Source organism: Saccoglossus kowalevskii, chromosome 4 (genome assembly GCF_978046115.1).
Source record: "Saccoglossus kowalevskii chromosome 4, keSacKowa6.1, whole genome shotgun sequence".
NCBI classification, from domain to species: domain Eukaryota; kingdom Metazoa; phylum Hemichordata; class Enteropneusta; family Harrimaniidae; genus Saccoglossus; species Saccoglossus kowalevskii.
In genome coordinates this window covers 16364577-16470520 of record NC_140644.1, presented here as the reverse complement: position 1 = coordinate 16470520, position 105944 = coordinate 16364577, and the positions used below count along the sequence as shown (strand labels likewise).

Below are 105944 nucleotides of genomic sequence, written 5' to 3'. Positions count from 1 at the left end.
CTAAAGGGGGAAGTTATGGTACACTTTATTTTACATTTAATAACAGTGTACAATACCTACCCCCTTTACTTACCGGTAACCTAAGCTTCGCAAATACGTCTATTTCAAGTCACAGTATGTATGACGTTATTTCTATTTTGTCGCATTTTTATTTAATTAAACTAAATTTAATTGCATAGAATTATTTAGGTATAATAGTATATGATATGGTGTGGGCCTAACAATTGAGACATGTGGTTGTGAAGCAAAACAAAAAAACTGTTACCAATCGAGGGCAGAAAGATTCATAGATATGTAATCGGCGAATGTTACTTACGAGGAAAGAGGGGAATCGTCGCGTGGTATGTATGCAGTATATCAGAACAACATTGAAAAATGTAAAGCCATTAGTTGATGAGCACTAAGAACAAGAACCACTAATAAACTATGATGACATTTGAGAAAAGGCTATTGACCGAAGTGTTTTCCTATGAACAGATTATGGAGTAGGTAACGATCCAGAAAGAGAGTGAATCAATCGCGACTGTACACTGATTCACATAGAGTCATTAGTTGCTCTGAGGAAAGAAACCATATAATTCAACAAGAAGAAAGACAGACAAGAAATCAATGCAATTATTTCAGCTGTTGGGTAAATATAATTGCAAAAATTTTGAATCTGGAATAAGTGTCTCTGCATTAAAAAAAATGTTCTTTGTTTTTTTTCTCGTTGCTTGTTTTGTCTTGGCATTTGAACGTAACTTCTTCGTAAGGTCTGAGCATGGAGGTAATAAGAATTTAATAAGAATTCTTATTACCTCCATGGTCTGAGGTAGCCATCAAGAAACCAAGAGATCAGAGGGGAGAGGCCGAAAAATGGTTATCAGACCCTGAAATGGGGGGGGGGGGGCAGGATGAAATCCTTTGCCCAGGATGTGAGATTGAGAAGAAGCCACAAAGAGGTGGTGAAATGGGAATGAAGGTGGGATAGCACAAATAACGTGAGTGACCAGGAACAAAAACTGAATGAATGGAAAGGGATGAAGGGAAAGGAAACAAGTGAAGCTATGTGTCGTGTGCACATGAACTTGGCCCTGATTGGCTAAAATGGAAATTTTAATATCAACTAAACAACAAGAAAATTAAGGTACAGGAAAATGCAGTTTCGTGGGCACTCGGAGTGAATTTTTATTGCTTTTTTTTACCCAGGCTAGATAGTGTTGAAATTTCGGAGCATTGTCAATGCTCGAACATGCCCCAAATAGATTTATATATAGGTAATCGAGGCACGCGTATGTGATTAACAGTCCTGAAAGTTTGTTTACGTTGCTCTTTGATTGACAAGTCACTGTTGATGTTATATGCAAATGAGTTGCTGAACTCAGTTACGGTGCGGCGATGTGTAACTTCCTGTCCGAGACCCTGTTTAACCATGGTTTAACCTACCTCAAGCGCTATCAACTAGCCTTGCAAACTACAAACAAAGACAAGACGTAGACGCTTCCAGCATGCAAGCGGAATACAAAAAACATACAGTAGTAAATGACCCGGGTAAATGATAAGCAAACTTTTTCACCTGGTAGCTTCCAGTGGAGTAGTACTGTTAAATATTTTTTTTCACGCATTTTTTTGTCCGAAGGCATTATAAAACTGATTAATTATACATTTGTCGTTTCGCTGTAACGATCACCGTGTTGATAACATTGCGATGTAGTGGATAAACACCATTCACACCATTGCTGTGCTGTCATCGATAACTAACTTTTCAGTGGCAAAATACACAAACGTGAAATGCTCGGTTATATTAATTAAAAATAAAAAAATAGCCCAAAAATTACAGAAACATCGGCAACGAGATGCTGTTTTTAAAAACCGCGGAAAAATCACGCACTCTGCGGTGCCATCTTGGTTACCTTAATCGGAAACCCCCTTGCCAGCTAGCATGCATCTGTAGGGATGTCGCAAAGTATGTTGTACTGCCGTGCTCGGCGACCTCTGGTACTATGACACTCTATGAATGAGGTATTTCCAGAGGTCAAGGTTCGTTTTATTTTTTATCGACCCGTCTCGTCTGCTCGTAGTTGAATGAAACCCGTTTCGATTTATAATAGTTGTCTTCCATTTCGACTTTTTCACACCGGCATTTGAGCGAATGAGCACAAAAGCTGCGAATAGCCGTTGTGTAGCAAAATGTTACGACCCATTTCAACCTGGCCGTCAAACTTCGCACAGTCCATTTCACCGTAGATCGAGAAAACTGCGTCATACAGAGTATTTTTTAAAGGTTTGAGGAAAGTTAAATTTAGACTCAACCCACCCAATGGCGATCGTTATGTTTATGTAACTGTATGAATATCTCATCGGATTTATGTAATCCATGATTGTGCCCCTCCCTAAGTGGAAAGGTAACACGACGCCATGACAGTTTTCACGCAAGGTTTTGACTCCGCGGACGATTTTACGTCCGTTTCCCTCGAATTGTAAATATTTTTATTTTATTTTGTTATCTAACGATTGTACATTAGCAAGCGTCGGTGTATGATGGATTTTGGCATGTCGTTGTGATGCAATAGCCATTTTTGTGGACGATTAATGTCACTTTCATAAAACAGCCATTATCTCCGTTCGTGTTTTCTGGTTGGTCAGTCAGAGAGATTGAAAATTAATTAGTTCCCACAGTTTTTGTCAGTTTGTCTTGACATTTTCACACTATTTTAATAACGTCTCTACGAACAAAAAGGACGTCTGGGCTTATTTTTAAAGCTTTGCATTCTCGGACAATGACATTCGATGTGTGAAATACTGACCGGGATTGAATATACGGCACACATCCTGCTTGACATCTTTGTAATATGAAAAAAAAAAATACTATATATACGCCCGGACGCCCCTTTGTTAATAAACAACTGATAAACGTTGTGTGAAAGTTTCACTCAAAATAAACAAGAATTGTGCGAGCTATTTAGATTTGAACTTCCATGGTAAACTGAAAAACACAAGTGGAGATAATTTGCATAACTATTCAGTCAGTGAGAAGTTTGCTAATGCTCATAATTAAAATGGCTGTAACAGTTCCAAATTTAAACCTATTATCGTTTTGTGAAAAGTTAAATATAGTGCATAATATGGAGATTCTGTCATTACTTTTTTTCACCATGTTTCTTTTTAATTATTTAGGTACAGCTAAATCTAGCTAAGCATTCAAAAGAGGAATGTTTCTATATTTTAAAATCGTTTTTTGAGTATGTTCCACTATTAATAATGCTGTGAAATATTAACAGTCTATAGCCAAGACTGTTTGAATAATAAAAAACAACAACAATAAAAAATCACTCCCAAGTGCCCACGAACCTGCATCTATACCTATAGTAAAGCAGGCCCCTTAGTTGCTGGATAAAAAACGTGTATTTACAAACTAGTACCTGTGTAACCCATCGTCCGCCTGCACGGTGTTGCTCCGTTCCGAACATTCCTCCCTCCACAACACCGTGCGGTAATTGCCTCGACATCCACTGCAAGCCAACATAGCTTCCACTGTGCGAGCATTTTCACCGCCTGGCAACCATCATGGTGAAAACAAAGGCCAAAAACTCTCAGAAAACGGTACTTTGGGATGGTTGTTGACACCCCCTGAACCGTGTAACAAGATTACCCTGCATATGCAACATATTTAAATTTGGTTGTCTAGGATTTCTTTAAAGTTAAGTTTGTGCTGTTTTTTCGATTTTAGCTATTTAGCTCCACAGCAGCTCGCACAGAGCCCATAGAAATACATGGTAGAGTGGTGCTCGTCTTTAAAGCGTCTTGTGACTTAGCTCCGCCCCGACAATGTTGATAGCTTGGCCAAGCCCGTTGATGAAAGAAGCAATATGATTGGCTGTTGGTAAACTGATTCCAAACTGTGGGGGCATTGTCACATACACATATTCCTAATGAATTACTTCAAGGTGATAGTGGAGTGCTTCGCCGGAACATTCACCTTGAAAATTCAAGATGGTGTAACCACAAGTACACAATTTGTAAAAAAACACTACAAACATGTAAAGTATTGCAATGAAATTTATTAAAATATGACTCAAGCAAATAACACACATGTACTTAAAACGAGGCTGCCGGCACCTGGTACCCAGATACGACAGAGATGATATACCAGCAAAGGCAAGGCAGTCAAACAAAATATAAACTAAAATAAAATTACAAAGCTATAACCTACTAAACTCAAACAGGCAAAGACTAAAATTACAAAGCTATAAACTAATATTCACATAAAATCATAAATAAATTAATTGGGCGAGGGGGCTTCGCTCCCATCCCACGAGCGAGTCTGATCTACGACGACATAAGTACTGGCAGACAAACAAATATGTTCAATGCAGTCAACACTGTATATGGCAAAAAGATATCAGGTTTCAAAACACCCCCTTCATTGAGACTGAAATACTGGACATTGTAATCGACCTTCTGTCAATATTGCAGTTGCACTATATACATAATTAACAGACAAAGACGCCTAAAATCAATTTCAAAATTATTCAATAAAATATAAGTTTAACAATAGTTACCGAAATCGCCGAAATACTATTAGTATATTATTGTGCATCTCGTCAGGCACGACGGAGAACCATTTTTGACCATACAAAATTGCGAGATCAGAAATCAATTCGCGTATTCCTAAACTCTAAAAAAAACAAGCTTTTTAAATTACGTAATCAAACACTCCTAACCAGGTTCTTCTATCGATGGAGGAAAACTCGAAAGAAAGAAACAAAGGAAGAGCAATAAATTAACAACCACACAAAATACTACAAAGAAAAATTAACAATTAATAAATAATCTAATTAATAGATTAATTAACCACCAGCAAAAGTAAATTCTGAAAACTGTCATATTATGGGTAGCACGGGAATTCCAGGTTCACAAATAGTTGAGAGGAAGCTGTATTAGGCATTGTAATACTAATGATAGGCCTTTGTTTTAGCCAGTACAGTGTAGTGCTGTTAGAAGCACACTTTGTTTTGAATCTTGGAGAAGCAACAAGTCAGGTTGCCCTGCTCAGTGGGTTAGACAAAATTCCGCACTATAGCTCGACCAGGCAGTTGCTGTGTCCATATATTGGTATATTGCGCTCTAGTGCTTTCTGAGTCAGTTTCTGCTATTCGAGTGGAAGTAAGTTCAGTACTTCCACGGGCAGCAAGGCTGTGTACTGGATGTGGTGTTTCTGGGAATAACTTTAGGCGATGTTCAGTGGAACCGGCCTCTAGACCTCCCGTTGCCGAGCGTGAAGTGTATGAAAGCATTCTCGTGTGAGTAATTAATTTTCTATTGTGCATACATTTTGTGAAACTTTAGTTGCATGTAAAAAGATTGTCAAACACCACTCTTGTCTTGGCCAGTTATCTAGTGTAAACAAGTGTATTGATGTGCTACTTGTACTGTAACCATACAATTCTGTACATATATTGAGATTGAGATGCAGCATGTAGACATTTTCTAAGTTATATTTTGTAATCTGTTAAACAAGATGATTGTCATTCTACCGACTTATTATTAGCCATCAACCGGACAAAATCCGGAGGGGGCGTGTAATTTCGCCTTCGTCAGTCCGTCCGCAGTGATTTCTCGGAGATGGTTGGACCGATTTTGTTGAAACTTGGTACAAAGACAGTGGTCAACCATACATGTGCACGTTGTTTTACTTTTTTGAAATGCTCAAATATGGACAACTGGCAGCTATTTTGATTGTTACTCATGTTTTTTGTCTGTCTATTGATATTTTTCAATGATAGTAGGTACAAAGACAGTGAGGAGGTATACATATTCACATGGATTTATTTCAACCACCTGACCACTCAGTTTTCTCAACTGATGCTGACAATGATATACTATTTGGTATTCAGGATGGCTGATTTTCAAAATATAAAATATAATTAAAATATAAATTATACGAGATAATTGTCATAAAAATACTATAAAATGTTCTTCTTAGATGTAGTTATTTTTTTAAAAATCTGTCTGTGTAGATGGAACTAGAAGTGTTGAAAAATATCTACGGAACAGGTACACAAGACACTAAATCTACTGCTAATTGTATTTGAACACCTGTTTTCACGATGGCAATTTCAACCAGTCTAATCATGGGCAAAATGTGTCGAATAATCAGCTAATAGCATGACCCCCAGTGTTTCATTAAAAAAAAAACATGTCAGTAAAGTGGGAGATACGGGAATCGAGGAAAAGAAGTTGGAGAAGACGGAGTAAAACAACACGATAGCTGCAAAAAACTAATCGTGGTTTGCATGAACAAATGACTAAACAGTGAGGTAACTTCGTGATGCAACTAGAGAAATAGGTGAAAAAAAATATTAAAATAAATTTTGGTGGAATCTAATACAGAAAAGACGAAAACTACCTGCCTACACATGCCAAAGTATATATTACAGAGTAAGTGTTGTATGAATAATGCAAAGATTGAGAAGGCATACCAAACTGGTATAAAAAAGTACAAGGAAACTGTCTCATATGAACTACGCCATAACTTGTCGTGAATGAAAAGAAAGCTTCACATGGTAAAGGAATATTCGTAACTGTATAAAAGCTATAAATATATATATATACAGTGATGAAGAATGAGAATAGTGATGAAAAGCTCGATAAAAAACCGATAATTCTAAATTCACCAATATAGCGACAACTAGATCTTATTGCCTGAATGTCATTATTCGACCGTGTGTTGCAAACTAATTAATCTCCTTTTTTATTCTCAACTACTATATACATTTAGTATATATTGTAAATTGTTAACTAGTGTTACTGAACTAGAACTCGTATAATTACTAATATATAAAAATACTTATTTATAAACAGACGTTATAAAAGGTATTTTTTTAATTTCAATATCAATCTCATTTTCGCATTGTATTATGTTCATAAATTTATTAACCACATTTAGGGTGCCATATAGATATTTGCAGGTTTAAAATTACGGGCAGCGTTATATCCTTACCCACAATCGACATTCTTTTAAAACAGATTAGTTATAGGCTAATATTAATTGTAATCACATTCATTCATCTTGTTGCGTTATCAGTTTTAATTACAATATCAGTTAATTCGTATTACATTATCGGTTAATGATGCATTTATTACATTATCGGGTGCAATACCTACCTGTTTCACACTTTTATTTGTTGTATTAAATATTAGGGACATTTGTTTGCCGAAACGAATACATGTGTTAGTATTGTTATACAAGTTTTTAATTAAATAATAGTTTCCCATTTATACCGTTTTTTTGTTTGATAATTTATAAAATAAATCATACCTCCAAACAGGAACAACAGCTTTATGGAATTCACTGACTTCCGAGTTATTTTATTTTAAAGAAGTTCTATTAATATTAACAATTGATGTATTAAATTTTGTTTCTGCCGGAAAGTTGGTATACGTTTTTTGTCTCCAACGCAAACAAATTTGCTATTCCCGAATCATTTTTTCTATGTTTAAATTTCTTTTAAATTGTGAGAAATCATTGCTGCATTGCAGCGTACAGTAATACACTCACTTGTAGCTTTTGTTTCTAGTCGGGACAAAACATAGTTTAGTTTTATTTTCTTTAGCATCTCGTCCCCATGTAATATTGAGAAACGCAACAGAGCTCAGTAAATACGCTTGGTCATTAAAAGACAATAACATCGATTACGACATCAAATGAAGAGTGTTATCGCGTGCTGCACCATACAATACTTCAAGCAAACGTTGCAACTTATGTATTAGAGAGAAATATATTATAATTTTCCAACCACATTACTGTAGTTTAAATAAAAGAAATGAGCTTTTTTCTTCCTGTAGACACAGAGCCAAATCGTTGCTATGCAACAACTAGTTTTAATATCGTAAACACACTCCATTGTTATGCAAATCTGTAGCGCTTATAACGTAGTCTGTTTCGTTGGTTTATTTAATAAAGTCTTAACTCCTGATGAGTGAGGTACTCCATGTACCTTACGAAACAGTACTGTAGAGTGAACTTTACTCATGTAGTCGTGTCTTAATTTCTCTGTCCACGTATTTATATATATATATATATATATATATATATATATATATATATATATATATATATATATATATATATATATATATATATATATATTGAATCATCAACAAAATGCCAAAATGTAGTGACTGTGGCAGAACCATGGGAGTGACATTCACTCAAGGCGATGTTGTAAAACCAAGCGTTTTCCCACACAGTCGCCTACATCCCCAAAAGTATACCACCAAGGAAATTCTGAAGAACTCGAAAAACAACTATCAGAAATCAGTGCTCGAGTGAGATGCATACCATCCATATTAGAAAGTATTAACTAGCTGAAAACAAGCCAGGATACTATAAGCACTTCACTGGAATTCTTCAATGAGTTAAGATCCAGGTGTACTGCATTGGAGCATGAAAATAAAGCAGTTGTGTCAATGAAGATCTTCAGAGACGAGTTGTTCAATTGGAAAGATCAGTAGAGGAACAGAACCAATATAGTCATCGTGGGAATATCAAGATTCATGGTATCCCTGAGAGTGCTGATACATCACAACCAGAAAACAAAGATGCAATTACTCTTAAAGTGTTGCGACATATTGACCCTAAACTTACTGGAATGGATGTTGAAGTAACTCATCGTTTAGGAAATAAACCCACTGAAAACTATAAGGTTTTTCCAAGACCCATAATCGAAAATTTTCAGGGAGTAAGAAACGAGAACGTATATACCCGAATAAAAAGAAGCTCGCAAATGTTACTATTAACAGCCTAGGATTTCCAGGCCGGAATCTAATCTACATAAATGAGAACTTAACACCTAATGCACGAAAGCTTCTGAAACTGGCCAACGCGAAGCGTAAACAGGCAAATTATAAATTCCTCTGGACTGGAAATGAACAAATATTTGTACGCAAGGTTGAGAATTCACAATCTCCTAACATAAAGAATAAGCATGATCTTGCAAATATTTTGTAGTATTCCATATCTATTTGTAGATATATATTCATATATATTTTTACACATTTTAATGTTGAATGATATTGTAAATAGCACATGTTATATTAATTGTAAATCTTGTTCTTCTGCCCAGTTCTTTAATCTGATAGATAACGCACCTAAGTCTATCTTTTCAATTTTACATTGTAATATTCGGTCCCTCAGTCGCAATTTTCAAAAAATTATCAGAATTGTCTGAAATTTGGCATATACAAAACAGAACGTTGTGTTGTTCAGAAGGGTATCATTTGGAAACTAAATGTCGCAATGACCAGCGAGGTGGGGGAGTGGGGGCGTATATGCATTTTTAAAGTTCACAACTATAGAAGCAAATGCCATTCATTCTGGATCACTATGACTGAAAATTGATGTGTAGAAATAAATCACTCATAGTTGGTATAACATACAGAAAACCAAACACAAATGTGGACGAGTTTTTTGAAAGCCTTGAATCCGTGTTAATTGATATTGATCATAAAAATTCAGTGTATACTTGTTGGTGACATCAATATAAATACTTATAATGTCCATGCAGATGAAACAATCAATCTTACCAATAGTATGTTCAAATGATTACCATGCCGACACGAATATCAAATCACCCGCGTACGGTTATTGATCATATTTATACAAATACACTTACTAATTCTGTTAATTGTGGTACAGTGGAAGTTGATCGTTCTGATAATTTGCCTATTTTTGCCATCTTTTATGATCTCTGTATTTATTTTCAAGAACCGAAAATGTGACCTTCATGGACTACTCCAATTTAAATGTAAGTTCATTTCAAGATGTCTTATGTAGTGAAAACTGGAACTGTGGTTATGAGAATGTTGACGTCAATGTTACACAAGTTTTCAAGTATTTTTAATATACATGTCCCCTAGTTACTAAAACATTAACCCCCCCCCCCCAACAAAAACGAGGAAACTTTGGATAACTGCAGAAATTAGGAAGTAAATTGATCGGAAAAACGAACTATATTCAAAAGTATAAAAAAGTAACTACCATCCAGATATCCTGGCAAACTATAAACACTATAGGAACATGCTTACAAATATTTTGAAACGAGCTACGCATAATTTGTATGCTGACCAGTTCACATGTTCTCAAGGAAATAATAATAAGACTTGGAAAGTTATTAAGGATATTCTTGGCGACAGGAATAATGTAAATTTGAAAAGTACACTTCTTTTTTCTTCTACACACAATGGTTTAGAGACCACTAGTTTTTTGTCTCAGTTGGGAAGGCACTTGCTTAATAACGTAAACTATAGCACTAAATCCTATCATTCCTATCTACCAAAATCCTTACCACAATCTTTCTTTTTGCAACCTCTGAAAAAGAAATATCTCAATTACTAAAAGCACTTGATAAAAATAAGACTGTCGGGTATGACTACATTAGTCCAAAACTGCTAATTTATGTCGCAGAGTACATTTCCCGACCTCTCAATCATATAATTAATTTATCGTTCTCAACAGGTGTATTCGCAAATTCTTTAAAAATAGCTAAAGTGACTCAAATGTTTTAAAAAAGGAGTACCTAGTTACCCAGGCAACTTAATGACAGTATCATTATTACCACAGATTAGCAAAATATATGGGTTCCGGGAGCAATTGCGGACATACCACAGAAGATTCTGGAGAAAATTGATATTAATAATGGCGTGATTGGTATATTTTTGGATTTCAAAAAAGCATATGACACTGTTAACCATGATATTCTAATTAACAAACTAGGGGGGGGGGGTCCCTAACAATCTCATTATAAATTACTTAACAAACAGGAATCAACATGTCAATATTAATGGGAAGCAGTCAAATGAACTACTAATTACTTCCGGAGTTCCCCAGGGCTCTATGCTAAGCCCGACACTATTTCTGATTTTCGTGAATGATATTGCAAGCGCCACAGATGATTATGACACCATTTAAACAATGTTATAGACTGGTGCGATACGAATAAATTCCAAAAAAAGACTGAATACATTATATTTAGAGGTAAACATACATCAATGCATTCAACAAGTACAATTAGTGTAAAAGAGTAACAATATATGAAGTTGAAACAACTAGGTACATTGGTGTCGAATTGAACATTAACCTTGCCTGGAAGAACCATATACAGAAAGTAAACAAAACAATAAGTAGTAAAGCACGTATTCTTTTCAAATTGAGGGACATTATTCCATCATATATTTTTTACTATTATATAACTGTTTCATCCTACCACATATTTCTTATGCAAATTGTACGCATAATAACTCACTTCTTCACTTTTTAATCAGCTCCATGTACTAGATATCTATAAACAACATGCAACAGTCTTTGGTTGTTTATGATAATCTCAATTGCAAGTTACCACCAGGATTTCCTCAATATTTTTTTTCCCGGGACAACATTCAATCAAATATGCTGGGGCTAAACTTCCAGAAGAAATTCGTTCCATGAGCTCAAGAAATTCATTCAAAAAAGAAATGAAAAGATTTTTACAGCATGCATTATTGAGTTGTATATAAATTTTGTTAGCGTCCACTTTTTATTGTAGTTTGTTTTTCACCTGAACTCGACTAGTGTTTTACACTATTTTTATGCCTCCTACTCACTATGTATTTCAATGTTGTTTGTATTGTATTCTTTTATCAATATTGCCTATAAATTAAGTGAATAAATTCAATCAATCTATCATTACATGTTTTGTTAGAAAGTAAATCAAAGCATATCCCTGGTTAATTTTCTACTCTAAACGATTCACGTATGCTTCAAGATGTTGACGATTCGCCATTTTTTTGTGGAGATATTTTACAATGTTAACAAACTTTGGTCGATATCAGAATACCCACCATATCATTCTCTTAAAGCCATGTCAAACTCCTTCTTGAAATCAAACACTATCTGTAATTTGTTTTCTGTTCAATGGCTTTTTTTCGTAGCTGCCTTGGGCAGAAAATCATGTTATTTGTTGATCTGTAACTTCTGAAATTACATTGGTTTTTAGAAAGGATGCTTTCTGCTAGCCGCTTTAGGAATATTTGTGAATATGTTGCCGCTGTGCATAGTAATGACATACCTCCGTAATTTCCGCGCAGTGACTTGTTCTATTATTCGTTTTCCTTTAATTTCCTGGCATTTGTAGATATCCGCTGGTATACCGTCTAAACCTGCTGCCTTTTGTATATTGCCTTTTCTTACTTTTCCAATCGTGATTTCGTCATTGAAATTATGCAGAGATAGGCACGATTCTAAGTTGCTGAGAACATTTTAATCACTCCCATTTTGAACATTCAATAATTTAAATTTGTTTTGTCTACGTCTACAATATTCTTTTCTTTAATGTTTTTCAGTGATACAATTTTTGTTGTGAAAACCCTAACTATTGTAACAAATCGACGTGCTCTCGGATGTATGACTATTATCAGCCCATCATTTTCTATAGAAACACGTTTAAACTTGTACAATAATAGTTTAAGTATTCAATATATTTAATTGAATTTTTTATTTAAAACCATACTCATAACTATATAATTTAAGTTCATAATTTACGCTGATTAGAAATCAATGTTACGCTATCTGCAATCTCTGTACAATGAGTGGTTGTCTGTTGGCTGTGGGAGCATCTATTCATAATTGGTTGGTTTCACACTGCTCGTTTATTATTTACAACACCATTTTTGCTGTGATTACATAATCCTAAAGATGGTATTGCTTGGATTGAGGAATAACTCTCGCACCGAAATATTCTACTGGTATCAATTTCACAGTTTTTGGCAGTCTTCTAGTCGCTTCCAACAAGCATCTATAAAAGTACTCTTTTTCAGCTCTATGTGAATCATTGTTGGTACGAAAGCGCAAAGTAGTCTAATTTTTTAGTGTTTTGGGGTTACTGGCTATCAAATTGTTATATTCTAAATCTCGTTTGCTGCTATGGCGCTACATCCATCTCTATATTTTCCGTTAATGTTCTTCTTTATTTTGATTTTGCTCACAATTGAACATTTCTCGGACATCTACAATGCAATTTTTAGCCATATATACATAAATACAATTATTAAAACTTACATTACAGAAATATTAAATAATGCAAACAAGGCTGAGCAATAGAGGTTAACCTTGTAATTAATAATTCGAGTCTACCCCCAAGATCTAACGAAACAGCAGAAAATGTATATTGAGGGTAAAATAATTATAAACTTCCTCATAACAACACATTAAATAGTAAAACTACAACTAATTTATATAAAATGTGACAACAGATTGTAAGTAACAAATAAGGTTAAAAACTATCATGGAGTGGTTCGATTGGAATTGAATTCAACAACTTTGTGCCACATTCTGTATAGGGGGAATTTACTAAGGTTTGTTTTCTTTAGATGGATAGAACACTGATAATCTTGCGGGGCCGGGGTAATTATGGTTGGGTAAAGAAAATGAGTAATCTTGTAATTTACGTAGGGGGTTTGCTGGGAATTAAGCATGAAAACGTTGATATTTCAATTGAACAAAAATGTAAAGAATGCAAAGGGAGTTTAATAGTGGCGCACAGTGAGCCAATTTGTCTATGAAATCGATTGTGCGAACTAGCTTTTTTGTTGTTGCCCCAGGTCTCCAAACCATTTTTATAAAATATACGGTAGTAGGAATAAGTTACGGAGAAGAACAAGTGTAGTTTCACGAAGATAGTGCTGTACTTTAGCAATTAGATAAATTTAACCGGAATAGTTGGTGAAACTAACTTATATCATTATATTATCATTAAAATGTACTACTGTATTATGTTTTTTTATGTATAAAGGGGAAGTCATTTATTTGTTTATTCAAAATTGAAAGCTTATTGGCAACGCACAAATTAACTACTCCTATTATAATACCTTATTAATAGCTTTCACTGGGAGTCTTTGGCAAATCGTTTGAAATTACAGAATTGGGAAGATAAAGAAATGACAATTATCATGAAAAGAACCAATCCCATTTTAAATCTCCGTGCTACATCATAGGTGAGTGGATGGCTGTCAGAAGTATATCCATATGCTTGAAAAAATTGGAGTTGTCTATTTACAAAACGTTCATGAATCTTGCCGAGAATAGGCAGAATGGATAAAAGTCTATAATTGTTCAAAGAATTACGGAAACGTTTTTCTTAGATTGGTATAAATGTTTTATCTGGGAAATGTCAACTAAAAAGAGATTTCTCAAAAGACTCAGTAGTGTTTTTATGTAACAGACAGCATTTTTATTTATATCGTATTTTTTCTTGACAATAAGTGCTAGCTAAATATTGATTTTTTTTTACGAAATCAATATAAGTATTTTATGTAGAGTCAACATTGATTGTAATAATTATGTTTAATAATTGACCAATCTATATTTCCGAGTTTACTGTGAATATCAATACAATAGGTGGTAAAGTCTTTTGTAACATGAATAGATTATCAGGATTTTCAAAAGTAGCAAAGAGTGGGTGATGATCGGTAATGTCAGTAAACATTGTTTCACAGTCGACATAGTGATGAGAAAAGTTTGCATGAATATTAATGTAGTAACGTAAGGTGTTATTCAGAATTGGATGTGAAATATTTTTTTAGGGAAGGGAGTGCATTGAAATATTAGAGAATCATCTAGGGACCATGGTTATTTGAGTCTATGTAAAAATCATCAGTTAATGACGCTCGACTGAGAGGAGTTAGTTTTGTCTAGGTAATTTTTTATGACTAACATGTTAAGCCCAAAATAAAAAAAAATAACATTCATACCTGGTTTCTTATATATAATACCTAAAAGAATAACACCAGATGATAGTTGTATTTCATCCACAATGATTCTGAATGAGAAATGTTGACAGGTTCTTTTGTAACATAAGTAAAAGATTTATGAATTAATGTGCCCACCCAGTCCCATTTTCACGATCGTTTCCAGCAAAATAGTCATTTGAAATATTATGAAAAGCTGAGTAATTACGTTTGCCAAGTTTCATAAAGGTTGATTGTGTTGTTAGTTTCACCATTACCATTCTTTTTATTATATTTGTATATATTATTTTGTACTTCTTCCCACTTCATAATGTCTTTTTTGGAGAGCTGAAATTTTCAAAAGAATTTTCTCAGTATACCTGTGTGTGTCTTCTCCCTACCTGTGGAATGCCGCTAACCACGGAACTATTGATGTACTGCTGTACTGTTCAAGTTCTTGTAATACGAAACCCATTTGTGTATCAGAGAGCTGTTTCTTTATGAGGCAAGCATGTATTGCATTTGTTTGTTATAATCTTCAAGGAACGAATTCAGGAAAGTAATACCTTTGTCTATTCCGACTAATTCGTCTTCCATGCTGCCAAGCTTCTCATGTTTTATCTTAACAGCTGTGGGCATTATTACCTGTATGTCACTGATCTATGCTTCATTGTCACTCGACACCGTCTTGTATGTTTCCACATTCGCATTATCTGATTTGGAATCATTTGGTATCGCTTTCCTGCTTTCCCCTACTTAGATACTCAACGGTCGTTGCACTTGATGATAGAAGCAATATATTTGACAATTTGTTTTTATTCCGTATTCTCTTGGTTAGATATATTTAGCACAATGTCAAAGCGAAATTTGAACAGCAAGGCGTAACAGGATATTAACTAAGTCGATACACGGCGCAGTGCATCAAGTTTAATCAGGATAACATACTAATGTTTGGACTTAGGATATTTGTGGTAATTTATTGACTTTGAGAACAGACATGTAACCGAGTTCCCGAGTGCTGCTTTTACATACGGATGATTGATGTATATTATCTTACAGTGTATCCAGGTTTTCCTATTTTACGTGTTCCAAACCTTCTTCTTCACATACTAAAAGTTGATTGGAGTTCTTTGTTATCTGATTATTTTACGACCTGCTGTGGAGATTGTAATGTCCTTTCATAACAACTTTATCTATGTGCATTAGCTGTTTTGATGTTTTTCAAGCATAATATGCGTGTTTACCGCCAAGATCATAATAATAAGTCATTTTCTTTGCTTGAATCAACAAACATATATGCTATGTTTAATTTGCTAATGCATACATGTATAGTGAAGGTATTATTGTATATACTTATATAGCATGATGTGCTTCTCAAAATGCTGATACAATTGCAATTTCACGATATTTGCACTGGTTAAAGGACGGTATTACAACCCACATGGCCATGTTGTGAATGTTTACAATAATGGTTAACAGATATACACGAAGAAGCAATGGATTGTATGACATATCTAATTGACGAGTAGATAATTGAAAACACTATTTTTTTAGTTACTACCTTAAACCATACGATATGATAAAATAAGATATTGGTATGAATTGATATTATAGTATTTCTCCTGGATAGTCAATTTTGTAAGAACAATAAGAACACATGCCACGATCATACAATATACATGTCGATGGACATATGCATGGCATAAGATATATATATATATATATATATATATATATAATATATATATATATATATATATATATATATATATATATATATATATATATATATATATATATATATATATATATATATCTACTAGATATTAGAACTATTAACATAAAAAAAACACTTTATTTGATAGTGTGCATTAATAATTAGAAAACAAACATTAATTTTATAACGGTTAACTGACCCTAAAAGAATATCAACAATTTTAATTAGGATACTTTTAAATTGGTTGATCAAATCAATTTACAATTTATCAAATTCCAAAAAATGAAATGTCATAATTAAAACATCTCAACACCTTTATCTCGGATCTGTTATATTATTAACTTGTACGTTTAAGATTATTCATTTTATAGCACATGCTGTTTTCGAGAAGCATTACACATGTATCCTCGAATATCAAGTGAATATTATGATTACGTCATCTATTTATATAAATACATACAAATTAGGATCCACAATTTGGTAATGTTTACATACTTCTTTTTATTTGGTAGACCTGACAATATCATCAAAGGGGAGCGGTTGTATTGTACCACCGTGTAGCCCGTTGACCATTGCTTGTGTCCAGACATTCAATATGAAACTATGATTTCTTCTACTATTAATACTCGTATTCCAAACGTCGAAATGTAAAATTGTTTTCAAAATACATTTCAGTATAAAAATTACCTATATTTTCTTTATGTACGACATGTTAATATTGGAAATTAGTGTGAATAAATTTTCCTGATTTTTTTAAAATAACTTAATAAAAAACGGCCAACCGTTCCACCCGAAGCATGGACATCTCAACATAACTTGCTTCTGAATTTTACATCAAATTAATTCTCATTTAACATATTGCATGACGTACTGGAGTTGGTTGATTTTTCCGATCTGAAAACTGAATGTAGCGATCTGGAAGTTGTGCGAATTCTACAAAAAAAAACCGTTTGAGTATACTACCGTGTTAGAACTGTAACGTTATACATCAGCATATTGAATGAAGCGGCAGTGACGCAGAATACCCAGCAACTATCAAGATACTGTATAACATACTAACCATGGGAGGATCCATAGCTTTTATTGGGCCGGGTCTTTAGTCTTTGTGATAGTATTATGGATTTATCAAAACAGAAGAGCTACACACACGCACACATGCGTCGCAAAGGTGTATCAAAAATATGATTTGAAAACATACATTTTTCTCATATCACACAATTGAAGCTATCACCAATTGATGATTTGTTTATGGGAGATAATTGTAGCACACGAAATAAAGACTTAATCATGCCGGAGTAACAGTTGTTATTAACGATGAATACAAGTATCACACTTGACCTTAACTGAATACTAGGCGGATCAATCTACTATATGTGTGTCAAAATCCAACCCTTACTAATGATGTTGTGGCTTAACTAAGTCTTTGAGTATCACATGTATCAGTACGTAAACAAGTCGCGTGGTACTACAATCTTAGGTACAAGACGTAGATCTGGGGGACTGGCAAAATATACCAACAAAAAGAGCTTTCCTGTGTATCAAAGATATACTGAAAAAATTGAAACTATATAAAATGAACAACAATATACACACGAGTAAAATGAATTGATATTACTAACGCTAAAAGGCCTATATTCATTGATACCGACACGCAATTCGTGGCGTTGCTAAGCAATTCCCTCTTTTTGTACAAGCTGTCTTCTCGAGAAGGCGTTGTTTTTGTTGATAAAACCAACTTTCCACTATTATCTCAAATAATTCTATATGGCTCACTCAATTGAAATTACAGATTAACTTTGCGATTCAGTAAATTTCAACATTACTAATTCATGCAATGAGGCTGTAAATCAAACATACTGAGCAGCAGCTCGAATACTTATGCTATTTCGATCCATGACCAAAATAAACTACGGTGATACTATGGGCGCGTGAATGAAAGGAACAGATAATTACCAACATCGTCAGCAAACTTGCCTGTGTTGATATCTGGAGATCGTTATCAGTTTGAAACACCTTAGGCCTCCTTGTTCTCAAAATGAGGCAATGGTATTTATTGAGAGGGGCGCACTCTCAAGTCGTTACTTTATGCTAACTTTCCGTATGTTTTCTTGTTTTGCGCTATTTTAAATGTAATAAATTATAAAGTACAATTGGAACAACGATAACAGTTTTTATGGAAAATTCATATACCGATCATGCCCATATCTAACAAATAGGATGGCCTACTTTGATAGCGATCTCCAGACGCCAGTTTGGATAACCACAGGCCATTCGTTAGCAAGTTTCCTGACAATGTTGGTATTTAGGTGTTCCTTTCATTCACGCGTCAACAGTAATTGATCACTACCGATGACATCTGAACGGAGCAAAACAACTGCTCTGCGTAGTCACCAAGGATGGTTACAGTGAGTGTAAAGGAATAACATTATGATTTTCCCCTGATAAGTACTGCGTGATGTTTACAACAGAGCAACAATGTTTGCATTTTTGGGCTTGTTCGGTATAAACATACAGCCATAGTTTTGTAAAAAAAAAACAGTCTGAGTTTATATATTTACCTTAATTTGGTCATTCATAGACTCTGGTTTCTACTACTCCCTCGCTATCATAGTCACGTAGTATCATGATTTTTTCAGAGTGACCTATGTAGAATCTGCATTATGCAAATGAGTTCACATTTCATTGACCTCTGTATTTGACCTTTATGTTGTGTTGTATTCACTACCTGAGCCATGGTGTGATGGCTGCACCTATAGTTGTGTGTAATAAACCAATCCTGTGTAATCCTCTACCTTGTCTAACCATCCTTGTTTCTACAACCTAGACGTCGCGGACAAGTTCATTTTCAATTAGCTGTGTCAGTCCTCTGGAAATATAACCACTGGGCTTGTACCCACCGTACTGGGCTTGTACTGATTCCAGGGTAACTTACCAGCAGGTGTTCGAGGCGTCTATAAGGTATGTTTCATATTGGGCAAGGGAGCCCATTCACCATGATTATATGTCCTTTTACCATAAATTATGTATCAACTACATGATTTACAGAAGTGACTGCAAGAATAATGCAAGCGAAAATCGCTTTTGGACAAATGAAACACCTTCTCACTAACCAGAGTATATATATAAAAGTCCGCTGTTAAATATGGTCAATATTAATGTATGGTTGCGAAGCATGAACTATCAATAAGGAGACAGAACATCGATTAATAGCGGCTGGGATTTTTTTCTCGCAAAATGCTTAGAGTGTGAACAGAATTACGAATGAAAGGGCGTCCTTGAAAGGGCAGGGTCGCCGAGGTCTCTCGTCGATGAAATACGGAAGCGGCAAGCAACGATCTTTGGACACGTGATGAGAAATGAGACATTTAGTTACGAAAGGGAAAATTTTGAGTACGAAGCAGGGGTAGACAGAGAGGGAAGATGCTTAACAGTATAACATCATGGTCACAGAAGAAAAAGCCAACACAAACGATATCGTGCACTTGAAACCCTGATAGATGGAGATCCATGATTATAACCAACGCTATGCAGCATGGCACAGAATAATAAAACATAATTTAGTGTCAAATTAAATATATTATTTCTATACTATGTAATGGGGTATTTTTTTCAATTTGTTTAAAAGGGTGGATTTTTCCTATAAAATTTGTTTCAGAGGGCCGTGATTTTTGGGGCAAAATTTGACGTGACGGCAATAACCGGTGGGTTCGAACACTGTTATTTATATGTGAACAAAACCATGTTTATGCCATTGAAACATCGCGCAGAACTTATTGGGGGAAATACTCATAATATTATTACTTTGTACTCATTGGTGATTACGCCGAGTGGTCATTTCGCTCCTCTGGTTTTGCCGATAGTAACAACACTTTGTGTGTAACGGCATGAATCCAATGCATGCAACCCAGTTGGTTAGGTCCGACACAACTCTCAACTTGCGACAATAAATGGAGTGAAAATAAATAAACATATATAACGCACCACGCCGGAAACGTTATGATACCCGAGACTAGTTGAACGCGGAAATGTTCATAAAAAAATCGCGTTTTTATACCTTGATCAGTTATTTTTGCCGGCGAATCACAATTTAACCTGCACACGAACGATTCGTTTCTTAGCGCATAATTTGGTTACTTACGCTGTATCTGACATCAGTTAGGCAATAACAATTCAATCACTGTCATGTTCCATGCCACAATAAGCATATCGCATATTGGCATACCAAACGGCAGATATAATGTGTTTGTAGCTTTATCTCGATTATCACTGCGCATTAGGCTACATTTTAGCCGTCAACGTATGATAAAATCTTGCTTGCTACATAATAATGGTGCTGTTTCTAATACCAAACGTGGTCGGGTATTTTTTTTCAATGTAAAGAAGTGTTTCGTGTATATACACATTCTGTTGTTGTCATACTAGCAAACTAAGATAATTTTGTGGAAAGCACTTGGTAGATTTTAATAATACAATAATAGCAATAATAATACAGTTTCCGCAGTAATCTGTATTAAAAGTCAATGAAAGGATTGTCATGTGACGTCTATATCAAAGTTAAAGCGGGAGGATCGTCACCTGCGCACGCGCGGAAATCGAGTCCTAAGCGACAATTAACACACGCTAACAACGCAATGGCTCATGGGTAGACGCTTGTTTGTAAACAATGATACGCTATGACCATCTGAGACATGGGCAGGTGACGATTCCCCCGCTTTAAAATAACATCACATAATTCTCAGTAACTCGAATACAAAACGCGTGCGTCTTTGGAACGTTTTCTATGTGTTTCGCGCATTGCATAACGGGAAAAGGTCGACATAGTCGACATTTGCATAACTCATGCGAAGAACTGATCGACGTTCTTTCGAGTATGTTTTATCAAGTATCAATTTGCAAGAAGTTGTCAAAATATGTTGAAATATTTGAGTAAGTTCAAATGTCAATCTTATTATAACTTAGATTCTTATTATAACTTAATTCCACTCGGTTTAGTTTAACGGATTTGAAGTGGACAGTAAAATAAATGGTATGATCTTTAATTGGTCCCATAACTGAACCAACACACACAAAAAAAAGAATGCCGAATGAAAAATATATTTTTCTGGCAAAAATAATATTTTTATGAGCAAAAAGGTCCTATTTCAAATTTTCGGCCGAACGAGGGTAGTACGAGTTGTATGTTTTGTGGTTTAATATATTGGCCAACCAGTATTCCATATATTTTGATGAGTTGATGTGTTCAAGCGATGTGTAAAATATACAACATAAGTTTGAATAGAGATGACACATTTAACGTCAAAAAGACGTTGACTACTGCATTTCTATAATTTTATTAGGAGCAGTGAAAATCAACAACACACAGAATGGCAGACATGACATGACGGTTCATTGCATTTCATTTTGCCATTCAGCGCAAAATATCGTGCGCTATGCGTAGTTCGTACTGTAGAGCACAATTTACTGCCGAATCGAACAGACGCGCTGTATTCGAGGGTACTGAGAATTACATCGATTCGAATACTAGAGATATCGGAGCAGACACTATACCACGATTGGGATTGAATAACCAATACAGATATATTCATATTCAATATATGAATATTCTTATTTGCCAATAGCTATTGGACATTATACTCATCTTGCTCATGTGACCCATTGTTCTGGCCTTAGTTTATTTTAGAAAATCCACGCATGACTCGTTGATTTTTTTACGCTAATTCTAACCAGTGCATTGTAAACAATCATTGTCTTATTTACGTAAGTATGGCATCTTTTGTATGCCGTTATTGTAAATTAGACCTTCTGGAGACAGACTTTTTCCTCAGTTATTAAAAAAAGATGGTCAAATAAGTGTTCGAAAGCACAGCATCGACCACGGCATATGGAGCTTTCTCAAAGAATGGGTATTAGAAAGGTCCTGCCTGCGTCAAATTTTACGTATTGAATTATTCATGAGCAAATGGCAGAGCGTACAATACATGTAAATTAACCTTTCCATGTGTCCCATCACTGAAAAATAAGTGAAAATTGGCCAGACAAAATCTATCACGAGATTTAAAAAGGCACATGATGTTTTATTTCATTCATGTGCAATTATTTATCCAAAGACAAAACAAAAGTGGGCATTAACATACTTCAGTTTATTAATTATTATGGTAATACGGTTAATAGAACTTGCGACTGTGACAAATGTGTATTTACGAACATCAGTACCAAATAAATAACTTAATTTAGATTCCTGTCGTAAAATGCTTTGACTAATAATAATAATAATAATAATAATAATAATAATAATAATAATACCATATTTATGTTCTTTCATCGGTTTCAGTAACACTTAATAGTATGCACGATTACTGCCATTACTCCCACAGCTCTTGCTGACTCTGCGTGATATGGTAATATAATACTAGTAAAATAATATATTGGACGAACCATTACAAGTACATTAAAAACGTATGAAATGATAATATTCAAAAAGAATGTTTTCTTTGGAGCTATGACACCAGAACATCGAAACTCCCTGAAATGTGGAAATTTTATTTACATAGTTCATCTTATTTATTCTTATTTATTATAATCTTCACCTGACCTCCACCTTCACCTAGACACACCCAGCCCACGGTGTGATATTGGTTTTATTCATCGTGACAGGATTTCAACTGTGCATAATGTTGAATCTGCAATAGAACATGTTTTAGTCAAATATATTTCAAACCATGACATCATGCTTTCATCATATTTCCATGAACTATGAAAATCGTATAATAATTGAATAGCTAATACCATAACCTCTTCGTAGACTACAATATAACATTGTACAAGTCGAGATCTAGTGCCAGTTGGATATTAATATGTATTACATTTAGATAGAATAAACAATGACCTTGACCTGCTCTTGATGTAGTCACTAATAATCGAACACCACCAACCAAAATTGATCAATTTGGTCTTCAAAGTATTATACTAAGCTTGGTGCTTGAATCCGCCGTGTCACGATCGCGTCTGAATTTGACGCTATACCACCGGATTATGGTATAATTTGCCGAATCCAAAATGCATGAAATAGGTAAACCAAGTCACAATGAAATTCACCAACTGTTCGAGCAATTACAATTTAATTGGATTTATTGTTTTTTCTTAGTTCTTCTTCCATGATCATTTTTGAAAACAAGATTTGGTAACCCAATTCAATTTGATGAATGGGGTTTCCAAGGTAGAGAGCCACACCTAATTATACAAAAATCGTTACTACTATAAGAATGTTCTTATTACAACTTCATGTATTTCATTTTAAATTCTCATTGCATACAAATGCATTGATTATATACACTCTTATGCACGCATGCTCACACACACACACCGGTTGCAACAATAATTTGATCAAGGTATGTGGTTTATCGCAAATTTTAAACAAATAATGGGTAATACGAGTTAATCACTTAAATGTGACGTGAAATGTAAGCAGTGTTAAATTATACACAAATGAATAGCCTCTGGTTTTGGGAGAGATGAAACTATATATTATCTATATACAAAAACAAGTGCGAACTTTATAATGTGGCTTTCGAAATGAAATATTTTGTTCAGCTAGTATCCTATGACATTGACGTAGTGGGGATAGTGTGACTTGATTGTAAACTGATAAGATGTGATTTGTGAATTGATCCGAATGAATTGTAATTGAACATTTTAATAAACTGCTCATCTTGGTACATATGTCGGAAAACCAAACACAGATATTGATCAGATATTGCATTGTATTTTATAGGTTTTACACTGTAGCTTAGTGCTGATCACGTTTTAATTATATTGGAATAATGATCTAAGTATACTACAGTAATGTTGATTAGTTTGAAAACGTCGCGTGCCACAAATGTACATGTATATAATGATAATTATAATTTACCGGTGCGCTTGACTTCAATAGTAGGAATCACTACAAAATAAGTATTGATAAATTAAGAAATAGGTGCACGGCGGATTAAACTCTCAATACCCGCAAATTTTCTTTTATTTGTATGTTCCCCCTCGCATGAAAGCAGATTGCAGTTCAGATGTCGTATCTTATACTTACAAATAACATGTACATATTAATATTTGCAAATATTATGTAAAATGTTTGTCAATGTATGTTATACATAATATAGTGTTTGTACAGTGGTCGACTGCATACAATTAAAATATTAAGTATTGTGTGTTACACATAAGTGTATTTAACTTTTATCTATAATTATGCGTCTATATACCTTTCTGTTTGTCCTCCAAGTTGTATTATTTGCGAAACTTATTTGACATCCTTTACATCGAGCCATGAACCAAAACAGTAGTCACGGTGTTTGTGAGATATACGCTTCGGAGCTGGTCGCCCAGCAGCTAAGTTATTTGATACCCTGATATAACCTAGGTTTTTATCAAGCAACACGATTTCGAATTCTGCTTCCGAGCACGCTGGCAAAATTAGCCTCGAAGGTACGACATATTTAGAAGGAAAGATCTAGAAATGCGCAAGAACTGAAAAAGATGTGAAAATTGATCGTTGTATCGTGTGAATATTCTAAATGTTGATTAAGTAGCATTATTATATGGCACCATCAACTCATGATATGAACAAACAAAATTATACGTAGTGTAAGAAGTATAAGTAATTTAATGCCTGTGATTCTTTTCCTATAATATATGTATCAATTCACACCTTTAGATACTTTTCAACGTGTAAACTTTTTTTGGTTTAAATACAGTTCAATATACAACTATTTGCTGTCTCCAACTCTTCTCAAAACACCCAGAATTAAATCTTTGTTCATGAACAAATCAAATACACTGTTACAGCAATTATATACCACGATATTATTTATATACATACCATAGCCCAACCGGCATAAACGTGTGTCTGAATTACTGTTGTTGGGAATATGGTCCATTCACTCTAGTTGACCCGCTGTTTTCAACTGCATTTATATTCTTGCAGCCAAATATCAGACGTACTCCGTTTTGAAACTGTTTGTATTTCAGTGCGTAAATGAATGGGTTAACAGATGAGTTGACGTATACCGAGATGACGGATGCGTGATACAGCGTACTGCCGAAGTCGAGCTTAAAACCCAAACAAAATGAAAGAAACATGATTTGATTGGGCCCCCAACACAATGCGAAGGCCACAAAAACCATTACAAGCATTTTAAGAACATTTCTACTGGCTCGTTTCAATGAACTGTCAGCTTTCAATTGACTGTCCTGTTCGTGGTCACCCACTTGTACATCAGCGCCCGACTTCTTTCTCAGGGCCATGATGCACCGTGTATATGCCACTGACATCACCAGCAATGGAACGATGAATTGCGCAATAACATTGGTGATGCCAACGAATCGTCCAAACTCTGCGTTGAACCATATCTTTATCGGGAAGCAAAGTCCGCGGTCAAAATACTGTACATATATGTTGAAACTCTTAAAGGCAAGAGCACATAGCCATTCGGTAATAAGGATGACAATTACTCGCTTGACGGTAAACAGATTAGTGTGGTGAAGCGGGTGTATAATTGCAGAGTAGCGCTCAAGTGTGATAACCACCAAGTTCGTCGAAGATACAAAACTGGTTGACCAAAACAAATAGCCAGACTTCCAAACACGACATATAATTTCACCACCAATAGAATTCGAAGTGTAGTTGAATTGTGGTCCCAAATAGGCCAACACAGCGATCGCCGAGCTAGTGAGGTCGATGATAGCTTGATGGACTATCAGGATGTTGGTCAATGTCCGTAGATGCCTTACTCGTAGAAATACAACGCAGACCAGTAGGTTGCCAAGTAAACCGAGTATGCCAATCAGTCCAAATACAATATTCAGCAATGGCAACTGTTCAGAACTCGGAATGGTAAATGTGGCGTTGTTTGTTGCGTTGTTTTGTGACATTTCAAGAACGCAGAACAAGACTCTGTAAATAACAAATCGCGTATATTATTCAATTATATACAACGTGCGCAATTTTCTACCTTAATAATATCCACATGCAAAAATTTAAAATTATTCAATTGCCGGAAACTCAAACAGGCGTGTCTACAAAACTATGTAAACAAATTATACTAATATCGAATGCTGTACACAGGAGACTGGGAAACTGCAGAAAAGCCTAACATAAATAAAAATGAATAAAAACTGAATAGTTTAAACAATTAACACTTTTTTGCGCTAGTTTCCGCCAAAGTTATGTCATCCCGAGATTATACATACTTCAGAGGGGATGGGGGGTTAAATATTAATGGCTTCAATAGTATCTTTCTGACTAACTTGGCATATGTAATGAGAAACTTAAAATAATTCGGTAAGTTGTTAAACGAATACTGAAGAAAGCAACGTGTTTAACCCATTAAATCGTTTCTAGAAAACTGTTGGCTCCCGGCATTTGCATTGTGAAACAGATTTGTTGAAAGGAATCATGATCTTGTAGACACGGTTGTTAAGTTTCGCAGTGATCTCTGAACGCCACTATGTCATTCAATTGATTTAAACCTTACAACGAGTTTCTCCGATTTGATATATGCCTACCGACAGTCGGCAAGTCTTTAATATGTTGGTCGGCAATCCATCTGAGCATTTGCTTTTCTTGGAAAGGTCTAAAGGTTGCTGCTCACGTCAGCAAATCGCACGTTCGGGATCAATGAAGTAAATTCTTTAAATGCGATAGAATAATTGAAAAGCTTATTTCTTTTAGTGATACTATAGTTTGACACAGGCAGAATAAATACAGTGAATATTTGTCACTAAATATGTTGTATGACAAGCAATATTGTGTATGTTACAATTCACATGATTATGCATGAAGGGTATTGATAAGTGTATTAGTATCGCTGTGGTTTTTAAACGACTTGCCTCAATTATGAAGAAACCGTTACTTGAATTACAATTATTTTGTAGTATTGTTTTTACGTGAGAACCATAGCGATATTATTTTATCGCAGAATAGCTTATTCATTTAAACGCGCTGTATAGAACTGATGGGCGAATATGGGCGAAGTGCATGGCAAAATTGATAAAAATTCTAGTATATTTCAACTAATGTGCAAGAAAACTAACAATACATTACGACATGTACGCAAAAGAATAACGCGCAAAAGTAACAATAATATTAACGTTTGGGAATTATTAATTCATTATATTTCTTGTACCAGATTTCTCTGGTATGACCAGTTACTCTTATCCCTACAATCATTATTAACATTTATGCAGTAAGACATTTATAAAATTAGTTAGTTAGTCTGTTATGATTAAGAATGTATATATACTTATAAATTGCCATATACGTACATCATCAATTAAATAAAATTATCTCTTTCTCATATGTGATGAGAAAAATGAATAAGCACATCATTTTGGATTATTGTACCTCATGACCATGACAGCCAATCAGATTCGCGTATTGCAGGTAGATATATTCGTGTGCAATCTCCTTCCGTTATACGCAATAGTACTTCTGCCCCAGACAGCCTTCAATTTTGTGGTCAATCACCTCACTACGCAAGGCCAGTTTTCCGCGGTTGTTTCATTTGAAACCGAACTACAAGGAGTTAAAAAAAATCGAATGTGACATCTGAACTATTTATTAGTGTCAGACATCAGTAAAAACGTAAATACGAACCGTTTTATAGCGGACTATGTTTTGCAAGGTAATGTTATTGTACTGAAATGGCGCGCGTGATACGCTACAAATGGGAAGAAAAAACGTTTTGTTAACTTATATAGTTGGGAAAGAAGCATTAAAGACTAATTTCACTGAAAGGAGTTTCCTAACATTTCTGTTTATTTTGTATTCTGGTGAATATTTCATTACCATTTCCGGCTTGAACGGGTTCGAATTCCCGCGTCTAACAGCCATAGAACACAACGGTTTTAGTAAGTTTAGTAAGTAATTTATTGTACAATCTAATTGTTTGGCATCTAGGAAAAGATTGAAATTTTCCATCGCAAGTCATGTGTATTTTAATCTAATTAACTGCAAATTTTATTCGGAATTTGGGCGTACAACGTCTTATTAAAGTGTTTAAAGTAACGAAGTAACTTTCGCAAAACTTTGTTAACCGAAAGGATCTTGTAGTTCGAGCATATTCGAATATGCAAATGAGTTCCATGCAAAGCTGCTTTGTGCAGTGATGATAAGTAACGCGCATCGAACTGTGCGGAGTTCGATTCGTGTGTCGACCTGCTGCCATATTCGTATGTCTACGTCCATCCGGGTAACTCATTCCTGAAGTTACCTGATTTACGCTAATAACTTGTCAAGAGAACACGATACGCGGCAATATTCATGAACTGATTAGTTTTCCAGGTTTGCGTTTAAGAGAAACTAGGATTTTGTATCGATTTCGCGTGATTTTTACTCGCGCTCGCCGTGCGTTTCGCCAGCGCGCTCAGCTACGAAACATTGAATTGTGCAGTTCGTCCACCTACAAATTCTGAGAGTGGTGGACTTTGGCTTGTGAGTGTATATCACATATTTTGTACAGTGTATTTCTTTGCCAGGCTATAACTGCTTAAACTAGGTTTAACAATATAACCATGAAAGTAAAAAGACAGAATTCAATCACTAATCTTGAACTCTTTCAACTTGTATATTTGTGTTCATACATGCGTTCAACTCAACAAGCATGACCTGGAAGGTTGTCATGATTGAGTGCCACAGTTTCTGTTTTAAGATTTATTCGGTATTATATTATTCGCCTCGGTTGACAGTGAGGTATTCGGGTCGCTAAAACTGTCCATCTCTGTTAGGGTGAACATTTGTATATTTGTACAAATCTTCTATGATTTGTTCGAAATACATTTAATGTGTTAATGACGCTTGCTTACAACATGAACACTCAAAGAATCTGGCTTTGTTATTTCAGAAAGTGATGTCACGAAAGTGTACTATGATAAGTCTAATTAATACTAGGTGTTTGTAGCGTATTGATCGAAATAATTATTCGCTTTCATAACATTTACGATGAACGAAGACCACATTCCACACAAATATGCCCATCATGTAGATGGGTTATATGTATTCACTGATAGTTTGCATAATCATCATTATAAAGTGTAAAATATTGTTGTACATGTCGCACTACATATTATCAGGGTGAACAATGTAACAATGTATTATCTTTTAATTTTAACTTCCTCAAATAAACGTTTCATGGAGTCTGTTTTTTTGTGAGACAAAATAAAAGCGACAGAGTGGTAAGCATGTCATAGTCAGCCATGCGTAGAACGTTCACCAGCAATTTCTTTGTGGGAACACGCTGACAAGTAATTTTCACAGAGGGATTGTTGTTTATTTAGGGAAGCCACTGGACATAGCTGAGTCACACACATTCTTGACTGAAAGCTCGTGTATTGAACTCAATCACTGCCCAGTTATCTGATAACAGAGCTGCACGTGGTGTTGATTTAATGGGATTACGGCTTTTCAATAGCACATTGAACATTCAATTACTAGAATGGGCCCTTTGGTGCTATTACTTTGGCTTTTTTAAACTGCAATTTCTTTCTCAAATAAAATTATTTGAATAAGACGATAGTCGTGCCAAATTTATTACTCAGTAGAGCAGGAATCATGCTGAGCTTATTTAAGTTTAATGAGACCAATTTTGTGTTTTCTTAAGTAGTTTGAAAAAAAAAATAACATTATAAATTGTTCGGTTGTTACGATGTCTGTAATTCTGTATCGTAATGATGTATATAATTCTGCAAGTAATATCAGTGATGCGATTGCCAAAACTATGAAAATTCGCCAAATGCATTTTCACATGTTGGGTAACACATTACTCCAAGTGAGCATACCACTATCTCACTCAAATCTCATCAATGACATATTAATTAATGATTAATTCTGCTGGACCAAAGACATATATAGATTGAAAGGTAAATTATATTTATAAACGGAAAGTACCATTCCTTGCAAGGCTTCCTCTCTGCCATTGGGCAAAAGGGATGTCTAACTTATCCCACGCTCAGTTATACACAGACATCATACCAGGTAGTGGTGAATATATATATATATATATATATATATATATATATATATATATATATATATATATATATATATATATATATATATATATATATATATATATATATATATATATATATATATATATATATATTAATTAAAAGTAAAGGAAAACTCAAATTATGCTTGTCTTCATTAAAGGCAATTGTGAATATATGGGAAAATGAATACAGTCAATAAAACGTGCCATATGTGCATGTGTGATTTGAATCGTCTAGAAGATTGATGATCGTTAATTTCTTGGGAATAGAACCTTCTTAATCGTGGTACATCTCGAATAATATTGTTAAAACAAGCTGTTATAGGGTGTAACTGGACGTAAATCTAGTTACACAAAGTAGAAACAAAATAGTATGCGTTTTACAAAGTATGCAAACACAATATACAATGTATATAATCGAGATTTGTCCATAAAAATAAATTCATAAACCTCTGGGTAATACATACAACGATTGACATACAGTCCTACTCTCAATAATTGGTAGAATCAGCTAAATATATACTAAATGTAACAACATATGCAGGTAACATAAAGTAAGCATATCAATTACCCATTTGTCTGCGATCGTCCCCATGTTAACCAGTCATAGGAAGATCATGGGAACAAAAATCTATATACACCAAACGATTGATGTTATATATGACTATATGAGATTTAATAATAAACGCTTCGCGTTGTTTTATTATGTACTATATACCCTGATGTATTGAGGAGAAGTGTATAATAACTGTAAATGTGCAATCAACATGTTGACGGTGTTAAACGGTTTATCGTCACAGCGGTTTGTATCATTGAATAAACCTACTCCATACTCGTGTGTATATTCGAGGCAAAGAAGCAAACTCAGCATGCAACCAGTTTGAAATCACAATCGTATATGTATGTTAAACAGAGTTACTCGGACCGAAGCTCTAATCGCCATTGCTCCATTTTGATAGACAGTGGATTGTACAAAGCGTCGACTACGAATACTTACCTGTTACAGTGAGCAGGATATTCAGCAGTACGTGCGAGTTTGTCTTCAAGTCGAAAGATTTCGGATCAAAGGCATTCTCTTGCTACATGACTCGTACAACAAGCGTGTTATACTAGTCGAGGGGAAAGGTACGTTCAATTGATTGGTTCTCTCGTAAACACAATAGTAAGATAGGAGCGCATATATTCTCGACACATGTTCCAACCCAACCAATCTCTGAGTAGCTTTGAGTAGGACACTGAGACCTACGATGCGTATCTAAGATAATTATATATTCATTATTCCACATTGTGCTTATATTGCCGCGACTTTGTATTATTCATAATGCACACAGTGTTATTGAATTTGTCGAGATAGAAGTTCGAGTCCATTCATGTGTTTATGTGACTGTGATTTCGATTATTTCCACTCAAATGTTTTTACTGCTACAGCTATATTTGATTTAACTGGGTAGATCGTTCTGACCTTGGTTATACTTGGCTTTATTTGTCAGTGATTCGAATTGAAAAGTCCTACTTGTGCTCGTGAGTGCGCATTTAAGCTGTCTTTTTTGGCACAGTGAGATGTGACGTAACAGTGGGAGGCGCATTTGCCGAGTTACGTGTTCCAATTATTATATATAGTACGATGATATGTAATTGGTAAATGGAAATTTGGTTCAGATGTCCAAGAACTACTTCATGCACTATAATACTACTTTCTGGTCATGTTTCTGTTTTGGAATAAATAAAATGCATGCAGAGAAATACCTAACGAAGCGTGCGTGTTTGCTGTGTTACATATGTTATGATCATTGTATCAAACTTGTAAAAGCTGTCGATCCAGATTGGGATAAACACCAACGAGTATAGATTGTTGATAACCCGCAGATAAGATTTAGATTGGCAACTCTCGATTATCACAAAAGCATACAAGATTGAACAGGAAAGAACAATTATGTCGATTGGTGGCGCCAAACAGCGTATGTGACATTCTCTGAATGAATTCGCTTTGAAACCATGTAGCGTCGTTACTGTGCCCTATACAAAATCAATATTGTTAGTAGTTATCCGAAATGTTTCATTATATAATCAAAATTACAAGCTCTTATATTAATAAGACCGAATGATGTGAAACTAGTGCACTTTTAGTCAAGAGACCGATGGGATTTTAGATCACCGTTAATCGAAGTGTAAACATGTATCTCCTGCATTGTCTGGCCATCAGATTCAAATAGACTGTCACACGCAACGTAATATTACCGTAATTGGTATAGTACAGGTGTGATGGTTCAAATACCAAAATGGCAACAGTAACAAAAAGACTTCCCTGGCGGCGATGATAAAATACGAACACGGAGCCAACAGATGAGGTTTCAACTGGTACTGGTATTATTATACTCTGCAAACATCAAGTACAATAACGCGGTAAAACTCCACTACTCCAATAACTAGATACTTAAACTCCAATACAATTCAACGAGATCTCCGATCTGATCTCAGTGCTGAACAACTCCCCTATATATACCCACACTGTCTATAAATAGACCATTACATCAGCATACATAATGAGTCTGGAACTTACTACAAATTTCTAGAATGTTCCATTACCTTCTATTGCCTTCTACAGTGTCCTATTATCTATTCAACCAACTTCTAAAAATTCCACCCAGACACAGTACGGTTCTAGAACATTCTCAGTCACACGGAAGTGGTAAACAAGTCGTATGCGACATGCCTCCCCTCTCAAGAATATTATAACATATAATATTACATGACTAGCAACGACGTCAATGATACGAATACGATAACAATTTCAAATAAAACAACAATACAATATATCAAATCGAACTGAATAAAGCTCTGAGTACAATAATTCGAAAATCACATACAGTAGAATATAATAAAATATGAAATACAATCATAAACGAATAACATTCTACTATACTGTTCAAAAGTTCCTCAGTCCATCAATCTACTCAGGTAGTCCGCTACCACATTGTCCTGTCCAGGAATATCCTCAACACGATAATTATATCCTTGCAGAGTCATCGCCCATCTCATCACTCGGTCATTTGCAAACTTGGCTTTATCCAGGTAAGACAATGGTTTATGATCCGTCTGGAAAATGAACTCCACACCGGCTAAAAATAGGCGAAATATATTCACGCCCCATACAATGGCTAAACATTCCCTTTCTACAGTTGAATATTTCTTTTCTGCATCGGATAACTTCTTACTTGCATACGCAACTGGATGAAGCTTCTCACCATGATTCTGCATAAGTACTGCTCCAATTCCGCGTCCGTCCGCAACACAAATGGTTTCTGTGGGTCTGGCAACTTCAAAATTGGTTTGCCCAATAAGTATTCCCGCAAAGTGTTATATGCTTACTCCTGGGCCTCTCCCCATACAACTTTGTTGGGTTGTCCTTTCCTTAGTAGATCACTCAGGTGTGCTGCAATAGTTGCGAATAAGGGGAAGTGGTCTCTGTAGTAATTGACCAGCCCAAAGAATGATCGGACACCTTTCTTGGTCGCTGGTCTTTGCGCTTCTCGAATTTTGTCCATGTTGTCGTAACTCGGACTCACCCAATTGTGTCCAATTTCATGACCCAGGAATTCTACTGATGTTGCACCCAGAACACACTTGGATGGCTGTTATGACCGCTGCCCTCAGTCTTTGTAATAACTCAGATAATACTTGAACATGCTCATCCCAGCAGCTTGAATAAACTATCAGGTCATCTATATAGCTTCCAACCCCCTCCATACCTGACAATAATTTCCTAATTCCCCGCACCAGAGTAGCTCCCAAATTTTTCATTCCAAATGGCATCCTTAAAAATTCATAAGTTCTATCAGGAGTAACAAATGCTGTCTTTGGTATATCTTCTTCAGCTACTGGTATCTGCCAATAACCCTTACTTAAATCAATTTTTGACAGGAACTTACTATTATGTAGTCTCTGAAATATGTCCCCTGTTACCATTGGCTCAGGGTCGGTTACAGTGACCTTATTTAATTTCCTATAATCTACACATATGCGATTCGATCCATCTTTCTTCTTTACAATCACCACCGGTGATGCATAGGGTGATGTGGACTTCCTGATTACTCCCATTTTTAACATATCTTCAATATCTTGCCTAAGGTTCTCCATTATTGCATATGGTAGTGAGTATGGCTTAGATCGTATTGGTGTATCATTTGTCAGGTCAATCTTATTACTGATTATCTTGGTCTTTCCTGGCAAGCCAGTAAACACCTTATCATAGGTATTGACTAAACCCACCAGTTCTTTCCTCTGGTGTTCTGTCAGGTCTGTACCAATTTGAACATCTTTACCTGACTCCTTAGGTTTACAAGTTCCTAACTCTAGAAGATCATCTTCGTCTACAGCATTCTCTTCATCTGATTCATTGCACCCCGCTGTAGCTGCGCGCACAGCATTCATCAGGTCTATGGCCGTATTTGGTGAGTAACTTGTCTCACTTCCATCTGGTTGAGGTGACGTCTCCCGCTCAACATACAACTTTAACATATTTACATGATACGTCTTCACTTTGTCACCTACCCTCACTCGATAATCGTTTTCGCCTATTACCTGCTCCACCACATAAGGACCCTTCCACTGCATCAATAGCTTGTTGTTGTCAGTTGGCAGCAAAATTAACACCTTATCTCCTTCCTTAAGCACTTGCTTCTTCGTTTTATGATCATAGTAACACTTGTCACAGTTCTCTGCCTTTTGTAATTCCTCTCGAGCAATCTCTAATGTCTGTTCTAACTGATCTCTCAACTCAAACACATACTGGTAACTATTAACTATCTCAGGAGTATCGCTCTTTTCGGTCCATAACTCTTTAAGGATCTTCATTGGGCCTCTACCCGTTCGACCATATAACAGCTCAAATGGAGAAAAACCAGTTGACTCCTGTGGTACCTCTCTACATGCGAAGAGTAAAGCACTAATATACCGATGCCATTGCCTTGGTTGTTCATGGCACAACCGCTTTAACATCTTCTTCAAAGTACCATTAAACTTTTCCACCAGTCCATTACAAATGGGGTGATAGGGCGTAGACGTCAGTCTCTTAATGCTGAGCAATATTGATACTTCTTGCATGCATTCTGACACAAACTGAGTCCCCATGTCACTTAGTACTTCTTCTGGAACCCCCAATCGGCTATAAAAGTCAATCATCGCTCGGCTACAGTCTCTGTATCTATATTTTTAAGTGGAACGGCCTCTGGATACCATGTAGCATAGTCCACCATAGTTAAGATGTATCGATGACCCCCGTCACTGGCTGGTGTAATTGGTCCAACCAAATCTATGGCCACGCGCTTGAATGGCATATCAATTAAAGACATCTTACCTAATAGGGCCTTCACAACTGATCCCTTTGAAACAGTCTTCTGGCACACATCACACGATCTACAAAAACTGGTAACATCTTGATGTAGTCCAGGCCAATAAAAGCTAGTCACAATCCGGTCTTCTGTCTTCTTTATCCCCATGTGTCCACCAAATATTGAATCATGGGCAATCTCCATAACAAGAGTCCTCAACAGTTTCGGCACAACCACTTGACGTACCGTCTTGCCTCCTGGAACTGAACGATCCCGATACACACGATATAACAAGCCTCCATATACCTGGAACTCGGTTGTATGGTGCCCTCTCACTTCTGGTTCTCTCTTATTATAATATTTCTTCAACGATGTGTCTGCTTGCTGCATCTCGATTAATTTGTCTTTTGTTACATGTGCTCCAGTCTTTACATCACACACTTTGAGCTCTGGTTGTTACTGCTCCACTCACATTCTACACTGGATCCGGGTCATCTGGTGGTCTTGCTCCGGACACATTCCCAACAATTAACTCAAGATGGGTCCTGCACACATAATGCTTCAACCGTGCCTCTCAAATATGGCGTATCAATTTCCACCATGGCGACTGGAACCCTTCTTACAGTACGATCAACCATCAACATATGACCCATCTTTTTTGTATACTGGTCACCTGGTACCAAGCTCTTCTTGACTATAATTCCATTACACCCAGTGTCTCTCAACATGGTCAAAACTGTGTCACCAACCTTCCCTTGACCCACAGGCAAAGTCCTGTCCTCCACAACGCCACTCCGTTCCATACATGCACCATTCACAACCTTTAACTGCTCCCCCGATGCTAACAACAAATGGTCCTTCTCAACCATATTTTAGGCACATCACCATTAATTTGAACAGCACAGCTAGCAAAGATATTAGACTCCTCATTAACCACTGCAGCTGCACCAGTAGTAGTGCTGGGTTTGACACTCTTTCTTTCTAGACCCCTGTGTTGTCCACTACAGCAGAACTTAGCCACATGTCCTATAGCACCACACTGAAGGCACTGTCCACCTTTGTCATGGTTGACATCAGTAACGCGGGATGGACATTGTACTGCTCGATGACCAACACCCTGACATACATAACACCGGATACTACTACCCTGTCCCACATCAGTATTTCTAATGGCCGTCTTATTATCGTTACGCCTCACCTGGTCCTTTGTGGATAACTGTCGACCATGTGCCACTAGGTACTGCTTTGCTATTACTGCCAACTCATCTAAATCTCTGGGTGCTCTTTCTTTAAGATAAACTGCAAGATCTTTTGTACAGGCACCAATAAACTGCTCCTTCACCATCAAGTCGGTAACACCATCATATGTTGCTGCAGTGCCTGACAACTCAATCCATTTAACAAAATAATTCTTAAGCCGCACAATTAACTGGTCAGAACTCTCGGAACTTTCAGGTTTAATTTCACGGAATCGCTTCCTGTACCCATTCTCTGTGAAATCGTATCTTGTCAACAGCGCCACCTTCACACGATCATAGTCAACTGCATCAGTGTCGGACATCCTGGAATATACTTCCAGTGCTCTACCAGTCAACAGCGCACTCAATTTTGTGGCCCATCCATTTCTATGCCAACTCGCATTCGTTGCAAACCTCTCAAACCGCAATAAATAACTATCAAGTTCGTCCTTACCATCAACAAATGCATCACTGACCACATTTCGTTGACCGCCAAAATCAGCCTGTTGGAGCCCCGGCATTGCTGCTTGCAGCTCTGATTTCCTCAACTCAAATTCTCTTTCCTTTTCTCGCTATTCTGCTTCCATTCGCAATTTCTCTCTTTCGCCTGCTTTTGCTTCCAGCCATAACTTTTCCTTTCTTTACTCAATCTCCATTTTCCATACCTGTGCTTCCCTTTCCTTTTCCCGCTGTTCTGCTTCCATTCGCAATTTCTCTCTTTCACCTGCTTCCGCTTCCAGCCAAAACTTTTCCTTTATCTCCATTTTCCTCCCCTCTGCTTCTATTTCCATTTTTGCCTTTCTCTCTTCCCTCGCCGCTTGTCTCTCAGCTCGCTGAGAACTCAGTTGCTCCAAAATAAATTTCCTTTTGTCTTCTCCAGTCATTCCCAGTTCATCCGCCCACTCCATCAACTCTTGTTTCGACATATCTTTTATCTCGCTGGCCATGCTGTCTTCTATATGTCTTCACTGTTCCCGGACGAGCCCCCAGATGTCACACGCAACGTAATATTACCGTAATTGGTATAGTACAGGTGTGATGGTTCAAATACCAAAATGGCAACAGTAACAAAAAGACTTCCCTGGCGGCGATGATAAAATACGAACACGGAGCCAACAGATGAGGTTTCAACTGGTACTGGTATTATTATACTCTGCAAACATCAAGTACAATAACGCGGTAAAACTCCACTACTCCAATAACTAGATACTTAAACTCCAATACAATTCAACGAGATCTCCGATCTGATCTCAGTGCTGAACAACTCCCCTATATATACCCACACTGTCTATAAATAGACCATTACATCAGCATACATAATGAATCTGGAACTTACTACAAATTTCTAGAATGTTCGTTTACCTTCTATTGCCTTCTACAGTGTCCTATTACCTATTCAACCAACTTCTAAAAATTCCACCCAGACACAGTACAGTTCTAGAACATTCTCAGTCACACGGAAGTGGTAAACAAGTCGTATGCGACATAGACTCTTTAAATGTACTTCCCTTATTTAGTTGCGGTCTTTATAGGACCATATTTTATCATTACCGCTACGTGTTGTTAAATATCAAACCATTCAGAGAAACAATTACTATATATATAAAATATAATTGTGAAATTTTTACATTTGTTTGAACTTGTTACGGTATTTTCACTCGTTCTAACGTTTAAAATTAAACGTTCCAGATATTTATAGCTAATCCCAGGTCTCTTCACTATACGTGTACTACTCTATATTTAGTGGAGTCCTTATATCTTGGTCACTTGATCTCCAACATTAGTAATAACTTCTTCACCTTCTGCTATCCCAGTGTTACAATAAAGTTATGGTCACCAGGAATTAAGTAAACTCCTAAATGTCAAATCAAACAATTAAATTACCGACTAGGATCCATGTGTTGAAAGCATGTGTTTAAATCCGCCTATACTACATAGTGTAGCTTGTGAGTTATCTCTGCCTACCTTAATAAAAAATATTACAAACCTGTGCCACATTTCAATATCAATATCAACACCAAGAGTCATAATTTAGACCCCGTATGTGTAAAGCGTGAATGTGATTTCGCATATTTTGAGCTTGACATGTAATCTAAGCATGTTTTTCGGGGTCACATGTGTTATATATATATATATATATATATATATATATATATATATATATATATATATATATATATATATATATATCTTGATATCGATCAATGTTTTTACCGATCATTGTCTTTAAATGGAACCTGGCCCATATTGGGCTTGTGTGTAAATGTGGAAGAGGCTAGCAGTTTGTCCATTGGAGTTCTAATTTGAACAAAATACTGAAACTTTGACTTATGAGCCTTTGTCCTGCAAATGTCACCCGGGTCATATCGGAAGCGTGTATGCAAAGTTTTAAAGCGCTAGCTATTGTCCCTTTGTATGATAATGCAAAACATACCAAATTCATTAAACTTTTGTGAAGAATACAAATAAAATGTGTTGATCTAGTCCCTAGTAACTGTTAAACATAATTTGTCCTTCAAATATTTATATTCGAGCATTATTACTTTTATCAAATAAAATACAGTGTTCATGTTACTAGTTTATCAAATGATTTGTTGTCCTTTTCAAATTAAACATATAATAACAAAATAATCTTTATCTACGAGTTGGGATTCAATTATGCAGGCACAATACTGCATCCAAAATGAAAACCTGGTAATTAGTATCAATCCTCTTCAAAAGTGCTTCTGTCTGGAGGAACCCGATGAATATGTGAGTGGACGTGTACTACTAATTCTCAATCACAACCACTGAAAGGCTGTGTGAGGTTCCAATTCGTGTTGCTCCATGCACAAACGTTTACTATACTATGGGTTTTCAAAATGGTATAGTCAATTAGAATAATATAAATTTATACCTCTCACTAACTAACTAACCAACTGTTTGTGGCTTTAAAACAGTTCCTATGAGTTAAAGCACGTTTTCACCATGTCGCTAGACAGACGATGACGTAACATTTTTAAACTTTTAGGAATTCAGGTATAAAGTAATTCAGGCTGCACATCTCCGTTGCCATTTATTTATTTATACGTGGACGAGAATTCCAATTTTTCGTAGACATAGATAATATATATATATATACATTTTATATATGATTTTCTGTTTAAATATTAATAATCACGATTCTGTGACTTATACCAACTTACTGTACAATGAATGACGAGAACTGTTATGAATTGTAATCAAATAAATTATTTTAGAAACCCCTGTCGTGAAACCATTTTTTGAATAAAGCAGCTGTTTTAGTCTTAACTGGAACTCTGATAAATAATTATATAACTCATGTGTTATTTTACCTGATACACAATTTTCTGCACTATCGACCCCAGTATACTCATTTCGGGAATTGCATACATGTTTGCCATTAGATGCGACAGTGAATTGGCCAGGAGGAACGTCCAGACTTTATGAAACTGTAATAGTCGGTCGCATAGAATTTCATATAAAGTATATAAAGGTATACATTGATAGCTCTTCAGCACCGTTGGGCATGACATTTTAATCACGTACGAAGATGTTCAGAAGAGTGGAGGGGCACTGCGTGATGAGAGCGCAGTAAATGATAGCATGTGCCTGTATCTTTTAGCACATATAAATGTAATTGAATCACAACTAATTAGTAGTAGTGTTAGTAATACACTACAGGAAATAGCTCCAAGCATTACAAAACTTTACTACCGCCAAAACATCCATGTACAAATCTTTCTTACGCTACAATATAACCCTTTAGAATTAACTCATCGGGAATGTGATAATATTTTGTTGTAGTATGTAATTAACAAGACATGAATGTCACAGTCCCCGTTATTTGATTATAAAGTAGTGCAAGGAACATCAGCAAACAGGTGAATGAATATGTACTCTATGTGGGTACAACTCATCATAAAGTGATGTCCCATGGTCTAGTTTTGTACTGACAACTAAAAGCTTCCACTAACCCATTTTCGGAATCTCAGAGTACACAAGTGAAACAAAACTATATGTCATATATGTATACTTGCTCATTAATCTGAGTGAACCTTGATGTACATGACTTCTTTGTTAATTCAGGTCTTAGTATATTACCAGGACCTGGGTTTGTTTCTACATCACCACTGGGCATCAGAATCATTCACATGTTGTCAAATACAATTTGTTAACACAGTAAGGTTTATTATTTAAAATGTATTCATTGTACATAGAACAACATCTGTTAATTTAAACAATTGTAAAAGCTTTGTTTTCAGAGCAAGTACATGTAATAATTAAGGAAGCCAGTTGCGACAAAGGTTCGTCTTCTCATAACCTTCAAGGGAGAAGTAACAATAATTGTTTGAAATCTTCTTAGTGCAGTGGCATTATTGCATTTAAATCATTATTACTAATAATAATGGGTATAAAATACTGTAAACCATTTAATTTTCACTACTAGATATATTCAGGATTTCAGGGGATTTGTGTACAACATTTCAAAAAAGTCCCTGACACTCCATGTTGTAGGAACACAGAAAATTTGCCTTGCGAGCTTGAAGCAGTTCATAGCACCACTGTAAAAAAAAGATAGTTTAAAATGAGCATAGTCAAATATATCTTTGAAAGAACACATGTGGGTTCATAAGACATATGTACCAATCTGAGTGGTTCTAGAGATTAGTATCACGAGATTTTACTCTCCGTGATTCAATTATCAGTCCTATGTATAACACTGTGTTGATCAGGCAAACTAATGGACAATAGCCCTACGGGCATCGCTATGCAGTAATTTTGTAAATGTATTTTTCTAGCATTTCGACCATGAAAAAATACCCGTTTTTGTTAATGGTCGAATTATTAGAAAAAAAAAAAAACGAATATTTTGTGTGGTCGAACTATGGGAGTGTAAATTCTAGTAACTGAAATGCAGGATTGAAAAAGAACAAGACAATACACAAGATTGATAAACCTTCAGCGAGCACTCCTGAAATTTCAGATCATTGGTACCATGTTTTTGGATACATTCAATAACCTTATACATAAAACCACATTTTTTATTGGTCAATTGCTTGACCCTGTATGGCACAAGATTGGGTTTTTCATTTGATGCAACGAAACATGCATTCACATCAGACGGAAATTCGTTTGAGATGTTACTGGATTTTTGTATTCAGTTTTCCATTTCAACCACCATCACCACTTACTAAGCTGAGATCATATGTTAGTGATCGCGTATTGGGATACTGACTGTGCATAAATGCGCAGTTTCGTGCCACCAGAAGACCAACTGCTTGAGAATATTTTGCACCATTACGCCATTTCAAATATTATATTAACTAACAGACAACAAAACAAGGATTTTCAATAACATCCACACTTGATGGTTGTATGGCACTTACATGGCTTCGCCAGTTTTACTTTTTTTTTCAATTTTAATCAAGCATGATCTTTTAATTTGTTTTACAAATGTATATTTCAGGGCAACAGAAACAAAAACAATACATGTGTTGGTAGGCATTTTAACAATTGCACAAATAATATTGGATGAAAACGTCATTATCGATATAAATCATAATTCCGTTCAAACAATTAAAAATGAGATCACATTTAATTTAGTCAGATTTCATAACGAATTACATAATAACATGTACTTATAAAATCTCTGGTTGAGGTGTCTCAGAGAAGAGTGAAATTTGGTTCTAAAATAGGCATCGCGAAGAGTTGAAATTGAATCCCCCATAAAAGTTCACATAATGTAATATGCATTATTTTTTTTCGAATTTTGTTGATAACGAAAAGTGAAGTATGTTCTAAAAGAGGTTTAGAATACATGTAAATACAAACACGAATACATTGCTTAGTGGTTAGTACCGGTAGCAAATGATCACGGTAGCACAATCCGCTCATTCTGTGTTTCGCAAGTGAATAACTTACTAGTTTTGGAAGTATTGCAATTGTTGATTATTATTCAGTAATGATTATAATAACGTACAAAAAATAAATTCGTTGAATTTTTATGATTTGGAAGTAAAATTCAACTTAGTTTATTTATTTTTATTTATTTAACACTTTATTTAAAGAGGGTAGGTCAATATACAATAAAGTAATTTTCATTGGGCCCTCTGTAGGGACAAAAAATACAATATACATATTATAGGCTTGAGCCATTTACAACAAATTTTTCACTCAGATAAATTTTGTAGGTTTTCTTAAAAATGCCTAAAGAGGCTGAATTTCTGATATGGAATGGCAAGTTATTCCATAGGGTTACCCCTCTATACTGAAACGTCCTCTGACCCATGGATGTTTTCCATTTAGTAATGCTTAAATTATTTTTAAGAGAGGAACGTGTACTGTACTTGTGGGTTTGGGAGATAGGACTGAACATTTCACTTATATATAAAGGCGCCAAGCCATTGGTTGCCATATACATTACAATACCTAGAAAATATGATATTCTGTAATCGATAGGCAAGATACTATGTTTTTTGAACAGTTCGAACGACGATTGGCTAAAGTTGTCAGAGGAAATTACACGAACTGCCCTTTTCTGAAGCTTATACACCCGACATAAATTTGATTGACTTGTATTTCCCCATACTATACAGCAATAGTCTAATAACGACTGAATAAATGAAAAATACAATGTTCTTCTGACGGAAATAGGTAAGAAGCTGCGAACTCTCATAAGAACACCAATTCTTTGGCTAAGCTTTTTACAAAGCATATCAACATGATGATCCCATGATAGAGTTTTATCTAAAACCACCCGAGCGACTTTTCGAAACTGACTGTTTTAATTATTTCACCATTGAAGTTAACCAGAAAATCTTCGCCATTATTATTTAGCCTTTGACGGGATCCAACAAGCATAGATTTTGATTTAGATGTGTTGATTGACATGTAATTGCAATTAACCCAACGCAAAATTGGCCAAACATCATCATTAATGCGCTTTGTGACTACATTGATACTTGGTCCAGACGATAACAGAGTTTGATCGTCCGCATACATATCAATGGAACTGTTTTCAAGAAATAATGGTAGGTCATTAATAAATAGAAGAAATAATAATGATCCTAAAATCGAACCCTGTGGTACGTCATGTCGAATATTGACAGCATCCGACTGTTTACCCATCAAATACACGACTTGCTTTCTGTCAGTTAAATAAGAATTAAACCAAACAAGGGAGATTGGAGAAATGCCATAAATTGAGAGCTTATTTAATAATACGTGTTTATCTACCATATCAAACGCCTTGCTTAAATCAAGGAAAAGCAAACCACACAATAAGCCATCATCCATATTGCTAAGTAATGCATCGCATAGCTTAATCATAGCTGTATGGCAAGAATGTGATTTCCGAAAACCTGACTGCGATTTAGAAATTAAATCATTACTGTTCAAATAATGGTATAAGTGATCATGCACGTGTTTTTCAAGGATTTTTGAGATTATTGGGAGAAGCGAAATTGGACGAAAATTACACAAGTCCTGGGATCCGCCCTTGTGTAATGGAATAACTTTGGCATGCTTAAACATGTCTGGAAAAATACCTGATGAAATGCTAAGGTTGAATAAATAAACAATACTTTCACAAATGAATGGAGCAGAAATACGCAAAAGTTTAGATGATGTATTGTCAAGGCCAGCTGACTTAGAACTAGAAAACAATTGGTTCTTCACGAACTGGCATGTGACCGGCGGAATAACAAATTGTCGAGTATTGGTCAATTTGGGTTCAATAACTTTCCGTAAATTCGTAAAATATGAATCACCCACTGAAACATTGGGTCGTAACTTGTCGGCAACAGAAGCGAAATGTGTATTGAAATTATTAACAATTTTTTCGAGGTTATTGCCAACTGAAATATTAACGTTGAGAGAGTTAGATTTACCACCACTGATCAAATCGTTAAGGGTTTTCCACAAGGCGGCACTGTTGGAGCTATTGATTTTGATAAGTTGAATAAAATGGTTTTTCTTAGCGGCCTTGATTAAATTAACTACCAGATTACGTTTGGCTCTATATTGGTTTAGGACAGTAACATCACATAAAGTACGTGTACGCCTCCGAAGTTTGTCTCTTTCTCTAATTTTAAGTAGAATGTCCGTATTCAGCCATCCTGGCTGTCTTAATTTTTTCACACGTCTACAAACAAATGGGGCGTGCGAATCACAAATATTATTAAAAATAGAATGCCAAGTCTCAAAAGCTAAATTAGTATCAGTAATGTTGTGTACCGAAATTAGAGGCGTGTTCCGAAAGTCAGCCAAAAATAGAGACTCAACGAACACTTTGAAATTTCTATAACGAATAGAAACATGATTGTTTGATTGAGGGAAGGAACGGAGTTTGCGAACCACGAATATAGGGTTATGGTCCGAAATACCCAAGTTGTGAATGAGAGCCAAATTAACGTTTTCATTATGATTTACATAAACATGGTCCAGACATTTACCGGACGCAGGCCTCGTAACACCATTAATAATTTGAGAAAAGCCTAAATCAGCTAAGCAATTAAACAAGTAGTGAGTACAATTAGATAGAACATCATAATTAAAGTCACCAAAAATATACATTTCTTTACCTTCTAGATAAGCTTTTTCAATGTTATGAGCTAACAGCACATCTATGTTATGAAGAGTACTTGGAGGTCTATAAACGCAACCAAGTAAAATAGACCTACAAGTGGATGGAGTTAATTCAATCCACATAATTTCAATAAAATTGTTCTCAAGGTCAAGTCTACGACTGAAAACGAAGTCGGAGTTGATGAAAGCCACAAGACCACCCCCTCTCCCGTTTGGACGGTCCCGCCTAATTAAATTGAAACCATTAATATGAAACTCATTGTCATGGTAAGACGAATTGAGAAAGGTTTCACATACAAAAAATAAGTCGACTTGTTTTTTACAATCAGCAGTAAGTATCAAATTAAGCTCATCAATTTTGTTAGATAAATGGTTAATATTAATAAACCCAAGCCTCAGACCATTCTGGAGGTTTCATCGTAAACGAATGATTTCGGTCGAATGTAAATGTTCGATGCAATACGATATCCGCCATGTTTTTCATTATACGTAACATAGCTCATTTAAAAATGTTAATCACGGTTCAGTGACCCAGTAGTGAACGCAACACGATGTTATAGCAAGATCTTTATGCTTTGATTTTGACGGGGAAAACGGCATTTTTTTCAAATCAAAAAAATTGTTTTTAAAAAATAAACTGAGCATTCGAATAACAGCTCATTGTCGAAAGAAGCTTACCAATTCACACTCTTAAATAGGCGTCAATGACTACAGTAACATATAAATTATTATTTTAGGCTACATGAGTTAATGAAATATTCAAAATATTAAAAAAAATAAAAAAACTCGATTTCAGGGTCCATTGTAGATTGTACTTGACCGACCGTTCAAACACGTGTTGTCACTGTACATCCGCCATGCTAAATCGCACGAGATCAGCAGAATCTTTACAACTAACAGTTTAATGCTCACAACATAAAAAATACGAATATAATGATAGGCAACCTGCTATTATATAATGAATAAATTGATAGACACAGGGACATTCTTTTGTGGATATTTCGGAAATCGCGACACGAGCAAAAGACAAAAAAACGATTTACTTGAAAACTATGTCCTCATGAATTAATAGTTCGTGTACAATAATTTGACTGGGTATACAATTTACAAAATAGTTTCGAAGATTGGAGACAATTGTTTGCTTTTTTGGCTTTTCACAAGAATATAAAGCTGGCAATCATCATAATATTCACGTCCGTGCGTCACGGAATGTACACCAATCGTACCCCAATACATTCAATTTTACCGAAACTGGAGAACTTACCTTTGCAAACACGTCTCTTATGCCGCCTTCTTGAAGTTCTTCTAGTAAATAGTGAATAAGACCACTGAGTCAAACAGAGTAAATGTATAAACAGTACTATAATAAATTGCACGCAATGGAGAAATCACGTGCCGTAAAACTGCGTTACTTACAGATTTAATCTACTATAAAATATATTATTTCAGCTGAAATTATCATTCGCTGAAAAAACTTTCTCTGGGTGTTTTGTATGGAATGTATTTTCATTGATTTTTGACAAGTTGAATGTAAAATATAGAACAAAGGGTATATTCGCTGGATTTTATTTTGACTTAAACATTCCTTCAGCGAAAATAGCGAAAACAAGTTGCAAGCGAAAATAAAGTATTTTACAGTAATTAATTTATTCTGAGCATGCGCAGTAGTTCTGTCAATGTTGCCGGATGAAAATCTTGCAAAAGACCCACGTAGGATTTTCAGATCTGGAAAAATAAATTACATGCATACTCGGCAGAGACTTTTTCATCAACCTGCCAAGTGTCACTGATATATGCTGCAGAATTTCTGAGAAAATGTTGGAGACGGAATACGGAAAATGGATATTTGACCCGATTTATAAAGTCCCCTTTTCAGGCTGCGCCTGAGCGGGGACTAATAACCGCCTACAGTAGAAGCTACAGCATGCATAGTTTTATATTTGAAACTCTTTGCAAAACATGTTGATTTACAGTTTGTTTTAAAGACAATTACGTCACAATAAAACAGCATCGTGTATGAAACTGCAATTTAACCGCATTTTCCAATGACAACATAAAAACCTACATAAATAATTAATAATTCGTGCAAAACCACCCATTAACATTTCTTTTCACTGGATGCCTGTTGTTTAGATGTAAAACATATTCAATGCTCAATCTAGATATACACCAAAATTTAAAAAATAATTGTTTGCAAACTAGAACTAATAAATGACTTCATCCTACAATCATCGACTTCGAAAAGTTATATCCAGTTCGGATATCACCCACTAGTACGACCCTCTCCCCAGTCCCGACTTGAAACAGTCACAAACGATATATATCATCTATTTTACCTGTGTAGAGGTCACGCTCAGTTGTGGTGTTTCTGTCTTATTTGTGAACAAAGTTTACACTATATACTGATCTATATATTCACGTTTCGTTGACGGTGTGCGGTATGTGCAAGTTTATATATTCGTAATCTGTCTGTACTTATGTTTATGTCATCATTGTCTTTTATACGTTGAAAAAAAAACCCACAAAAATGATACTCAAATCGTTTTCTGTAGATTTTACTAGCTACAATGATGGCGTCTGGTCCTTAAAAGAGTGCAACCATTGGTTGTATTGACTGGGGGAATTCAGATTCATTTTAGGGACTTCATGTCTTGAAATTTATACAACCACGTATTCCTGACAGACTGTTCTGCTTTGAACGTGACAAAATACTGCATTGGTCTTTCTCCTTACAACCCGACAGTTTGCATTATAGTAAAAAAAAGCAAACTCACACATTATTGTTTTCAGTTCTCCAAAATTACGCTTGCGACACTTGCAGTATTGAATATATGAAACTGCTTTAACGATTATATAGTTCAAGCTTGACATGTATTTGTATTGACATTTTCAGTCGTCTTATCAGTACCAGATGATTGTTGACTTTCCGACAAAATTAGAAACACGTTTGTTAAAATCATATATTTTATAGATTGTTATACCTAGAATATTGCAGTGGTAATTGTAGTATTGCAGGGTTTTGATTTCATGGCTGGACATACTAACTAACACTGTGTACTGAAACTTGACTTTGATTCTGTTTAAATCGCGCCTAATGACCATTTAGCAGCTAGAGGTTCGATTTAAAAATACAAAGAACTGAATCGGCTCAAAACATTATCATCATTGCATGATGAATTATTACGATTTTCAAGATAACGACATAAGGGATTTAAACTAGAGTCGTGTAAATCATATCAGGTTCGCGAGAAGGATATTATGGGAAAAGCTGTCAACGAACTTTGAGAGATGGTAGTATAAAGATTAGTATAAATCAGATTTTTTTGTCGACTTCATGTTGTAATTTCTCTGCCTAACGCAGAAATGATTATTATTTTTTTTTCCACTAATAGACAGGAACTTCAAAAAAAAAAAAACGTTTTTCGAATATTTCACTAAAAATAAAAAAAGAATGGCGTGTGGAATGTAAATTGTTTTGAGCTTTACTCAACTATTTTCGTACGTGACAGTCACAAGTCGCCAATGTTTAACTTTATCAGTACTCATGAAATAAACAAGCAAACCAAATTTATTTTATTTGTTTTAATGTATTAATTTATTCTGCCAGCGACAGGTACATTATCGATTAGAATTATCTTTTCGTTGGCCTGTCCAATAAGAAGGCAACTTTAACTTTTTTGTCAAATCAATATTAATTATGAGCAAGGCTTGTTATTTTCTGAATTTCAATCTGCCTAACAAATATACATTATTTATACATTATTGATATGATTTATAACATACAACTCATTCATTGCGAATGCACAATAATAATGTGTTTAAATCTTACAAAAACAAAATTATAATTCAACATGAATAGCATAATGACATTGTGCATGACAAATAACGAAACAATGTGCTCACTCTTTTCTTTTATAGTTGCACATACAAATGATACTGTTGTATAAAAGTATCACCAAGCATGGAATACTGCACCGCAAACAATCATTACGAAGATATCCACTACAAGCTGGCTTAAGTCAGTATAACTAATAGCATGTTTCTGCTAGCATCGCTTCTTACGCAGATTAGACCTGACTCCAGAAAATATGTTTCCGTGAGATGGGTTATATACTGTACCATCAACCGAAATATTTTAGGCAGCATCAAAGAGAACAAATAACATTTTGTTTTACTACTGCGGTTTTAACAATGTCATAAAATAAAGCAGCTACTGCCAATACTCTTGAAGCGTAAAAGGAAACACAATCTATATATGAATTATAAAAAAGGCGAAATGAGTAAGCGTTATTCACCAGTTTTTGTCGCATGTCCTACTTGTACGGTTTGATCGTGACTGTACAACATAACTGGTAAAGTAATACGCACAACACGATTCTAAAAGGAACCCGAATGCCAAATAATGATGTTATTAACATTCGCCAACGACATGTATTATAAGTCATTGTAATACTATTAAAGATATCTATTCCACGGACTGGTCGCTTTAATCAAAATTCTAACATGTTATATAATCTCGTTAAATTATCTTTCACATCATGTCGAAGCTACCGGAAATTGCTAATAATATGGCATGTGTTATTTTAACTCGTTAGGTTCAATTAGGGTACATTAATGACAAATAATTTAAGATATTAGTAATGATAATAGCAAAAATAATTAGATAACTGTGGCAACAATAGCATCATTACCAATAATCGAGAATCCACATTATTTCAATAGGTCAATCAGTGGATATGGGAAAACCCGTCGCATTTTTTCGGAATGCCAAAACGCGTAACAATAAAATGTTGTTCTTATAAGCCTTTAATCAGAGTAGAATTGATAAGTGCATAAATATGTTTCTGACCACATGGAAGAGACATCTTTAGATTAATTAAAATGATGTATAAAAACATGCATTTAATACAGGTTGAACGTTTATCATAGATCTTGTTGTTGAGCATCTTCGTCAGCCAAGAACCATTTATTCGGCCGATTTCACAACGATTTACTATATGTTGCACGCCCTCAAGCGATTATAAGATTCACTCGGGCTCATTTGCATTACCCAATCAGAGCTGACGATAGAACCGACACATACTTGGTAAATTTGAAATAGTAGAAAATAGAAATCAACGTGCTGCTAGTTTCTTGCTCTGTAAACGAGCTTACTGACCTTCAAAAGAAAGCGCTTTCGTGGGCCGGTTATGAATGGCCGACTTTAGCGAAACCGTACGATTCGGACGATGGTTGTTGAGATATTGAATAAGTTTACATACAAATTGAAAGAATAGTCAATATTTGAAATAAATCACCGTATCACTCTTTTTGAAACGATAGAAGGGGGTCTACCTGCAACCTTAACAGCTAAAAAAATATTTCCACTTGCCAGACATGCTTTATTTCAATATGGGTTATGAACTCAGAGTATAAAGGGGCGTACAACTACCGGCCCATGTGTTGTTCTTTTAGTAGGTGAACGTAAGGAGCAAATATACATCCATAAAAGTTACGCCCGTGATGGACAACACTCATGCCTGTACTTAAACTCTTCACGCAAGCCCAGCCGCGTGTCACTGAGACCTCTGTCAACCACCAACAAAATATTGTTTTTATATTACGTAACTCAACAAATTATCGTTGTTTAATTTTCAGCACAGCACATGAAGATACCGAGGTCGTTAACCTACAGAAGCCTATTAGAGACTTTTTCATTATTGATACTGTAAGTATATGGGTTGCGAACGTGTTTTTTGTCAATTGCACTGGAAACACATTTGCAGATCTTTTTTGGAAATGTCAGAGCGCCCTCGATGTGGCGAAATCTTATTTTTGCTGTAGAGGCTGATCATAAATGTTTGGCGGGTCAGCTGTTCACATGACTTAGTTTTTTTTTTATAAATGTTAACACATGAATCGTGCTCCCGGTTTCATCGTGGTGACTGGTGTACATTTCATGGTAATTATCGCTTCCAACAATATAAGTGACATGCATTACCAATTTTGAAACAAGACATATTTGGTCACGAATGTGTGCAATTTAAACAATTTGTTAACTCTATGAACTTCCTTGAATTCTTTTTTTCTTCGAAAAGTAATTAGCTAAGCTCATAAGAACTGAACGCAGTGATTGGTTGTCAGTGCCAACGATTACTAATGCATATATAAATCGTATTATAACTTAAATGCAAATGACCGTCGAAATCTCACGGAGAGCGAGACTTGTTTTGTCCCTCAAAGAGTTTTCTAATCTCTACCGCCATCACTGTTCCACTGATCTATGTAACCATAGCATTTGTACAATGAACGAGATGATACTGATCTTATATGAGACAATTGAATGGCAACAACAATTTGGATTGTGTTTTGCTTTTAAAGAGCTCTCGCGAAGCAGTTGCGCTATCTCCGTCATACCATATTAGAAAATCCAATTTACAATTAATGTTTCAAACGTAATGTAAATCATAAGTTCCTGTATTCTGCACTATCGAACCAAACGATTTGCCTAGCACATAGTTTACACAACTGGGTTGGTACAATACTTCGTCAGAGTCTAAGAAACTCGGTTTCACCATATAGACCATCAATCAAATTTTACCAATCAACTGAAATAATTATGCGAAAATAAGGTTCACTCTTTTTTTTTCAAAAAACTCGTTTATGTTCACAATCCTGATTCCGACGATGTCTCGATATTTTATGTAAATTAGGTGTGATGTCGTTATAGATACACTCTATCAGAATGCTAGAATTTGAACATACTCTGAATTCATTAATTGTGAAGGAGAAGATGAATAGACAGACAATATAAAACGATTGCAAATTTATTTTAAATTTAAAACACAACACATTATTAAGAGTAAGTTAGGGCGACATACCATGTATTTCGGATGCTTGGATAATGTACGAAACATCGATCAAACTGAACCATTAAAGCATAAAACAATGTGCACGTACAGTCACTCAAATATATTATAAAGTATACATTTGTAAAGTGGACTCCGTGAAACCTAGAAACTTCCCCTCTCGTTCTTCTTATGACTACATACTCAGTGCAGTGTTCTTCATTCATATAACATGTTTACAAGCGATTGTGATATTACAATACAATGTTTTTCGAATCTTATTCACCAGTTCATGCACTGTTAGTTGAGTGATTTCCCAACATTTAATGGTGACCCTGTCGTGTATATTAAACAGTCAACTTAGTAACTACGCAACAAAGACTAAAAACAGGCAAACAAATATGAAAGAACAACATGGAACATACTCCGATAGCATAAAAAGTATCATCAGTTAAACAGATCACATCAAATTTGTGCAAACGTAATATAATTGCCATTTTAAAAAACGTTAACCGGCATTTTCTGCAGGTAGCAAAGTGAAAAACTATGGCGAGCTTGAACAAATCCTCCGTCTCTCTCCATCCTTAAAAAACAAAATGCGATATAGGCGTTTTAGTGAATCAAATATTTATATGTGAACACAGGGTAATATGTTTTCAGAATCTGTGATAAGTAACTCATGTTACTTGACAATGTTACGACAGTGTTATCTCGTTCATAACAACAGATAACCAACCCAATAAACGACATTGAAGATGAAAAAACTGAGAGGGAATGCAATCCTGGAGACACGGTCTATACGTTTTGCCTTGGCGAGTTGGTCAGTAAGAATTTCTTCGTAGGACGATGTTTGCATATCTCCAAGACCGGAGTTTGCAAATTCCGCTAGGCACCGTTCAATAGCTGTCAGGGTGGTGTTAGTTTGCGATCTGCGTCGGTGTCTACCCGGGGAATGTTCTGCTTTTTTCGGTTGGCGTCGTTCCTGAAACGAAACTGCATTTATTAGGGAATATGACGCTGGCAGATAAACGTGACTTCTTTATTGTTTAAATGGTGGTGGTCGTCGCGCTGCGCATGTCCGACATTTGTGTTGATGAACATTGATTTTCCCATAATTCAATACGCTCTTTAAATGAAAATCCAAAGTATGAGCCTTGACCTTGGCGCGACTTGCATTAATTCCGCCGGTGACTCCATCGACAGCTCCAATAATCTAAAAAAAATACCTAATTAAAGCTTGGTAACGTCTCAGTTTGTACTCGTTGGTCTGCGCAACAGTCAAAGTCGCCATTTTTGTTTATATGTGACCCATATATATCGCGCATGCGTGGCGCGACGACTACCGCCCTTCAATAAAAGCGGCATGTACTCAATATCGTTGATCAACGTAAAGTGCGAGTTCGGATTATCTGCAAAACAAGCTGTTTACACCTGTTGACAATAGCGCATGGGACTCACGCGTCCCAACAATCGCCGTTCCGGTGGATGCTATCAGATATTTGGCAGACGCAGATATTTATACTCATATATATTCGGCTGTGAATCTAAGGCGCATTCAATCAAAAGTTTTATGTTTAACTATTTGTAATGTCAGTCAGTACCTGCATGTTTCTTCGTCTCCTCTGTGTAGCTTGACGTCTGAGTCGGAACGTGCCTTCCATCAACACATAGTTGACACCAGCAAACTCCAATAGAGCAGCGAAGACAAAGATGAGACATACTGCCATCCAGACGTCAATTGCCTATCACAAAATATATCACACGTATAATATAAAGAGAAAATGTAGCCAGAGACAATTAAGCCATGGACTCCTTACGTCATTAAGTGCTTGTGATAGTATATCATAAAATTTTAATATATATAATTATCATAATAAGTACGGCGAACAACTAGCTTACAATAAGTGATTAATTCAAAATATATTGTCAAATGTTTTACATCGAAATGTATTAAAGCGGGAGGGTCGTCACCTGCGCACGCGCGAGAATTGAGTTCTAAGCGATAATAACAACACACGGTAAGAACGCAATGGCTTGTTTGTAAACAATGACACGCCATGACCATCTCCTGGCGCATGTGTAGGTGACGACGCCCCCGCCTTAAGCAACAATAACAAATGGGAAATGAAAGTGGGTTAATCATCACCTGGATGTAACTGAATGTTATGGAAAATCCTTCATGACCTACATGCAAATCTTATAATGTGTAGCTTATTATGTACACCATTGTCTTCTTACAGGCAGTATGTATGTTGTCTTGTTGTGAGAAATTGTGCCAACACATTATAGCTAAGCAAAGAGGTTATTTCCCATAATGCATTGCACTATGTAAGATGCTCAGATGTGTAGTATTAATTAAATTCGGCTTGAATTGTCTTAACAAATATTGTACATGAAAACAAATGCATACCTTGATATAAGATACTTTAGGCAGGGATGTCTGTACACCTGAATTCTGCGTTGCCATGGTGAGTACAGTTGTAATGCACAAACTAACTCTAGCGGGCGCTGCTTCCACGTTAATCCAAAAAGAGATCCAAGACAGGATTACCAGTAAACAGGTTGGAATATAACTCTGCAGTAAATGATATGCCACTTGGCGATTCAATACAAACACCGTTTGTATACAGGAATGTAAATCTGCATGAAACAATTATTCAAATTTAGTGGGAGTAATTAAAATATTCGCTGGTGAATTAGATAAGATGTCCAGTCTGTCTACTAAATGGCCGTCTTCATATTATAACAACGGTATCACAATCCAGTGCGCTACTCCGACGTTAGCCTCCATATATATTACTTTACGACACATCACACTTGCAGTGGCGAGCGCTACGCTGTAGTATTTAATTGGCGAATCATATACTAGTATAAGTACAAGGCAGTACTATTACCTGTATGAAAGATTCCACAACCTGATAATCACTAACACAATTTCCTTTCCCCACACACCCGTAAGCCAATGTTATGATACCATCCGTCAGTTCGTACAAATAAAACAAGAACAAGTATACAGGTAATCGTTTTGTTTTACCTGGTGGGTTTCTAAGTTGTCCTGTGCACTCGTTAGCGTGTATATCTCTAATGGAAAATTCTGGTAACTGATAGACATCCGGGTTGATATCAATCGCGTTTTTTGGACTCCAATGGAACACCAAGTCTTTCTTGGAATAACTATCTACAACAAACGAGATTATACCGCGATATATTTGGCTGTTTTCGTTTGAGGAACACCAAAAACGTTAATACATGCACAGAACACAAACCATCACACGTGTATGAGATACAATGATAAGTCACCACATACCGCGAGATATGACGCATTAGCGCGACATAGTTAGATATGTTGCATAGGGAATAAATGACGACGCCCTGTCTATTGCATTATAAAAGGGCAAGAACCGGTTTTTGCGCAATAATAGTCGAAACGCAGTCGAACCAAATATTTAAGCGTACATCTCCGTCCGCGCCCTGTTGGAAAGTTGTGACGTACAGCGTGGAGTCTATATTTCAATTATAATACCCCGAAATGTTGAAAAAAAATTACCGAGTGGTTAGAGTGTCCGAAGAAGACGACGCTCACAAGCAAATAATATGCCAAAGCACAATTATCATATATCTATTAATTCTCAGTTAAAAAAAACAGCTCTTCAACGTGAACAAGTGTGTTAAATTGTTGCTTAAACGATTTTACACATGTAGACATTAAATGTTGCTAATTATCCAGTCGTCTATTTGTGTATTGCCATTTGATAGTATGAAAGCATGTGCTACTGGTCGACCAATGAGAACGCGACACTGCAACGCACTGTATTATAATAATGTGCAATGTCCATTGGTATTCCCGGGTCAAATAATTGTACCGATATACAGATATATATATATAATATTATGCGGAAAACATGTCTCTTGAAAGGTTCCCAGACGACCCGCTTTCCTTTTGAAAACACCATTTTCTATTTAAGCACTTTTCAGAGTGAAACAATTTATGCCTTGTTTTGACTCAATTCGTCAACAGAGGGCGCATTGCAGTGGCAAAATAAATGAAAGAAATTGGCCCGCTTTTGTTTCACCATATCTCACGAGGAGCATATAATTGAATTGAAATTTTAAAATTGATCTTGAACGTGCCGAGTTATTCTGTCAGCAGATAATCTTACTTGTATTGTATTTCAAATCAGAAGCGACGTGCGTGCTCCGCGTAGCTTGTACACCGAAACGCGCAAGCGACACATCATTGGAAAAACCTAATTTATAGCAATCTTTATGTGAAGTGATGCATTTCAGTGTATAGTGGTTATGAATATGAAGAAAAAAGACGTAGAAATTTGAAGAAGTAGTATAGTAAATATATTCCAGACGTATACCAACAGCAGCAGTATGTGTCCCTGTCAACGTAGCATATCCAGTATATTTAGGCTTTCGATGCTTTTCAGCATCGATAGCCTTTTCTTATTGTAATGTTTATTATTCTTATTCTGCCGTTTTTTTAAAACTCTTCTTCTCGAAGGACCACGTGACCTGATACTTTACAGACATAATCAATGAGCAATTCTCTAAACGTCAAAGTTTCCGATTTTCGATATGTGACGTCATTCGGCCGCCATCTTGGTTTAAAGGCGAAATTTCATTGCCGAATTGCACACCTTTCTGAGGGTCTGAGTGCTTCCAGTTGTGTATGGTAGCAGCAGTGAGACAAGGGCTACAAATTTCATTAAAAAAAACTTTAGCGGTCGCGTGACTTTTTTTGCTAGAATTTTCGGAAATTTTGTTTTGCATCTCATTTGCATAATTTTTGACAAATACACTAACCCTGCGTAAGTTTGAAAGATCAAGTGCCATAGTAATTATTTTTCCAAACGGCTTCTCAAGCGAAGAGCATTTTTTTAGAAAATGATTTTAGAATGTTTTTTCACATTTTTTATTGTATCCTGCAAAGCATCATGGGAAAGGGGGAGGGCCCTGTACATTATGTTTGAAATATTTCAAGCACTATTACAGATAGGTACATGCAACAGTGCAATATTGAAGCTATGGGATAAGAGATGTGATAATCAGATCAAATGACCATGTATTGTCATGCAACCTCATGAAATATGCATAAACGTAATATCTCAAGCACTGTTACAGATAGGGATATGCAACCAGTGTAATATTGAAGTTATACGACAAGAGATGTGACTAACATATTAGATGCCCATATATGGTCATAGAACTCATTAAATACGCATGTCTCTAATATCTCAAGTACTATTCCATGTACAAACATATGGGACCAACCACAGGGAGTTGGACAAACTTGTGTATTTTAATGAATTATTAAATAATAAAATGTTATATAACTTTTCTTTTACCCCCTCCCCCTTGTAGATATTTTACTATAATAGGATGTGTCTACATCGCGCGTTAAAATTTGCATATAACATTAGCGCGTAGCGCGGAAAGAGTGGTATAAATAAAGATCAGTGATTACTTGAAATCGATACGGGGAAGGGGGGGGTAAAAGAAAAGTTATATAACATTTTATTATTTAATAATTCATTAAAATACACAAGTTTGTCCAAGTCCCTGTGAACAAACGTTATATTGAAGGCAATAGACAAGAGAATTGACCAAAATATTCGTTGACCATATATGGTCATATAACTCATTAAATATGCATATCCATAATATCTTGGACACTGTTGCAAGTACAAACATGGAATCACTGCTATATTGAAGGCATTGAACAAGAAACAAATGCTAACATGTTCAATGACCATATATGGTCAAAGAACTCATTAAATATGCATGTCTCCAATATCTCAAGCAGTATTGCCTGTACAAACATGGAACCAATGCTATATTGAAGGCATTGAACAGGAGAAATTGCTAACATGTACAATGACCATATATGGTCATTTAATTCATATAGTGTAATCAGTTCACCATGCTGTGACTAGATCAACATACATTGTGATCAATTTGCCTACAGTATATAGTAAACGGATCACAGTATATGTTTTCATTACTCTAGATATTACAGAAGTGTAATGTCATAACTATGTTGCATAAATTCTGTGCTAACGCATGCATAGTTTTGAAAGCCAGTAATCGCTGCTTGCAGCTATATTCTTATTCATAATTCTAATATGAAGCTCACATATACTCGCATACTCGCACTTTTTTCACGCAATACGTAAATATTACGGATTCAATTTCCTCGAATATCGAATACCATTTGAATAACATTTACATAATTATTATAAACACATCAAATTAAAGTACGACAAAATGGAGAGTACGATCTTCATCACAATGCTTTCTTTCGTAGCCACAACGTTGTCGAACATCAAGTCTGTTCGCCTTCTAAACTGACATGTAACGGGTCGTGCTTTGCGACAATATAAATTCTTGCAATAGATTTTCTTTTTAAAATGTTCATGAATAATTTAGTAGAACCGCATATTTAATGTAATTCAAAAAAGCCAAAGTTGAATACAATTTTAAAACATTAAGTAAGAACAATTCTGAAATGAATCAGTGCTATTGTTTTTATTACCTTGCCCGTACCATCAAAGATGGAAAGGTATATTAAGGGAAAAAAATCCGGCGTTGTCGTCGTCGTCGTCGTTGTTGTTGTCGTCGTCGTTAATAATTGTTATTGTGTGCATAATAACTTTACTAATTCTATTCTAAACTTTATCAAACTTGGTCACCTTATTCATTAGTATAAAGTCTTCCCTGAGTTTGAACAACAGATGTCCTGTATGAAAATATCATGCAAAAATTGAGAAAATCTGATAAAATATTTTGACTGTTTCTACTTGACTGATCACTGGTGATACACATCAAAGGTCACTGATCTCAGTGGAAATATGCATTGTTGTATGTGTTCAATGAAGCAAATGATTTATCTTGTAATAATATCCTTGGTAATGTATCTCAGAATCCCATACTGGGTTTCAAAACCAACTCATGGAGAGATTGCACAGTCTGATACACATTTGCAAACCTACCAATAAAATCTTTACAGAAAACAAGATGTCAGAAAATCAATATAAGCACTGCTATGAACTGGGTGCCAAACTTTGATCAAAATCTGAAGCTAATAGAAAATCTGTTTAGTCAAAAGTTATCAAATCAAAAACAATACATAAAAAATACATTAAAAGCAAAACATTTCATCCACATTTTAAAAAGAAAAATATTCTAAAATATATGTATTCTGTATTTGACAAACAGTTCATTCGACAGCTATTTCAGCTATTGGAACAGAATGATAGAGTTTTTATAATACTAGTTTTAAAACGCACTTCAGAGATTGCAGTGTTTGAAGGTGTAGTTTCTCAGGAGGCAACAGTACTGTTGACTTCTCCCTCCACTGAACACCAACTATTTAAGTTGATTTGCATACAAAGCAGAGCTTGCAACATGATAGCTATTCATAAAGGGTGTTTTTTTTACTTTTCATATAATACAGTAGTCACACAATGAGGCAGTTCATATTTGTCTCAGTGAATCATTCATTTTTGACAGACACCTGTACAAAATACTTGAACTAAAGCCATCTAAATTTTTCTGCTATCTTGCATGTTTTATGAATCTATTCACATCTAAATGCAGCACTTTTTTTGCAATGAGACATTTGTTTTTGTTCTAAAATATCTCAATTACTTTCAATAAAGCTGGAAATTATGTTCCTTAAAATAATTAAACAAATAAGGCACCAATGTTTTTGTAAGATATTTACATCTTTTAAGGACATTCGGTAGACTGATTCCCCACTGTTGGTTCAACCCCAAAACTTGTTTGTATTCAAAATTAATTATGACAATGCATATTTATATTGAAACAAACTATGATAAAGAGAATTATATTATATAACAAAGGGCAAGGTCACCAGAGTCCAACTATGTTTTTTATAAACGTTATACAGTTTTTTTCTATCCTGGCAATGTTTTGTACTGTATGTTGTTTTACTGTCGTATAAAAGATAGGCGATCATAAACGACCGTAATGTTGCTAAGTGCGTATTCGGTCAATTGTTTCTATGAAACGCATTAGAGTAAACACACATCAAATCAATAGTGACAGTAGGTTACAATAAGTATCTATGTCGCCCACTAACTAACTTTGACTGAAACTATTTCTGACTGGTTCCATCTATTTCCACAAAGCCAGATCACTTCCATTATCGAGACTGACATCAAGTTATACAATCAAACCCTTGACAACGACAAGTCATGCTTACGAATAATACTTACATAGTTATAGATAGTCAGTTTAAAAAATTGAAGGTGAATAAATAAATACGACCATGCCCACAAAAACTTTATATGTTCGAGAAGTATGTGTATTACTGTCGGTATTATTAATTCCCAGACCAAGCAAGACTTATGAACTAAACTATCATTCTGCCCGTAGAGAGGCGATCAAGTCTGGCATTGAATTACAAAAGGCATTATTTGTGTGTTCAAATTTAATTTGATGTCGACATTTAATTCATTCATTTTACATTGTTTATCTAACATGGCTGAGTTTAGCGATGTTTATGTCAGAGTTAATATTAATCCTAAGCTCAGGTAATCTTAATCTTTGGCCACAAACCTTAATCTTTACAGCTGATCACTCACTAATCCATTTTTACTTTGTACTTCTTTGTTGCGTAATTGTTTCGATATATGTTATATAAACGAGTTTTAATTGTGAATAAAACAGGGTTCTTAGTGAGTAACAGAGCTGCATACCTCATGTCGCCTACGTACTTAACAGTTATTCCCACAACTTACCCACCACTATACGATCTATCTGTACGAACCGCTCATTTAATACTTACAACTTTGCATCTGCATTTTACACAGTTGCTGGTCCAATGGGTAGCGTTGTAAGTACATAACACACGACAGTTTCAGTGTTAGTCTATGGGAAGTAATTACAAAATGCATAAATTATGATTGATGCAAAATGCACTTAAATTGACTTTGTTAACAACAAAGTTTGATAACTGACAAGCATATGTACTGTAATTTAATCAAGGTACCGAAGGTATAAATTATTCATATTATTTACAGAGCCAGTAAATGGTAATGCTACATATCCAGTCATGCTTCGCATAATGTGCCGTATCCACCAAGTGTACGCCGTAAATATAATGTATAATGGCAGTATGTGGCAAGTTTAGTTACACGTCGTATTCATGAACCTATTCTATTAAAGAGCCTTTTCGAGCCCTTGCGATTCCCGACAGAGTAAATGTGTGCATCTGCCTGTAGCTTTACGTGCCATTTCATTCATGATATATCTAACGTTCTTCAAATAGTCAGTAGGGCTTGTAGCAATATGTATGACATGATTTGCAGTACCGTATTCGTCTAGCGAATGTCTAATCAGTTGGTCTTACCTCAGGCCGTACAGGACTTCGCCATGAGGCCAGATACGCAGTAATTTGTTATCAACAGTCACATGGTGAAATCTGCCTTCTTTCTCGTTGGCAAAAAAGATATCTGGAATCCATATGTTATTAGATAAAGTCATCACATTCAACGAGATGCTAGAATTGTGGTTGAAAATTAGACGAGAGTCATTCCATCTTTGACGTAGAAACAGCGATGCGACAAAGTCCTATTGATCAGAAAGTTAATGAATTAAAATTACCACATTCATTTGTTTTAATATTGAGCAAACGCACATTAATTTAATCATATCCTGTTTCTCAACATTGGCAACGACATAGCAAAGTTCGTGGGTGTGATTAGAGAGGGGGAGTGGTAATGTGACACATATCACACACATGTGTACGTGAATAATCGGGTGTTCCGGATTGTTGCCATGGATACCTGAGTATGGAGGTAGTAGATGTCCTATAGATTATGGTTTACATGTATATGACAAAACTATCTGCACCAGTCCGCAGGCAATCGCTAATCAGTCCCAATGACGTCAATGTGTTTCTTATTTCCGTTATCATCATGTGATAGTATAATCGTAAGAAGCATTATTTTGGATTGTGTAGTTGACTCTACGGCGCTTCTTACAAAAAGAGAAACAGCCCTAACATTTACTTTGCATCGTCGGTGGATATCTGATGCTCATTCCCAGTATTTCAACACAATTTTATGAGGTAAATAACCTATGAAAATCGAATCCTTGTCTTACCATTGTCGTTTCACTTATAGAGTCAAAGCTATTCACATATATTTCGCACTCAACTTGCACAGGAGGGCCTGCAACCGGAACAAACGGTACACTGTTAATGGATTTGCTGCTTCTAATATATATGCCACAAATAATACAGAGCAGGATGAAATGTTAAAAAAACCTTGAGGCAAAATATAACGAATATAAATTTGACATCCATTAGCCAAGTGCAAGGTACTATGTCATGTGCTGCTTGTGTGCGCAGAACTTCTTATATATACATCTCATTTGGGAATATTACTTTGGATTAGCAACGCTTAACAACGAGTCCTTGAAATGTTTTTTACATGTTTTATTTTAATACTGTGCCGCTGAATATTAACAAATGTATCAATACAAAATGTATGCACATACATCTACTTGTCATCGTATCTATATCACAGTTATTGTAGTTAATAAACATTGTATGGGTTTAGAGTCTACGTATCAGTAATCTTACCTGCAACATTTGGTCTCAGTCTCATGTCGTAGCTATTCAGCAAACGGTTTAACAGCAATGTATAGGGAACAATATCTCCTAGGGGCTCTCTGTCACTGCGAACAAGTAAAAGGAAGAAATATATGCGATTCGGAACACAACATCACAAGATACTATTATATGCCACCTCAGTACTCTTCGATCTTATTACATTGTGTTTGTTACATGAAGATTATGTTTACAAAAGCATTAAAACCATTTTATCTACTATAACATTTATGCATTGAGATTCGTGAAATGCATATTTGCTATACGTTTTTTGTATGTGTGTGCAAGTGGTGCTCTAAGTAATATAATAAGAAAATATTCAAAATCAGTCAGTGTTTAACCAATCGCAGTACTCTAATTTGATGAATTTTGGCATCTTGATATTTGACACGTACAATAATAAAGTGAGAAAAAGTGATACAGTGATTTGGGGAATAAATCAATTTAGAGACAATTATATTAATATGTCATTTGGTTGCTGACTATACTATATATGCAGTATATTTTCACGCTATCTTGAATGGTATCGTGCTGTTCAAAATCCAGGAATAGAGAATCAAAAATGGATAAATCTGTCTCAATTACGGCAATGTACAATGCAAAATATGCTAGTCTGTTCATTTTAACATCTCGTGGCGTTCATGGGAAATCAATAATATCGTATTACACAATCTCTCGCGTAACGTATACGTATTTCATTTGTTGTTGATAAAGAGGTGCGCTTTTTTTGCGTGTAGCTTACATGCGCCGAAAAAAAACCCAGCATATATATATTTCATGTTGACTAAAACCGCAACGTTCGTATCTTTCAGATGTTTAAGGTAGAGATGCAGTTTACCTGACAGGTATTTTAATTAGTTAATTAGGAAACCAAGATGGCCTCACTTGTCAACAAAACTATATATTTTCGGAAAGCTTTTTGTATTTTTTTTATGAACACTGTAGTTTGAAATATGCACAAAAATGTGCTTTTTTGGTCAAAAGTGATTTAAAAAGAATTACTTTTAAGCCATGCTTCTGTTTCCTGTCAAAATTGGTTTATGGATACATCTGTTTACTATGAAAAAAGTACCGTCTTGAAAACTGTCTACAAGTTGTCAACTTTGCAGGGCAGCAGCTCAAATTTCACTACTTCAAGTTTATGCATAAATTAACACTCACGCTAGTTGTCTGTACGATTGTTGTAACGCTGTTCAACCAAAAACAATGCCTGACGGCGTATTGAAGATAAACACCTTGTCAATCATTTGTAAAAATTTCAAAACAAAAGGTCAAAGCGTCTAGGAGCTATTTGTTTTTAAAGTTCTGAGATAATTGCTAATTTGCATAATAATTCACTCACTAAGAAGTTTGCTAATACTCATAATTAAAATGGCTGTAACAGTTCCAAATTTAAATGTATTATAGTTTTGTTAAAACTTAAGTATAGTGCATAATATGGAGATCCCGTCATTTCTTTCTTATTATTTATGTACAGCCTTGCTAAATCTTGTTAAGCATTCTAAAGAGATAATGTTTGCACCTGTTATCCATATTTTAAAATCGTTTTTTGAGTATGTTCCACTATTCACAATTCTACAAAATTTTAACAGTCTATAGCCAAGACTGTTTGGATAATAAATAGAAAAAAAAATCACTCCCAAGTGCCCACGAACCTGCATCTCTACCTTAAGTTTGAATGTAATCTTCTAAAAACCTTGAATAGCAGAAAGCTTATAAAAACAGTTGGTCAGCAACCAATCACGACTCACTTCCTTCAGTTTATTTCAGTAATTCGGTCCCTGGTTGGATAATATATCCCGCCGGTAAAGATGTCGCTCGTGCTATGCAAGATGTTATCGGGTTACGATAACAAAGCCGAAAACACTCCAGAGGGCAATTCTTATTCACGCGATGTTGTTGTTCAACTGAAGCAATAAACATTGAGACATATATTTTTTTTTTTCTTCAAAACAGTTTATGCAAATTCACGGTCAAATTATTTATGGCTTTTAACATCACACATCATCATTTAGTTCACATTGAAATACGAAAACAGTTAACGCCATAATGCACGCAACAGGTTCCCTGCATCCTCTTTTCTAAGCGTATCAAATAACATCCACACTATCATTCAGGTCAATCTGATTAAATCCTGATGTAGTGTACGGGCTTTAATTATTTTGGCTATAAACTTATTTTAATTTTATTTTTTATTACTTTTGTTACTAATGCCCTTTTATTTTATTATTTTACTTTGATTTTGATTTTGTGATTTTTTTGATTCCGCCCTACCTACATCTGGTCCTTTGAAATAATTGTACGTACCAATTGTTGGCTCATTTGCAAATTAGTCTGTAGCATCACTGGGATGCTGTTGTAACGAATGCTGTTATTTGTTGACAGTGATATTTTTTAATCATGCATCCGATGCATGTGTCGAAAACGGATATATTTGAAATATTCTGTGTAATTTGTGATTTTAAATCAATTTTAGATTTCTCTGTTTAAGTGTATTGGCTTGACCTGCAATTAAAATCAATAATAATAATGATAATAATAATGCTAAAAATAATGCTAATAATAATAATGCTAATAATAATAGTAATAATAAGAATAAGAATAAAAATAAATAAATAATAATAATAATAATCGTGTGCGTGAGAATACACACATATCAACCAACAGCCACATTGAACATTTACAGCTGAATTTCCCGCCAACGATAATGCCATGAACTTACCAGGTTTCGAATCTGTTAAAATTTAAGTGATGTAGTGTTATAAAAACAACATACGTACCTTTCTGGTGGTTGTATGACGGTGTCGGTCTTATCAGGATTGGATGAAATGTTGTCACACAGACATGTCCTGTATTACAGAGACACGTATCATAATTGGTTATTTTACAATTAGCGCACAGTGACGCTGCCATACACATTATTGTTATTTTGCAAAGAGGGCCGCGGGCTACGCTATAACGCCGTTTGCACTAGTTATACCTATAATAATAACCGGTGATAATGATGTATATCCAGTACATCCTAATACGATACCTCGCGTGTATTCATTTTCTCTTTCAAAGGTCTCACAGATTTAGGAAAATTATAAAAAAAAATTGTAAAACAACGTAGCTCGAATCTCTTTACCTTGTACATTTGACGCAATCTTGAGATTTTTTCAGGACGTCACATTTTTTAAAAGTCATGTCAAATGTATGCATGTTTCAATTGTTATTTTTTCAACTGAAACAACTCCCCATAATTACGAATGAACCATCTGTTGGGGACACATTATACTGCCAAATTGTCGGCGATTACCAAGAGTAATCCTGTAACCATAGCATTAATTCCGTACTAGGAAGAAGTATTCGCTTCACTGAAGATATATTATTCTTTCCGTATTTCCGTTGGCATATGTCAATGAATAAGTAATTTTTATCAAATTGTTATCAAATCTAATTATCGGGAGTATGAAAACAATATAAACAAATTTGATTGATTGATTTTAGCTACGTCGTTCAATTATTTAGCGGCACTCAGTAAAATGATATCTCTAAAAGCTTAGCGAACACTGGTGAAATATCGAGTGACGGACGATCCGTGTTGAAATTCACCACAAAACACTTTGGTTTTTAGAGAATAACAAATTCACAGCACCATCTGTTGATTTTTCCGCGGTGAAGAGAATGGTAAAACAACTGCGATTCAAGCATGCAGTTGGTATGAGCGATTGCTATTCACATTATTGTGGTCGACCGTACGAATAGCGGTAAAACAATAATTGTATTATTACATGCCTTGAAACAAGATGAATAACACCGGATATTCATAATACGTAATGGAATTAATTTTGGAATGATACTAATCAATCAGCTGCCACCACTTCCAGGTAGGATTTTTTTCAAGTAAAATATAATCGACAGTCGTGTTCGCGTGGCACTGCATATAACGATAATGATAATATGAATGTACCTGTGCTATAGATTGTAGACATCCAATTGCACTTACCCAGAGACCAATGAGCTCTGCAAGCCTATACTCGTATAAACAAAAAAATAAGTAGCACGTATACAATAGCGAAATCCCGCCAGATCGCCTCGTTTTGCGAGTCGTATTTTCATCGTGGTGTGTGTCCCATCCTCACTCAGCACGAGAATGACGCCACTCTGTTCACATCAGACGCTCTAAACGATTCCCTCCTCATATTTCCAGAACAAACCAACCGCGACAGTTTGAAGACACGATTTCTGCATCCGTTGTCATGGTAGCTACCAATTAGCTGTAGTTGAAGGATATTGGAGTATCGGCGTCGGATCTTAAGTGATTCGGACAGATACTGTATAGCAGTGCGAGATTTGACATTTCTTAGTTTGCTTGCATTTTCAAATGTCATTTTATAATCGAGGTTCAGCGGAAAATAAACACTTCTATTTGATTTATTTTGATTTATTTGATGCCAGCATTTCAAAAACAAAACAAAAAAACAACATTCTACTTATGGGTATACGGTCGCCCGTAAATATGTTGTTTAATAAGTAATATAATAATGAAAATTAAGTATGGTGTTAAAGCCAGCAATGCAATTTGTTGTTGTTGTCAATTACAGTAAACTGTAAAACTATTTATTTTAACTGTTTTAATGCTCCACGGACATGCCAGAGAAACAATGAGTTCTATTGATATTTTACATGTTCACGTAAATTTAATTTAGCGGATTTTACTAATAAATAACGTTATTAATAAATAACGAAATCAAAGACCAGCGAACAATTAGTGTGTTTACAGTATATAAGCAGATTTGTCCAATCATCTCCAGCTGCCAAACATACGCTTAATCATTGAACGCCCTCCAGTCCCGGATATCAAAATTTTAGTTGGAACAGACAATGATGACTTCAACTAAACATTAATGTCGTCTATCATATTCATGTAATGTTGAAAAGTACAATGAATTTATATTGTGTTACTGTATTTTTTGTCAAATATTATACGCGTTTTCAAATATATATGTATATATGGTTCATGACTATTCTTTGACACTAGCAGTTAATATAATTATTGTTAGTGGTAATGGAATAATTAACCATTGACGCAATTATAGCATTTCAACAAAATCAACTGATAACCACCCGAAAAAGTTACTTTTACCAATAATGTAATGACAAAATCAGGTATTGTTATGTATGTATGTTACATCGCTAGTACAACCAATAGCTTCTCCTTTCATCTCGGGTACTCATGTATACTTTTAGGGTTGACTTTTACGGCCACGGGATACATGGCTACCACGAGTTTGACTTATGCTACATCGAGATACTCTTGTCTACTCCTAGCGTTGACTGACACGTTGCTGCACGATTCTTTCGTCTTCTCCTAGTGTTTATTGTTGAGACCCCGTGTACCCATGTATGACCCTGGTGTTAACTGTCACAGCAACGAGATACTTGTGTCTACAGCTATTGCTTACTGATGCAACATCGGGATACTTCTGTTTATGTTCAGTATTAATTCCCTGCTGCACACTGCTTGAGTATAGGTTTATGTCAACACCACTCTCTTTCAACAAATACACTGTACATAATAAGTATTCTGTCAAAACAAACAAAATACGTAAGAAAATTAAAATTAAAACAAAATCCACGACTCTCAGATTCTTTAGGTAGCCGAACTACGCAATCGCAGATCGAATATCTCAAAGCGCGTAGGTGAGAACGCTAGCGAAACTCACGCGTGACTAAAAATCAGGCGGAATCGCTACAAAATGCCAGTTTTCTCTCCAGAAGAGAGTCAAATAGTGAACGCAAACCTGACAAACTAACCATTGCATAAATATTGCCGCGGATTGCGTTTCCTTGACAAGTTATCGGGCATGCTTAAATCAGTTAAATTCAGGGAGGAAGGCACCCGGATGGAGGTAGACATACGATTATGTTATCAGGTCGACATAAGAATATGTCTACCTGTAATGTAAGAATCTGATTGGCTGTCATTGTCATAATGTATAATTATATATGTTGCTCTATGAATAAATACCCAAAATAAATATAATAGAAATTTTGTTTCTTCATAATAATGATGTAATCGGCTGAATGCGTATCATAAACAGTATATAGTTTCGTTATGCTGGCTGAAATAGAAATGTTTAAATTTATTTCAAAAATTACCGGTACAAGGCTTAGCATTAGCGATACCTAAAATATAAAAGTATAATTACAAATTGTTGTTTTTACTGATATGTACTCCCACATGCCAAGCCGTTATTCATCGTGTTTTTTAATGATAAATGTCATCTGCATTATGAGTATAATCTGTATTCAGTTTCGAAACTGCCAATGAAACTAATTACTCTAATGACAGCTTTATTGTGTTCATTGCACTACAATTTTATTCAACACATGCCGCATGTTAAAATTCAACTAATTCATTAATGGCTTTTCAAACAATTAATATTTGTCACACTCAATTGAACACAAGTTATTAATAAACATAATAATACATGTGGGAAGTAAATATTCTAGACGATATTTGGCGTTATTTGCAAAGCAGAGTAAATATTGGTATTTGAAGGTTGACTGCCACATTGTTCCAAATACAGGGGGACATTTATTTTCAGGGCGATATTTTCGTTAAAAAATTTGTGTTTGTTTAATTCAGACGCCGTATGTATATATTATGGATATATATTCCATATTGTCAAGAAATGTATTCACGTATTCTCAAACTGTAGACTTTTCTTTTGCAATTTCGGTCTCGTGGACCGCCTGTTTCGTGGACCTTCGGACAACTGGGATGACCCTTGTGGCGAATGCCTATCATGTAATGCGAATGCCTATCATGTAATGGTGAATGCCTAACATGTAATGGCGAATGCCTATCATGTAATGGCGAATGCCTATCATGTAATGGTGAATGCCTAACATGTAGTTGTGAATGCCCATCATATAATTGTGAATGCTTATCACGTAATTGTGAATGCCTATCATGTAATGGTGAATACCTATCATGTAATGGTGAATGCCCATCATGTAATGGCGAATGCCTATCATGTAATTGCAAATGCCTATCGTGTATTGCGTATGCCTATCATGTAATGGTGAATACCTATCATGTAATGGTGAATGCCCATCATGTAATGGCGAATGCCTATCATGTAATTGCAAATGCCTATCATGTAATGGTGATTGTCTGTCATGTAATGGCGAATGCCTATCATGTATTTGTGAATGCCTATCATGTAATGGTGAATGCCTATCATATAATTGTGAATGCCCATCATGTAATTGTGAATGCCCATCATATAATTGTGAATGCTTATCACGTAATGGTGAATGCCTATAATGTAATTGCAACTGCCTATCATGTATTGGCGTATGCCTATCATGTAATGGTGAATGCCTATCATGTAATGGTGAATGCCTATCACGTTATGGCGTATACCTATTATGTAATTGTGAATGCCAATCATATAATTGTGAATGTCTATCATGTAATGGTGAATGCCTATCATGTAATGGTGAATGCATATCATGTAATGGTGAATGGCCATCATATAATTGTGAATGCTTATCATTTAATTGTGAATGCCTATCATGTAATGGTGAATGCCTATCATGTAATGGTGAATGCCTATCATGTAATGGTGAATGCCTACCATGTAATGGTGAATGTCTATAATGTAATGGTGAATGCCTATTATGTAATAATGATTGCCGATCATGTAATGGTAAATGCCTATCATGTAATAGTGGTTGCCGATCGTGTAATGGTGAATGCATATCGTGTAATGGTGAATGCCTATTATGTAATGGTGAATGCATATCATGTAATGGTGAATGCCTATCTCGTAATTGTGAATGCCTATCATGTAATTGTGAATGCCGATCATGTAATGGTGAATGCCTATCATGTAATAGTGATTGCCGATCATGTAATGGCGTATGCCTATCATGTAATGGTGAATGCCTATCAAGTAATTTCGATGCCTATCACGTAGTGACAATAAGTAGGATCAAACAGTCATGGCGTTCCATACGAATACATCATATACATATTTCTTACCACAACATATGGAGCGTAATTAACGGTAAAATTAAATGTGAATTTTTTAAGTTAAGAAATGAAGTTTGAAGTGAAGATCTGCATTTGTAATTAAGATTTTACTTTGAAATTCAGATATGAAGTTTGTGATTTGTGAATACGCCCTCAACAACAAAATACGAGTATAATTTCTGAACCATTTTTACAATATCTTAAAGGGGTACTGCCATCAAAGCCGGAAACTGACTTTTTTTTTTCAAAACAGCAGCGTGAGTAGTCGTATACGCCACACATGTGATGGTATAAGTAGTGTGCATGGCAGGATCTGCGCATTCAACCCACTCATTATCACTAATACTGTGTTCTACGAATATATATCTGCCACCACGGTAGCTATGATTTGCGTGGCGGCCAGTATAATGCAGCAGTGGTTCCTCGAGTGATGTCAATGACTCCTTGGGCAGTGCTCTGCCAGTCTGTTCGTGGATGAAGTGTCTTAACTGTGGTTTACCATGCGACGTCTGATCGTATTTTACTTATCGGTGGCACAACTCAAGATAAGGACTCAATTTTTGAAAAAAAAACACAAAACGAGACGTCGAAAAGGACAAAACAAAGACTGTGTAACACGGTCGCCATAGCTACTTTTGTAAGTTAAACTACTTGTTATGTTTGTTATACGTTTACACCGCTGGTTTGTGTAATTTGCGCCAATTTCCTTTGTGGCAAAACAATATGATAGAAATTTGTAGAAATAGAAAATTGACTGATTTTAAACAGTGGTTTTAATGGTGGTGCCGTTAACGTTGATTTTTGTTTCATTAACGATATCATAATAAGCTTGTACTAAGTTGTTGCCTCTTGAACATAGGAAAATAGACTGGCAAAGTCGGGACTACTTTTTTGTTTTACAAAAAAAAAACATTATTAATTGTCAATTTAGCCTTTTTAACGAAAACTAGCGAAAACTGGCGTGACAGGGAAAGAAATCCCGACTGGACGCATCTGCAGGCGATCCCCTGCGTTGGAGTGAAAACCGAAGCGGAATCACTCTGGTGATTATGCTAATTAAAAGTTGTTGACTAGCATTAACAACGAATTATAGTGCAGCTATATACTGCATATCTTATCTATCTTAATGTACGTGACCTTTCACTTCTGAGGTCCCGGCGATTTTGAAAGACTACTTATCTACATTGGACATTTAAATCGACTTGTTTTCAGTAAACATGCATGAAAGTATCCATCTCTGCGATCGAATCGAGTCAACCTTTAAAATGTCATGTTTAATTTTACACACACACCCACTCGTCAATAATCAATGACATCATAGATAATTAATAGCAGTCAAATGCCCGCAGATGCGTCCAGTCGGGATTTCTTTAGCGGTCAGGTTAGTTTTCGCGATCACGCTAAAGAGACTAAAAGAACAATTAATTATTTCATTTTGTAAAACAAAAAAGAAGTCCGACTTTGCCAATCTAATAGAAAACTTGCTTAATGGTTTACAAAAAAATAAGAGAGTAAATGCGAACGTGGATCTGCCAACTTTATTGATTTCAAATAAAACACAGACGTGATTTCCTCTCGAATATGGTAGTTTTTCCGGCCAATACAACTCACTAATTCAAAAGTACAATCACATAATCATCATATCACATTTTTAGTGTGTTGTATTCCAAAACAGATTCATCTTTTGGAACAATTTAGAATAATTAAATTTAGAATAATTAAATTGTTATCCATCAATGAATGGACTGTGATCATAGACCTCCATTTTCTAAGACTTATAGTGCAAGGTGCAGTAGCTCAATATAACAGAAGAAAAATAATGTTGTTACCACGGTTACAGTTTATAGTTTTGTATCAAAATCTATATAAGATTGAAGTGTCTTATTTAAAGAAAAAGAAGATTTAGCACAAACTACCAATATTTCAAAATCGTCCGCATTTGTACAATCACACTTACAGGTTATGAGTCACCTCCCCTTTCCAGGTATAGGGCGCTTGAGCGTGTACGTATTTATCAAGTTTGAACAAATTTCTGGCTTTTATTTTGTCACAAAAACGTTTGTATAATGACGTGTGTTGGTTGCGAATTCATGTGATTCAAACTACATATATCACTTACAATCTTCATATCTTTAACTATAAATGCATATCGGTTGTTTTCAAACAATTATATACTTATTACAACATAAAACATAGGACCAGAATTCATGAACACGGCAATCGCCTCGTCACTGAAGGCAAACGCACTACCTACGCCACACTCACTGCGCCATGAAATGCAAATCGAAATGACATACTTTGTATTATGAATACCGCCCACATCGACTACTTGGTAATATCGAACATAACAAACAGCGTATATAGCTTATATATGATCATATAAATAGGCCAATATAAACGTTTATCGATATATCTTGTGGTGTTTTCCTAGGCGGCGTCCTTGCCTTGATACTATATGTATCTTGTATATATGACCTTTAAAGTGCCTTGGAAATACCCCCACACACACATTTCCCATTTGTGTTCCACTGAAAGAGACAGTTATTAATTTTTTGGTTGAAAATGATTACTCGTGTTCGAGTAAATATTTCTCGTGTTGTAGCCAAGCCCACCGATACTGAAACAGTCGACTGTTTCCGGATTTTCGACTCTAGCCGAAGTAAAAGGGTGCCACTAAACGCCAAAATATGAAATGAAGTCACACTCTTGCCTACACTTTTATAATACATTTAACGAGGCTGCTTTTTTGAAACGTTGTATTTTTGGCAGACTTAAGAGGACGTACAGTAATAGTGTGAGAATTTAAGTGTTTCCAAACGATCCGAAGGTCCATAAAATCAATGAGATAAAGTTGGGATGGACAAAATCTGATGTAGGTATGAGGCTCCAATTTTTTTTTCACCTATATTGTATTTATTGATGTGCATTGCTAACAGCTCAGCTATCTCAGCTGAGAGGCTGTAAGCACAGTGTACTTTTTTCGCCAACTCTTGTAATGCAAATTTCATACAACTTACGTTATGAGATTAATGCAGCACATGGATTAATTTAACATGTCAATTAGTATTTTTTCAGACATGATGCTGTACTATAATTTTTATTCATACCAGTTCTGTTTTTTTTTATAATTCCTGACTTCATTGTTCTTGTCTATGTCTGATCAGAATTGATTTCATCTATTTTTTAGTCAGTATTTTTGATGCAAAATGTCTTAGTTTATATCTTTGGTCACACAAATAAAAGATCCACCATATATATTTAGTATCCATCAATTTGTTATTTAACTACGATTCTCAACAGGCATTTTGGAATAGTTTTTCTATTTTGATAAACAGTACCATCACAATTAACTAATAGTAGGTAGCCACATATCCCTGTTGACTTAGCAACAACAAATAATAAAATTCTAAAACTGTGATGAATAGCTGCCAAATACTTATTTTCAGTAAATTAGTGATAGACAGACATATTTTCTTTGAGAGATAAATATTTATTGATACTTAAATAAACCTTGTTCTGTCAATTGTTTTTTATGCTTATGAAAACAGCTGGAAAATAAATTAATGGCTTAATATACCAAGATGTCACTTATTTAGATGATGTGGTTTATTGTTCTTCATGTCACTGATGTCTTTATTTGATGCAAAATCGTCAAATAAATTAATCCTCCTACATACTGTTACATTTATTATATATATTTTTAATTTACATGATAAAACAAGACTGCTGAGATGGTTCATCATCTCTACCAACTCAACCCGACCCTTGTATTATGACTTACAATATTGAAAACGAGGGATCTAAATGGAGTACATGAGTTGTTTTGATAAAATTGCCCATACCAAAGGCTGTGTGGCAAAATTTTAGTCTCAAACTTTAGTTGGACACTTCAGCTATTTCTTTTGAATGCGATTCTTGTACAATACTGCCAGTTTCAAAATAGTACATTCACATATAAAAAAACTGACTGGAAATACTCCTCTTTGAAATAATGATAAAGAGCTAATGAACAATAAGTAATTGTCTGTTGGAAAGTATCATTCTCTTCTCTTAGTTTGTCAACCAACCAATAAAATATGGATGCACTATCCCCAGGAGTCTTTACGACTGACAATCCAATGTTCCTTATTTGGGCAAATGTTTATAGTCTTGCAATCTGAAATAATGTAATGAGGCTGTCTTTCAACTGGGATTGTAAAGACTTTGAAACTGTTGTGGTCAGTGCAAGGACTGTAACATCAGGTAAAACAGCGTAGTCCCCCAACATGCTAGAAAAATTCTTTGAACGCACTTTGTTGTATCTTACGCCTGCCTTTTTTCGGCTGTCATCTGGTTTTTCACCCCTACCAAAAAAAAGGTCACAGAAATTATCATTTGAAGGTAAACGTGTACAAGTTAGGACTCCAAATCTAATTATTTCCTGATTTTGAAAAAAAAATCTAATAAAACATGTACACTGAAATTTTGAATGAACACTTTTATAATGAATTACCCAAATAACTTAATAACTTAATGAACGCAGCTCTGTACACATGTAGTGGTGGGGGAATATGTTCACAAATATTCTACATTGAAAATATTCGCATTTTATAATAAAATATGAAATGATTAGTGGCTAAGCCACTTTTAAACCACATTGCATTGACCATTCAACATGAACTTCTACAATTTATAACACAAATAATGCAAACTATGATTTTAATGTTGAGTGCACGTGGAGACCTTACCTGAACTTTCATTAATGAAACCACATGATAAACTATGATAACAGAACAAGGTTCCTCAATTATACATCGGTAGATTAGTGATTTAACCAACTCCAGGATGGCTTGGACATTGTTTTTGATAACAGATGTATCAATGCCTCCTTCTTGTACACCTTAAAGAAAAGGCAAATGTACATAGTTAATATATCCGATAAAAAAAATGACTCGTCAAATAATTGTTTCACGTTATTTGTTTATGCGTAAAGATCACAGTCACGGCATGAAGACAAAACTGTTTAACTGTTACTCACAGGCGCTCAAACCGTTTAACGGTTAAGACGAGAGTAGGGGATGTCGTCGAAAGGATAAATACAAATACGAAAATTACTGACATGGAAGCCATAGGTTTATCATAGACTTACAAAAACATTGCCTGGTCGTAATACATTAAGGTAGCGAGAAGGTTTTGTGACGTTTTTAAATAAAACATTCTCTGTCTGTTGTCTCGTTCAGAACAGTAATTTAGGTTATATATATCAAAAGACTAAGAATAGAGGTGCAAGTTCGCACAAACTGGACAGACATTGTTTACATAATTATCACGTGACATCAACAATGGCGAACCTTGTAAAAATGACTAAGTACGCGATTGCGAGAGCACACTGCGGAATTTCCTGGTGAAATTTAAGTTATGCATTGTCCGTAATCAAGTCCATTGAAATGCGTCTCCGATAATCAAAAGACCTATTATTCCGATTTCTATGCAGGTTTGTTTTTTTGTCCCCAAATTATTTCATACTTGGCACCTTTAACAGACTATTATTCTGTGACAAAGCATTTTCTTTAAAAACCCAGACATATTTCGCACCATCATTATCTTTTGAACGATAACCGCGAGTTTGAATGTCCAAGTCCGAACGCACTTGATTTGACGGCGGTCCCAATGAGTCGTTCTCGATCAAAACTTCAACTCGAGAAAAACGCGAAAAACAGTGTTGGTTAATAAAACACTGTAGATTTGCTGCATTATTATAAATATACACTAAAAATGGCCAAACATATTAACCACTGATATCATAGAACTCATAAAGAGTGTCAGATAATGAATAATTTCAAGCTCGAGCGCGAAAAATGAAGAAAACTGCTGGCATTTGAGTCCGTACTCCAGGAACGTTCAGGTTTTCCATTGTTATGCAAACGAACAACGAGGGATAATCCTCTGACAAACATTACTGTCCCACTGTACACGCTGACAGTTTACAAACAAGCTAATCCTTCAAGTGTCTCAGATAAGACATCTAATAAAACGGTTTTCATGGTGAAACAAAATGGCCGATGTTTGAAAAAAAATTGCTGTGTCAGAGTGCGACACTGAGTGGCAGATTTTTCTTTGCCTCGTCTGTCAACGCTTTCTTTCTTTTCTTCGCCATTGCGTTAGAGATAAAATGTATTAGTAAAATAGAATATTGACTTGGAAAATAAAACGATTTAAAAGAAAGTTGTGCAAAGTTACAGTACTCCTTTCGCACAACCTCCCGCTTGCTTCCGCTTTCCAATCACCTTTTTCTCTCGCTTTTGCGACGGCTTGTTGAATTCGACCGGACAATTTCCGCTTGATTTTCGAACGCGCAAACCCCGAAATATCACTGCCCACCTGCTCGCTCGCGCGCATTTAAAATTCGGACTAACAGAATAATTTCCGAGGTTCACATTGTCTTATAATTGTCTTTCTGGTTTTTATAGATGTTGAACAGCTGACAAAAGTTCAAATACTTTTTGTTTTAACTATATATAATTATATGCACGCAACCTGACCCTTTGACCTCGATTTGGCTTGGACTGAATATTTTATTTTAAACAATATTCTGACGTGAAATACAAAATGTATTTCAACACAAGTACGACAGGGTTGTCTGGGGTTTCTTTCCTGATTGTTGAGTCTTCGCAATGTGTTTTGTATAATTATTGTTGTTTTCCCCCGATGCTGAAGGACCTTAAAGCTAAATGGCAGTTACATGCATGGGCTGAGTGAAAGAAAATATTTCTAAGCCTAAAATAAAACCTAATATTACACCTCTTTGTGTATTTGTTAATTTTACATATGTTTGTCATGACAGTATGTTTGTAAATATCTAGAAAAATCTCGTCTTTCGTTGATAATTTCGATTGTTTGTTTGGAATGTCGATCCCCGTTGGTTTCTCCATACTGAGTTTAGGAAGGGCGTCGATCAACACCGTGACAATCAGCCGAGAGAAAACAAACATTGACCGTAATTCATGGAGATCATGTCCGTAATTTATGGGCTGAAACCCCAAATAATTAATCAAGTATTATTATTTTAATATATATTTTATTTTACATCGTAAAACTAAACCATGCCCAAAACAGAGCTAGAGTTGTTCGCGGTGAAACAACCGCATTGAAGACGATGCAACTTCAGCTAGCCATTTCTTACCTTGAAATAAAAAAAAATAAAAATTCGAAGAGCATCGGGGAAAATATTAATAATCATCCTTATCAATCGCTTGCTTTATTTTATTCGAATCCATGAAATTCACGATTTTTTTTACATTTGTTGGCAACTTCCGCGCTAAAAAAGATTGAAAATGTGGGTGTGATTATTTTGCAAAGTCCTGTTGATAATACGGACAAATATGGTTCTGTGACCCAGTTCGTGCTCCGATCAGATGACTCTCAGCCAATCAATGATGTTGTAACAAAGCATATTTGACGCTAATTGAAGGGTCGTCGTACAATCCAATCACCGGCGTCGATTCACATAGTTGTTTGTGCTGTGACAGGCTTCAAAATTATTCGCTGAAAAACATATATTTTGACAAACTGATGGAATTTGACCTTAGTTCAAAAAGAAATTACTAGGCTAAGATACATTAGAGCTCACGCGAATCAGTTTTCTCTGCAAGTTGTGAAATAAAGTAAACCAGAGTAGCGTCGATGATTTTCAGCCCTGAAGGACTTTGAATTGTTCATCGACTGGCCACCAAATAGTTATGGCTATAACTAAATTTGACACGTTTTTCTTTTAAGCCCAATAAATTATTGATACATGTCAAGCTCTGTTCGATTTTTTCAGGGCATGTGGCCGTTTTTAGTCGAAAATATTTTTTGTGGGAACACTTTTGCGGTACGTATAGACCGAGCTCATTCAATGATCGTGACTTAATTTTAAAAATTGAATGTCAAATTTTACCAGACGTGGACCGATGTGGATTCGATATCGTTATTTTTGGAATTAATCACTAACATTTCCTCGTTTCTCTGCTCTGTCAAAAGGAGTTACCTAGGCGTTTTTCACGTAACTGTCTCATTAAAATAAAAATAAAAATATTACATCTAGAACAAGCACTCAAAACACGTAACAAGAGGTCTCAGTTCAGTTGCTTTCACGATACAAGTGTAATACAGCTATTAGATTTGAAGTGTCGTTCAGAATGTAATAATATTTAATACTAGTTGTATGTTCACACTTTACTATCAAAACCACCATTTCGACCACCCATGTGCCAGTTTTCAGTGTTTGGGCGAGCGGTAAATGTTTTGAATGAGCGAGCGAGCGAAAAAAAAAACGCGATTAAAATGCGGTCGGTTTCCGGTCGGACAAGACCGCGTGGTCGGAAATTAAGCGATAAGCGGTCGATGTAAAAGCGGAAGGTTGGGCGAAATGAGTACTGTATCACCATGTTTCTCCGACGAAGTCTCGACTGACAATAATGCTGACAATGGACGTTAGATAAACACGCATTGTTTGCAACTAGAAGCTTATCACCCGTTATATCAATATCGTCAACAACAGAGTATACATATAAGATGTTATCATTTAATTCCTTCCAAAGATAAACACTATGCAAATATCCACGAAGCGGCAGTTGTAGTCTTTTCTGCTAGTGTTTGAAAACACAAATTTGAGCAACGTTATTTCGCAATTTCGATCTTTTGTAAACCTGGGGTGATGTATCAAGGTCTAAAGTAACCGTTTTATCAATTTTTGAAAAATCAAGAAAAAAGTGAAAATTTCCCTTCTCGCTACCTTAACTCATAATGCAATAGTTAGATAGTGATGACTGTATCAGTATACATTTGAAACAACATGTACGCATGGTTTACATTGCGTCGAATGCGACATGGTCGAGTAAGGCCGCTGTGGTAATACAAGGTCATCAAAATTGAAATCCGAATTATCTCAAATGAATTACATACATCAATCGTGATTGCTCACAAAAGAAAATTAAGTTTTTGTAAAAGTAACAAAAACTCACCTCAAATTCGGAATCCTCTATTGATTTGACATAACTAGATTATTAATTTATAAACTACTATTACGATTTCTGAAATAACCAGGAACGATGAGTCTGGCGGATGCGCTAAGTCAGACAGTTATTTTTGTAAGCCGCACGATTGGTCGACAAATTGAAAAAAAAAATAAAAAAAAATTGGAGCCTCATACCTACATCGGATTTTAATCAGATTGGGATGGACATTCTTCTTATACCGTCATACCGCAGATTCTTACGCATTTATAGAAGAACTGCTTCGGCTTTCAAAGAAAGAGAAACGTCGGGTAAGTGTTTCAAATGTTTTGGGAATCTGAATAATGTTTTGTTGAGGCCATGTTGTTAATGTTATCACCGTCCCTCAACCGTGAGGGACGGTGATGTTATGTAAGAGGTTGCACTCATTTATTTTTATTATCGAATCAAACGCCGCCGTTTACGCACTTTTCCTCGCCGTGGGCCAACGCGTTCACCCATTTCAACTGGATGCCAATGCACTTGTACGCGGCTATCATTTAGTAACTGTGATTAACGAATCATCGACACATTATATCATTTTTTTTTATTTCTCTATTTCATTGGTCGCTATAGTTCAATATTTAGAATGCTGAATCAAATTTGATTTGTTTTCACTGAGACGATCGTTGGAATACGTCAGTGTATGAACATATCCAATAACCTGACAAATAACTAGTCGACAATCCAGACGTCAAACTCAACTTTGACAAACTTGGACAAAAAGTCGAAATATACATAGTGGCAATAGATGTCGGAACTTTAACCGACTTCATCGACCACAATACAAGTGACTCTGATTGTGCACACACAGTTGGTCGCGGCGACCAGCTACGCCAGAAGCGATATATTTCGTATCTAACTAAACCCTATACGCTATATACGCTATGTTCTTTATGGTCCACTCTACCTCGAGAAACAAGTACATGAGTGGCAATTCAGTTAAAGGGCGTTGGTCGTCGCGCTGCGCATGTGCGACATTTGTGTTGATAAACATTGATTTCCCCACAATCCAATGCGCTATTCTAATGGAAATCATAAGTATGAGGTTTGACCTGGGTGCGACTTGCACTAGTTACCGCCGGTGACTCCTTCGATACCTTCCAATCACCTAAAATACCTAATTAAAGCTTGCTAACGTCTCTGTCACAGTGTAAGGCATGTTTATTGCTATTGAGAGGCGGACCCTCAGAACTCACACTGGACAGGGGGTTCTTTCACTGCTAGAATGGGGTAAACAAGACAATAGTACTGGAAATGAAATACACATATACCGAAATATTAAGTTAAAGCTCCTGGCTTTAATACTTCTCAAAATAATTACAAAAAAGCACACAAAAATACAATGAATACATTCACTAAAACAGGGGATTGCCTAGGGAAGTGTGCATTGGTGATAACTCACAGTTCCACTTGGTTTCCACATAAGCCAATCAGAATGTGGTCTTGCTAGCAGCTGTCTCACCTAGGCAACGCAGTAGATCGTAAATCACATGCACATCTGATAGATTCCAATTGTTCTTGCACAGTTGTAAACTAGTATGACCTGCTAATCACCTTTATGGCAGTTATTACACGACAATGCAAACCGTTTCTTCCCACGATTCCATGCTCACTTCTATTTGTAGGGTTTGAGGTAATATGACAAAACATAGAATAAAGGATGCTGACAGTCTCAGTTTGTACTCCTTTATCTGCGCAATAATCAAAGTCGCCATCCTTGTTTATATGAGACCCTAAGATCTCGCGCATGCGTGGAGCGAGGACTATCGCCCTTTAAAGACAAGAAATTGTAATAAGAAATGTGCCTTATATACATTATCGGCAATACCAGTTCCTCTTTTTACATCACAAGGGTTATTTGAGTATGCAAATGAGAATTTAATGAGAAGCCTCGTTTTAAAATACATAAACATAATATTGGCGTAGATTGAGTTTAAAACCCATTTTTTCACTTTAAAAAATATTTTGTACTTATTAAGATAAAAATTAATAATATTGATGTGAGTGTCCTGAGAGCGTAACGGGGTGGTGTTAACCGCTTCCACACAGGCTGCTTTAATTTCTACTTTAATTTAACATAATTTCTGCATCCACAAATCATTTTTTAAAGTTCTGTCTCCTATATGAGAAGCCACAACCACACCTGCTTTACGACTTGACTACTGAAAACAAAACACTGAAACTTTTAGGCCAATTGCTTTAAAGTTTTGTAGTGGAGAATTAGGGCCAGTAACAGCGTGTGTCTCATTACTGCACGAAATCATTAGCTGTAAGCCAGTCGCTGATTGGTCAATCGTGCTGTCAATCACTAATAATAATAATAATAATAGTTTATTCTTTCACCTTAAAGAAGGCGAGTGTACCGTGTTTGAAGCTGAACAAACGAAGAAAATTAGCACCATATGTGGCGTTGTTTAGTTAATTTGTAAATTATATTTTTTATAGACAGGTTTCATTATTAAATTATCAAACATATAAGACATTATGTTATGCGTTTAATTCAGCCGTATTATGGTCTGCATAAAAAATACAAATAACAGAAATAATGTCAAAATAATGTTAAGTTTTAATCTTTTGCAATGCCACACATTTGCCAAACTGAACATGACAAAATTAGTAGTCTAGTTACTCCACTTCGACTAAATTATGTGTCTAGGATATTTAACCAACTGTTTCAATATATTTTGAAATATTTATGCTTACCAAACAAGAGACACTGTCATTGTGCCAACATAGACGAAAGGTTTTGTGGCGTAATTTCAATTGGCGTACTGACGGTAAGTAACCGTAATTTACATTTTAGCTTTGATTCTCGAAGGTATGCCTGTGGTGGCGACATCTAATAATCAATAGTAGGATTCTGAAATGAACAGCAAAAACCAAAATGTATTTATTTGTTTTCTATTTGATATTATTTGGTATGAATGTAACATGATGAAATTATATCTTGTGTTGCAAGAATTTTCACAGTTCGATGTATCCGAGATTGAGATTGGCTTTTCACAAAGTCTGTGTCCATTGTTTAACATCAAAAAATGCTGCAAGCCGTATGCGTCATCGAATAACTCGATTCGATGGTGATAAAACTTGTTTCAATTGCCTAAGAAACTTAATACCGATGGCGATGCAGATACATGATTCATTGATTAGACAGAAACTACACTGTTCATTTGTTATATATATGCGATCCCGAGGATATAGTTTTCTATTTCTTAATGTTTGAACAACTGGAATGTGGTTATATTTTCCAGAGATCCATTCTTGAACAACTTTTTCCAGGAGGCCGATGAGCATCGCCTTAAAGATGCGATTTTTAAATTAATCTTACAGAATCTTATCATTTCTTTTTATAATTTTGCTCAAAATACAAAATATGACATAGTGTGGAATTGGACAATTACAAAATGAATATTTTGAACCGCTTAAAAATATGATTGTTCGTATTCGGTAATGTACATTTAGAATGTACATACCGAATATAAATATTGTTTTCGTTAAAGATCGTACAATCTGTGGCAAAAATAATATAAAATAACAGCTGACAATAATTGCAATCAAAAAAATAAAGTAACATTATCGTACTGTAATATCAACGTATACTATTCTTCAGGAAGCTGGAGTGTAATAGAATACGAATGTACACATTTTGTAAAGTTTTTCTCGAATTTAATTATTGCACTACTGAAATATATGCAATGCATTATTGGAAATTACAAAACTGTTCACTGTATGTTATCACACAGAAAATGAACTAATTTAAATGTCATTTTCAAACAATATTATGTTACATATCAAAATGAATATATGCTTTTTTCACCTCAGCGAATAAAATAGCTTCACATAAAAAACTAATTTACCCATTTCCATGATATTTTGAGCTTCTATTTCCAACAAATTTGTTTTAAACACTTCAGCCTATATTAATGAAAGCATGGAGAAGGTTATAACTAGGATACCTCAAAGTATGCACAAAGACAGTATATTGCATAATCATTCAATATTTGGAATTCGCATTTACTAATATTCCTAATTCTTAATAATATTTCCTAATACCGCACAATTATGGCACGCTGTAATTTACGATGTTACGGTGACAGATGTATAATAATACTAATTTAATTCGGATAGAACCTTCTTAAATCGTTTAATGAAAAATAGCCGAAAATTCTGGGTATAAACTATTACATAATTAGCTACAAACCTGCATTAACTTAGATTTTGTTAACAAACAGATCACGAATTGCATTTATCCATTTATCAATATCATACACATGTCATGAAAAATGGAAATCGTAAACTTTCATCATCGAGATTTATATACAAAGTTAACTATATATACCTTAAAAACAATCATTACTAGTATCCAATTCATGAACTGAAAACGATTCAGAAGAAAAATTGTCCGTTCTTTGAAAACAAATTCATCCAAAATTCAGGAGTTACTACACCAACACTTACTTACGTGCGGTGCTCGTTCAGTTTAAAATCTTTCATTGTCAGCTAATGATTGAATGAAAAGACATGTTGGCATTTATTGAGACGTCTTCTTCTATTCAGTGCATATGCACCATTTTCTGGCTTTCATAGCATCTACTTAACAGCTTGGGGGGGGGGTAATTTTATTTAATGTTGATCAGGAAAGTCTATCAATGCACCTACTCATACGCGAGGACTAATTTCTATGTCAGTTTGTTACTTTGTTATGGCTGCAAGAAGAAATATTTTAGTGAGATCTAATACCTTCTCCGGATTAAACCGGAAATGATTACTCTTCAATTCTGTGCTCAAATACGATTTTTAATCTATGCATTTAAATTGTATAGCACTAAGAAATCACAGCACACAAATGAGGTACAACATTACTGTAATGCAGTGTAAACATATAAACTCAAGATTTCTTTTCTTTTCTTTCAATAAAATAATCAAATGGTGTGTATACCATCTATATGGTTTAATAAACAGGCCTATGTTTTCTAATTTATGTACATTGAGAGTGGATACAAACAATTGTTTAACGGCTATAACGATTTAAAAATAATCTTAGATTATGACTCTAAATTATATATGGCTAATGCAACATACAGATCAGGAGGTGCTCGCTCGTCTCAATACACTTGGGATCCAACGTTAAGTGTCTCTTAATTGTCAGGGTCATACTTATCAAATACCCGGATAATATGTATTCAAATATGTCTTGAAAACTGAGGCAACGTTAACACAATCACGTGGTGTCATAGGTATATACACCACTTTTATACTTCATGACTCCAAGTTCATTGTGCTCCGTAAAATATACAACTACTTGCACATTCATGAGTAAATGATGACACAACTGCGCGAACAAACAAAAGTGAAAAATGCAAATAATAATAAGTTTCTACTACCATCGAATGACTCAATAAAATCAATATTTCTAATTGTGAATTGCGTTATTTTTCCAGTCAGTCGCAATTTAAGGCTTTCAAGAAATCGACCTACTTTAAAAGTTTTCCCTTTCTGTAGCTGCATATTGGATTTATTGAATCATACAATTTGGGCCTGTCATCGTGTTTATTTAGACAATTGTACATTTCCTAGTTATTAATTCCAAAAATAATGTGATTAAATAAAACGTACCGCAAACTTAAATATGTGGGTTGTAACGTATGAAGTTGTCTGCACACTTCGCAGTTGAAACTTTTAACATTTGCATCATTTCACTTGTTTTGTATAATAAACCACTGATAATGTATTTAATATCCACATCGAACAAGAAAACCAACAATAAAATCGGGAATATTGTATTTCAAATAAGCACATAAACAATGCAATGAAGCTTGAATATGACCTACAACTACAACACAATCCGACACTGACTTCACGATATAATGACACAAAGAAACAGCTGGTCCGCCGAGTTGAAGTAGAAAGTGGAGGTGCTGCAGTGTGAGCTCGACATCTCTTGCTTAACAAAAGCGACATCTCTAGAATTTTTTTTTCCACTTTAGAAAAGTAAAAAGGGAAAGGTAAACCAATAATCCAGCTTTAACACCTTGACCACTCTATGACCGAAGACTGAATCGAGATTCGCAATATTATTGTAGACATCTAGCAAAACTTGTATCCACCTGATACGACAAACGAAACTGTCCTAGCCGAAATATTGGTCAGTCCACCAAAACTAAGTGACAATACCAAGGAAAACACAGACAGCGATGTTTCATACAATGAGCTCACTAACGCTGTTAAACACCACTCAACTGACGCAGTCCAGGCTTGGAAGGGCTACCTGCAAACATTTTCGGTCTGTAATTGGTAAAGATCTACACGATGTCTTAGACGCATCTATTACTAAAGGAGTGCTACCACTTTCATGGCGAAGAGCGGTTGTATGCTTACATCCAAAAATGAGTGACAATTCTCTAATAAAGAACTGGCGACCTATTAGCTTACTGTGTAGCGATTATAACATTTTTGCAAAAGCATTTTCCTTAAGGTTGCGACCAATTTTGGCAATATATCCAATGAAAACCAAACTTGTAGTATTCCAGGAAGACAGACATCTGAAGACAATGTTTTTTGTTTTTGGACCAGAAAAAGGAGTTTAGGGTCCATCATGCATATATTATTAACGCTATAAAGGTTTTTGGCCTTGGCGAACAATTCACCAACTATATTTCACTCCTGTACACTGATATTCAATCACTGACCCACCGCAATTATTCACTCACTTCACCTATATCAATCCGCCGCTGGAACCGCCAGGAGTGTTCTCTTTCTGGTCAACTATTGGTCTTGCTATTGAACCCCTTCTTCAAAAAAACAAAGTGGAATCGTCGGCCGAATACCGAACGCTTCGGACAATAACACAACAACACAGATTGGAGCAAGCTCAGAAAGTGGCTGGACACATATCAATCTGCGTCAAACGCAAAATTCAACTATGAAAAATCCGACGGATTATGTACAGGGACGTTGCGCAATCGCCATGACAGCCCACTCGGTATTAAGTGGATTAGTACAGGCCTTAACTGCCAGGAACGTACTTAGGGAACACCGCGTCACTTATAGGAAAAAATGGTCGTGATTGGACTCTAGCTGAAACGCCAACTAACTTGCGAGCCTTATATACTGGCAATCTCTACCAACAATACGAGAAGACACTCCTTCCACGGTTACCACGATGTTACAAGAACCACTATAACATTGACATTGACAATACCCGCAAATTATGGCTTTCACTAGACGCTCTGTACGGTAAAGTTAAATTTTATTCTAAACATTCACATCTTGTCTATCTGCGCAGGATCGGACATGCCTGTACGGTGATATTTAATTAACCCACCACCAAAAACACGCGCGTTTGCTGACAACAAAACACTACCCCTGTTTTTGTTTCTTATATTCGGTGCAAAACTCTGAATCTTACGTAGAGCCGTTGGAAATATTTAAAAGTCGAATCAGAGACAGACTGAACGTCGAATTTCAACATTCTAGCATTAAAGACGATTTTACACATTTCATTACAACGTGGACAATTAAGACGGTTATTTGTACCGTTTTTAACAATGAACTTGAATTGGCCATATAAATGGCCATGATCGTAATTATTATTCGTTCAATTCAATGTTCATGAGTTTACTCCTTTATGCTATCTCCAGTGTTCATTTATCGAATTTATCGTGTAAATAATTTTTATCCTGATTCGGGCTGTGCAATATAAACTTATAATCAGATTTTGAAAGCCGTATATATGAGCAATATTGTGAAGAACTACTAGTTCATTCGAGATAATAATCGGCGATCACTCGCTTCCAGTGTGGATGTACAACTAGATCTAATTTTATAGTTGTACACCAAGTATATGCAACCATCGCACAACATGACTTTTATATATTGCAAACACGACATACATGTTTTACACAAAATAGGTGTATTATGTTATTTTCATTGGGAGTTGTTAATTGAATATGAATTAAAAACTTAAAAGTCAATGACTGTAATTCAAAAAAAAAAACTACACGCAAAAAACTTTTGCAACTTTATTTTGCTTTACTTCATCAATAACGGAATGGAATTGTCCCCATTCTAGTTATCCACTGTGTGCAATATTTCCGTATTTTAATTGAGAAGAACAAACCGAATCGAAATGAACATAGTCACATTCTTTTTCACCAATCACAATTTGCGACTTACATTTTACATTACAAAAACAGAAGTATAGAAAAGATAAAACATAGGTGACAAATATGCCAACGAACTGCAAATGAGCATCCATTTTTCATACGGCCCATACGATGAATTAAAATGAAAGCTTATTGTATGAAACAGTACTGCAAGATCTGTGCAGTTCTGTATTTTGGATATATTGGTTTTCAAATATCGGAGATACAGATAAATCATGTAAATCGTGTTTATCGTATGTCTTCCACATTTGATACATGTAATGCATACTTCATATCGAAGAGACAATGTTACTATTGGTGAATCCACCACATTATTCTGGTTAGGGTTGGAACACGTGTTCTGAATCTTTAACATTATTTAGTGATTATTCTTATTCCTATTTATTAAGGAAGACAGCTACAATTTATCAATCGTGTTCCGAGATACAGTGAGATACAGACAAGTGATACGAGAGTGTGTAATGACTACAGCGCACTGAAATTTGAATGTGATCTCCTGACTACTGTAGTTGTGCGCTGTTACGTTGTACATCAATTTAATAGCTACAAATCTTATCCCAGGCCCTTGGGGTATAGGACTTTATCCCGTCCAAAGTTCCATCTTAAGATTGCATTATTGGCATGTACTAACGCATGGTGGAGCTATTAAGTAACTAGCGTAAAGCACACCTAGTCCGAAATTAGTCACTTCAAAATAAAATATACATATCTCAGGGCAGCTGTGCAAAAAATAAAATGAAAAATTAAAAGAAATATTTGAAAGAAACAACAAACTATTGTATTTTGAGTTAAAAGGTAAAAGCTATTTTAATAAATATTATAATTATTAATTAAGTCAACACTGTTAATAATAATGTGATATGATGTCATGACTCTAATCTCGAATATTATGAGATTTGCAAGAAAATATTAACACTTGGCATTGAAATTTGATTTTCCTAGTACTATAACAATCATAGCTGTAAATTTCGGAGTATATATCGGGTGTTTGATCTCATGGACTTATATACGCTTTCTGTATGCATTTATAAGGCGTGAGTATCCAGTTCATAACACGTATTTATTTGTCGATAATACACACAGTGTCTTAATTTTAAATGTACAGCAATTATTGTTGGTACAGAAAAAAAAGAACCATTTGAAATCCTGCGCATGGTGGGAGACATGTGGTAGGGAAAACATAATGAGACAATTTGTTCTTAAGACAAATAATGACGTTGCATAAATCAGAATGGTCAACAACAGTAGACAGCATAAAAAACAGAATCTTCTTATTTCGGTAAGAATTAGTTCAGTGGTGTTAATGGAAATACAGATTTGTAATACTAGCTCATAATTTCCCTTACCTGAGTTAGAATTCAACTACTGTGAGCTAATGTCAATGCAATTTACAGTGAAACGCAAAGAGTTGGTGCAAATACAGTCCACTGTTCATCGTCAATATGGCTACATTCAAAATATGAATATGTTAATTTTATTTTAATGGAATATTGGCGGGCTTAGTACAATGAAAAAACAGCCAATACGAAAAATTATAACATATGCTAGCAACGTCATTCAACATTAATTCAATACTACTTAGTAATATTTGAATAATTTTCTACAGAATAACCAACTACACTACGAATATAATTTCACAGTATACATTTTAAATTTTCAGTTGCGACTCAAGAGAACACCAGTCATCTCGATTGAGAGACGTCGATACATCAAACAAGTTATAGAAAAAAGGTAAGCTTTTAATTGATAATCGTTTTAGGTATTATTCAATATAGTTACATATCGTGTACTAATTTATTAACAGATTCAAAGATATCACAAATGGCTGTGTGTTAACTTAATGCCTCATTTGCTAATTGATTATGTAGGTATTGGTCAAATAGAATCCTCTTTTACGTTAACTTTAATGTGTATTTTCAAATTCCTACCTGGCTGAATCAGGATTGGAAGCATGTTTAGTTGTATTTTAATGTCTTTTTTATATGTCTTTTTTGGCAGTAGCCGAGATATTTTACTGACCAATTATTATGGAAATTATATTTGCACGTGTGTGTATTACAACATTCAATACTGACATGTACAGCGGATTTAGACTATTATCATTGGTGTAGTGAATTATGTGAAACATTAACAACAAATGACAATTTTCCTTTGATTGTTTGCATGGTATGTGGTATCATATTTATCACAACGCTGCATGATTAATTAAGACTTGAAGAATGTTAACATGCTTGTACATCATTATGAAAACATCCTATATAACGATATTTAATATGGTTAACGATCAATCTGTATTCACTCACGTGTGCATTGCTACCATGGCGACGTCGTTTGTTTAAATATCATGCGCCTGCAGTATAATGTGATTCTCTGCAATTTCTAACCGAACATTGTCGATTATAGGGTGGTATTTTGCTTTCCTTGCTAAATTATAAAGGTTGGTTCAAAATCACATAGACTGTGAGGTGATTTGATAAACCCCGATGTTTCTCACTGTGATGTTATATTTACTAAGCCTATTGAAACAAAAAAGAAACATTAATGTTCCGGATCATGACTAATATTAATCGTAGGTCGCTGTTAAAAACTAATTATAAAAAATAAATAATTATATTTAAATATGATTGTATCAATTGGTATTTAATTTAACTCATCATTAAATTATTATTTTTTGAAATTAGAATTTCACTATTTTAAATATGGTGTACAGATATTAATTTTCATCATCTTGAACGCGTGATTTTTTTGTGGGGATGGCTTTTTGGCATTCCATGAATATTAGGTAATAATACATCTTGATGAATTATATACTGATTTTGTTACAAATGCTATATTTTTTCTAAACAGGGAAATGCTTTGTACGGGTCTGGCTTGTGCCAGTCTTTCCACGTCAAGGAAAGATGTACATGTGGGGTGTCGTAGTATAATTCGATGATGGTGAAAAACATGTTTCAATTACTTAAGAAATATGGGACCAACGGCGATGCTGATAGTTGATTCCATAATTAGTCTGCTGAATCTAAAAGCATTTTCAGTATTATTACACAACTTCAATCATTCTGACGCACCGCTAGTGCAATTTCTCCCGTGTATGACTACTCATTAGTAAATGTATGGTTAATCAGTCATTGAACATTTTTTGCATCCGTTAAAAAACATAGCCGAATCCCAAACTGCTCAGCAATATTCTAGAATGGAATAAATATTCAAATGGTTGCACAAATACAATGTAAAATAGCAACTTGTATTATTTTCAAACAAGAATAAGGATAATGAATTTGGATGTTGATTGTGAAATTTATAGTTAGTGTACCAATACAATGTTTACTTAATAAATAAAGTTTAAGTGACGAAGGAGATACATTAAACATGTAACTATAGCAATGAGAAACTTGTGTATAGCGAAGTACAATCGTATTCCATGTCTCTAGCTCGGGGAATTACTTTACTGAATAACCAAAGTATCACTACATCGAGCCGGTTGCAAAGGTTCACTCTATATACTACCGAAGGGTTACATGTGTGCTGTGTCACAATGGGCTACAATACACATTTTAAAACATATTTTTCTTTGAGTTTCGACCGAAGAGATTAGAACGCAAATTCTTGCAGAACAATTTATACAAGATAGCGTTTCACACACGTTACACTGTCTAGTATGTATATGAGTTTGTACATGTTACAGTGGTTTTATTGTGCGAGCAATGTGAATCAGCTGAACACAGTTTGATATTCAGTGATGCGAGTTACTTTTGACGTTTTTAGTACACAACTTCGAACAGAAAATCCATAAATATATGTTGTGTGTGGCATAAACAAGTCAAAAATAAGACAAGGAGACAATTGCAGGTAAACATTTAAACATGCCATGTCTTAATTTGAATAATTAAACTGATTCAGATATTCTTTAGCGCACTCAAACTGTATATACGTTAAACATATGCTCAAACAGTGACGATAGTTTGAACACTTAATAATAATAATATGATCCTCGCTGTTAAAGGGAATAATTAAGCATAATTGATCTTGATTGTTCTGGCGACCTATCACAACATGTCTTGTAGTTATACACATTGTAAGTTTTTTTATTCTTCAGAATATTGTAGATTGTACACAATGTTACGTACGAAAACGTGTTATTTCCGTGAAAAAACATGATTTAAATAAATGTTGACCGCAATCGGCAATAAAGCTTGAGACAGAACAATATGTTTGTTTTGTTAGGTATTCTTGTATTCAATCACGGTAGTAATCGCTGTTTAGAAATTGATGTTTTATGAGTTCTTAATATCGTAGCCTGTGCCATGTTTGTTGACAAAGACGAAAGATACAGAAATGATAGATTCGATGTCGTGGCGTCATAATTTTTCATTTGGTCGTGCAATTGCACGCATGAACATTACGTAATCTTTAGTAATCAGTCAATGATGAGTCAGGGAACCTAGCATTGACCTGCTGAATTAATCGTGATTCGCACTTTAAATTAGCTAACAGGAATAAAGTCAACGCTAGGACCACTGTTTTACCTCCGCCTTTATCATCTATGAGTACGCCACAGTCACCAAACCTCTCCAAAAGTTGCCTCAAAACAGCGTCTTAATGAACAAGTGGTTTCCAGCCGACAATTTTCCGATAATCAGTACCATGCATGTGAATAACTAATTTCGCCATGATGACACATATTTCTTGTGTGTTCTCATAGCACTGCTAATTAGTAAATATAATGAAGTTAATGAACAGAGTCGTCCTGTGCCATTTAGGACATTTATATACAGGTGTATTTAAATAATAACAATCTTAAAATACCCCGAAGCTATATGAATCAATACAAAATAAAAAAATGTACCCACAAATGTTCGAGCAGATCAAATGCACTGAAAATTGACAAATTCAATAATTATTTTTAAATAACTGTTTGTCTAGATTAAGTTGATACAAAGGTACTTCGTAGTCTAATTTACACATTTAATTTCATTCTAGAAAACTAACATACAAGTCTCGTGACACATAGATTTATTTATACACATTCAACTGTTGAATCTCAATATTAGCAACATCAGCGTTCAAAATACGAATAAGTTCTTTTCATGTTAATGAGGTGCTCGGAGTTGTCTACAACGATAAACCGTGAATACAAACGCTCAGTGCACAATAAGTAGTAATATATACCTAATTATATAAGTAACATATAAGCCAACTAATCATAATTTGTCACCTCCTTCGAATATTACTCACATTATACGATAAATACCCAGAGTTTATACTCAGGAAAACATCACTAACAACACTACTCGGTTAACATAAGGTAAGATTTACAAAATATTTAAAAAATTTCTTATATCACATTTCTGTTTTTTATTGCTCAAAAATTACTTATTTACAAGTTTAAAAAAATTGTGGAAAAGAACGAATCGAAAAATGTGTATCGAATTATTCGACTATATGAACAAATATATAATAATCATGAGATGGTAAGCAGTAATATTACATAGTGAATGTCAATAATAACGATACACAAACTGCTTTTTGTTCTCGTAATGCTGTCAGATAATTTGAGATCTTCCCCAATGATAGTTAAAAATTTTCTTATATCACATACCTGATGTACAATTGAGCATTTCCGTAAACACAACAATATTTGAAAACGCGACCAACCATTTTCCAGTGTTTGACAGATTAATTAATATTAAAATTATTATATCATAACTAATATTTGACGATTAAAATGTTTTCATGATTGCGTAGTTTGTCATTGTATTTTACGTGTGTGTTTCCTATTGCAAAAATCCTTGCCCCAGCCGTATAATATAAGAAGTATAGTAAACACACAGGCCATGCAATATGTGTTTTATAACACATTCTCCACGTAATGCAGCGGTGTCCCGATTTATTCACAAAACGATGTAAAGACGCTAGAAAATCTGATTGCCTCCTTCGTCTTCGGTGCATCTTTATTTTCTTCTAGTGTATCAAGTTCTTCTTCTGAACTGAAGCTAACTCGTCCAGTCTTTCGAGGCGTACCGCCGATATCAGCGACCGAACTAGCCGACGACATATTGGAAATCACACGATCAGGTGACGAGTGACGTCATCCCGGGCACTAGTTGATGTACGAGTCTCCCAGGGAACTAGTAATTTCCTTGGCGCTACTATGGTAATTTAGCCGATAACACGTGATCCTGTTTTGACCAATTACAGTACAGTATTAACGAGTGATGTGTTATTATATAATATAGTTCCCTTTACCCTTTTTAATGCCGCTCTCATATTATACATGCCATCGAGCTGTACATTATCCCACATTGGCTCGATGATTTTAACTATATACAAACCACGGCTACATGATGTTATGTAATTTCGTTTAAGAATATACAACTATACTTATTACACTAACGGCTGCTACCGCAACATATACAAGGTTTCCATAATAAGTGAAGCAGGGAATTTTAATTTATACTTTTCTACTAGATATGTGCTTACATTATTTTGGAGGGAGAATTCGTCTTTCTTTGGTTAGTACAACATGTTTGCCGTCGATATAATTCCGTCATATATATGCAGACATTCTCACTAGATTGTGTCGACTGTCAATATTTTTGTTGATAGAATACAATTTCTTATCTCTAATTCTTTTTGGCATCCGTGAATACATGCATATACGTGCTTCGATCGTTTGCTGATTTTGTCGCTCCAAGCTCTGGGACTTCCTACTCAGCATGTTTAACGAGTTTGGATACACGTAACATACCATTGATTACATTACATTGTTCAGTGGTAATCTCACGATAATTAGATTCTTATTTCTATTCGAGGAAACACTTAATAATTCACATAAATTATGGTGAATGTTACTCAAAGATGTTGAACTGGCATTCGTTTTGTTGTACTTGAATTTCAGATTATGATGCCCGATTGGTATGTTAAATATTTCCACATTGTCAGTTTTAATAATACACAATATATATAAATAAAACATTTCCCTGGCGTTGCATTCAACAATGATAAAATAGGATAGATAATCGAACTGTACAGAAAAAGGATTATGATGATCTTAGGGTATTTAAACAAAAACAAAAAACAACTTGCTTACATATCGGTACTGGAGCAAGAAAGATCTTTCAGTGCCGCATGTTACAAAATGTTTGACCCAAGCCGCGGTCGATACACATATTTGTTTATTGTTGCTTTTATCTATACAAATGTTCTATTGTATGTTGATGTTGTTTGTTTGTATTTTTCTTTAAATAACATTCATGTAATTCATTTTGCTTGCAGATTGCGTTTTTTTAGAATGACACCAATAACCAACACAACAAACAACACGTCCTCTGTACTGGCAAGTGCTGGAGAGATGTCTTTTTTGAATATTATTTTTGGATTAGTCGGCATAATCGGTTTACTTGGCAACCTACTGGTCTGCGTTGTATTTTTACGAGTGAGGCATCTACGGACACTGACCAACTACCTGATTGTCCACCAAGCTATTATCGACCTCACCAGTTCAGCGCTCACTGTCCTGGCCTACTTGGGACCACAGTTCATCTACACGTCAGATAGTATTGGTGGTGAGATCATATGTCGGTTTTGGAAGTCTGCCTATTTGTTTTGGTCCACTGCTATTGCATCAGCCTTGAACCTGACGGTCATCACACTGGAACGGTATTCAGCAATCATATATCCGCTTCACTACGTTAATATATTTACCTTCAAGAGGGTGGTTGGCATCCTTGTTGCTGAATGGCTATGTGCTTTAATTTTTAAGTCGTTCAACTTCTATGTACAGCACTTTGATCACGGAATTTGCCTCTCGAAGAAGATATGGTTTAACGCCGAGTTTGGAAGATTCGTTGGCATTGTCAATGTTACTGCCCAATTCATCATCCCATTGCTGATTATGTCTGTGGCATATACACGATGCATCATGGCTTTGAGAAAGAGATCGATCGCTGATGTACAAATGGGATCCGCAGATGCTTCATTAAAACGAGCCAGTAAAAATGTTTTGAAAATGCTGGTAGTGGTTTTCCTAGCATTCATCCTTTGCTGGGGACCAAATCAGGTCATGTTTCTTTCATTTTGTTTGGGTTTTAAACTCGACTTCGGCAGTAAGCTGTATCACGCTTCCGTCATCTTGGTATACACCAACTCATCTGTTAACCCATTTATTTACGCACTGAAATACAAACAGTTTCAAAACGGAGTACGTCTGATATTTGGCTGCAAATCAAGAAACGGGGTTGAAAACACCAGCACTGTTCAGACTTTATCCTAATTTATTCACGGTTCATTGTGAGATCTGTATATCAATTTCTGAAGTAGTGAGTGAACTGCCAAAAAAAAATCTGTAGCGTTATTTTCTAATATATATGAACAGTTTTGATGTATGCTGCCATCTATGTGTCCATGCTGAGTACTTAGGTTTTCATCGTGCGGGTCACGCCAATTAATTATAGGAAAATACGTGCATAACGGGCCCGGCTAATATCAGAGGGGAAAGTAAGTGTATTAGGGTAATATAAAAGGGTGTCTGTATAATGACTGGATATAATGTGAAGACTGACTGTATTGCAATATTAAGCTCTACTTTGTCATAGCTCTTGGCGGATTGGCACATTTCGGCAGATAAAGTGTGCATCAAAACATGGCGGCCTCCTACGTAGAGATGTGTTGTTCCCAATAATTAGTATTAACAGCGACAGTGCTAGCTTACACGGGATTTCAGTGCATGCATACAAGTACTCGTAATTAGAATGTTCAGTCTATTCAGGTTTACTTTGAAAGTTACCTGTAATGTGATGTATGATAATGGGTAATTGTTGTAATTTTCCTTCATTAAAACTAATATACATATACTCAATAATGCAATGTCTATGATACACTTGCGACAATCGTAATATACAACATTACTATACATCTGTCAGCATCGTGACGCTATAAGCAGCATGTCGTTATTTTGCTGCGCGTCGTTCGATACTCCCGTTGTACTGTCTTCGTGCATACTTTGAGGTATCCTCGTAATAACATCATATTATATTGATATTACTAATATAACCTTTAATTGATGTATGTCAAACACGAACACATTATATTTGTCCACGTGTATTATTTGTGTAAAAAACGATTATATAATTTGAGATATTTTTGAAGTACACATATTATAAAGTAACATTATAGTATTTATACGTATCTTGAAATATACATAATATAACATTTAAATCCCCAGTGTCTTTCATTTGTGTTGTAAAATAGCTGTACTGAGTTTGTCCATACATGATAAGAGTAGAAATAATGTATACAGACAAATGTATTTTAACTGTACATGCAATTTGAATTTGAATTATATTTGTTGTATTGCCGTACTTTACTATATTGTCATTGTTCATTTGTTTGTGTGTTTTTTTTATTTTTTGGCTTATTGTATATGTTACATTTCAGTTTCTTTCAATTTTAATTGCAGTTTTAAACTATAATGTTCTTAATATATTTTTATTTTTTTATTTTATGTTTCATACCTGCTTTGTTATGAATATATTGTTCATATGAAAAAATGTGTGTGAATGTGTTACATCAATGTCAGATGTGTTATTATGTGTCTTGTAAAGCATGCCATAGCCATCAAAAACGAACACTGAATAGATGACAATTAGACAATCTGTCCTCAAACCTAAATTAAAACAGCTGTTGATTAGTTGTCGGTTCTATATACATGTAACTTTAAAAACCCGGACTGGTTCTGCTCTATGTTTATTTTCCGTCGTAAATAACGTTAACTATGTACATAATAATACTTGGCTACATTGTCCCTGATTTCTTTGAGCCAGTGTGTGCTACGTTTAAATGTATACCACCGCGGACGCTGATGGCGCTTTGCTAACATCAAACGCGTTACTACTACAAATTGTAGCCTGTCGGACGAGCAAACTCTCCAGTACGACAAAAAAAAACGCATTTATGAAATAATTTGTTTTGAACTGTTGAGCACTCAATTATAGTTATGTGTATATTCTGTTATTACATTATATATGAAACAAACGGTTTCATTGGTTCGTGACTACTCGCATTTGTATTTCGGCAAACCAAAATCCTTTCTGAGTCTATATTATCTTCTACTGCGATTATAATAATGATAATGGCCATCTTGAATTTATACCCACATATGAATATAGACTATCAACAAATTTAGTTGTCTTTGAATAATTATAATTATTATATGAGGATATTATCCATGTCAAATACAATGCAGATATCTAATTAGTTTCGGATGGCTTGCTATAAACCTTGTTTCTGGTTCTAAAATATCCATAACATTACATGGATAACGGGAGCATTACATCTATGTAGTCGTGGCACAGCTTTTAAGGCGATGGAGTTTAAATTCATTGAGGTCTGTGCGCGAATGATCGAATCCTGCCGATTACGTTATATGATCGTTATTTTTTAATCAACACACAAACCACGGTTTCAAGATATAATGATATACAACTCATGACAACCGCATCTTACTATCAACCATAGAAGTATCAGGGGGAGATCTTCTCTCTGGGGTTCTCCACACGTGTCAGGGGGAATAGCGTCTCGGCTCTATATCTCGTCCCCTTGAGGTACGGGATCGGGAAAGTCACTTAAACTTTTACAGTCAAATAGACACACACTACAAAATACGTTTCAACTCTCTTCTTAGTCGATCAGTCGAGCACTCTATAAGACACAGCGCCCTGGGGGAAAAGTCTCCAAGACTAACGCAAGGCTGACCCAAGACTCTCTATAGATTGCGTCAAGACTCGCCCCAAGACTCTCCAGGACTGGACTGCGTCTGTCCTCGTGTACTCGCCAAGACCAACTAAAACAACTTTATTCATTTTCAAAACTCTAACAATTACAAAACAGTATTAAGACTCTAAGGCGTGGCCTTCACACATTCAACTAATCACACTAAGTACTGAACACGTCATATCTTTTGATTAATCGTTCACTACATTAATAATTACGAATACTAAACTGTCAGAAATAGTAGTCCGAATAGCGACGGTTATCTCGTAATTAGTTCCAAATCACTGAGCCAAGTTCCGTCCAGGACCTCGCCTGCCTAAACGATGACAGACATAACACAGCCGTTCACTCGTAATCAACTAATTAAGTCGATCAACAGATACGCAAAAATAAATTCATCATAGAAGCTTGGGGTCACCATACTCGGTAGGTGTCAAACATCCTTGAAACGAGGAGCGGAAATCCGTAAATAGAAACACTTGAAATACTCACAGATTGTTATAAAATAGCAATATGTTAGATAGACATCCTTAAATTCAACGGGTCTGTTCTCAGCCTATAACATTATAGTTACAAAATGCACATTATATTTAATAGCAATATGTCCGGATGATGCGTTTTCTATTGATTGATTGGTTGATACGTGAAGTTATTGCCCAAATGTGAGGGCGCACCTCCCCTAGGTTACTAGGCCGGGAAATAATAGGTATATGATAACAGCAATTTTAAAAACCGTATAAAAGCTTGTTATGTCATGACTAGCGCCCTATATCTTTCTGTCCTTTATCATAACCTATAGTATCATGGGAAATTTCAATAATAATCGAAGTCAATAAAACAAATTATTTGGAATACATTATTTTATCAATCGAACATTCAATATACTTGTCATATTAATATCATGTTGGTTACTTGTCGGTAGTTTTATGGGTACTAGGTTTCCCGCTCCAATAGTTCGGCTTGCACAGCGCCCTCGCAAATCACCTTATGTTCTACTATCATGCAGTTAGAATGATTTCAATCTAGAGTTATAATTAAAACAGTAGTTACAATTCAATTCGCAAAATAGAACTGCTCACTTTAGGAAGATAATTTTATGTGCCCCGGGCTGTTAGTTGAACTCAATAAATAGATCAGATTGTAGCAATGTGTACAATAATTATGCACCGAGACACAAGTCAGAATTTAGTTAAACATAACTATAATTTAATATATCCGCTGAAAATGAATGTTGTAATCGGTGGGAAATATTCCTATCGCTAAACCGACAAATATGGCCAGACGTAGTCATTCTTTCAATTACGCGGGTCATTTTTCGGGTTCAAGTAGAACAATAATTTAAAATACTCAATATTTGGGAAAATATTGAACTTCACAATCGTTGTAGCTAAAAAGTATAATAATAATAATAATTTTCAAAGTTATTTGGTGTTCTGGTGTATTGGATTGGTGTATGGATTATTGAATACCAAGAATGCTAGCATGGACTGTTTTATGGTAACAGCAGAGATTTTAGATGTCCACAAAGTTAACTGAGCCCAATAGTGATTTTCAGAAAGTTGTGGCCTGTTCTTTTAGAACTATTAGTACAAGGACTCCATTGCCTAATACTATCATAGTTTATTGCTCAACATATACTTTCAAGATTATGTTCCTGGTGGCGCCGTAGTGTCAACCATCGGGACTTGTCGAGAAGAAATACAACTAAGAATAAGACGGTCTCGTTCATGAAAATACGTAGTAAAATTAGGGTCATTTTTACTTCTCTGTGAATTACAGAATTAAAGTTACTTTGAAAAACGGGTAATTAATATTATTAAATGAAAAAAATAGAACGGAAGAAACTAAAATTGCGTGACGTAATAGCTATTGATACAAATGGTATTACGTTTAAGGGCACAGCATCGGTGCTAAGAGCTATAATTGTCAAGTGTTGTCATCATCTTCAAAATCAAAACCATGACCTTTTAGTCAGGCCTTAGGCCAGGCCTTGAGATTGTACACATTGCAACTTACTCGGAACGCTGTTAGAATGTATGGTAAATGCGCCACCATCTATTCATCACATACAAACTTCACTATTCTCTTTATCACTCAGTGGATTATTTGATTTAAGAAAAATAGAAACTAAAACATCAAACTACAAACTACAGACTGATTGGTATTACAGATCGATTGGTATTACTTCTGATATTTCATCATAGGGCAAAATCTTTGACGAATGCATATCGTAACTTTTCGACGTCTTTGGCAAATAACGGAATCTGTACTATCATTGTCTGTACTAGATTATATTAAAAAGTTTACTTCTAAAATCCTTTTTGATAATCAGTCTAATCCCAACAAATCTTATAAATATACACAAACGATCTTTTCATTACAATATTTTACAAAATCCAGCTGCTTGTGACAGCATTGCTCATAATTACTATTCAACTATACTCATATTAGTTACGGTATTACTGGTGATCTGGATAATATTCAACACAATTAATGAAATATAATTGAAATATAATAACATGTATTCTCAATTTGCTTTTTCTGTCTCATACCTAGACATAACTACATGACACTAGAGATGATTTAATTGTACTATTATCAATGTAACATTCTTTTTCACTGTGGGGATATTTTAATGCGTATGTTCTATGCCCGGACGTGTAGCGCATATACAGATTCTTTTAAAAGACAGTGTCGTTTCATCAAAACTGTTAAAGAACGACTAATCTTGAAATTCAAATGTTTTTTTAGCAGATATAATTAGCGTGTGGTTGAATACAATGACATCATCACAACAATTATATTATACAATGTCTGATATAGACGCTATATTTCATACATTAACCATTTCATTATGATATATAGAGGGCGCCACATAAAGAACAAAATGTTTTCATTCTTTTCGAAACATTTGATATCATATTATGTAAACCCCTGGATTCATGTATATTGCTTGCTCTTACTGATTGTACTATGTTGTGCAATGTGCTTGTCCGTTAATAGTTTATTTCTTTTTCGGGCATGAAATTGACCATGGTTTATACCACATTTAAAGAAATATATGTGAAAGAGAGCAAGTAGATTATTTGAAAGTGTAATTGTCACGTTACCAGAATAAACCTCCCGTTTGAACAATCACGTGTTACAAAGAGAAAGAAATATGACTTACATATAATTGTATTAACTCCGGAGCTTATGACAGGATCGTAACGGGTCATTAATGTCACGTCCCACTAGAACAGACTCGTTCACGTGACTAGATGAAATTAGACTAGATGACATGTCACGTGGGACAATGGGTGCAAGGAGTTTTTCTCAAATGTCAAGAATATCGTATAGTTATTCTTTAATTTACCATCGACTGATTTTCTGGTAGATGATAGTGTAGATACTATGACTGTGTTTCGCAAAGCTGTTTAACGGCCATGTATGTGAATGGTGTATTTTACATAAACATGCTGCTTTTATGAACAGAAATACATGTTAAGTATACGTCTGAAAAATGTGCACGGGTGATGGATTATGTCATCATATGAATAATTATCGTTGTTTAATATTCGGGAGCGACATAATGTATTTTATGTTCATTTCATACACAAGCAATATCAATATAAACTGGAGTTGTCGCTTATTCCATAAATATATACACATATACGTAATTTTTCGTTTATCAGCGATAAGCCCTAACCTACAAATCGCTCGAGCACATGATGCTTTACTTGTCCGCCTAGTGGCCATGAAAGTAGCACATACTGCATACATTTATGCTGATAATTTATACAAATAAAGACAGTCAGTGGCGAGGAGGCAAAACGTGAGAGATGTTTTGGAAGGTTAGGACGAACCACACCTAGATGAAGTGCAGCATAGGCACTTAAATACGACGCCACTAATAACGACTGTAACAAAATTATCGACAAAAACTCGACAATCATGATCATTGAACGATTTGTTTTCAAATAAACGAACAAATAGAAAAGTATAATGGTTCCTTTTCAATGACACAGAAAGTGATTAGTGGTTTGAAAACAATCATATTACAATTTGTTTTAGCTTGAAAGCGCTTAAATTGGTCTACGTATTGTTGGACAGTTGCTTTGCATGGAACTGCGCCATATTTAAATTTGAAACTGTTCTTTGACATTTAAAAAAGTGAAGCTAGAGGTTTGGTAAAACGTATTTTCAAATATAAAGACGTGATCCACATTATAATCCAGACAGATGTGTGAGTTTGTTCACCTTCTTCCATGTGTCGTACCAACTGTTCCCATAGTCAATAGTCGTGGTAACTAGATTATGGAATCCTGACAGAGTATTTTTTTTTAATTGAATTTTTCTATTTTAGTCAGATGAAAAGCCGGAAATTAAATGATAATCTTGATGTTATGTTGGAGATATATGCCACCAATCCCGACGGAAATCCGCTATTTAGATTGAGATATCGTGACAGGATGATGTGCATCTCAGCTGTTTGTGTAACAGATATATCAGTAATGCGACATATCCATTACTGAATATAATATAAAATATGCCCACCCTACGACCCCGTTTCACTAATACGTCTAATTAATGTCACTGATTGATATCAATGTTGGAAACACGTTGTTATAATTTTGCTTTTTAGTTGATTGTACAGACGGAATCACATACTAATCATGATTATAAAAAAGATTACAGATGCTCCCTACACTTTGTTTTTATCCGTTGTATTTTTTGCACTAGAAAATACACCCAAGAAAATGTCTTGGCAAAAATAATATATTTGAACTTCGACTTCTTCAGGCAATAAAATTAATCAGTATTGGTATAGGAAAATGTTGTCGTACTAAGTAAATGTATCTTGCTTACTCAATGATTTATATTAGTCCAGTATGGAATCTTGTTAATAAACATATATTTACATATTGCCCGCATTTAAGGTTTAGTTTGTTTGTTTTTTTGAAAATTTCACAATGACTACGATCGCATGTATCGCAAAGTGGGAATTTTTCAATGACCGGAATTTCGCGGGTGCAATGTTCGTCATTAAAGCACGAGTTCTAATTACCCAGAAACAAACTCACCCATGGTGTTGTCTTACTAGTTTAACGGGTTTTCAGAAAACCGTTTCTTGCTTGCAAGTCTATCGCTATTGTTTAAATATTATAATTCTCTGCCAGATCTGTAACTTGAAAAGCAGTTGGTGTATCCGCTTAATTATTGAGCGGGTTACATTTAGTGTATTGTTCTGGACCGTTGTATTTACAAATCAAGTGTATTTACAAGTGGGCCATATACATTTGCCCACATATAATATGCAAGACATTTCCTACCTCCCACCTAAAGTAATAATAGTTGTGGTTGAGAAAGCGGTTGCCCAATTTTGCTGGATATTTTACAAGAAATATGGAAATTATTTCTGGCAAGCGGCAATCTGTTTTCACTATGTATATATAGAAAATGGTGAGTCTGTCCTGCTGGGTGCCCTTTCTAAAAACAGAAAAATAGTCCTGTAAAGTAGTCGATCACTGGCAAGTTACTTCAATATTTTGTCATGTGATTATTGGAGTTATGCGTTCACACTATTCAACACACATATTCGTCACTAATAAATTAAATGTCATGCTGCTCGTTATATAATAACTTAGACGTGGAGTGTAGGAAAAACAGTTTAACAAAAATGTTTTTGGATGAAGGAACTGTTCGTTTTCAGGAAAAACGACAGTATTGTTAGAGGATATTACAATGAACAGTATTCCAAATATGCTGTATTTAACTTTGCAAAAATGTGAAATAATATTGTTTTTAATTTGTAATCACCAAAATGAAATCTACAATGAATCAACAAAGCATGTATTAAAACAAATTCTCTCGTGCTACTTAATAGATTCTTGACACTGTTACTCCTTCTGGGACAATTGTATATTAACAATATCTTAACACTACCGTAAACGACGTTCTGCGATTATCATTTTGGAATTCAATACTTTTCTGTACTTTACTTGCAAAGAGATCAGTAGGTATCACTTTTCATAGTAAACCTTGTTGAAATGAAACAATAATATTTAATACAAATGACATCAACAGATAAAAACAGGGAGGTTTCATTCGTGCACAGCACATACGGAAACACTGGAGATCTGTGCCTGAGGATCTGTCAACATTCTGGAATAATATACAACACGTACTCGCTATATCATGCTGTTGACCTTTTCTCTTTTGACTAGCAGTTATCTTATCCATTATTCAGTGACATTAACAGTGATCATTGTATACAGATACGGATACGGAGATTAAACTCACAATATAACACAACCATTCCCAGCAACAATTACTGTCATGATTTATATTTCCATGTATTTCAGTGAGGCCGCTTTTCGCAGTCATAGGGACTTTCAATGATAACCCCTGGATAATCCACACCTGCTCATAACTTGTCATGATCAGGTTCTTTCGTGTGTTAGGGAATTAGTGAATGGAACAACTCGCTGATATAATGGTCGACTATGGAAGTTAGTTAAGTCAACGAGACGCCTATAAGTATGAGAGTTATTTCCCGACATCAGGGGCAATTAATCAGACATTATGGCGTGTTGACTACTTTGCGTGATTGTCTATATATGTGGAGGCCACGCCTTGAGCTCTTAAACTCATCTGTAATTGGTTAACAGTTGGAATGTGAATAAAGCTGATCTCAGTTGGTTGTGGCAAGCTCTCCACGAGAACGCACGTCTTAAGGCGGTCTTGGGAGAGTTTCGACGCGGCACTGAGATGAGAGGTTAAACGATTTTATTCTCTGTGTGTCTTTGTTCGATAGAAAGGTGGAGAACTCCCCGAACTTGGTACCTCTAACGTGAAGGTTT

At 35.2% G+C, this 105944-nt stretch overlaps 3 protein-coding genes across 3 annotated transcripts; 1 reads left to right on the top strand and 2 right to left on the bottom strand.

Annotated features, from left to right (window-relative positions):
- Positions 1–25357: 25357 nt before the first annotated feature.
- On the bottom strand, positions 25358–26377 carry LOC102806960 (galanin receptor 2a-like). The gene has a single exon (XM_006819648.2). The coding sequence runs from the start codon at positions 26375–26377 to the stop codon at positions 25358–25360; it is 1020 nt and encodes a 339-aa protein (XP_006819711.2).
- Positions 26378–52439: 26062 nt separating this feature from the next.
- On the bottom strand, positions 52440–94387 carry LOC100367377 (glycine receptor subunit alpha-2-like). Its single transcript, XM_006819647.2, has 12 exons — positions 94228–94387; positions 69266–69292; positions 68546–68690; positions 65902–65970; positions 63095–63189; positions 62614–62681; positions 61859–62079; positions 61295–61377; positions 55511–55654; positions 54887–55116; positions 54078–54218; positions 52440–53458 (listed from the first exon to the last, which is right to left on the bottom strand). Exons 1-12 carry the CDS (start codon positions 94385–94387, stop codon positions 53192–53194), a joined length of 1650 nt encoding a protein of 549 aa, XP_006819710.2. The 3' UTR covers positions 52440–53191.
- Positions 94388–95623: 1236 nt separating this feature from the next.
- Positions 95624–96604, top strand: LOC102806713 (galanin receptor 2a-like). Its single transcript, XM_006819646.1, has one exon. The coding sequence runs from the start codon at positions 95624–95626 to the stop codon at positions 96602–96604; it is 981 nt and encodes a 326-aa protein (XP_006819709.1).
- The last annotated feature ends 9340 nt before the right edge of the window (positions 96605–105944 follow it).

Coding starts and splice junctions, on each gene's coding strand:
- LOC102806960 (XM_006819648.2), bottom strand. CDS start 26,377: ATGTCACAAAACAACGCAACAAACAACGCCACATTTACCATTCCGAGT.
- LOC100367377 (XM_006819647.2), bottom strand. CDS start 94,387: ATGTCGTCGGCTAGTTCGGTCGCTGATATCGGCGGTACGCCTCGAAAG. Junction 63,190..65,901: donor GTCATACAACCACCAGAAAG/GTACGTATGTTG, acceptor ACTTGTTCGCAG/TGACAGAGAGCCCCTAGGAG. Junction 62,682..63,094: donor ACTGAGACCAAATGTTGCAG/GTAAGATTACTG, acceptor TTCCGGTTGCAG/GCCCTCCTGTGCAAGTTGAG.
- LOC102806713 (XM_006819646.1), top strand. CDS start 95,624: ATGACACCAATAACCAACACAACAAACAACACGTCCTCTGTACTGGCA.